The sequence below is a fragment of the Crocodylus siamensis genome, chromosome 1, assembly GCF_052110815.1.
Source record: "Crocodylus siamensis isolate JL-2025a chromosome 1, ASM5211081v1, whole genome shotgun sequence".
NCBI classification, from domain to species: domain Eukaryota; kingdom Metazoa; phylum Chordata; order Crocodylia; family Crocodylidae; genus Crocodylus; species Crocodylus siamensis.
In genome coordinates, this window is record NC_143395.1 from 134,511,781 (window position 1) to 134,655,959 (window position 144,179).

General features: G+C 41.8%; 1 protein-coding gene across 2 annotated transcripts; it reads right to left on the reverse strand.

The window, feature by feature from the left end:
• Positions 1–47,828: 47,828 nt before the first annotated feature.
• On the reverse strand, positions 47,829–90,955 carry THBS2 (thrombospondin 2). 2 transcript variants are annotated; one of them, XM_090043319.1, is made up of 23 exons: positions 90,646–90,955; positions 88,787–89,009; positions 88,522–88,596; positions 86,994–87,550; positions 85,676–85,760; positions 80,190–80,386; positions 79,030–79,170; positions 78,364–78,460; positions 77,198–77,368; positions 75,618–75,794; positions 72,877–73,050; positions 72,285–72,412; positions 72,004–72,156; positions 70,615–70,833; positions 65,238–65,345; positions 63,293–63,452; positions 61,744–61,862; positions 60,802–61,036; positions 58,040–58,267; positions 56,280–56,551; positions 54,809–54,906; positions 51,343–51,482; positions 47,829–49,915 (listed from the first exon to the last, which is right to left on the reverse strand). In XM_090043319.1, exons 3-23 carry the CDS (start codon positions 88,589–88,591, stop codon positions 49,908–49,910), a joined length of 3,537 nt encoding a protein of 1,178 aa, XP_089899445.1. In that variant the 5' UTR covers positions 88,592–88,596; positions 88,787–89,009; positions 90,646–90,955; the 3' UTR covers positions 47,829–49,907. The 2 variants fall into 2 exon arrangements, with proteins under 2 accessions (XP_089899445.1, XP_089899437.1); XM_090043311.1 differs by lacking the exon at positions 88,787–89,009.
• Between the last annotated feature and the right edge of the window lie 53,224 nt (positions 90,956–144,179).

The following is a 144,179-nucleotide window of genomic DNA, read 5'->3' on the forward strand; positions in this document are numbered from 1 at the left end:
TCTCACTCTAAGATAACCCTGGATGGTATCAGACTACAGCACTATAGGTTAGAGCACTGTAATAAACATCTGTACCACATCCCAATGCCACTCATGTTAAGTCACATTCCACCAGCAATCCATGAAGGTCTGTAGCACCCCACTCACCATCCTCCAGGGCAGTGCTCTAGCCTTGGCCAGAGTTCATCTCTTCTGCCCAAGTGCCAGGTCAGCCCCATCCCTTGGCTGTCACAGACAACAGTCAGGGGGGCTTGCCTTCTCCCACTATCCCTGTGCTGTGTGCTTACAGTGTGTTTGGCTCTATTTGTGAATCTTTAGCAGCCCAGGGAGCCCATGGGGCATGGTGGGAGGTGTGCAAGAGGCCCCCCCACCTGCTGCACTTTGTTCATGCAGGCAGGGTCCAAGTTCCACCCCACCGAAGAGCATACATCTGTTCTATTTGATCCCAACCTAACCTTGAGCACTTAGAGTAAAGCTCAAAAGTTAGATAGCCTCCAACTCAGGCTTCTTGAATACCTGTACTTAGCTTCACTGTCTCCACTCTTCAGAGAGTTACCCATATGAATGAGCGTCCCAAAAAGATTTTGGGCTGAGTAGAGTAGTGATAATTCAGAAAAATAGATACATATCAGAAGCTAAAACCATGCCCTAAGGGCATGTGTAGATAAAACGGGGACCCTAAAAATTGAAGCAGTGTGTTTTTAAAAACACTGCTTCAATTTAGGGCCCTTTATACTTCCGTGTTGTGCACGCACCCAAACTTTCCTGCCTCTCCAGAGGCTGTCAGCAGGTGGAGCGGCCCCTGGACTGCCGGGGGGTGGCTGGTGCTTCCCTCTGCAGCAGCAGTGCCCCCCCCACTCAGGTGGCACATGCCCACAGGCACTCAGCTCAGGCGGTCCCAGGGGGTACCGCAGCTTCAGAGGGAAGCACCAGGCCCCCCACATAGCTCAAGCTAGCAGGCAGGCTCCAGGGGATTTTTTTTTTGGGGGGGGGGGAGGGCAGGGGACAGAGCCTGCCTTCCTGGGCTGCTGTCAAGCTGCCTGCATGGGCTTTCTGAAGAGCCCCTGAGATGCACAGACCCCAGTGCTTCACTCTGCGGCTGTAAGGCAGCAAACTAAAACTCCTCAGAGGAGTTTTAGCTTGCTGGGCCCCAAGTCATTTAAGGTGCATTATGCCACCGAATTTGCTACAGTGGCTGGAATTACTGCACAATACGCCACTGATATGTGCAAACAGTAACACCATTAAAGTGGTACAGAAGTATTTAACCCACTTTAGTGTCATGCACACATGCCCCTCATTTTGTCTACACATGGCCCAAGGTTCTAAAATATATCCTTGTATGCAAACAGCATGCATGTGCAATAAATTACTTTGCCTGCTGTACCTCTGGAAAAATAAGAATCAGGACATGATTTGCTGATGCTCTGTGGTTCCATTAACCTGCTCTTTTAGCCTAGTTCTCCTCTTGCAGAGTTCCCAAAAATGTGAGGCTACATGCAGCTCGCTTGTGGTTAAAGTTGCCCCTGTGGAACTTTTCTGGCAGGCAGAACCTTTACTTAAGAGAATGCTATAAAATGTGCCCTTGGGCTTACAAATAAGGGAAAGAATTTTATTTCTATACCTGTAACTGCTATTGCTGGAGAGGAAAATACTTGTTGTTTTCTACTGGAGCACTTACTGTGACCATGTGCAGTGTAGCTAGCTTAATTTTTCCCACTTGAATTTCTCTTGTTTAGACAGTTCCCATACTGGGGCTCCTGGAAATCATTTCACAGTCAGAAATTCTTGTCTGTGTTAAAAATCTGAGACTTCCTGCAGCTGTAGGATATGAGCCAGCAGACAGGGGATTTGAAGCTTTCTTGCCAAATCCTGCACAGTGCGTGGCAGAAAGATGCATAAGAGCCTTCCAGTTAGGAGCGAAGGAGGCACTGACAGTTAAACATTAGAACAAAGACAGAAATAAAACGTATCATATGTTACTCAAAATTGTTATGTGCATATATTATCTTTTATCACTAATTACTATGAGGACAAAGGAGAGACAGAATGTATCCCTCCCCCATCAAGTGTGGAACCTAGCCTGCTTACTTATCCCTCTGGCATGTCTTTTCTCCTCCTCCATCCTTAGGTCTGGACCTGGACCACCCGCGGAGATCATGGTGCCACAGACACATCTGAGCCCCATTTCCAGAGGAAGAAAAAAGATCTGCTCTCAAAGGAGTTCCTCCATCCACAGTAATAAATGATATAATATGACCTGCAGATGGGAAAATATTCATGTTAGTTTAAAACAAAACATCACTTTTGTCACTGAGATAGAAAAAAAAATTACACTTACGGAGCATCTACACGAGGCACATTAAATTAGGCTAATATGCATTAATACACATTATGGGTGTGTGTCTACACATACACACCTTTAATGTGCATTAAAAAATGGCAAAATTAGGCTTTAGTTAAAGCACATTAATACACATGTAGATGCAACCCAGCACAAACCTTAGTGCCAGGTCTGCCCAGCCACTAGGGACACAGGGCAGGGCTGCAGGGAATTGGCACTAACTTAAGTGCCAAGTCCCTGCACAAGTACACACCTGCCAAAAAAATCACTTAATGTGCATTAGCTAAATGCACATTAAATTTAGTCATGTTTAAATGCACATATAGACATGCCCTTAGAAAGGGTAGAATTGTGGCCCAAATAGAATCAGTAAGTATTTGCTATTGACTTCACTAGATGCTGGAATTCACCTCTTGTCTTTACTGACAAGTTGAAAATCTTTACAAGTAACTACACCAAAAAGATCTCACAGAGAACTTAAACTATCCCTCTTGATTCCAAATTATTCTTACGGGGGCTAAGGCCATTTACTAGTTAGTGGACTTTTCTAAAGTATCCTCTGAGCAGATGGGATTGCCTATTATGCAGCTGAGTATGACTTAAAAACCAAAGAAGCTCAGTTGCAGATGTTTTTAATTGAACACATTCTGAAAACAATTTCAGACCCTCAGATCACCTCTCTTGGAGAGTTCCTATCATCTCAGGGTCTACCTGGTCCAGGGTCCCATCATCCAAGGTTCCAATTTCTCTCTGGTAGGGCAGATAAGAAACATTTCAAGAAGTGAAATCATGCTACGTCAAGCTCCATTTTGTGGTGCTGCACCATCCATTACTTGCAATGTATGGCAGCACAGGGACACGTGTGTTGTAAGACCCCAAATATCCTCTCTGATCTAGTTCTGTGACCATCAAGTCATCATTCCCAGGACCTATATTGCTTTTGGTACTAGGTGGATGTGTCTGCATGTGCAATTAATGCAATTTGGCTTTACTGCACAGTAAATTTACTGCCTCCATAAATGTACTGCATTGGCAGGTAGTAAATTTACTGTATAGTAGACTAATTTACTGCACAGTAAGAACCTGCACATATAGACAGTGATGCATTACTGTGCAATAGACTAATCTCGTGTAGATACAGCTGGTATTTCCCACATTCAAGTGTCCACAAAATACCAATGCCACTATATACTTCAACTTCATGAACTATAGCTTTAGAAGTAGACTGTTCCTTTTATTCTTTATCTGACTCACAAAAGAATGCACAGGTTCACCAAGAAATTCCCCTAAATAATATGCTCACGATCTATACAGAGCAGGAAGAGATTTTTAAGGAATTATTCCACATGAGATACTATAGAGAACAACAGGGTGAGTATACTCTTTTACATCCTACCCCATCACTTTCAGGCCCTTGCCAATGTAATATTCTAGTATGGGCCTTTTAGAAATGTAGAGAATTCATACGTAAACAGACCACCATTTGTCTGAAGCATGCTTTAGAGGGAAATCTTTCATTGCTACATTCAATCTCTTCTTGTTTATCATCTTACAAATCTACACATTCTAAATTACTTTATAGAGTTCCTAATTTATATAGTCCTTAGCATTCCTAATTTTTGAGGCCGTCATGGAGCCTCATGGTAGATACCTGTAACTGATGTCCCCACTTTAGGAAAAGTAAATAAGCAATACTGTACTATGTTGCAGCTACCAGGGCACACATTTTCCGTAAACACTATAGTATACACACATAACAGGCTCCTGCTGCTTTTTCAGGAGAATTTGCTCCCTTATGAGCTCCTCAGCCAATGCTCCAAAGAAAAGTTCAGGCTTTAAATAAATAATATAAAATAAAATCCCCCTATCATCTCTCAGAAACTAGGAGGGGAGTTCCTTTCTGCTCTGGCCCCAGCACAGCAATCAGGCCCCTCCTTGTACAAAGTTGTTTCCATCATACCTTGCTTCCCTTCCTCTCCTGCTTTGTCTCCTGGGAGCTCTTAAGTTCCCACTGGGATATATCTTCATTACTCAAATGCTCTAAAGATGGGCTTCCTTGAGAGGGATCACTGTTCCTCTTTAAGGGAAAGACTGCTCTGTTACACAGCCCCAAACAACTGAAATAAATATTGGACTTAATTGTGCTCTGTGTTGTGATGTAGCTAGTTTAAAATATCCATATCATTTCTTGGTATTTTCTATGGAAGCCACTGCAGTATCACTGAGAAACACATCTGTAATGCAAGCAATTAACAATTAATTCATAGTTTTACTGAGCACTGTTCCATCATAGAAGCCTCATGATCACATACTTCTTTCAACACAGCTATGTTGCATGCTTTCTTTACTTACACTTGGCACTCTGGGCACCTTAGATTAGATACCTACTTGTAAGATGCCAAGAGTAGAATATGGACTGGCATACAAAGAGAAAAGAAAAATCATTGAACTTTAAAGATCTTTGAGCTATGTTGTCCGTATATATATTCCATGACCCACCCTCCTTCCACTTTGTTGCAGCTTGCATTCAACAGTGAAAAAGAAACTGAGAGTTGAGTCATTGTGCTTATGTTTCATGTTTATACCCAACAGACACTGATAACTAAAGAGTTCCAATCTAAAACACAGGTTATGGTCACGAATAACAAATGAACATGTATGTGGACTACACATTTTGAATAACTTAAGTGTTTGTCCAAATAACTAGTGTTCCATATTCTCTGTATTTATTATACACACACACATACACATTATACTTGTAACCTGTGCCAGTAAGATAAGCCAAGTGATGTGCCAGATTTCAGATCCTCAGGGTAGCAATAGCCCTGGGAACCCCAACTCAGGCAGATCTGCTGACTGAGGTGTCCCATGGAGAGGTGTGTTTCTCACGCTCACTGCCTAAGAATTTACTCTGAACCCAATGAACACATTGATTTCTTTATTATGTACAACCATATACAGAAAAGAAATGAATAAGCAAAAGAAGAAAAATATCTATAATAACAATAGTTAATAATAAAGCCAACAATTTGAATAAAATTTACAAACTGCACCATCAGGTGAATAATTCCACCACACAGGGTGGTCCCACTTGCAGCAAAGAACTTCAACGATTACGTTCACCTCCTTATAACCCTTTAAAACAATTCCCCTCCTCCTTCCCCTTCCCCATAACGCAGGTTGATTTTCCTCTGGTCATAATCCCCTTCTCATAACAATAAATGGCAACACAGCTTTAACTATGATCCACCACTAAATGGCAGAGGTGAGGTTTTTGCTGCTCCTTGGTCTTTCTTGGTAACTTAGCAAAACAAGTCTCCCGTCAGCCACTGCAGGTAATAGGCTTCTTTTCCATAGTTTCCTTCCAAAAAAATACACCTCCTGCAAATACGAGGGATTAGTGTCCCCTCACACAGCCATGTAGGTTTGGGATTTCACAGCCCACTCCCTCTCTGGCCTGTCTGTCTCCCTCAGCACCTCCACATGCAGACAGTAGATTCCTCCTGCAGGTCTCTGTTCCTGCAGTACAATCTTTTGTAGCTCAAACAGAGGACTTCTCTCCACAGCTTTCTGACCAGGCAGCTTCTCCCAGCTCCCAGACAGCTTACCAGCCCCTCCCCACACTTTCCCTGGGTCCCTGTGTCCCTGACTGCACAGCTCCAACCTGGGTGGGGAATCAGCTTCACCTGGGATGATTCAGGCTCTCCTCCATCCTGATGTGATGTCTGCTCCCAGGCGAGCCTCAGCTCCATTCCCTCTGCCTGAGGGATGCAGGGAGGGGGAATGAGGGGGCTGAGCCTCTGCCCCTCTCTCCAGGGTTCTGTTGTTCTCTTCCAGCTCCTCTGTTCTTCTTGTCCCCCCCTCCCCCTCAGCTTTTTATGGCTCAATAGCAGCCAATCAGAGCCCTTGGTTTGCAATGGAGGCTCTGGTCACAGTTCAAATGTTCCAATAAAAAGCATGCACTGTACACAGCATACCCTCCTGCCAGGAAAAGCTATTGCATCCTCCACAAACTTTTTCCTGCCTTTCTTGCAGAGTTCTTAGATACAGAACACCCCTCAGCTTGCACCCAAGCAAGCCTGTGCAACTGCTACATACTATATATTATATATGTGTATGTGCATGTGTATGTTTTATAAAAGAGCCCAAAATATAATATAGCATTTCAGTATTCAAATTTTCAATCCAGATTTCTTTGCCTACTACTTTCAGTGTAAATCTACACAAACAGCGTTTAATGTTGTCCATTCTGGTAAAGTCATTGTCTTTAGTTTAAAGGCCAGATTTATCTTGCAGTTTAGCACAGACTAGAAAGGTAAGAGAAGGGGGCATAGAGAAGGACATAGAATTGTTGAACTATAGGAAGGGTTGGTTGGAAGCTTTATAACAGCCCACAACTAATTTAATGCATAAAAAACAAGCACTTCAAAAATATGACGCATCCTTAAATAGTTCCCATATAAAGATTAGAGACACAGAAAGGAAGACTGTGCATTACAACTTTGAAATGTGGAAAACCCTATTGTGAACCACAGCATTTTAATTTTAGGTTTACAGTCTTTCAGTACCACTACCCAAATTGATCTGTGTGAATGAAAACAATGAAATACCCACTCAGAAATTTAGGGCAGGATTCCCTTCAGACACAGCAGTATTGAGAAGAAATAATAGACCTTTTAACATACTTAACTGTTTATTGCTGAGAAGAGATGCATAGATTATGCAATAAAAAATGAATACAACATTAAACATAATTTCTTCCTTGACTTACACATTTAAGACTTACAATCATAGCTGTCCTATTTTTTCCCATGAAACTGTTGTTCACATCACTGAGAGCGGTGCCTAAAAGAGAGGATATAAACAAAAATCAATATAGCTGTGACAGTGTATACTAGCTGCTCCATGAAATAATAATCCCTGTATTACTTTAAGGACCAGTGATATCTACTATATTTCAGAGGAAATGGCAAATTTCACTCTTGGCAGGTAAAGTTTTTTCAAGCCACCATTAAATTCAGTTTTAGTCTGAAGAGTCACTACGTAAAAATGATATCTTCTAGCTCAATAGCCCATTTCTCTGTGTTAAGAGAGTCAGAACTCCTAATTTAATGATTAAAATACAAGAAAATCATCTCCCTATTCGCCTGTTCACATTGCACAGCATCATCAATACAATTTTTAATTTAGTTTTGATTCTGGAACTAAAAGCTAGAAAGAACCCAGCTGGTCTTTCAGGTTCTGTCTGACTTTTACAAGGTGGGTAGCTAACTAAAAAGCATGTCTTTAGTTATAGGCTTCATATAGACATTACAGCTAGCCACTGTGGATTAGATTGGTTTAAAAATGGCCCCCAATCTAAGATACATCATGGTAGCAGGAGGATCGGGCAGGCCTAGTGGTGTCCATGGGGGGTGGAGTTCAGGAGAGTTTGGCAGGATTGGAAGGGCTAATAGGGTCAGTGGGGGGATTGGTGGGTTAATAAAGTATGAAGTAGGGTTGGAGGATCAGGGTGCATTGGCAGGCTCAGAGAAGCTTTTTGATCCTGCCAAACACCTCAGCCCCCCCGGATGCTGCTTAATTGCACCTGATCCCACAGACTTCTCCCAGAGTTGGTTTTACTACCTTTCACCACTCCTGGGAGCCTAACTGAAGTAAATTGGGATGGGGGAAGGGAAGGTGGATCGGAGGTAGCTTCATATGGCATGAGCTGACAGGATCAGGGCAAGCTGGTGGCTCCATAGGGGAGGGTTGGTGGGATCAGGAGGGCTCTCTCCTTCACCAAGGAGTTATTTTTAGCCCCTCATACTTCCCCACACCAGGTGAAGAACACGCCCCCACCAGTGAACCAACCCCTCTGATCCTGCCTGCTCCTGCCATCACCCCAACTTACTTCCATCAACTCCAAGCACCAGGAAATGCCAGTGAAACCAGTACTGGGAGTGGCTTGTAGGCGCGGAGGGGTTGGCCAGCTTAAGGAGTGGGGTGCTAGCTGGTCTGTGGGATGAGGGTTGTCCATCTGGGAGTGGGAGTGGGAGTGGGGCTAGAGGGCTAAAAATAGCCTGGTGCTGGGGGAGGCAGGTAGGAAAAACATAGACACAAGGCTGCACTGGGAACAGGTAAAGAGGTTCCGTAGATTGGTCTAAGCTAGCCATACCTGTTCTAATTTAGTGCACCTCCAGGTACAGTTAAATCAGATTGGGTCAGCCATTTTTTGATTTATTTAACCTTCCTGGAGCTTCTGTACAGTTCATAGTTAGATCAACCTAACTAGGGATCTAAGTGCAAGGTCCACAAGTGGGCAAACTAAGTTAGATTGGGTGGCCATTTTTAATATGATCTAACTTTCCCCTAACCTCCCTGAATATCTTTACACAATTACAATCTAAGCAGATTTCATCTGGAACTCATAAGAGTAAACATTTACTCAGTTTAAGAAACCCATGAACAAAACAAGTCCTGCAGTTGTGAAATCCTTGACCTTTTTCATAGTAATTTCCATGTTGAAGCTTTTTCTCAAGACTGAAAACAAATATATTTTGCCAATTTAATATACAGGTGGTAAGCCCAATCATTTATTGTCATAGTTACTTAAAAGTAATCTCCAATGACTGCGTCTGCACAAGATATGTACTAAAAGACTGCACAGTAACCTGAGTTACTGCACAGTAGCTGCGCTGAAGAGCTTTTTTGTGATGCTGACTGCTCAGTTTCCAGGGACTACTGCGCAGTAGCATTTGCATGCTTTCTGCCATGTGACACTACTGCACAGTACTGTAGACATGGCCAGTATTCTACTGCAGGATTGCAAAATGGCCCAAGCATAATTTCTTTCTGTGAGAGTTGGGAATTGAAGGGAGAATTATTTCCAAATGTTTTAAGCTTGGTGCCTGGAAAATCTGGTCATCCTTTTCAGTTCTAACTGGACCTAAGCAACTTATCTAAGTATTTCCAAAATTCATAATAAATCTTTATTAAAACCTTTCCTATCCTGTCACACTTCCAGCCATTCAATTTTAACTTGCAGTACTAAACTATACTTAAAAGATTGATCATGGAATGTGCTCTTCCTACATTATTTAGTAGATCTCATTTACACTGCCTCCAAATTAGCTAATCGATACGTCTTTACATTAATCAAGTGCAGCAGTACTTATTACTGAAGACATAATATTCTTCTGATAGAGATATAGTACACTGGAAAAAAAGTCATTATCTGCTGCACAACAACCCAGAGTGCTGCAGCCGCTTAATACTAAATAAAATAGCCAATGTATCTAATATCTTCTATAAGCAGATCCACCTCTGAGCAGAGGTCATCACAGGCATACAGGCATTCGAGTTACTTGAACAGGAATGAACATGTGTATCCTTCCATTGCTCCACTCTTTCTGGGATCTGGGAGAAATGAAGCAGGGAGAAATGTTCCCCCACTTTATCCAGGTTGACCCCTGTCTGGGGAACACCAGGGAAGCAGAGGCTGCTTGACAACTCCTGAGGACCAGGAGGAGTGGAGAAGCAGGGAAAGGTTCCCCATGCCTTCCTCAGACCACAATCAGCATTGTATGGGTAGGTGAGAGGAGCAGCGGGGCAAATACAGACTTCAGCAGCTTCAGCTCATTTCACTTCTTTTCCCAGGTCTGCTGTGGCTCACTCTCTTTAAGGTCTTCAGCCTTCCCTGGCAGTATAGATTAAATAAACTAGTACGCTAAGCACATTCCACAACCAGCTACTCAATTTATAGTTCAAATTCATTCTCATGAGCTCCAATAAATACATAAATTTCAATTAAGTGCTTCTGAAAGGTTTTCTTTCAAAAAAAAATTGAAGGGATTACCATGCTTTCCCAGGGTTTAATCTAACCCTAAACAGGAATATATAGATTTTAAGAATTGCCCTAAAAAAAAATACCTTGCTTCTACAATTTGATTTAAGTACACTGCATGCACACACTGACCAACGGAGAGTAGAGGAAGAGGAATAGGAAAATAAGGGAAATTTCTTTTGTTAAATATGTACCATTTGAGCCTTGCTCCAAGTGTTTGAGCCAAAGTATTTTGGCACAGCAGGATAAAACAGTGATCCATGTTATATTTAGTTACTACTGTAGTTTGGACAAAAATCTCTCAAAGCTCATAAAAGAAATCATGTGACTCCCTTGCTAAAATGGATATTTATAGGGAAGTATGTTTTTCCAGTATGTCAAGATGCTCAGGATTGTTTGGTGGTTCTCCACATGATGTCCAAAGTTTTCCTGGATTTCTCTGACACCAGATAATTATAGTTGTGAATGCGGGGTGATTCTCATTTGTTCCAAATCCTGTTTATAGCCTTAAGCAAAAAGTCAGGGTTACAGCCATACCTCAGAATAGAAAAGAAAGTAGGCAGATTTTTGGATCATTAGAGACTAGAGATGAGTAAACTTCAAAACTCTTGGAACATCAGCTCAGGAAGCATTTGGCATGAAATCCCAGCCTCACTGGGATTGCTGTTGACTTCGGTTGTGACATGGATTCAGTCTTGAAGCTTATTTCATATGTCTTTTGCCTGGACTTGAAATTTGATATAAGACCATTCTTAGCTCCAGGCCCAGCTAAATTGGACATACAACAAACATAGTGATTGTGACAAAGGTTATATTACTTATGCCTTTTCACTTCCAGAACTGGAGCATTATAAAGATACAAGGCCAAATGGAGGATGATACATCAGCATAATCATACTGAAGACAAAAAAATGGCAACTTTCACTAGATAAAGATCTTGCTCAGGAAAAAAAAAAAGGTATTTTTAAAATGATGATATTTAAAATGAAAAAAAAAATCTCTTCCAAAAAAATAAAGAACACAACAAATTACTCTTATTTTTTCAAAAGTCAACAAAGGGGTTTTAAGTTGTTTAACTATAACTGTTTGCTAACCCTGGAGAGTAAGGAGAAGTCACTACCAGCTGAAGGCTAAGAATTTGTTATGGTGAAATGATCCAATTGCAATGAGTTTCAGTCTCTTTCTTCTTCCTTCCTCCAGGCCCTGATAGAGGGCAGGTTATACCATTGTAATCAGCATTACACAAGTGGAAAAAGAGTAGCAGACAGAAGAAGTAAATCCCTTAACCAAAGTTATGTTACCTAAATCAATGGGGCATTACCTTTGAAAGAATCAGAGCTAAAATTCTAGGAGTGTAAGTTAGGGCGTTGTTACACATTGCACAGTGAGCTGCTCAAATGGTGACTGGCACTAGTGCTAGCTTGAGTATGGAGCAGTCAAATGTTCAGGCCAATGGGATCTTGGAGGTCTGTAGTACCCGTGTCCCTCATCCCATCCTGGGCTTCCCCCTGCCTCCCAGGCTCCCCCAAATCAAGCTTTTTATCATCACCTCTTCTATGCCTCTAAGTTCTAAAAACTTTCTTTAGAATTTTCATTGCCAAAGCATTTTTCTGTCCCTTTAATGGATCATTTTGACCCAGACAAAATAATTAAGGAAATGTCTGAGCTATAAATAGTCCTATCCCTTTTTTTACCTTTGGCTTGCATTTTTTTTAAAGACAATACTATTTCATTCTGAACCCTTCAAAAGGAGTGAATTACAAAATAAGGAATTAAACCAAGAGATAAATACAATAACAGAGACCATGCACGCTTTTTCTAAACCTTGCTTGTTGTGAGCTGACAGTTTTGGAACCTTAAAAAGGTCATTTCCTGTGTGCAGAATTCCAAAGATCACAAAGGGAGAGCATATAGCTTTGAAATAAAGTAATGGAGACTGTTGTTCAATCCTTGACATAATCTAGTTTTTAAATGAATGGATTTTGAAAATTGCTGTTCATTTCTGCATCGTCCCATCAATTAAATATATGGTCAAGATTCTTTCTCTGCAACAATAGCTTCTTTGAGACACTGAGGTGCTACAAAGGACTCACAATCTGGCCAAAAATTAGCTACCAGAGAATGTTGTTTGAGAGAAACTCCCACTTCTCTAAATATTGCAGGATGTGAGGCTGGCTCCCTGAACAACTCCTTTCTGTGCCAACCGCAGTTCTGACATAGGAGAGAATTTTGCCTAATGCCTTGCTGAAAATAAATCAGTGTAAAATGAAGTAGTTCATGTTTAATGCCATAACAATCTGTAAACTTTATCTCATTTTCTTAAGAATGTAGAAGACATATTTTGCTCTTATCTTTGGTAAAGGTGAGCATTTAAAGTGCGTTACAAGCTGAAGAGTGAATTTGTAATAATGGTACCTTTGTTACACAAGTTATCTGCCATTTGTGCATCTTTGCATCCCCTCTTCTTATTTCAGTGATAAAACGGTGGGTTACTATTGTTAGAACCGCACAGCTGATATAGCACAGAACAATATGGTAATAGCTACAGACTCATCACTGGCATAAATTTATACAATAGAATAGAAGGACACTGAGATGACATTATGTATTATTATTAGACTTCTATTTACCCTGCACCTTATGTTTACCCAGCACTCAGCTTACTGCTTTTTGGAAACACAGGTCAAAGTTCTCTCTTTCCAGGATTTTTCAATAAGCATCACACAGCATTAAACCTTACTTATGCAAACTCCTGATAAGTAGGTGTTAACAGTTCCCAGTCCATTTTTCAAAGATATCTTGCTACACAATTTCTTATTAAAACAGTTAATCATAATATAAAAGTATGAACAAAAGACATTATAAGTAATATCTGGAATACTATGAACGGCTTTAAGGGATGTGGGGGCAGTATTTTGGATTCTTATTTGTGCACAATTTTAATTTTTTGCATAAACTCCTAGATTGTTGCAAGAGATAATCAAGCTAAAATAAAAGCATTTGATTACTGAACTTTTAATACAGAGATATAGTGTAATCTTTTATTATGCTGACCACAAGACTAAGAACTATGGGCAAAATTCTGTTTCACTGGTACGATAATTAAGGCCTTGTTACACATTACACTGTGAGCCGCACAGATATTGATGGGTGTTAGTGCTAGCTCAAGTTTGGAGCACTCTCGTGTTCAGGCCAGCAGGGACCTGAAGGACTGAAAAATAAGAATCCTTCCCTTCCCATTTCAGTCTTCTTCCCTCCTCCGGTCCCCCCTGAACCCCTACAGCTCCTTCTTGTCCCTTGGGCTTCCCCCTGCCCAACACACCCCCATTACATATAGCTTATAGCTGTCCTGCTGTCTGTCCCAGCGGAGAAGAAAGCAGGCAGGGCAGAGTTAACTTTCCTGCCAAAAAGTCCTTGCAGAATCTGCTCTTCTCAGGCCTGAGCCTTCCCAGAGAGCTTTAGCTGTGGCTGGGCAGGCAAATTAACCCTTCCCCGCCTACTCCCCAGGACAGGCAGTCCCTAATAAGGGGGGCAGGAGAAGGTGAGCAAAGATCTGGAGTGCTGGGGCGGGAAGGGGAGGGCAGTGGACCTGATCTGGGCCAGTTGGGGAGGAGGAGCAGGTGTCGTCTAGAGTGGATACACCTTAGTACAACACAAACTGGGTATCACAGATCAGAGATAATGCTGCCCTGGAGTGGCATACCTTTGAATGAGTGCTTCAAGCCAGTTTCAGTTGTTAACATACAGACAATCAAGGGGTTAAGAGCTCCAGGAGCTGCCTAAAATTGCTGGGTAACAAGGCCTTAAGTGGCATAGAATTAGTTGTAGTCTTCTAGGACCCACAATGACCCTCTAAATCACCTCACCTTTTCTTGCCTAATCTCACCTGAATCATATGTACTTTCCTAAATGCCTTCTGTGTCTACAGTTTTGCTTTATGTATCTAAATTCTACTCTGCATGTTTGGAAGTCATTCAATAATGCTTCACCAGCTCCCAGACAGCCTGCAGTGCCCTGCCAAGCCACACTGCACCCACACCATGGGGCAGGTGCCATGAGAAGGCCAGGTATTGGGGGAGATTCCCACTGCCACCTACTGCCCTGTGCTGGGGGGACTCTGCCATGAGCGCCCAGAGGCCCTGATCCATGCTGTTGCAGCCAGTGAGAGGTTTTGGGGGTGGGGTTTGACTCCTGGACAGCTGAGGCCATCAGCAGCAGTGCTGGGTGGGGGAGCAATCAGGGAGCAGGAGCTGCATGAGAGGTTTCTGCCAGGAGGCCCCACATCCTCCACAGCCCCTGCTGTAGCCAATGAGTGTGGGGCATTTTTTTTTTTCTAAGTGCCAGGAGCCTGGGGCCAGGCAGGGGATGAGGTTGGGTGGGACAGCCACATGGGCTTCTCCCGCAGCTCCCCCCACCTGCAGAGAGGCAGACACGGCCAGAGGAGCTGCAGGAGAACCTGCCGCCACCCGGCTGTGCCTGCCTCTCCCCAGCCGATCTGAAACTCTGAATCAGTGCCGAATCTCTGATTCTGATTCAGCCAAATCAATTCAGGACAGTGATTCAAAACACCAAATCGAATCACTGTCCATCTAATTGGCTGAATCCAAATCTGAATCAAATACCTCCCTGTTCACCCTGGCCTGTAACTACAATGTGTCAGAGCAGACTCGATTTATTGAGTCTGCTGAGGTGTGATAAATACTGTGCTCCAGCAGATTCCAGCATAATGTGTATCAGCGACCCCTCATTGAAAAATGGCAGTGGGGATGCTTTAACTAAAGCTTGTTTGACAAGCTTTAGTTAAAGTACCTCTGCCACCAATTTTCAGTGCAGGGATGCTGATACATGTGATGTTTCCGGTGCTTTAATTAGAGCAACTCTCAGAATGGCTGTAATTAAAGTGCTTTCCCTCCCCCTGGCCACCCAGAGCACATCTCTAAATGCCCCTTGACTCTACCAATGACTCTTTACCCCTCCCCCACTTGTGTCATCTGCAAACTTTATCAGTTAGAATTTATTATATAAAATAAAAGGAATGAAAAGGACGATATAAAAGTAATAAAAAAATGCTCTCTCGGTAATGATGTTGGGGGGGGTTCCCTCACTGATTTTGTCACTGATAAAAATGTTAGATAGAGTGGGACCAAAAACTGACTCTTGCAATACTCCACTGGAAATACAGATTCCCCACTGAAATTTGGCAAATTTCTGAACCATTTCATAGAATCATAGAAATGTAGGGCTGGAAGCAACCTCTGGAGGTCATCTAGTCCAATCCACTGTTTGAATCAGGATCATGTCTATCCTATTCCTACAACTCTGTAATCAACCCTTGTGCAACAGTATAAGTGTTTTTGTCCCAGGACACCAGAAGCACCCTGCCTGCTACAAGTAAACCATGGGAACAATGAGGGTCAGTGTCCTGTTGCTGTAAAGTCTTTTAAAATTCATTTGAGAGATACAAGGAAGGGAATGACATCCCTCAGCTACAGAAGAAAGGAAGAATCCCCACAGTCTACATCAATCTGACCATGGGGTAAAATCTCTTCCTATCCCAAATGGGGTGATCAGTCCAACCCTAAACAGAGGAGTGGCATACTGATTTTACATTATTTCATCTTACTAATCAAAATGTTATATGGGACTAAGTTAAATATTGACATAACATTAACTTCTTCTACTCCCTGGAAACTTCCTTGGTGTTTCAAGATTTTCTAAAAAGCATGTTAGAAGTCCAGAGAGCTCATCAGATCACTTCTGAGCAAGCTATCTGGACCTCCTGCTATAAAAACTGTTTAACTTTAATAGCTATGATTTAACACTGTTGTTACTTATGTTTTGAAAGTATTTAAACCTTTCCACCATCCTCACCCTGAGCAACAAGGGGGTGCATACACACATACTAACTTGCTGACAATTAAGCTAACTTAACGTTTTAAAGTCAACTTAACTGCCAGAGTGTACACATGTATGTGGAGAAGAGTCAACTTAAATGTGGCACAATACAACTCTGAGATGTATTATCTTGAGATGCATCAGTTAAGGCAACTTAGCTCACAAGATGGCTGCCACCATGTCAAGGAGCTATATGTGTATATGTTCCGATGTGGCTTAAGTCAACATAGTTAAGTTGCCTTATTATTTTAAGTTGACTCAGTACTTGTGTATGCACCCAAGATCATCAGCATATATTATTGAACAATCTCTCTCCTTATCAAATACAGAACCAGAAATATATGTTGGACACTTCACCTTTTTCCACATGGCTAGTGACAATTCTACTATGCCCATCTAATTATTGACCAAAACAGGTGATTTCTTTTGTCTAAAAGCCTCTTTTTTATCTTTATGCAACAATAATTTTGAATTTGTGACTTTTGTTTCTTAATTTTTTTAATTTCCTAGTTTTAATCTATATCCATTTCTGTTAATTTCCTCTTCTTTCCTCAACTTGTTGTATATACATACAGCAAATGGGGAAAAGATGTATGTGTGTGTGTGTGCGTGCGCGGGTGTGTGTATATATATTATATTATACATGTACAAGTATAGATATATAGCTACTTTCACAGGCTGGGGCATTTTTTGGTTAACTATTATGGCCAAGATGACTTTTTGGGAACCTAGAAAAATGTATTGAAATAATACCCAATGATTATTCATGGATTTTTTTCTGAATATCATCAAAAGATATTTATATTTATTATTCACCTATTTCTATGTGTTATTGATTTATTCAATTTATGTGTCTCCTTTCCCAAAGGCTTAGGGTATTTTACAATAAGTGAACAGAAACTTAAGAGGATGGAATAATTTATAAAACAGGAATGCAACTAAGGAACAAAACAGTTTAAAAGGGAATTAGAATATCCATGCAAAACAGAGCCCCCCCCCAACAATATCTCAACCTAGCTTTCTTTGCTAAATGCCTACCTGGATAGGAAGGTCTTACATTGCTTCTGAAAGATGACCAGGCTCAGATTCTGATGGGCCTCAAGTGGGAGGGAGTTCCAGAGCTGAGGAGCAACAACTGAAAATTACATTTTTCCTTTACAGATTAGATTTTTCTTCTTCCTAATTCTACAATGTTCTCACAACCCTCTGCAAATCTTAGTCTGATGCAATGGAAATATGGAAAGCATTGTGCTTTCACTGCACTATTAAGAGGAAGCAATGCAAGCAATGAAGTTCAAAAGCATTGTTAAACAATAAATGTCAGTTAGAACTAATAATGAAATGACAGAAAATACAGGTGTAAAAGGCCTCATATATAAACATTTACAAGAGGATTTATTTTAAAATGTAAACAAAATACATTCCAAGTTAAATATATTAATGTTTTTCCATTATAAAAACAAATTAGAGTTAAATTAAACCATGATCCTTCTAGAGAACTGTGTTTTTGTTGTCCTGTAGGGCCAGTCCAACTCTCAGGATCTCAAAATTGCACTGTTACATGGGAGACCATGACACAATTGCACATATACATACACAAATCAATTAGGCGCAAATACACACCAGGTGCATACACCCACCCTGTGCATACATACACCCCAGGTGCATATATACACACTGCCAACTCAGGCACATACACATCCAAGATTGCCAGTGAAAGCACATGCACACCTATCACTAATTCAAGCACATACACACTATATACACCAAAAATTAGACAAAATCAGCTGTCAGTACCCATACACCCAATACACATACATGGATCATTAATTCACATATGATGATATATATCATATACCACACACTTACACATACTCACAGCTGAGTACCTAATGTGGGTAGTGTGGTGTATATGTATGTGCTTAGGGTACTTGGTACACCTAGGGTTCTTGGTAACTATGGGAGTGGGAGTCACAGGTCAAAGATTTCCAGAAGGAGGGAAAGAAGGGATCTGGATGAGGTTTAAGATGAGAGAGGGGAAAATAAGACAGTGAAAGTTGCCGTGGCCAGGATTAGAACAAGCAGACTGGAGGGGAGTTGGAGTTACTGGAGGTTAATGTGCCCCAGGGTTACTTGGGGTCACCTGGTTGTGGGGTGGAAGCAAGGGAAAAAGCCCAGTGGCAAGGAGGAGACAGCCAGGAAACTGAGGTAGAAAGCTAGGAGATAGCTGGGAAATCAAGGAAGAGGGTCGGGAGGTCAATAAGACAAAAACCCAACTCGGGGTTTCAGAATAACAGGTTTATTAAACAGACAACACACTATACAGCCCCAAAAAGTTATTAGTTCCTACACACACATGAACTCACATACACACCCACACAATGGCAGCAGGAGGGAAAAAGGCTTGGAGGAAGGATTGAAGTCAAGGTGTATAGGGACAGAGTATAGGCCCTTTGCTTGGGGAAGGAAGATGAGTGATAGCTACCTATTCTGGGCTGTGAGTTGACCCTTGATGGCCAGTCAGGGTCTTCTCCAGCAAGGTGTTGTCCAGAGTGGCAGGGCCTCTGGGTGGATAGGTGGTGTGGTGTAGTGCTGGTCCAGATGGAGAGGGCGTCCCACTGGGTCTGTCTTCACTACTCCTTTTTACAGAGGCAGACCTTCTATGACCCTAGTGGCAGGGGTATGCCCAGGCAAGGGTCAGCCCTGGTGTACTAAGCATGTGCACTCCAGGCAAGGATGTGCAGTTCCAGGTGTCTGTGTTGCAATAGTGGGTTGGCTGATTTCTGTGGGATCTTTGTCTTTCAAATGCTAGGTCCCTGGTTCCTGGGTGAGTCAATGGAAGGCAATAGTCCAGTCATTGAGCTGATGGTCCAGTCATTGAGTTGATTATTCAGTAGAGGCCTACTACCATTGTATCTCAAGCACCCTCATTCATCCCCATTCATTCAGGAACCAATTTACATAGGAGGGGTAGGTATGAGTCACAGTTGCAACATATTGTATAGGGCAGGGGACACAAGATGGAGGCTTGATGTACAAAATGGAAACTTGACATTACTTTACAGACACAGGCCTAAACCACACAATATTAATATGAAAAAATCAAAATAAAAAAATTATTGGAATACAATATAATGCAATATAACACAGTAAAAATCAATACAAACATAACAGGACACTATTTACAATATAAGAAGGGGCTTATTACAATAATAACATACAAGAACTTAGCTTAGCTTACCTAGTACTACTTATAATCACTTATAAGGGATAGAGAGGGCAGAGAAGTCAGAAATGGTTGGGGAGCAGGAGGGAATACATTTTAAAATGGAAAAAAAAAATTGGGGTTTTGCTACATTTTCATGGAGAATCCCTTCAATGTGGTTCAGCACAGACAGGTAGGATCTATCCATCCAGAGGTAGCTGCAGGATCATGGCCTTAGAAACTAATGCTGTGCAGTTGAAAAACAATAGGAAGGTTCAAAGGGTTTGGGGGAGAAAGCAGTAACAGCGGGTAGTTAAATTAAAATCTCATCCTCAGATATAAGAATTGTACTGAATAAGAAAAGTAATGGTACTTTGAGAAACCATAATGTTTTATTAACTCAACTTGTCTTAAATGACTTAAGGTTCTTTCCAATGGTTGTCAACAAGCTTAAAAGCTGTACCTCAACAGTCTCCCCAGCCAAGAAGCAGCAGCTACTCATCCAGAGTATCACATACCCTCCAACTAAAAGACAAGTGTTGGTATTGAACCAAAATAGTAAAAGGCAACAACTTGAGGAAATAGATATCTTCTCCTGGCTTAAAACAATATTTAGGATTACCAAACTTACTCAAATCAAGTTTGAATAAGTACCTAGCAGAATTTTAGCTATTTCTTGAAATGATCTCTGAGGTTTCAAAGTCTTGTAAACATTTCATGTATTGTTGCATCTCTGAACATCCTATTTTTGTTCCATATGCCATACTTCAGTTATACTAAGCTACCGCCAAATTTATTACCTAGAAGAAATCACAAAATACCAGAAATGTGATGATACAGTCACACAGTCAGATATCCAAACCAAGGAAGTTCTGAATAAATATTTTAGGTTAATATTTAGATACATTTTAAACCATGCCTTGAAACATTTTCAAGTTCATGGTTTTTTTATGAGTGATAATTAATCATGTCATACAAGTGTATCGTGGTACTTATCAACTTTGATGTGATTTGATTTAAGCAGTCAACTTTTCAGGCCTTTTGAGTTGTTTGATTTTTTGGCTATTGGAGTATCTGTATTTACAATTTACAATAGTACAATATTTTACAGTGCATTAAGGCATCACATAAACTGTGACATTATGCTAATGCACGGAAAAATAGTCTACTGCATATTAAATATCACTAAAATGCAGTGCAGCCTAATGCACATTAATTTAGTACCTCACATTGAAGGGTGCCTGTACACAAGTACACAGGCTGCTCTGACATGCTGTATTACTTGATTAATTGAGTCTGCTGGAGCTTGGCAACTGCCACACTCCGTCAGTCTCCTGTATCTCCTGTATCAGTGTCCCCGCGCTTAAAAATGGCAGTAGGGGCACTTGAACTAAAACTTATCAAACAACCTTTATTTCAAGTGCCCTTGCCACCATTTTTAAGTGTGGGGATGCTGTGGCACTTTAATTAGAGTGGCTTTTGAAGCTCTCTAATTAAAGCATCACCCCCTCCCACCCTTCAGAGCACATGTAAAAGTGCCCGGAGGTGCTACATTTTATGTACGTTAAAAAGGCACATTAATGCACATGTAGATGTGTTCACTATGTATTTAAACCTCAGTACTTTGGCAGCTCTTTATTAAACGTCAAAGAGAAATCCAAAGTACAAGGGTGTTTCTGAGTAAGGGCTATTTTGAAATAAAATCATTTTGTGTGCAATGAAAAAAAAACCTTTACAAATATGTTATTTGCTTAGTTGTATATTTTTCTTAAAAAAAAAAAAGAAAAAGACAAGAAGCAGAGATCTCTTGAGATCCATGAAACTTACAGCTCAGACTTGGGTCATGTCTATACTTTCTTTCAGCACTGTTCTGAAGGCTGGCACTGAAAAATAAGCCCCACCCATCTACTGCAACTCCAAACCCCCAAAAGAGGCAGAGATGACACACTGGGGAGGATTCTCACCACTCCCGTTGAGATCTTTTGTTTCTTGTCTGGGAGTAGCAGCTGAGGGCATCCCTAGAGCATTTCTCCAGATCTATATTTGGGATATTTAGAGCAGGAGGAGACACACAGACCTTAGCTTTTCAGCAGCTATCTTCAGAGCAGTGTGAAGCCATTGTAGGCATGGGATGATGGGAGTCATAAATTTTTCACGGCAGCTCCTAACGCCAAAAGCCTGCCTAAGTTTCCTGAATCCACTGAAGCTCAACAGGTTTGGAGGAAAGAAGAATTAAATACCTAACTACATTAGCTTCCAAGTTTGATATAAGTTTGCTCAATATCAGGTTCCAGCAATGCTTTTTATATGGTTTCCTCCATACAGAATATGAAAAAGATAAAACATCTCAGTCCTGTATCTAATAAAGGAAAGGTCATCTGCAATATGCTGAAAATAGATCGAATTCAGTACACATCAGGATAGAATAATCATCTAAAAAGTCCCCTTGTGGTGAGTTCTATTGAAGAGATTTTATTTTGCTTGTCTAGGCCAATATTTCCAAACCTCCTCTTCATTTTTTGTTCAAGACTGGTTTAGGATGTGGCAACATTTTTCCTGCTGGGCTACCCTACTCTTCATGACATCATCACCTTCAGCTTGTACATAATGCAGCTGTTTAATTGTTACAGTAGGTGGTCTAAAAAAATATTGCTGTTCCATTTCTTCAAGGACTTCTTTGGCTTCTTGTGTCCTTTATCCCTCTTAACAACATAATGTTTATTTTGGATCATTTTGCTGGAACTGTTTGTTAAAAAGATTGATGAAAAGAAGGACAATCTGTCAGTGCCCCTCGACCCACTTCAATAACAAGACTGTTTCTCCAAGGGTGGCAGAAAGCATTCATTCTAGGCTTTGTTCCAGGTCTCCTTCTGAGGAACAGACTCTTGATGACATGTAGTTTACTTTAAGGAGTCCTACTGATAGAACTGGCCTTCTCAATATACCAAGCAGTAGGAAACCTGAAAGCAATTCAGTGAGACATGAAAGGAATTGGAGGACAAGGAAAAGGGAGAAATAAGCAGAGCTCTGTAGTCACAGATCAAACACATTGTTTTTCAGCCAGAATCAGAAACAGATTTCTCAGATGCCAAACTGGGGAATACACACCGTCATCCCCACCACAGCTGGAATTCCAGCCTGAGTTGTTGTTATTATTTGCTTGATGACAACAATTATATGTGACTAAAACTTTAAGAAGATCATTTGGGATCTGAAAATGTAGAAAAACACTGCACAGTACTGAGTCCTAGTAAGCAGTCCACCTACCAGTGACTTCAGTGGGAGCTAAGAGCACTCAGCACTTTGCAGCAGTGCTCATCACCTCATGCTTAGGCCGAGAGACTAGTAAAGATTTCAAATTTTTCACATGAAGAAGTGAGAAATCACAAACATGAGGCTTTGATTCTCAGTAATGCTATGGAGTATAGTTGCTGAAACACTTATTTCAATTATTACACCCCACAACAGAACCAGCAACATTCTTGGATCTTACACCTGCACCTCCAGAAATGTAACATCTCGTCCACTGCACTGAATGTCCTGATGGAAAATATGTAGGAGAAACCAAACAACAACTGCGTATCAAAATGAACACACACTGCAAATCTATTAAAGACAGGAATACCCAATTACTTATGGGTCACATTTCTCACAAGACAGCCACTCTCTCTCCTATCTCTCAGTTCTAATCCTCAAAGGGAATCTACAAAATACCTTTCACAGACGATCCTATGAACTCCACTTCATCAGTCTACTGGACACAAAAAATCATAGATTAAATATAGACATTGGTTTTATGACACATTATAACCTGCCTGACATCTGACTCCCCAGGTAAACTCTCCACTTTATACCAGCTATTCTCATGACCTTCCCCACCCCCAACCCTCCTGTCTCTCATCCTTTGACTACAGCTACGTTCATTCCCCCTTCACTGCAACATCTCCCCACCCCCATCTCTCACCTACTGACCACCTCAATGTACATTTTCACTGACTGGGTTTCTTGTATACATACTGGCCTCTGGCTGCTTTACCACTCCATCCAGGAAGAGCACAAAACATCTGCAGCTGCTTCCTCAGCCCAACAAAGGTGTTTGTACCTGAAAGCTTGCTAAGAAGAATTTTTCCAACTATTTAAGTTGTTCTAATAAAAGATATCAGATTCACCCAAAGAGCTGTGTCTGTCTATGTCCTTAGACCAACACAGCTACAACCTAGACCTCTATTTCTTCTTGTACTGCTTATCTGTTCCACTCACAGTGAGCACATTTCATGCACTTGAAATAAGAATTTTCTGAGATGAGCATCTTGACTTCTGTATCAAGAAAATAAAGGACACTGCAGTTCTAAAAGCAGTGTTCCTTCTCATCACTTGTGGCTGAGACAGAGGTCCCAGTACCCAGTGCTTAACTCCCTACCCTAAAACTTTTAAGAGTGGATGTAATAATGTTAGTAAGGTAGAGAGTTGCCTGTTTGCACTTAAAGAATAAGATTTAGTTTGCAGTTAGGAACTTTAATTAGCTTCCTCCCTTACAATATATTCTAAAGCAGAATTTCTCCTGGTCTCAGGTTCTTAGGATGTCACATCCTAAATCACTTGGATATAAATATTGCTGCTCCTGTAAGATAGTAATCCCTATTAATTATGGATATGCATAAAGCATTTTTTATATAGGGAAATTTCACATTCCCAGCAAATGTCCATTTTGCAAGTACTTCTTAGAGGGTGCATCTACACATACAGCAGACTGTACAGCTGTTACTGCACAGTCATTTAGTACCTGCTTAACCAAGTACTAAATGACTGCACAGTAACTGGCATTACTGAGCAGTCCCATCGCTGCACAGTTATTTTTAGATACTACTGTGCAGTAGCTTATTACTACTGTGCAGTAGCATTGCTGTCATGGTGTGTGCCAGGTGATGCTATGGTGCCATAGCAAGAACACTGTAACTGTCTTATAGTTTTTAGCAAAGACTTTATATTATTTTCTCTTTTTTTTGTGTAACTGCCGCGCGGCACTCTCACATTTATGTAACCTTGAAGTAGACTGTTAATCAAAATGAACGCTTTGTACTTCTCTCCACTGGCATTAAGCTACACATGCGCATTCTGTAAATTTCATTTCTTATCTAAAAGTGTCATTTCTGCAGAAATGAAACTTATGTAGAAAATCTGCCTAGCAATAATTATGTAAAAGAAAATTATCCTATCTGTAAACTATAGTTAGTGTCATAGAGGCAGTCCAACAAACATCTATAAAAGAGGCAAAAAAGCAGGAAGCAGCAGAGACGACAACTGGAAAACTCTGTGGGCCTGATCACCCCGCAGACCGGTTCTCAGCCTCCCCGCCTGGGCATATCCCAGCGAAGATAAAGGCCTCAGAAATCCGACAACTGACAACGATTCACTGTGTTACAGTATTGCTTTGTGTTTCCCAGTTATGAGCCGTTGACCAGTTCTGGGACTTAAGGAGCCGGCAGCCGCACCTAGCTTTGGACTTGTTCCACTGTTGGAACGCAAGGGCTGGCTCTGGAACCTCGTGAACCAACGGACACTCTATAGACTATCCCATTCATGAGCTGTTGACCAGTTCTGGGACTACGGAGCCGGCAGCTGCTGGCTCTGGAACCCCGTGAACCAACAGACCCCTTTAATATCCAGCATACTGTAACTGAAGAAACATCGGAGACTCCACTTCTCGACTGCCTCTCATCGTAGCTTAGACAGCATATCTACGCTCGCTATACTTGTATTTACTGCAACTTCGTTCCAACCGGCCTCCCCTCTTACTTGTAAGAGGGTGAGGCCAGGAGAGTGAATAAATCTTTTTATTTTACTCTATATCTACTCCATAATAACTTTTATGACTAACATTCCATATCAATGAGCCGTTGACCAGTTCTGGGACTTAAGGAGTCGGCAGCCGCACCTAGCTTTGGACTAGCTCCACTGTTGGAACGCAAGGGCTGGCTCTGGAACCTCGTGAACCAACGGACACGCTATAGATTAAGAGACACTAACTACTTACTCTAAGTCGTCTACTTGTGCCAACTCGGCGAACCTCGAGGGCGGCTAAGAGCTACCTCAATTCCGCCCCACAAGCCGCATGCTCGCACAACTCCGCAAAGCCCGCGGCTCCCCTAAGCGGTGCCGGAGCCGCTAGCCCGGCGTCTCGCCACAAACACTATGGCACTGTAGCGTCTTGTATAGATGCACCCATAGATCACTAAAAGCCAGAAATTGGAGCTTGAAGATTTATTTGCGCTGCAGTTACAGTGGAAACTCAGCTTTCTTATAGAGATACCCAAGCTGGGTTTACATCAACTAACTCAGGCACCAGCAGCAATCTTGCCATGGCAGTACATTGACTTGATGCAGACTAATCATCCCAGACACTGATTTTGCTTAGATTTTGCAGCCTATCAAGAGCACCATGCTGTTGATGTGAGCCTGCTACCAGTACCAGAGCTAATCAGTTTAATGTAAGTTTGAGTAACTCTACCCTGCAAGGCAGTTGCAGCTGTGATTACAGTGATGACATACCCCTAAGACTAGAAGCAGATCTCCTTTGGGAACTTCTGCCAAAAAGTGCTCTAAATCAGCTTTTCACTCTATTGTAAAGAGAGTCACGATTCACAGCCAGAGCTGAGAACTGCAAAAGCTCAAAGAACACGTTTCCAAATCCTTGGCATCACATCAAGATAAGAGATTAACTAGTGCCAGCATCACGCAATAGCTTCAGGGTTTGGGGAAGTTTCTCATGACACAACTTCTTGGTACTGACTGCTTTACGATACCCAGTACATCAGCTTAACTGCTATTTCATGCAAAGAGGTTAATGGTACTGTCTCAGTAGCGGGGAAGTGTGTGGTAGCGAAGGGCTTCCAGGATCTGAAGAAGACGGGATCTCCCTTACTTTTATCTGATTTCACTAATAACAACCTCATCCCTGGAGGTTCTTGGTGGACTTGCATTACAGCCCAACACTCTAGTCACCGCAGCACCACCTTTAAAGCTAGAATCTACTATTTCTCCTCCAACTCTCAGAATACAGCAGGGTTTGAGTCCCTGTTTCCCCAACAGCCTCTTCTACTGTTACAGAGAAGGAATTCAGGATTTCACATAGACCTACATATCATATTAATTATGAGGGTAGGCATGTGCTCTTGTATCTTTTCCCTTGGGTCCTTGGCTTCTATTCTTGTAATGTACCAACATTGTCTTATTGGAAAACCTGATCAAAGACATCCTTCCTACATGCTACCTCCTAGAGAGAGATCCTCCTCTTCTGTTCAGAAGCAAAATCTGCAAATCTTCAGATGTCATCACCTCATTTTCAAAAGGAGAAGATGTTTATGATCAAAAGGAAGACCCTAAGACTGAGAATTTACAGATCTTAAGTAACTATTTCATCCTTGTCACTGACTTAGGTGGTAATTCCTTCTACACTTTCTCATTCACATCCATAAGACTTTTCAGTACTGAGATAGGTAGTTGTGTCAGTCCATATTCCACAAACAGATATAGAGGACACAACATATATTGCTGCTATTCTCCATACAAGGATGCCAGGAAATCCAGCTCTTCCTGTTAATAAGGATTTATTACACCTTGCTTGGAATATTTGCCAGATACCAGTCATCTTAAATGCAAAGAAAGCAGACAAAAGATACCTGTGCATTGTTAGAGAAGAATACCTTTATTCACTTCCTGTATTGAGGTGTTTGGAGGCAGTGGTAGCTAGTGACCAAAGGAAAAAAAAAAAAACACCAGGCAAAGATTATCCCAGCAAAAAAGGAACCCAAATAACATTTTTCAGCCATAAATATTACTCTTCTGCAAGCTTATAGCTCAGAATTTCAAATCATCAGGCTAAATTATCAATAAACTATTAAAGCAGGAATTCAAAACAGTTCTGTCTCAGAACAATAGAAAACATCCAACTGTGACATAGGGAGCAAGGTTTCAATTCCTTTTTTCCTTTCCTTGTAACTAGAAGAAAGGTGAAAAAGAGTATGGCAATGAATTCTAGATTTGACAGAACTCTGTATATTTATTCACTGATTCACATTTAGTACAGTTGAGATCATCATATCTTCTCTAGATGAAGAAGAATGGCTTCAAGATTTCCACCTGCAGTGTGCTTTCTATGCCTACTACCATATTTTCATATGTGCAAGATGGAGGCAGTATTTGAGGTTCCTGGAGGGACAAAATCATTTCCAGTACAGAGGTCTTCAATTTTGTCTTTCTACAGAACAGACAATAATCACACAAATCCTAGAAGTAGCTGCTACCTAGAAGTATCTCAGAAGTCAAGGTATAGCAGTCCATCACTACCTGGATAACTATCTTGTGAAAGGAAAGGTCTCAACATCAGGAGCAAAATTCCATCCATCAACTTGTTCATTCTACATTACCCCTGACCAAGCAATCAATCAAGAGAGTCCATTTTAACTTCAGCACAATGAAAAAAATCTATAAAAGTGGTTTTATATGCCACAAAAGCTAAAACTTATCTAACCGAGAACTTGTTTGAAACCATATCTAGGCATTCTCAATCAACTTCAGTAAGATCCTGGGACTATGGTAAGGTGTTGTCTAAGTGTACTTGTACCTATGCCTCCATTTTTACCAGATGACATTTGCTTCATGCAGGGATGACAAAAATCAGTATGTGCACCAAACAGTTAGTCGCACCTCTGTCAGTTCCCTCCATAGTAATATATACAAGGTGCATCTACATATGCATATTAATATGACATAATAAACTCCAGCACTTATCACACCAGAGTTTATTGCTGCCAGGTGCTGCATTTACATATGCACCCACTCAGGACTGCAGCATATTGAGCCAGATCGAAGCGGTCCCAGCTGGCAGGGGGCCCAGGTTGTTCCGACTTGCATCAACGTGCTGTGGAGGGGCTAGTGGCGTCATGAGTGTGCTCTGGTGTGGGACTAGCCTGCAGGCAGCCTCCACACTGAAGCACCCTCATGCCCCAGTCAGCCCTGTCAGCATCTACGCTTGCACTACTGCAGAGCAAAAAACTGCACGGCAGGATTTACAAGTTCTTGTATTTACAAGAATTGCCCTGCTGCAGAGTTTATTAGTTTATTCTGGCCTAATAGGTTTGCACATGTAGATGCTGAGGCATTTACTGCAGAGTTAATTAATCTACTCCATACTCAACATCTCATATAGATGCACCCACAGAGTAGCAACTTTTTTACCACTTGGAGCAAACAAAATGATAGTTTCATAGTTCCATAGTAGTTTGGGGTCAGAAAGGACCTGAACAGATTATCTAGTCTGACCCCCCACTACTAGCAGGAGTACATGCTGGGATCACACAACCCCAGACAGTTGTTCATCCAACCTCTTTTTCAATTTATCCAAGGTAGGAGTGAGGACCACTTCCCTAGGAAATTAGTTCCAGATCCTAGCCACCCTAAAAGTAAAATAGGCTTCCTAATCTCTAATCTGAACCTATTCTCCAGCAACTTCTGGCCATTGTTCCTTGTCACCCCAGGTGCTGCTGGGGGGAATAGGGTCCTTCCTATTTGCTGCTGATCTCCCCTAATGAGTTTTTAGGCAGCCATCAAATCCCCCCTCAGCCTCCACTTGCTGAGGCTGAACAGGTTCAGGTCCCTCAGCCTCTCCTCATAGGGCCTGCCTTGTTGCCCTCCAACCAAGCAGGTGGCCCTCCTCTGAACCCTCAAGGCAGGCCACATCCTTCTTAAAGTGCAGTGCCCAGAACTGGACGCAGTACTCCAATTGTGGCCTGACCAATGTCACGTAGAGGGGGAATATCAACTCTCTGGACTGGCCTGAGATGCATCTTTGGATGCACGACAAGGTGTAGTTGGCTTTGCTGGCTGTGGTCTGGCATTGGCGGCTCATGTTCATCCTGGAGTCAATAATGACTCCAAGATCCCTTTCCGCCTTTGTGCTCACAAGTGGGGAACTCCCCAGCTTGTATGTATGCTGTGAGTTGCATCAAGTACATCAAGAGTTGCATCAAGTACAAAGCAATAGATTGGAAAGGTCCATTCTTTATACTGGAGTTCAGATTGCTTCATAAAGCATGCACTGAATTCTTACCTTTGTTTAAAAAAGTACCTGTCCAAGTTGCAAACACAAAAGAGCTGGCATGTTTTTCTATAAATAGAAATGGAGAGAGACTGAGAGACATTCCTTCAGGACTTAGAGAGATTCCAATTAGGAAAATAATGCATACAATATCAGGTATCTCTCACAATTTACCTTCCACATTTTCAGGACACTCTGGCAGACCACTTGAGTAGACACTTTTCATCAGATTGGGGATGGAAAATCAAGAGCTCAGTAATTCAGACAGTTTTCAAGGAACTGAGTAATCTATCACTAGACATACCTAAAACAAGGAAGAAAATGAAGTGTTAAGCTTTCTGTTTCATATGAACTCAGAACCAAGATCCATTTCTGATGTTTTCCTCATTCAGTGGTACCCTCCACTGGTGCTCGCTTATCTACCAATTCCAGTGGTTCCAGGTACTCAGAAAAATCAGGTAGGATGTTATCAAAATTATGCTTCACAGCTCCCATTAAACCAAGGCATTTATGCTACCTGGAACTAAGATTGTATCCTCAAAAAAATTCACGTGTAATCCTGAGGTTGATATCCCAAAGAATAGTTCTTTATCCATCATCACTCTATCTTGCAGTATGGTTTTTGACTGGATATCAGAAGCAGAGAGATCATGTGCCTCTGATGCATAGAATATCTTGATAAGTAGTTGGAAGTCCTTTGTAGATGGCATCAGTTTGACACATATTGGGTGCATCTACACAAGATGTTAAATGAGCAGTAGACTAATTCTATTGTGAATTAGCACATGATGGCAAAAGCCATGCCATTGCGCTAATGCACAGTACAATCATTCTTCTACACATTAGGGTTACTTACAGATGTGTGCCAGCCTGTAGTGCTGGTTATGGCACATGTAGTTAGTACCTGTTATTACAGTTAGTACCTGTTATTACAGATACTAAACTTAATGCACAGAAACCACGAAGCATTAATGCACATGTAGAGATGTCCACTTGGTGTGTCTATGTGTTCATTTATGAGCTTTTGCTAATGTTCATTAAGTTTAGTACTTCTACTGACTAAATGTACATGAGGCTGCCCTAATGCACAGTAGCAAAAACACACACTTTTTTTAGTGACAATTAATGCGCAGTAACGTAATTTTACTGCACGTTAGCATATTTGCTTGGTTTTTGATGCAATATTCTAATGCACAGTAAAAAAAGCTACTATGCTTTAAAGCACACATGTAGATGTGCCCATTTACTACTTTAAATAATTTTATCTCTCTATAGGAAACTGGGCTATTGAATAGTTCCACTGAAGTACTAGAACCAGCAACCATCAATGCATATTATGCTCCTATGGAAGGGTATTCGTTTTTTCCCCTATTCCACTATACCTATATTCTTTAAAGGCTGAAATAGATTTCATTTTTTCTATTGATAAGCACAACTCATGCTGCTAGAATTTTAGTTTAAGGTTTTTCATATCTAATGGGTGAACTATTTGAACTCCTGGCTGCATGTTCTCTCTAAAATTAATCCATGAAAATCTCTTTTCTAGAAGCAAGTATTTTACTTAGGATAACCGAGGAGACATAAGCATTTTTGGCAGGACCGTCATATACAATTTCCCACACTGATAAGAAATCTCTTAGGCCAAGCCCAATTTCCTACTATAGTAAGTGAGAGATTTCCATTTAAACCAAGCCATTCTCCTAACAACATTTTCCCCCCCAACCACAGTTTAATCATGATTATATACCCATGATGTTCATGGGGCCTACCTTTCACTTACAAAATCTAATCCTTCAAATTTTTCGCAAAACTATTCCTATCATTTGCTGAGAGGCTGAAGGCCCAAACAGATTCTTCCCAAAGATAATCAAAACTGGATTTCAGGGTGCATTAGATTCTGTTACAAATTAGCTATCTTATATCTTCCAGATAACCACAGAGCTAGTTTCACTAGGGCAAAGTAGCTTATGCTGCTTTCTTGTAAAACATCAGTATCGCAGACATCTGCAAAGCAGCTGCTTGGGTTTCTATACATAACTTCACCAAACAGTGCTCTTCGGTAAAAGCATCCAGATCTGATGCTTTTTTTGGCATAGCTGTTACAAACTATTTTTAGACAGACTACAAATGCTCATCTTCTTAAATCGGACTAAAAGTGACATAGATATAGATATAGATTACACATTACAATTTAAGAGCACTTGAAAGTTGAATGATGACATATTAAGACTTGTTAACAAGTGCTAAGCAATCTCTAGTCATTTTAAAGTTATTCCTCTTTGGGCAAAGATTATATTTAAGCTATACTACTTCACTTGAGTTCATTTAACTTCTGAATATTTACCTGAGATAAAACCACCACTTTTCAGTCTTCTAGTATCCCAGGAGCCACAGCTTCTATGTGCACTGGCTATCATTCAAGACTCTATGGCCCTGGAATGACATCTGAGAAGTCAGGCAACAAGTGGGTGGGAATGGGGTGAGCAGAGAGGGAGGGAAAAGGCATGAAGGGGGCAGGACTAGAGGGAGGAGAAGGGGGGGGAGAGTAGATAGACAGGGAGCTCCTGTGCTGCTGCCCCTCTGCTCTCCAGATTGCACCCCTGCCCAATTGTCTTCCCCACCCCTGATCAGTTCCCTGCCACCCCAGTTGCCTCTCTGCTCCCCCATTGGCCCCTACACCCTTGGATCACTGCCCTGCCACCCCAATCAACCCAAGGGTAGCAGAGGCACTGGTGGGAGGTTCTCTCTCCCTACCTACTCCTGGGATCCCTGAAGACCATGCCAACCCCATGTACCTAGATCCAGGCCCCACCAGGCTCCGCAACTAAAGGCAGCACGGAGCAGGGAGGCAAGTTGCTGCCAGGCAGCTACAGGACCCTGTGTGGACTGGATGCAGGTATGCAAGGGTAGCAGTGTCTGCAGGGAGCCTTGGAGCATCCAAAGCAGGGTAACTCCCACCCCTGTTGCTCTTATGCTGATTGGAGTGTCAGGGCAGCAATTTGGGTTGGAGAGACCAATCCAGGGGTGATTGGGGGATCTGGAGGCTGGTTGGGAGCAGCAAGGTAACTTGAGGAGTGGAAGGGATGATCCCAGTAGCATGTGGGGCTTGTTCCTTACCACCTCCCTGGCCTATGCTGTGGCTAGAAAGCCAATGAGTAGGACAGGCATGAAGTAGCCTTGTAGCCCCTAGCCATTCCCCTGTTTGTCAGCTGTCTAGTGGCAGGCCTGAGTAAGCAGTGCACATTTGAGAGAGTATCAACCCCATGTGACTGGTCGCTGGCACTAGTTAAACTTAACACAGATTAACATGCCATAGAATTAGCACCTGCTGCTGACACTAATGAGTAATTTCACACATATATATAGATACCACAACAAGGTGTTTCTCTTTTCTTTTCTAATTTAAGTCCATCTCTGTTGTCATTCTAAAAACAACCAGTGAGTGGGGCAGGCATGGAGCAGACTTGCAGCCCCTGAATTATAAATAAACTGCAAATTCTCCAAGACTAGCAGAGTAGCTTTCTTACACTAGATTTAATATATTTTTCACTAATAAAGCAGAGCTTCTTGAATACATATTATGGCTTTTCATGTAGCACATTTATGCTGTTAATGATTTTGCTATTTTGTAAAATGTTTGATTGTGATTGATGGATTATGGCTAACTTCTAGGATATAGGATTCTATTCATCTCTTCTTCTTTTAGAATATCTAATCCATTCACTGTACATGAGGATTTTTTTTCTCTTCTATTCTTAAGAGCATTGCCATGTTTCACTTGATATGACACAGGCAGAGAGATTTTCATCATCTCCTGTGGGAAACAATCAAAAGTGTACTAAATTTTTAATCCATTACTTGCATTTATATTGCTTTGGATCACCCTGATATCTTCACTTCCTCTTTGGTGTCTATACCCTTCAAAGGAAAAATAGGCAAACCACAGATTGACTGAATTTGGTGCCCAGGATCTGGAATCATGGAGCTTAGTGCACTGTTTATTTAATTTTTTTGCCATCATATATTACATTAACTTTTGCATAATGGTCTGGGTGATCTGAGTTGGGTGTTATGGTTTGGCACTTCTTGCTTAAAGGGGTTCATCACTAGTATAAATAATTCTAGGGTCCTCATCCAAATCAGCCTTGGTGATGCCTCCATTTAGGCTTCAGCCCACCTGAAAAGTAGGTGCTTTACTCCAGAAGAGCAATTCAAATAGTATTAAGTGCCTACAATCCTTATACAGGAAATGGAGAAAGTCAGTCTTTTACAAAGGGTGGCCCCCCACACCTAAGTACATAATATGCAGGCACCAAAAGCTAGCCAGTAGGAAATACTAGGCACAGGGGTCTAAGCCAAACTCCTAGGCCTCCACAGGCACCTGACTTGAACTACACATGATAAGCATTTATAAAATAAAGGCCCAATACACTTAGAAATTAGGTATCTAATCAACTGGTGATGGTGGTGCCTACCACCTTTTACATAATACCCTACTGGTTAGAACATTTGGCATGGCCCTAAAACACAGGCTTTGGGACACCTGGGTTCTGGGCCCTCCTCAGATAGGGAGGATTCAAACCTACTTCTCCTACCTCACACATGAGAATGTGCTAAGCAGGCTATGAATTATTCTTTACTGTTGTTGCTGAAGCTAGACCACTGAGCAACCACAAATGCAAGAGCGATGAGACCACATGACAATTCTGTGGCCTATGGGTGAGGACACTCCGATGTGTGCTTGGTGGAGTTCTGGTCCCTACCCCTAAGATGTTATATAGTAGATAGATTAAACAAACAAAAATAACCCTGGCAGCAAAGTCATACTTTTGTAGCCCAAATTTTGTTGTAGATGCTAAGCAGATCAATCGCATGGTATGAAAAACAAGTAAAATATTTCATCATATCCATGTGCCTAAACCACAAAATTTTGAACATTTCAAAGTTTTAGGGTGTGAGACAGCAGGTTTCCAGCTTGTCTTGTTATAGAAATGGATGTGAAAGGCAACAGTCAGCATTTGATCTTCATCTGGGTTTGGAACTATGTTGAAGCAGTCATAATGAGATCTTCGGCCATAATTTCCTCCATCACAGCAGGTGCAGAGTAATTACCACATGTGTCAAAAACCTCCCTAGTTAAAGTTCACACCCTACATACTTTAAGCAGATTTAAGGAAATCTTTCCTTAGTATCTGTTTAACTGCCCCAAACTGAAGCATTACTCAGTGAAAGGAGGAGACAAGATGATATTAGCTACTATGCCTACCTCCTCTCCACATTTCATTCTGTGGCAAGCAACTGAAAGCAGATCAACAGAGAAACCTGCAGTATCCATTAACAGCAAGAGGCCAGAGGAGCAAGAAGTTCACAAACCCTGCTTTTTCCCATTGTTAAGAAATCAGATCACCTGTCTGCAGTGTAAACAAAGGGCCTTCCAACAGTGTGCCACAGGAACAGGCAGGTGTTGGCAGCACAATATTTCAAGTATTTGAAAGTAGAGTAGCATCTTTTCTTTGTTTCCAATCAACCAGTCATACAAAGGGAAAATGAGAATTCCATTTAGAAAGGATCGCTTTGTGGTTTTCACTTCTATATTTCATGTGGGTGTCTAGCCCATGAAGCGTGATACTAGTGTCTCTACACAAATGAAACAAGAACTTGGCTCTATGTTTTTATCATCTAATTTAAGAATAAATATGCAGAAACAGAGAAGGAATAACAGATGGATTCTGATACATTGAACAGAAGCTCTTTAGAAGAGTGGGCCAGTCATCTTAGGTGGTTTAAATCATGGTTGATGATTTCTGCATATGATTAGGCTCTGAGTTTGCGCAAACAAGCCTGAGAACTAGCTTGAAGGAATTTTGTTTTAATACAGTTTGACAATTCCTGTAAAATTGTGCAGTTTTTTCATTGCTTTCTTACACTTTGCATTTTAAAAGTTTTACTAGTCCAGACACGGTATACTTCATGACTCTCTGTGTAGATTTCTGTTTGGCTTTCCAGCAGCCCAACCCAGGGCTGTCCCTGGGGGGGTGGGGCAAATCAGGGTGACCGCCCCAGGTCCCGCGCTTTGGGGGGCCCCGTGGAGTGGGGCCCAGCAGTGGTGGCACAAAGCTGGGCAGAGCAGTGGCTCCACATCCAGCCCCTCACTACCCCCTCCCACCCCTCCATCACCACTGCCAGCATCTTCAGGTCTGGGGCCCATCGGACTAGAGCTGATGCAGGGCCTGACATCAGCTGATATGCCCTGGGCCCCACACCCTGCTCAGGTCAGCTCTGGCCCTACCAAAATAATGCTAATGTTGATAGTTTCTGTTCTACATTGCACAACAAAAATGGGTAGCTGATAGCCACATCAGTTGATCAACAGTGTATCATACATGGATTGATATGCGTGGACTGAGTTTTTGAATAAAATGAAGTGTCAATGATTAGGTTTTTATTGAAGCAGGGCAAGAAGCAAGTGAGAACTCTGAATGCAGTTCCTGGGAAAGTTGTCACATGAATGCCAACCAGGGCTGTAGTGAACATATTTGTTGACATTTTAGCCATGTAAGTTAGATTGAATCTGTGCCCTGGAAAATTCACTTTTTTCCTGACATTTAGCAGTGGGGTCTTTCCTTTGCAAAAACAGGAATAATTGTCATTTTATTTAAATGCCTCGATTCAAAACTGGCCCCTCTTTCAAATTAAAAAAAAATGAAATTTGAACAAATTCTTTAAAAGAAATACAAAGAAATTTTACTCAGGTTAAACCAGTGCATTTAAAGATATAGATAGACAACTAAAGCTAGAAACAGATGTCATATTTTTCCTGGGAGAAATCCTTTTATCCTGGGATCCTATAGACCGAGAAACTCATTGTCCCATTTTAAGTGCTGTACCTCTGAAGTATGGAAGCAAAAGTGTTCATACACTTTTCCTGGGATAATCATGGCTTATTAGAGTTGGTTTTCCCTGGAAGTAATGGCAAGTATTCATCTAAAGGGCTGACCCACTTGTTCTGTCCCAGGTTTTGAATTGGATCATTCAGAACAGCCTCAAAGGTAACGTCTGTTTTTAACCTAAATGCATACAGTGTTAACAGACTTAACATGTACTGACTGTTGCACATGAACTCCTATGTGTCCATGCCTATCCAATAGTAACTGAAAGCTAAACTAGGCCAGTTTATTCCCAAATGAAACAGGGATTAATTACTGTGTTTAGCTGCTACTTACCATAGGATAGAAATGGACACCCAAATAGTTACCACTGAGCAGCTGATTACCAGCAAGTTCCTCCCTCTTTCAGCTCCCTCTTTCAACTCAAGTAACTGTTTATTTGTGTATATATGAGTCTGGGGAAACAAGTTACACATAAACTGGCTTAAGTAATCAGAAACTGGTTTAAACCTGTAACAGAACAAAAGTTCAATGACCATAAACCAGTTTCAAAATGGCTGAAACTGATTTAAGAGAAACCTGGTTGAATGTAGTATCATACTTAACTAATTAGAGTCAAACCAGCTTATGAATCTTCTGTCCCAGACCCCTTCTTGGTTCAAGTTAAACCACAGTCCCTCAGCATGCTTTTCAGTCCTGGGCTGGGCTGGGCTGGGCTTGGCTGTCTGCTTCGGCTGAGAAGGGCTGTGGGGAGAGGGAGAGGCAGGGACTACCCCCCAAGCAAACCCCAGCTGGGGCCTAGGGCCAGGGAGGAGGGTGTTAAATCCCCTTTCTCCCAAGTACAGAGCTGCCCTGTCTGTTAAACTTACTGTTGGCTCTGACTCTGAACTACAAATTTCATAGATTTCATAGACATTAGGGCTGGAAGGGACCTCAGAAGATCATCGAGTCCAGCCCCCCACACCAAAGGGCAGGAAGTCAGCTGGGGTCATAGGATCCCAGCAAGATAAGCATCCAAATTTCTCTTGAAGGTGTTCAATATAGGTGCTTGAACCACCTTCGATGGCAGGCTATTCCAGACCTTGGGGGCTTGGACAGTAAACAAATTCTTCCTTATGTCTAGCCTGAAATGATCTTGCAGTAGTTTATAACCATTCGAACTCGTCATCCCTTGGGGCACTCTGGTGAACAAATCCCAAAGGCCCCTGGAAGCAGGAAGAGGAAGTGATGAGCAACTCTGCAGAGTCCCGCTGTTGTGATTCTGGACTGCAAATCCCTGAGACCTCAGGGGGCAGCAGGAAGAGGAACTGAGCACATAGTCCATGCTGGCTATGTGTCAGAGAGCCATGCTGTATTGCCCCCCGGTTCCAGGCCTCAGTCACTGTAGGCATGTGGCTGCAAAAAGCAAATGTTGTTTCACTTGTTAGTCAGTTTAATCTGTGCAGTTTAGACTAACCTACAAAGACTGAATCAATTCAGCCTTGGGCTTTTTGACTGTTGGTACTTAGCCTGTGTATATATGTAGAAGTGACAAGAATCGAATATGTGCTGCATAAAAGTATGCTTAATGAAACAAGTTCATAATGCAAGATTATTTTCTTCAGTATAAGTAACCCTTTCCATAGCTTCATTCTCTCTCTGATAAATAACATTCAACCATATAAGTTAAGGGACACATTGCTTGTGGGAATGTAACTTTTGCACTCAAATGAAGGGCATGCCTCAGAACTGAGAGGTGAGAGTATAAATTACCATAGTTCCACTGAAGTGAAGTGAATTGTTATAATGATCCTATGATGTTATGATGTGGGACTAGTGTGGAAAAGATATCTCAAATACCTGTCATTTTACTTATTGATTCATTAGGGCACCATGCCATGATTTTTTTTTTCTTTTACCAGCTACCTTAGAAAAATATATCCTTCATTCTTGAAAAACACCAGTTCCATGTCTTGGACTTTTTAATAGCTGCAATCCATGGATTTTTTCCAAACACCCTTTCATAGCTAAAAAAAATTTCCAAAAAAGGAGACAAAAATGTGTATTGATAAAATCTTTCCATACTCATCTGGATGTGTCAACAATTTTAAATTAATGATTAAACTTGAATCAAAACTGCAAAGAAAGAGGATTTCCTGTTTATAAGAAGACCATATGTGTAGATGGAATTTTAGTTTCTTCTGCAAAGAAAGGATTTTACTGAAAATAAGGCATTATGAAAACTATTATGATTCATGGTGGTTTGAAAATAAGACGGGAGCATAATCATTCAACAAGTAAAAAGTAAGAACAGGACTTAGCAACAGAAGTTGAAAAAGTTACATTTAAAGGCATTTATAATTTTTCTATTGTATACTAGAAATATGACAAGTTAGGGAAAAGGGGGGAAATACATCCTGGTTCACAGAGGAAAAACACCACATCAGAAACATCCTATGAGATGGGATAGATTCAGTGACAGTAATAGCAATACACATTTATACAATACCTTCCATCTGAGGATTGCAAAAATTATGAACATTAATTAGTTCCTTCTTGCAACACTCCCATACAACTGGCAAGTATTATTATTTCCACCACCCTCCCCCACCTTTAACAGATGAGGAAAACATAAACAGATAACCAATTTAATGGCTGGGATAAGTAGGTGCAATTCTGTTGGATTTAAGAAAGCTTATATGCAAGGTTAGTGCTCTGTATATTATTAGGAGACAAATTCTAATTCTAAAGCATTCAGGTATCACTTAGGCAGTAGGCAGACACATTGGGCAAGGGCAGAGGGAACTCTTTTTGTCCCCAGGCAACAGTACAGGTAAAAAACTGATCAGAAGATTGTAGTGTCTGAACTAAGTCCTTCTCCTCTTCAAGGGAGCAACCTCAGGACAAATTCCTCTGGCTCTGTCTGGGCACTTTTACATGTGCTCTGATGCTTCAAAGTTCTGCAGTGTCTCATGTATTCAACATCCCACATTTCAAAATGTCAGCAGGGACACTTTATAACTAAAGCTTATTGAACAAGCTGTAGTTAAAGGGCTGCTGCCACCATTTTGAAACATGGGATGCTGAACGCAAGAGACACTGCAGACATTTTAATTAAAGTGACTTCTAAGAGCTGCTCTAATTAAAATACTCCCCACCCAGCACATGTATAGGCAGCAAGCTCAAGGAAGCATTAATGAAACTGATCTCCTTATCATGTGAACAGTGCCATGTTTCCCCTTTGGCCACAAAAAATTATCTCCTTTATTGTCAAGAAAACCTTGATGCCCATTGAGGAAGGAACAGGATATTTCTCAAAGCAGAGAATAAAAGATTGGATTTAGTGCATTGACATATCAAATCCATTACTATTATAAAAATTACAGGAATGTTTTAAATCAGTGGCATAAAAGTGGAGATTATTGCCAGAAAAGTAAATAAATTAACTAGTATCGGTATCACTGTAGCTGAATGAATATTATTTACCAAAGACTTTAATAGATTTTAAAATGTCTTCCAAATAAATTATTCTCTATCCATACAATGTATATTAATAATCATATAATATAGTGTAACACTTTATTTTTATTATATGTAATAATAATTATTATTATTCTCCTCCTTTTGTTAAGTTAATTGGAGTAGTTGGAAGAATGGAGCCAATTTTTGTTCTTTTGTCATAGGATAAGAGGCCTCTGTTTTTGAATGAAGAAGTAGACTATAAAGGTGGAAATTACAAAACAGAAAAGTGTTCAAATAAAATACATTTTCAGATTAAAACATCTATCTGCAACTTATTTTTCAAAAAAAAGGCAAGAAATAAAGCTTTCATATTACTCAAATGGGTGACTTTTGGCTATTTACTTTAAAATGGATGCTTTGGGGGTAAACTGTCAGTCATAAATTCAGAAGATCCATGTTTGGTTCCTGCTCAACCACAGTTGTCCTGTATAATTTAGACTTAGGGAGTGTGGCTACATGAGATGCTGCATCACAGCACAAACCAGTTCATACATCATGTCACAAATGCTACCATACAGTAGGGTCAGAAACAACTCGTGTGGCACCAGAAACATGCAGTACTAGCAGTTACTGCACAGCTGGGGGCACGTGTAGACATGCCCAGTGTGTTGCAATTCCCATTGGTACAATGGGGATAGTAGTATTTTCATACCTCATAGACATTGTAAAAATTAATAAATGAACAACTGAGAGAAATTCCAGTCCTCAATGATGGGGGGTATATAACATCTAAAGAGAGAGGAGAAATTCAGCCCTCTTGGCCATAAATGCAGAAGGCCTTCTGTTTTTGACTTAATTAAAAAGTCTAATAGGATGTAAATATTAGACTACAAACATTATTGCAATAAAGAAGGCATATGCAATCATGCCTGAAAGTATAATTTATTTTTTTGATAGAATGTTTTAATATACTTAAGACAAACTGGAAAAGTATAAATAACACCTCTAAATAAATATAAAAAATCTAGCTCCCTTGAAAGATTTAGGTTGCTGTAATCAGCACTCCTAAAATATCTACCATTTATAATAGGTAAAATTTCCCAATAAGGTAGATTTGAACCCTGTTTTGCTATAGAAATGAGAAATCTTGAATAAAAACTGACTGTCCTCCTGATTTTTCTTTCTTCCATTAAAAAAAATAGAGAAAAAAACCTTCTCTTCTATTTCTGTATCTTTCCTTTCTCTTCAGCATTCCTTCCTGGAACTTCTACTTGCCTACCACGTATTTATACTATTTTTATTAAAATGAATAATTACAGTCAGAATATACAACATTTGCTTCCTACCTTTTTAAATAAATGGATGAATGTTGCATTCTAGAATATTTCCCTTTTTGCATTTTGAGTCACACAAACCATTCTGAGTCTGTTGTGCTCCTTTGTAAGAACCATTATTTAATTCATGGTAGATTTTTCTCCTGCCTCCACCACTTTTAATGCCAATACCTGTTTAAAAACTGCTAAAGCAGAGGATCAGGAGCGGCAATTACATTCAGCACCTTGTTAAGAGATGGGATTAGCTCTGACTTTTACTTGAAATGGAAGTACTTTCAAGACAAGCATCTTAAAGAACAGCAGTTCTCAGATAAGGAAAATATTTCATTTTTTTCATACACTTGAAAAGGATATTTTGGTCAATATGTCCATATCAGAATATGATTGTGCCTTCTGATTCTGGCTGTTATTGTGCCATTTTTTTCTTTCTGTCAGTATCATTTAAGAGGAAGCTGCCTCACAAAGGGAGTTTTGAGACTAAATCTACTGAAGACTATTCAAGGGATGCATCTACATGAGCAATTAATTGGAAGCAATAAACTCAGGCACAATTTGTGCTGGAGAAAAGTGTTCCCAGGCTCAGCATTTACACATGCATCCAGGACTGCAGCAATTTGAACCAAGGCAGAGTAGTCCTGGGCTGACAGAGGGTCTGGGGGGTCAGCCTCATGCTCCAGGGGGCAGTGTCAGGCAGCAGAGGGGCTGGCTGGGCCATGAGGGTGCTATGGTGCAGGGTTATGTGGCAGGCCACCCCTGCACTCCAGCACCATCATGTTCCAGCTAGCCCCTGTCACAGTCTACAAGTGTTTTGCAGTGCAAGTAACTACTCTGCTGTAGGATAGTGCTATCATGCACAGTACCATCCCATGACTGAGTTATTTAATTTACTGCCCCCTAATACTGGCACACATGTAGACTGTGACACTTTACTGCAGAGCTAATTAGTCAACTCCACAGTAAAGCACACATGCAGATACACCCTATGACTTCATACTCTAAATTATTGTAAACAGTTTCCCAGATATCTTGTTACAGCTGCTACTAAGCCTTAAAATCAGGTTTTCAAACATAGATCTGGCCTGTACAGCTGTATAATCCAGTCCATAGGTCTTGGATCCACATGGCACAAGGGCTGGCACAGGAGGCCAGCAAGAGGCAGATGCTGCACACAGCATCCTGCCAGACTGGCCTTGCACATTGGCTACAAGGCTAGTCCACATCTACAAAGTGGATCAGCCCACAGACCTGCATCTGCCCTACAGGGTCACTTTGACACCACTGAAAAAGTAATTTGCGCCTCCAGTCTCTCAACACTGATGGGTTCAGTGATGCAGGCAAGAGTCCAAGAATTCTTGGCATATGCTTGAAAAGGATCAGCTTGCTTCTAAACTTGTCTTCTCTGTATATAGATATCACAGTGGTAGGGAATACACAAGTGTCTGAATAGCAGGATTATGAGTGATCGTGTGCGGGTTAAAAAGTGTAGTATAGTTTAAGCTTGAAGAAAGCAGAGTAGATTTGCACCATATAGCTTTTGTGGGCTGATGCTCACTTCTTCTTCTTTGTCAAAGACAAAGGAATAACTAAAAGCCAAAGCACATTTTGAAAGAACTAGAAAATATTTCCTGGCCTTGGTGGTAATTCCAACACAGTGGATGTATCTACACATTCAAATAATCCAGGATCAATTTACTCTAAAATACTCTAGAGTAAACTCTCCTTGGCACATGTCTATACATGCAGGAATGCAGGAGCAGATCTGATGCTTGTAGCACCAGACTGCTCCCACTCCCTGCAGCCCTGCACCAGGCCCCTGGAGCAGCCAGGAGGAGCTCTAGTCTCCCCCTGGGTGCTGGCACAGGGGTTGGAAAGTTGCACAGGACCAGGAGACAGCTGTCTGATGGGGGAGCTGGGACATTGCTCCTTGCCCCCAGGAGCTGCCAGCCACCAGAGGCTGGGTGAGGACAATTTGATCCCGGACCCCACTCCATGATCACAAGGCTGGGGCTGGGAGATCCTTATCTTCCAGTCTGAATCCCACAGTCACGGGGCCCTGGCTGGGAGATGGGGATCTCCCAGTCCACAGCCCCCAGTCATAAAGCGGGGACTTGGAGGTCCCTGCTGGGGTTGGGGGACATAGCCCCGCCCGGGCTCCAGTGGTGGAACCCACCCCGGCAGCAGACAGCTCCCAGAGGCATGAAGCAATCTCCCACCCCCTGCTGCCTGGCTAACCAGAAATATGTTTGTTCCCAGTAAGGTGTCTACACATGTAGTACTGCACTGTAAGTAATCAAGAGTAAATTTGCTACTTGTATTTACAGGTAGCAGATTTACTTTCAATTAGAGCAAAATACTGTCCAGTAAGCATCTGTGCAGTTGTTACTGTGCAGTCATTTAGTACTTACTTAAGCTTAAGCCTGGCTTAAACAAGTACTAAATGACTGTGTAGTAACCAGCACTACTGAGCAGTCCTGATGCCACATGACTATTTTTAGCAACTACTGTACAGTAGTGTCAACATGACAGTTCATGCCTGGTGATGCTATGTTGTAGCAACAAGCTATGGCAATGTAGCTCATCACTATGGTTATGTAGCATCTTAAGTAGACGTGCCCACTGCATAGTAAGTAGCTCTAATCTCAAATAAAGCATCTTATTAGATGTGCCCAGTGCTGTGGGAAATATATACATTATGGTCCTAATACAATTAATACCTCAGTTTCTCTTCCTAAGCAAGCTAGCCAATGTTGTCAAAGAAGCCCAGAGAACAATCCTAAGAAAAAAGGGCATCTGGAGAAAACAGAGTTATACCTATGGCACAGTCGAATTGTTTTCTTCTTCTCAGAGAAGAAGGAAAACTCCTTCAAATCAGCCCACTGAAAACTGAAAGGTAATATTTAGGCCTGGGTCCAACATAAAATATCTACCAATATGGCAGGATAGTTATTAGGAAGAAATTTGGGTGCAGATTTGAGGGACAGACTATTCCACAACAGCCTAATGTGAGGGCATTTTGGTTTGGTTTGGTGAGGTTTGGGGTGAGAGGTGGTCATCTTCCTCTGAAGGACATAGCATTATACCATCTGTACTCTCAGATACAGTACAAGGATTTGTTTCACTACAGGCCTGATCCATTTGGTGTCCATATGTTCCCAAGCACAAAAACCAAAACATGGATTTTTTTCAGTTTAGATTATTTATTTGAGATTAAGAAATACAAAAGATTAAAAGAAGAAATATGGTCTCTAAGAAGAAATGAGCACACTGTGGCACCCTCCATAATATCCTGCACTTGTATTAAAATACAAGATGGCAGCTCCCGTAAATCTGTACCATTCAGCAGATAGGGAGACTCCTCTTCATTTCAGAACGTAGTATGTATAAAGCAATCCTCACACAGCCACACATACTCACACACAGGAAAACAGAGAAATGATCTCCTTTGAGATATATAACAATTATACACCACAATTTGGTTTGAAAAGGAAATAATAAGTGATGTGATAAAGGCATATGTTATTTACCCTCTCTGAACACTCAAGAAAAAAGGCATTAAGTAAAATGGAAAAGCTATTTTAAAATGGTAAGAGGATATTAAGATCTTATAACATGTATATGCTGACCCATAGAATCCACTATTAGATTTTACTCAGGCCAAGAAGAAGCATTCCAAAAAAAAAACTTTAGACATAAATAAGAAAAAATATCTGCAGTTATATTAGTAAAGGTGGAGTAAGCAACGCTCATGCATCAGGCCATAAGCCAACCATTAAGTCCCTGGGATTAGGAAAAACTTCTCTCTTTATAAGTATGAATCATTTAAAATATTAAATTATATCAGATTTTACACATTCCTCTAGAGCATTTCCTATTGGCTACTCTCAAGAGGCAAGATAAAAGTTTAGTTGGACTTTTGGTTTAACTGGTTGCTTCAGTTTCTTTTCCTGACCTCCAAGGGTGGTCTACTTCATTGTGAGCAAGACTGCCAAATGATTAGATAGTTGTTTATTTTTCAGATGGTTTTGTACAGCAAACTTTCCCATGTGAGCAGAAGTTCTTCCTCTACTGAAGTCTGCTCGATACAAATGGAACATTGAAATTAATCGAAATCTCAATGAAGTCAATGGCAAAATCCCATTGAGAAAGATCAGGATTTGGCCCAATATTTATTCTACTCCCTTCAGCTCCTGCTACAGAGCAAAAGTAGAAAGCAGCAAGTACAGATGTTACATTAACTATGCTAGTTTTCATGACGTTTGACATGAGATTTCACAGATAACCCCACACACACACATACACACACACCCCCCTTTTTTTCTTCACTAAAAAAAAAACCCTTGTAAATATAAATATCTTATTTTGGTGATGGACAAACCTTTCAGGTTTCAAAAGTGATGTTCAAGTAAACACTAGAATTCAGAGACTTAGCTGAAGCATATTTAAAATATCTAAAATTTTACAAACACAGACTGGGAGTCTAGTCACAGCTTGTTTGCATGGGATTTTCTGATTCTAATTCTAATTGAGGAAGCAGTAATAATATGTGATACTTGTACAGCAATGTTCATACACAGATCTCAAAACACGTTGTAGAAAATGGACCAATTTTAGCATTTTACAGATGGACCAAATGATCTTAAATAAATGGCAGAAACAGAATCTGAACAGAACTCAGTGGGTATGTCTACACATGCATTAATACGCTTTTGCTTCTGTGCATGAAATACGGTAACTTTGAGCATTTTTACACATGCTCTGGGAGTAGGGAGCTTTAATAAGAGTGGCTCTGAGAACTGCTCTAATTAAAGTGCCCAGAGGGTCTTCATGTATCAGCATCCTTGCCCTTCCAAATGGCATCAGGGGAGCTTTATCTAAAGTTCATTGAACAGGGATGCTGAGGCACAAGATGTGGAGGCTGGCTGCAGCTTGGTAATTATCATGCTCCAGCAAACTCGATGATGTAGCTACAGCACGCTGGAGCAGCCTCCAGGCTTGAGTACAGGCACCCTCTAATATGAGGTACTACATAAATGCACATTAGGCTGCCCTAATGCACAATAGCCAAAGCACATGCCTTTTTATGACACTTAATGCACAGTAGCTTATTTCTACTGCTCATTAGCATGTTAGCACTGCTTCTGACGTGACGCTTTGATGAGCAGTAGAACATTAAAGCGCATGTGTAGACACACCCACTGCTTCCCACACTAAAACAAATGGCTTCACTCCTGGTATTTCAACTCATCTTTTTGCATTTCCATCTGGAAGCTAGAAGAGCCAAGACTGCAAAAGCTTTGGCTTTTTTCAAAAGGTAGCCACGTGTTTTTCAATTCATTCAAAACCTTTAGTTCTCATTTGATTAGAATTATGAACAAGAATCAGAGAAGGTGATTGTTTTATTATACAGACTGATTTATTCATTTAAGTGCATGCTTGTCAGCCTATTTTCTTCTCTTTTCTCTTCTGAGCCCCCATACTTGTGCTGTGTTGTTGTTTACAGGCTTATTTATTTCCATCAGTTTGTTGAGCACAGAATTACAATCTTTGTCATCTTTGTCCCTGCAGTACAAATAGTGGATACATAGCTCCCAAAATGACTGAAGATTGGAATCAGTATGGGTTGTGTCTTATAACAAGAGTAAATGGCTTTCTTACGTAAATATTTTTTGTTGTGGATACCACATTATATAGGCTATCAAAACAACCTGTTGCTTCCAGTCTACTGAAACCCTGAAATATGGATATATGTCAGACTTTATTTAGCAATTTAAAGGAGGGCTCAAGTTTATTTCTCAAAACTAGGAGTTTTAGCCTGATCTGTGTTTTGTTTTTCTTAAGCCATTTCAGCTACCCCTTCTACACATGAATGCAACACATAATGCTGCAAGATTCCGATTCGTTGTTCTGAGAATCTCTTGTCATTTCTCATTCTGCTTGAATCACTACTGAGCATTCATTTTCCAGGTCCTTAATCATGAAGACAGCAGCTCTTATTCACATGGTTATCTCTCACTGACTTAATTGGGACTCTGGACAGTTACAGTTATGGGATCAGGCTACATGTGTGTCCAACCGTGTAAGCCAAGATCCAACGCAGAAAAATGTATCTGTTTGACAATGACAAGAAGCAGTCACGAATTTCTCAATTATAGCATCATAAATAAAACAACATTGGGTGGCATAACAGGAGATGAAGAGGTTTACATGGAATTGTGTCTCATGTCAATGACACCAGGAAACCTACTGTTTACATCCATTAAAGATTTTAAATGATTTGTAACCAAGCAACAGGTTTGTTTAAAATTATTTGTAACCAAGTAACAGGCTTGTATAGGTAACCAAGAGCTTCAGGGCATGGTACTTTTTAAAAAAGAAACATTTAACTATAAAAAAGGTAAAGAGATATTTTTATGTAAAACCTTTTTACAGTTTATTTCCTATCATTAGTTGTTTTAAAAAAAAAATATATATATATATAAAATAAATATATATATATATATAAGCTGGGTATCTGACTAAAGGAATAAGGATGTTAACTGGTTAAATTTTGTCTGTGTAAACAAATAAATAATTATTTACAATCTTTGGCAACACAAAGTGGAATTGCATTGATCTCCGGTTCTCTCTCACACATGTGCTCACAAAGGAAAATAAAAGAGAGAAAGAAAAAAAGAAAAACATCATAAATAATTTACATAGAATCGGAAAATTATAGTACAATCTAAATATTAACATCTTTTTCCCCACACTGATGTCTCACTTTGGCAAAACAAGACAAAAACAAAGAACCCTACACAGCCATTACAGTCATTTCATTTAATGAATTCTCCCCCCAACATTTTCACTGGGATTTGGAGATACAATTTGAAACACCAAAAGTATGAACTGCAACAAACTCAAAAGCCTCACAAGGAGGATTTTTAAAAATACTGTTGATATGAACACTATAAAATGTGCAATAAAGCCAGAAAATGTGGATTCTCTCTAATGAATATAGCAATAAAATCTATTCAAAAGGGAATTAAGAACTGAGTCAGCATTTATGTCACTGTGCCTTACAATAATGGCAGAAATATGGTATGGTGCTTTTAGTAAACCCCATGTATGAATAAAATTACACCATGAAGTGTTTGTTTTTGAACAAAGCTCATACAACTTAAACAAACAAAAGTGTTAAACATGGTTATACTATTGTATAGATAAGTAACTGTTGTATCTGCTTAAAATAAACACTGGTATGCCTTCAGTATTATTAAAAAAGTTCTATATACAGCAGACATGGGTAACAATATGTAACACTGTAAATTAAGGTAACAGTATGCATATTAAGGTTCCATTTATAATTTATTCATTATTATTCATTTAATCAGGAGATCATGCTTGATTATAACCTCATAAAAAGATGTATTTAAAAATGAATACATTGCTTTTGCAATATCTACATATGGTGATATGTGCTCTAAACAGCTTCTTTTAGCATCATTCATTAAAGTACTACTAACACATTGCATGGCATGCTTTAAAATAAATTATCAGAGAAGGCAGCTGTATGTGATACCTATAATAAGGATTAACAAAATATGTATAACTGGAACCTTAATTTCATATGTTCCCAAATTTGGTAACACTAATGTTGCCACCTTTTCAAAAACCCAGATCAGGATTTGGGATGTCAAAGTGCTTTTTGCAGCAGAGCTGGGAAAGTTATTCAGGTTCAATTCGTTCCAGATGGTCATAAAATATTTTTTATTATGAAAAGCAAGATGGCACTGGCCAACTAGAAACTGTTTTGAGAAAGCCATGTTGACAGAGGTGATGCCTTTAAGCACTTATTTGAATTTTTCTTCTTTGTTACACTGGAATTTGAATTCTAGCTCAAGTTTGTCCTGACTGAACCCATACATAAAACATGTATTGTTATTCAAGGCCAACATTACTTTAAACCACAAATATCATGTTTCTACAATCTATAATCTTAAAAGATGTTAGTTAAAGCAGGGGTGCCCATAGGCCATATCTGGTCCATGTCATCTGACCCATGGGGTTTCCTAAAAGTCTAGAAATATGGCAGCATGGAGCAGTGGCAGCATTAATTGCTGTGACTCCCAGAGCCACAGCAATTAATGCTACCACCACTCATCCTAACACTAAATATCCAGACCCCTGAGAAGTTCCATGGACCTGATGATGTGGACCTGGCTTTGTGCAGTGGGCTGGATGAGTTGCATGCCACTGACTTAAGGCATCCTTATCCTCTGAAGAACATCTTTTTGCATCAAGCCATCTTCATATATGGCCTTCATCTTATTCTCCAATGGCTTCTTCATTATTAGGATAGACATTGTTGGTTTGGTCCCTGTGTTATTTTGCTGAAATTTGGCTCAGAGGCTGTGTGTTAGTGAAGTCAAGCCCTGATCAGAGCAAGCAAAGTGTCAACCCTACATATAAAAAGTGGTTTTAACACTTTTTTCCTTAAAGACAATGGATGATATTCATTATCTCCCTTTCCTCCATATATATATAAATACATCAAGTAATTACACTTTATATGTAAACGTCATTCCTTTTTTAAAAAATAAACAAACAAACAAGTCTTGCTAAGTTTTCACCCTACAAAAATGTCCTAATGTATCAATCTGCTTTTGCTTCAGTGGTGGGTTTGACGCTCACATTTAGGTCCCATGAGTCTTAGTACTGAGAAGGCACTTTGGTCTAGGATTGGCTGAGCCATGCCTGGCAGCCAGGAGGTATAAGGTTGGTTGAACAGAAGGCCAGAGGAAGAGGAGGTACACAGACAGAAATTGGAAGTACCAGAATGTGCTGAGGTGTCTAGGTTGCACAGCATCTACAGTACTTTGCTGGTAACATAACACCCATTGTTTAGAAATCTAAAATAGAAGAGAAAAATACATATTAATTAGTGTTCCATCATATTTGATATGGAATAGAGTAGATGTGAAATAGTAAGGGAAAGCAACCTAATATTACAATATGCCTTTTCCTGTCTTGAGTTTGTTTAATTATAAATGTGAAAATATAATATAATTATAATCTATAAATGATTTTTATATTTTAATAATTTCTGGAAGATGCACAATGCATAAAAATAATCATTCAAACTATCTACTGCATCTGTAATGTCTCCTTAAAGAGGGGATATTCATAACTCTGCATATGCTTGTAACACACTAATATAATATCTAATATCTGGTAGATACTGGATATCCACACATTGTTTTAAATTAGGTGTGTCAAAGGTTCCAGTAGGCCACATCCAGACTGAGGAGCCATTTCACTGTGGGGATATATAAAGAAGCCACGAATTTGGGAGCAGAGCTAGCAGAAATCCGAGCCACAGACCCCCAGTGACAGGAGAAGCAAGTGATGGCTGTCTTGACCCCTGTACCACGCACCACCATTGTTGCCACTCAACCCTAGGGTTACCATATTTCCAGTTTCAAAAAAGAGGACACCTGTGTGTGTGTGTGGGGGGGTATGATTGCGAGGGGGGGCAATTATATGCTCATGCCCTGCCCCTCACTCCCAAGCCACAGCCCCCACTCCCATACCCTGCTACTGCCCTTCACTCCTGACCCACAGCCCCGTGCCCCCTGAGCCTTGCTGTCCATACAGCTCCCTGTTGCCCCCAAAGGACTCCCCATATCTTCCTGCCCTAGTGCAGCCCTAATGCTGCCAGCCACCCATCCCCCTTGTACACCAATCCACAGACACACACGTGTACATGTGCACACACACGGACAGTCCCCAGCCCTGGCCTTCCAAACCCTGTTCCCCACAGAGTTACGTGCCTGCAGCTGCCAGGCCAAGCAAAGGCATGTGATGCCCCAGCCTCCAATCACCTTCCCCTGCTATCCCCAGCCTCAAGCAGCTCCTTGATGGGGTAAGCCAGGAAATGCCAGGAAAGCGGAGACACAGAAAAATCTCAGGCATTTTCAGATATTTCAGAAAACTTCCCAGATGGAGATAGAAGGACCAAAAAAAGAGGACATGTCCAGGAAAACCCAGATATATGGTAACCCTACTCAACCCACTACCGCTGCTGGGTCTAGATGTAGCCTGCAAGGAGCTCTATGCTTTAAATCTGGCCTTTTTAAAGCTCTCAATTTTTCCAAGACACAAACAGATAAACTCCTTCCTTTTTTATTGAAAATTAAGAAGTGATTAGATTACTCCATAATGACTAGCAGACTAAGGATTCTATTCAATAACTGGAGGATGCATTTCATTACTGTCATTCTGACCTGCTGCATATATATTCATACACTGGCCCGTTCCAGGTAATTCTGTAACTAACCTTTGCATTCATATTTGAGGTCAGAGAAGTAGACCATTTCTTGAGAGAAGACAAAAAGGCCTAATCTTCCACCAGCAAAGGTCATATCATATATTGGCCCAGAGTCAACCATGACCTGTTTCCCCTCATACACAGAAACTCTGTAAAGAAGAATATATTTTAGATTAATATAGTAACTAAATAGCATATCTCAAGGTTAAGGCTGTAGTAACAGCTTTCACGAGTCAATGTGGTGTTACATTTTAACACAGAGACCCCTGGATACTACAATTTAATTGTATGGGTCATTCCTTTATGGTATCTTGTACCCACCTGGTGACACATCATCTGCAAATATTTTCTCAGTCCTTTATTTAGTACAGCCAAGTCCTGTAGCCTTAACTATGTCAAGGAAGGTTGCTCATTTAATGTGGATAAACTGCATGTCCTTTTACATTCTGAGATTAGCCAGCGGCATAGACACATAATTTAGCTGACTCATCTAGAGTCATACTAGAGATGTAAGAGAATTTGATTTTTTTTTGTTCAGTGCCCAAATTAAAATGAATTGGGAGTGGAAGGAGGGGGAAGGGAGGCGGGGGAGGGAGGGATAAATGGGAATTCATTCTGGGTCACACAAAATAGTGAATTTGAGCTAAATGAAATTGCTTATTTATTAAAAGCAAAGAATTTTGGAAACTGGCCTGGAGTTTCACAAAGGGAGTTGAACACAATTCCCAAAATGAAGAAGGAAGTCTCCATCCCTTCCCCACAAACACATTCTATATGTTAAAACAAACTCTGGTTAATTCACTGCTTTAAGGGCAATACAAATATTTGTAATGTATTCAACTGGGCGTGTCTACATGTGCCTCTTTTAAGCAGGCGTAGCCTAACATTGCTATTTTAAAGGCACTTTAAAGGCGCTATGTGAGCCTAAATTTGATACTTGCATAAAGCAGGTATCAAATTTAGGCGCAATTAGCTAAGTCACATTAGCACATGTGTAGACATGCTAATGCACATTAACGCAGTGTGAGTCAATCAACAGACACCGTGTTAATGTGTATTAGCATGTCTGCACATGCGCTAATGCAACTTAGTTATTCGTGCCTAAATTTAATGCACCTTAATATGCATTAGCACATCCACAAGTAGATGCTCACCTAAATTGCCTTAATGCACCTTAAGCAAAGGCCCATTAAGTTTAGACATCCATAAATACACATGTAGACATGCTTACTGTGACCAGTTACCAAGAGTAGATATTTGGTGGAGATGGGGAGAGTGAGGGGGAAGGGAAAGGGAAGCACCCTTAGGCAATCGGAACAATGGTACTGAATTATCCCATAGGCCAATTAAACAGAGTTTACTGTATTACTTGGGGTATTCATGCAGAAGATGGGAGAAGCTGTTTCATATTCTTCCTGTGAGAGTTTTAGAACAGTGATTGTGCTTTGGTCTCCTACATCCTGTATACTACCCTAACCATTGGGATATAGGATTCACTGGGCTCTTGTTTTGTCCTTGTCTCCTGTTGAAGTTGGTCCATCTTGTATAACTCATTAAATATTCATTTGGGTCAGAAACTGTGTGAGAATGACTGTGGCCTTACAGTTACAGCACTCAGCTAGAAGGAGAAGGGAGGAAGCACCCAGGTATCAGTTTCTGTGCTAATAAATGTGAATTAGTTACAGAAATGGAATTGCTTCAACAGGAAACAGTGACAGAACCACACCTTAGCATGTCTTGTAGCCCAGTGAATAGAGCATTTACACACACAGAAGGCATCAGATCCAAAAAACCACACTCAGGCACCAGGATACTAAGTGATACCATGCCTAACTTTTTGGTGTGTAGCTGTGGGCATGGAATCCACAGACCCAAGTTAAGTTCCTCAGTTCCCTATACCTTAAATGTAGACAGTTAGCTGCCTAGAAATGGGATTCAAAAAGCTCAACAAGTTAAATGAAGGGAATCTTAGCCATCCAACAGGAAATGCTGAAAGTGGGGAGGGACAGGTCTAAAATCCTGCCTTTCTTTAGAACTAAGTCACCTAACTTAGGGCAGCTGGCAGCTGAGACTGGAATCCAAAGCTAGGAATCCTCACCTAGAGTTATGTGCCTATGTCAATCCTTTGCTCACAGGCCACTGACTCACTATTTTAAGATACAGGTGGTGCTCACATTTTGAATAATAGCTTCTGCCTTTGGCTCCATGACTTCTGTGTGTCTTTTGACTTAGCGTTGGCTGGCCTAACTTCAACAATTGAATTGGAAAGTACCCTCAACCCAGCCTAACCTATAGTGCAGTGATTAGGAAGCTCTAATGGAAGGTGGAAAATCTGAGTAAGAACCACCTCAGGAGGAGGAAGCCCTATTAACTGCATCTCCCATTTCTTGGAAAAGTGCTCTAACCACTAGGAAGTCATGCAAAATATGGGCCTTCCACCAGATGTGCTTTCAGTTAAATCATAGATGCTGAATTCAGTAGCATCAATGTGTGTTAGGCAGGCTCTGAGCACGCCACTAAGACTGTGCCTGTAAGACTGCACTGTTGTGTCTCCCACAGTGGCCAGGCACTTGAGAAGGTGGTGCAGGAAACATCAGAGGGCTTGAACAACTGTAGAATAACCTGACAATAGAGGAATTTTCTTTCTACCCCTTTAAATTGATGACTAGCGTCTACCTTGAATCATGAGAGATTTTAACACACGTACAAATTATCTGTTACACCTTCTAATAGAACAAATGATTGGTGTGCTCCCCAAATCCCATCTACTACTCATCTCAAACAACAAAACAAAAGTGAATGTAAAGCTATCTAGCAAAGGGCCATATGTATCCCAGTAAAAATGTATTATACAATTAAATAGTTATTATAGGATAAAAATTATGTGGATGGTCAATCCTGACTTCAGAACAAAAGACAAACAGCTGGAGACAGGAAGCTATTTCCCCCATAATGCAATATATCAGATTGCCTCATTATGTATAGTACACATGTGTTTACAGAATCTTCTAAAGAATCTGGTATAAGTGACTATCAGTGACAGGATGCTGAACTAGACAGACTGTTGGCCTCTTCCCCATGGCAATCCTTATGCTCCTAATTAATTTCTTTCATTGAAATTCCAGCGGCCAGGGAAGAAGGAATCTCAAGTTTTCATCTTACCCTGAATATTGTTTTGGATTTTCCTTTACTTGTTTATTTTACAAAAGTTATATAGCAAGATGCAGAGATATACTTTATTTAATAATATTCCATTTATTATAAATACTAAGGAGTTCAGATTAAATTAAATACATCTGAAGGGATCTAGGAGCCACGTTACTTTAAATCTAACTTTTTTTTTTCCCAGAAAGAGAGAGAGAAATTGTCATGAAGGAATTATCAGCATATGAAGTAATGATAATAAAAAAATTAAAAACATTCCATCATAATTTTAAGCAATAAGAATATTATTAAGCGTAGAAACACCTCTCACCTTATTAAACCTGTTTTAGGCCTGTGAATCAAATGCCACCTGTAGGCAGTATAATCTTTCCAGCCAATGTTCTTGGGGTCATGCCACAATGTACGAACCTACAGCAGGATTGCAGGCAGTTCATTAGAAAAAAAATTGCACTGTAGGAATTGGCAATTGCAGACTATTTTCTTCAAGGCATCAGAATAAACATAGTTTTAAAATTTGCTAATATGAGCTATGTCCCATTCCCTCAGTCCTGATCACCTATCTTAAGCCTCAGAAAAAATGCTAACTTCAATTATTCATCATATGTTCCTCAAGCAATAGGATCCATTTATAGTCCATAGACTTTTTTTTTTCTTCTTTCAGAAGGGACCTTAGATAAGGGCTGGGCAAACTTTTGCCACAGTGGGCCATTGCTTGCAACCCAGCCCCTACTGTGGGCTGCAAATTTCTGAAACCCCTAGCACTCAGCAGATGCTGTGGAGGAAATACATATAAAAAGGGAGGAGGCAGCACTCTTTAGAGGGCAGCAGAGAAAATAAACTGAGCCTGGCAAGCAGTAGGATCCTGTGGATGTCTCCCCTACTGCTCTGGCTTGAGAGTGCTGCTGATTCCCTGAGCTGCTGCAGGCTGAATCACATCTTTTCATAAGCCAAATCTCAGCCAACCCCTATCTGAGATCACAAATACATACATCCCTCCTGATATAGATCTGACTGTGTTACCTACTTCTATCTCAGGGCTGCCCAATGGTAGGGGATGAGGCAGGAAGTGGAAGCTGGAGCAGAGAAAGGAAACCTGGACACCTCAGCAGCAGCAGGAGAGAGATGGAGGTAATAGCACCTGGACCAGGAGCCTAGGGGCTGCAGGTTAACACCCCCAGGGGCTACGTGTAGTTCACAGGCCACTAGTTGCACAGCCCTGACCTGCATGAACAGTTTTACTAAGGAAAACAAGACTAATCTTTGAGTAAGCACTTCTACAGGATTGGATAATTATATATAATATACTTTTTCCAAAACTGTCAAAATAGAAGACAGGGTAAAGGCCTGATGCAGTTCTGTTGAATCCTTGCACACATGCCTCAGTGGATTCAAACAAATATATTCCTATCATTCCAGTAAGACAGGATGCCCAAAATGTGAGTATTTAAATACCGGTCTCAACAAAAGGCCATGAAGGGCTTGCAGAAGTAATGAAATACTAATCAGATTTCCAAGCTGGAAGACCCACCCTCCAGTAATTTTTCAGGTTCCCTTGACCAACAGTGAAGGATTGATTTTATATATATACTTTGCCCATTACTTTGAAACACAATAAAATACATATGTGTGTATAAAATAATTATAAAACAATTTGCAATTTATCCAGAAAATAAGATAACAAAGAAAATTCATTCCCTCCAGACCTGCTTTTTGATAACAGCTTTTTTGGGGAGCTTCTTTTTACTTTGTCATTTGTTCACTACCATTAGTAATTCTCTTACCTGTCCAGGTGTATTTCCTGTGTGCCAGAGAGCATTTCTTAAGTGCTCACCAGCACCAGTCGTGGAGTTCACTACTTTCAGTGACACACCAGAATAACCATAAGCCCTGGTGGGCTTGTCCTCCCAATAGGTCTGGGTGACTTGCTTCCACATCAAAACATAAAATCGACTGCTTGACTGATAGCCAAACACAAACCCAGCATAATCATCATCACGGTCTGTATTAACGTAGAAGGTGCCACTGAAGTCAACGGAGCTGAACTCATCATAACCTGGCAGAAATACAAGGTATTCAGTTTCTTGATGCATGCAAATTCAGAATGCTTGAAAGCTCAAACTATCACCCTCTTGTTCTTAACTAGATGACTGTAACAATTCTACTGCTGGGGTGGCACAGTTCTAGCGGTCCTTTTTCATGTTGGGGAAAATGAAGTCAGATGGACTGCTTATATGGTACTTATATATCTGAAGATGAGAAAAATCGCTGCATAATCCTCATTTCTCTGTCCCTTCCTCTCAGTAAATATGTTGATCTACTGGTACCAAATAAAATGACTTAACGGTTTTCTTCAGAAAAAACTGTAAGGATTCCTATATTAGTATCTCTCACTATACCAGTCTGGAGAAAAAGGGAGGCCTTTGATGGGAAAACAACTTATGTAACACATATCTGCAAAGCCTTCCTCAGTCCTGGTTTACTTGAATCAAACACATCCTCTCCCTTTTGGCTAAAATAATTCCTTCTATAAAAGCATGACTCAAAGCTGGTCTAACAAAAAATAGTCAATAAACTGAAATGAATCTAGAAAAAAAGGTAATTAAAACCACATACGCACATGCATTTATTGGCTTAGGAACATAAGATTGGAAAGGGTCTTCTGTGATTGCCTGGTATCACAGCCAACCATGTTGGATAATCCTGTTCATATATTCATCAATCATTATCTTAAAAACCAACTAAGCCTTAAGAGAAAGGAATCACATTACCTATCAGCCTTTGTTACTCTAAATTCAACAAGGCAGGGTCTTCTAGGATATGTCGATACTGTAATCCAAGGACATGATTGTAGCTTATACAGACAGACCCAAACTGCTTGAAATTGTCTAGTTCAGATATAGGTAGCAGCATGGTTATGACAGCGCAAAGCTCAGCATAGGTGAGTCACTCAAGGTCCTGAGCAGGTTTTGAAGCTAATGCTGAACCCCATGCTGGTGTGCCTACACTGTTCTCAGTACCTGAGCTAATTAGTTTAAAGCTAGATTGGGTAAGAGTATATTAACTGCAATCACACCTTTGGATTGCAGTGCCAATCCACAATAAGTTCCCTCTCATAAGATAGGCGCATTCTCATATATATGTACTCATTTGAATAAACAAACAAACAACAATCATTACAATGTTAAGTTTTTGTATGAAGAAGGATTCAAAGGAGAAGCAGGACAGTGCACTTATTTGATCTTCTACACATCCAGCAACTTAAACGCAGGCTTTACTGTAAGAAACTTTGAGTTCTAATAAAGGACTTTCTCTGTGCATCTTAAACTCTCCACTTCAGTTTCCCTCTCTGCAAAGGGGAATAAATTACAGTTACTTATCTACCCCATAGGGTATTGTAGCAAGAACTAGTTAACTTCTGTAAAGTGCTTTGAAGATAAAAGGCACCATATTTGTGCCAAATTTTAGCACCATGTATAAATCTGTACAAGTCAGAGCCAGCATTTTTTCAAAGAATTCAGTTTTCTTTTGTGTTAATGCTTACCTACAGCTATGCCAGGATCAGAATTGGCAGTTTGAACCAGTTCTTTGCCCTGGTGGCGAATAACCCAGTTGGGGTCAATCTGAGCTGTACCCTTCGGATCCAAGGGGACCATTTGAAACTTTCTGAAATCAGTTTCACTGATGTCGTAATTTTCAGGGCACACATCATAAATATCTGGGATGCTGTCATTATCAAAGTCATCTTTGCAGATATCACCTCTGCCATCACCTATAAGCAGAATGCATACACAGACACAAATTGTTAGCAGTTTATACCTCCCTCTTTCTTTTTATGTAAGTCAAGAGGCGTTAGACATAAAGAATATGAAGCCTGCATATTTCTTACCTACACATTAAATTGCTCCAACCAGTTTCATAAGTCTATCAACAAATTAGTATAAAACAACGCTGGTAAGAAATGGTTGTCATATTCCACCCCAGAAGTGCTTGAATATACTAGGGTCAAAATCACTCTTGGTATAACTCCATGGTAGTCAATGGATTATAACCAGAAATCCTGGTTTTCTCCGATTAAAAAAATCCCACATTTTCGGATTTAAAAAGTAACCCAAACTCCATATTTTTTCCATAATTAAAATGAAACACCGCTACATATATATCTATATATTAGTGGCATTTCATTTTAATCATGGAAAAGTGTGGATTTGGGGGAACTTTTTTTAATCCGAAAATTGGGGTGGGCAGTAGTTTATCGTAGAAAACCAGGATCCCCGGTTATAACAAGGATGAATTTGTTGATTTGTTTGTGTTCTTATCCAACTAAGCCTTTTTATTTGTAAGAACATAGGAATTATCCCACTGGAAAAAAAAAAGAGATCCACCTTTTCTACTATCCTGCCATCGACAGTGACTTAAAAGAAAGGTTTCAGAGACAGATGCAAAATCCAAGTAGTATGCCTGATCACCACAGTATTCTGTGGGAAAGAAGAATGGACCTGAGGCAACAACCAAAGAGTGTTAATGAAAGAAATAACAGCTCACAGACTTTCTACAGTTCTGCCTGGTGGGAAAATGGTTTCACATTCTGCTGTCTGGCAGCGAGCCAAGAAGAACTCCAAATTCTGTCCAGCTGTGCATTTTCTTAAGTGTTTATCTTAACACTTAAGAGAAAAGCAATGCATTTTCAGTTCTATTCAATTTGCTAATCTCAAAGAAGCAATTTTGGAGTCACAGGCAGATTTTAACTCTTCATTGCATACACTATGAAGTGGTACTGACTGCTGCCAAACAAAGCTTGTTTTAAATGATACCAGCTGTACCCACAGACTCTATCCAGGTCTCTATCTTAAACATCTATTGCTCAGATCCTTGAGACAACATGTACATATTTCAGTTTTATTTACAGTTTACCTTCTACTGAAATTGAACAAGATTCCTCATAATTCTGCCACTGATGATGATAGCAAAGACCACGCCTAACTCTGTTAAAATACTCTACAAGGCATTCACTATAGGATGACATTTGCAAATACTCTGACTTGGATTTCTGTAGCTTAGCCCAAGCCTGGAAGGAATGAAAGCTGGCTTTAACCATCCACTATGGTACCCCAATCCTGGGGCTAGCCTTTAACTACCATGTTCCTGATATCAACTTAGAACAGCCTGAGGGACAAGGGGTCATTCCACATACTGGCAGGATACAGGGACATCCAAGTCATGCTCTCTTTGCTTTAGCTTTGTCCCTTACACTAGAGCCCTGGAATGAGAGGTGGTTTAGGAGTTTCTACTGCTCTTCTATACCAAATGTGCATAGCCCAGAGTTGGCAGTGTTCTCAGGGGGCTAGGTCTGCCAACTTTACAGAACAAAGTAATTATGATTTTATTCACTGGAACTGTGCACTAGGCTATACAAAAATGTGTGTTAAATTTTGCTTTCAATTCCACTAGGATAAATGTGAAGGAATTCCACTAACTGAAAACATAAAATATCAGTATCTTTGTATTTTGGGGGTCTTTAGTCAGATATATCAAATGTATAGGGAAAAAGTTAACCTAAAAGATAACAAAATATTTTATATTTTATAAGCCATTCTTAAAACCTGCTGACCACTCATTATCAGACACCTCAAGAGAGGAACTGAAAAGTAGCTTAATAATGACCTACGATACTAGAAGACAATTTAGAGCAACAAGCAAGGGAAAATGCCAAACACATTTGTAGAACTAGAATGCATATTAGTGGTACACATTGGGTAACAAATTTAAGTAGAAGCAATCACAAATGTGTATTTTCCACAAAGAATATTTCAGAAGCATATCTGATTTTTTTATGGGTAAGCCTTATTTCTCAATTAAAAAAGCAGAAGCAAAAGTTTCAATTTTTCAATCTTTTAACTCTTTAAAAACCTAGTACTTGATAGCTAAAAAGTTTTGCTTTTTGTTTTTTTCTACAAAGAATGGAAAATATCAAATGAAACATTTGATATTAATATCCCTGAACATTTTTAGGTTTTTTTTCTAAAAAGGTATTTTTAATATAAAATGATACATATTCTGACCATCTATCACTTTAGACTTTTTCAGGAAGAAAGAAGACCAGAATTCAGCACTATGGCAAGCAAATGCAGTTCTGTGGAGGGCAATAATGTTAGGCTTGGTTTGACCTGGGAAGCGTACTTTCTTGTATAGATAGTGGAGGGGGGTGGATATAGCTTCAGTAAACCTTTGCAGAACACAGGTCTGTACATGCCCAGATATTAATACTGTAAGAACTGAAACAGACCCATACTTTCTGGTTCTTACCATCAGAGTCCTCCTGGTCAGGGTTGAACCTGAGACGACAATTGTCCCTGTCATCAGGAACGCCATCATTGTCATCATCAGAATCACAAGCATCCCCTTTGCCATCCTTATCATGATCAGCCTGGTTAGCATTAGGGATATAAGGACAATTATCTTGGTTGTTCTGGTGACCATCTTCATCAATATCTTCATTGTTGTCACACTGGTCACCAACCAGATCATTATCCGTGTCAGTCTAGAGAGGAAAAAGGAAATACAAATTGAAATTTTTGCTATGAAGCAAAAACCATGGGTGCCTTTCCCTTTATTCCTCAATTTTTGTCTTTCCACAGCTTCCTGGAAATTTTGCTATTTTATAACATCAAATCTGTATAGAAAAGAAACATAGTAGAATGTAATTTTTCATTCTTACTATGCTGAAAATCACTACACCCTGGGGAGTCCCTCCTGCCTACTCTCTCAACCAGTTTGCATTGCATCTCCATCACCACCACCAAACAAGCAGTAAAGTAAGCTCATATATAGAGGATATGTAGTTTAGTGTATAGCGTACTGGACTATGAGTAAGAAGCCTTGGGCTCCACTCCTACATCTCTTGTTAGCTTACTATGATTCCTTGGAGAAGTTAATGCACCTCTCTGTTACCGTCTCCCCTCCTCTTCTTTAGACTGGACACTGAGGCAAGGATTTTCTTTTACTATTTTTTGTGCAATGCCTACCATCATGAGGTGTCACTAATAGTTGAGGTCTGTCTGCATTATTGTAATATAAATAATTATGGTCGTTTACTTTCTTTCCTAAAATATTTTTTGTCTCTCAGCCTCTTTTATTCTAATGTCAGCATGTTTATAAGCAGTTAGATGATGGCTTTCAGACTTCATGTTAACTGCAAGCCCCGCCATACATCCCTCCTCATATTAAGCAGCTGCACTTAGTATTCACCTGGTCAGGATTGTGCATCAATGGACAGTTATCACAATGATCTCCAACTCCATCACCATCTGTATCCCGCTGGTCTGTGTTGTAGACATATGGACAATTATCTCGTTCATTAAAAATGTCTGTGAAGATTAAAAAACAAATCAGTGTAAATGAAGAACATAAAAAATCCAGCATGGTCAGTTCACATACAAACAGTCTGGGCAGAAGAATAATTCCAGCAGGTAAACCAGGCTGTGAACTTAATAGCATGTCAGCCACTCCACTCTAGCTGCCATGTGCATGCTGTTACCTGGAAGTAAATGAAAAGTTGCCTCCTTCAATTAAGATTTGTAACCAAAAGTCTGAAATGTTACTGAAAGAAAATATAAAAACAGACTTCCTTCTACAACTTGTGATATGTCTTGGTTTCAACCAAGCAGGAAATGCTGTAAGAACAGGCTTTCTAAATGATATCTATGCTTTCATTTGCATTTCTGGCCAAAACAGGCACTCAGAAACATGTAAAATAAATATAACTATTTAATATGTTTCAAAACTTCAAAATCCATGGGTTTAGGCTGATTCAATCATTGGCTGACTTTGTGGAGCAACTTCTGTTTTGCTGAAATCCAATTAACATCCTCGTAGGTTATGTGCATATGTTCACAGTACCCAATCCATATTCATGCAATTCAAGTCACATAACTGTAAATCATCTTATTTTAAGATGTGTGATTGTAGATTGGGTCTGGCTTGTGCCCATGTTTGCCAGTGCTGGCAGCCATGCCAGGAACCCAATTTAAGTAAGCCGGGGTGCGGGCAGAGGCGGACAAGATCAAACGGGCCTATCGGTTCTGTTGGGGTGGGGGGAAAGGCAGGGTTGGTGGCTTCACAGTGGGTGTTGTCCATCTATGGGCAGAGGATCATGGAGCTAAAAACAGCCCAGTCAAGGTTGGAGGGGTAGAAAGAGTTCAGTCCCAAGGCTGGGGTAAGTGGCTGGGCTTTCCCAGCCCCAGGGCTGCACTGAGAACATGTACAGATTTTCATTAAATCAGGCTATTTTTTGCCCAACCTAACCTCTCCAAACATCTGTAAAGATCGGCACTTACATCAACCTAACCCTAGTTATGTTGATCAAAGTGTAACATCTGCACACACCCTCAATATTCTCCTAGTATTCTTGTTATTCTTTCATCTGTAGGACCCACAAAAGAAATTATAGAGTATATGGGGTTTTAAAGAATTTCTTCTCCTCTTCAAAGAGCATGTTGGTAAAGGCACTGAGATTGGCTGGATAAAAGTGATATATCTATAATATTTAGCTGAGATAATATATTACATTCATGTGAGTATGTCATATGTCTAGTTTCCTTTGATTACAGCAAAGGATGTGTATTGATGAATCTTCTTCTGTTTCTTTTTCATCTCTGAATGGAAAATATCAGGTACAGCTGCTTTTTATCACATATAAAAGCAGCTGCTACATCCTATTGGTAGCAAGACATTTAGTTCTGGAAGAACACCTAGTTCTGAAACAGTTGCTTCTATGCATTAGAGAGTAAGAACATACCATCTCCATCAATATCCACAGCACAAGCATCACCCTCGCCATTATTATCTGTATCAATCTGGGCAGGATTATGCACATAAGGACAGTTATCACAGCGGTCACCAACTTCATCCTTGTCATAATCAAATTGACGTGGGTTGAACAGAAGAGGACAGTTGTCCTAAGGAACAGAAGCAAAAGTTTAATATAAATTATTACTTGATTTGAGGCTTCACCCTTTCAAATTGTACTTTTGCCTTCCACAGTCAAGCTACATGGAAATGAAAGTTAAACAGAAAATGATAAGAAAATCTATTCCTGATCCACAACTATTCCTGTCAACAGATAAACTTAGAACTAATTAACCATGCACCTCGCATAATTATTTGTACCTGGAAATAGTGGGTACAAAGTGTTACTAAAGCAGAATAGTAGGCATGTTACACTAAAGCTGCTTAAAGAAAATTTAAACAGAACCATACTGCATTAAAAGAGGCAAGCCCCTCAAAATCAAAATGTTCCATGAAATTTTTCCCAAATGTTTTTTTCCAGAAGAAAGTTGGAGGAAAATGTCCATGTTTCAGAATGAAATAATCTTGTTTTGTTTGTGTTTAGAAACGAATCTTCATTTCAAATCCTTTGATTGTATATTGTATAATATAATACATAGCAAGTTTTTAAAAAAATGAAACAAAGTTTTGATTTGTCAAAACAGAAATATTTCAAACACCCTAAAATGACTTCTTTTCTTTTTGAGAATTTTCTTTTATAGAGAACTTCAGCATGTGGGGTTCTTGTTCTAACCTAAAACAAATTCAAACTTCAAAATCTCAACAACTCCCTCTCCCCCCCCCCCCCCGCAAAATGAAATTTCCATGCTCAACACAGCGCTCGGTTACACTTGTTTTGCACACATGTAAAGAGCAAACGAATAAGCAAGGAAATGGAAAGCAGGCCCAGTTTCCATATATGGAGAAAACAGGCCTCACAGATCCTCACAACAGATCACTGAAGAATAGCTTGCAGTAGTGTTGTCTCCAAAAAATAAGCATCCTTCCTTAGGATAAAACATCCTCCTCCTTAGTATTATATTTTGTATATGAAAGAAAAAGCTAAAGAAAAGACAAAATATTTGTTTTATACCATTAAATTCTGCCACTTGATATAAAACATATTTCTATAGGATGGTTTACATAGGGATGATCATGCCTCTTAGCATGAGGTTGGACTAGATGACCTCTGAAGATTCCTTCCAGTCCTACTTTTCTGTGCTTCTATGAAAGCATTAATTAATTCCCCCATGAGTTCATGAGAGAAAAGTACTCATTTCTGTCTTGCCTACACAGACAATTGAAGTGACATTTTTGTAAATACACACGCAAAATATTTTGATTATTCAAAAGCTTGGTCAATTTTTTACAAGTCTCCAAGAGGAAATTAAGGGTCAGATAAAAACATGAAGGCATACAACAGAACACAGGCATATGTCCCTTCTGCTGTTTCTCCGTGGTCATTGACCATTTTATAATTAGTAGTATTAATCAGTTATACTTTATATAGTACTTCATGTTCTCCCAAAGTAAAATATGAGGTCCTTGTTTTGAAAGAACTGGCAGTAAACCCAGTACAAAATGTGTAATCAAATGTCATTTTTGAATAAAACCAAAAATTCAGCTAATAGACCCCGAGATGCAAACGGATCCTGAGATGATGCCACAGCAGGACAAGTTGAAAGAGCAAAGTGTCCTGCAGTCATCATGCAATTCCCTCAGTCCTGGTCTCCTCTGCTCCAAGCTGCCTTCCTCAGTGTAATTTAGAGACACTGGGACAAGGCAAAACAGCTGTGATGAAGCTGAGGATCTAATTCTTAAAACCCTTCTTTGTTTCAGACAAGTGAGTGTCAATAACACAGTGGAAGGCACATTCATTAAACATAAACAAACAGCCATTAAATAACAAATCTTACTTTGTCGTCCTCTACGCCATCATTGTCATCATCTTCATCACAGGCATCTCCTTTGCCATCCTTATCAAAGTCTTCCTGTCCAGAGTTAGGCAGAAGGGGGCAGTTATCCTGTCCATAAAAACCAATTTATTAGTTTTACTTCAGGTCAGAGGTTCCACAGGTTACGTTATGTCACATGTTATAACTGACAGTGGTTAGAAGACGATAAAGCCCACTAGAGGGTATTAAAGACATAGCTGGTAAAAATCAATCATAAGCTAGGGCTGTGCGAAACAGCACCGTTCCATTTTGACTTCCGTTTTGCCGTTTCAAAGGGACAATGTTTCATTTTGCTGCTTCGAAGCACTGTTCTGTTTCATTTTGTCAAAACTATTTTGCTGTTTCGACGTGTTTTGACATTTCGCCCATAGGCTATAATGGGGGAAAATCACAAAAATACCCATAACTTTGTCATTTATTTCCTGATTTGAATGAAAACAGGGATGGTAACCCCTGCTGAGGCCATAACACCTGCCAAGTTTCAAGGAGATGGGTTCAGGGGTTTCTGGTAAACTGCACCTCAAACTGTTCAGAACAAAACTCATGTCATTTGTAAGTGTGAAGGCACAAGGGGATGAAAACAGCAGAAATAGTAGCCCCTGCTGAGACCACAAAGCCTGCCAAGTTGCACTAAGATAGATCCAGGGGTTTCTGGGAAATTGTACCTCAAATTGCTGACAAGCAATACTTGTGACATGTGACTGTGTGTGTGTGTGTGTGTGTGTGTGTGTAAGGCAGAGTGGGGTGAAAACAGCAGGCATGGTAGCCCCTGCTGAGGCCATGATGCCTGCCAAGTTTCAAGGAGATGGGTGCAGGAGTTTCTGGTAAGTTATACAAGTTGCTGACAAGCAAGACTTGTATAACTTTTTATGCAGCTTTTCCATCCCTCCCCCAGAGCACTGGGATTGGAAGGGACCTCAGGAAAGGATGATAGTCACTGGCCAGCTACATGTCAATATGCGAGTAATCCTACCCCTCCCTCTCCTCAGTTTCTGTTTAACTGCAAGCAAGCCCGGCTTCAAAACTCAAAACATTTTGAAACGTTTCGAAACTTTTGAAGCATTTCAAGTGCCCTCATTTAATTTCAAAGCTGTTTTGAAGCCTTTCGTTTCATTTCAATTCTGCTGTTTCAAGCTCGAAACATGTAGAAACAGCTTCAAAACGAAACACCCATTGAAATTTCGCACAGCCCTAATAAGTACTTTTTTAAAGCAGCATTCTTGTTTGGTGGGGAAGGGGGAAGGGGATTTTGTTGTTGCCAAAGATACTAGTTCATCCACAGCTTTCATGCTGTAAAATACATTGAATGCAAGTGTAAAATCATTCCATTTCCCTAATCTTCTCTTTTTATGAGGATGTTTTGAGTGTATTTTAATAAAGAGCATCTAACAGGAAACACACATGTAGTGCCAGTTTTTTCTGGACAGCTCATGAAATAACTTTAAAGATTACTAAGTAACCAGCTTTGACTGCCCTTGGCAGAAAAATGAAGATGCAGCCTAGAAGGATGATCTCCACAATCGATAACACAGTTAATACAACATAGTCATACACATGGGACCATGGTATGAAAAATATGTGGCATTTTGTTAAACTCCTAGGACTTTTGAAAATAGATGACAAATGTATCCCTTACTATTTTTATCAGAACCAAGTAAAGCAAGGTTATTCCAAATAAATAGTTTTTCAGATTAAATTCTTAAATTGTAAATACAGAAAAGTAATATAATGGGCCAACATAACACCTATTGTCTAAGTATTGTGTTTTGTTGAGGAATTATATCAGAATTCTGCCTCCAGTTGAGGATAAGGGGAAATACAAACATCCACTCAAAACTCTGCTCATTTCTTAGGTGAAAACATCAAAAGTTATACATTGTTCTTAATGATGTTTTTACTTTTTTTACAATTCTCCTTTAGCCTAGGATCAAAACTGGACTTGGAAAAATACTGTACAAATATGGTCCCTATAATGCTCATATTTGTGTCCTGTGTCATTTGGGCAAATGCTGAAATCATAAGAGAAAGCCTATACTTCTGAGCTTTCAAAGAAGCACTAGAAATTTCTGGGTGATTATCAAAGACAAAAGACATTTACAATATCTTCATGGATCCTGGACACATGACTGAACATAAGCAGCAGCTATACCATATTTAGGATAATATGACAGTTTGAGATACAGAAATTCTGAAAAGAAAACATGTTTATACATGTAATCTTGAGAATCCAAAAATTGAAAGCAAATTTATATTAAAATTATTTATGTTATTTTTTTAGTTGTAAGATACATTTTTGACCATTATAAGAGACAGTATGCCTTTGCTTTTTCTTTTTGGATAAAGTATTAAACTACAAGATGGTTTCTAATGAGTGTAAGTACTTGAGAACATCTGTCTTTCAAAATATTATAAATAAAGCATTAGTCTCGATTATATCTGCATAGACACATATCATCGTAGTTATATGCTTATAGAGCATAGATGCACATGACTGAGACTTTGGAAACAGCTTTCTCTAAATGGGTTCAATATGTTATGTTCTTAATGAACACAGATCCTTTGTATACATCTTGAGTTAACATGTTGCATATTCTGATGACAGGAACCAAAAAGAATGTATGAACTGCAAATGCTGAAATGGTGAGATCCATACTGAGTAGACATCAGCCAGGGTGAGAAAGTACAGCATTTCAGACTTGTGTTTAAGTAATATTTAAGGGCGTGTGGAGATGAAATGAAGGGCATGTGTGCACAATGCTTTAAAACGGGTTAAATGCTTTTGCACCATTTAATGATGTTGGTGTTTGCATGCGTAGGTGGTATATTGTGATTAATTCCAGTTGCTGTAGCATGTTCAGTGGTGTCATGCACCTTAAATGACTTTGGGGCACAACAAACTAAAACATCTCTAAGGAGTTTTAGTTTGCTGCCCTATAGCCGCAGAGCAAAGGACCACGCTCCATGCGACTCAGGGACTGTGCAGGCAGCCCATTCAGGCAGCCTGGCAGCACCCTGGGAAGGCAGGCTCCACCAAAGGTGAAAAAAAAACAAAAAACAGTGAGCCTGATCTTTTTTTTTTCCCTCCTGGAACCTGCCTGCCTGCATAAGCTGCGTGGGGACCTGGTTCTCCCCTCTGCAGCTGCGCTCAAGCCAGGTGCCTGCGGGTGGGTGCCTCCTTGGGGGGGACCTACCACTGCCGCGGAGGGAAACACCAGCCCCCTCCACCCCCGCAGTCGAAGGACCACTCTGCCCGCCAGCAGCTCACCTTCCCCTCCCCACCACTGGAGAGGCAGGTAAAACACGGGTGTATGCAACACAGGGGTTTACTTCGCCCTAAATTGAAGCAGTGTTTTTTTAAAACCCATCACTTCAATTTAGGGCCCCCGTTCCATCTACACATGCCCTAATACTCCCTTTCTAAGAGTAAAGGCACTGACTTAAGTTTGTTTCAAGTATAACTGCATTGACTTAACTGGACTCCACAAGAGAACCAGATAGAGTTGTGTAAATTTTCTTTAAATTTTAGTTCCTAGCCATTTTTTTAAATGTTTCATTTTGAACCAAAACAACAGCAAAAATTAAACAAAAAAAATAATGGCTCCTTTATGGTATATTTTACTTTTATTGTTAATTTCCTGTAGGCTAATTTAAAAATGAAGCACTGTTTTGTAACAAAAGAACTGAAATGTTTAATTTAAAAAAATTAGCAATGTTTCCAATTTTTAAAATTGTTTTCAGGCTTTTTTTTTTTCCAACTGTGATGACACAACATGAATTCATGAAGAATCTGAATGAACTTCATAGTATTTTTTGGCAAACAAATATCCAGTTGAAAAAATTCTTCCAGTTCTATTCCCAAAACAGACGATTGTAAAGAGAAGATTGAACTTGTGTGATCCAGGAAAAGTGATCCAGGAGAGATCTCTCTTTTTCTCTTATGAATCATAGAGCAGAGCAATAGGTTAGCCTATGATACTGAGATATGCCCTGTATAATGAGATATATGATTCCATTCAAGTATATCAGCCAGATCCAAAAAACTGGCCTTAATTTATGGGCCTAAATCCAGAATTTAAATCCTGAAAATTCCTGCTAAGGTGCCAAGGTTACATTAAGTGGCCACAGGTTAAAATACAGAAACTATCCTAGGAGTGGGAATTAGAAATCAGGTCTTCCCATGCTAAGGTGAATAAGCAGTAGGCTACAGTCACATACTCTATTGTGCTCAGACTAGCTCACTCTTGCACTCTCTCTTAGCCAATGCATTTTAACTTATTTTTTGTAAAGTGGAATAGCTTCTAAAGGAGGCATGGAGAGTACTGTCTTCCCCGTCTGGAATGGCCTATATCTGAAGTTGGTAATTTAGGACTGTGGGCTGGATCCTGTCTGCAAAGGGATTAAAGCTAACCTACAAAGGTCCCATCTGGTCTGCATTTTACTAAGGGCACACCAATGCCCCAGTTGTTTGATCTGATCCATGGTTTTCTAATAGTATGCCAATTGCCTCTGGCCACTCCAGCTAGAGGCTACAGCCCATGTAGAAAGCTGCTTTTCCTTGCTGCAGCTTCTGCTCACTTTTGTTAGCAGTAGGAGGGGAATGGCCATCTGCAGCACTGGCTGGATTGCAAGCTGCAGCCCAAATTTGCAAAGGGATGCCAACTTCTTGCCTATATAATTGCTGGGCAGTTACAGCACTAATTAGGGAGATAAAAGATGCGAGTTTGAATCTCCTCAGGCTGGGGAAGGCATTAAACCTGGGTCCCACTCCTGGGTGAGTGCCCAAGCATCTAGGCTGTTATATGAAAGGTGGGCAACCCCACCTCTACCTCCTTTGAAAAAGAGTGGACTCTGCTCAATTCATTGAAAAAAATCTGGAGTTCATTCAGGACTATTGATCCCAGGTAACTGGATTTTGCTTCCCTAGGAACCCAGGAGAGACTACTCTGGATTCACCTCTATCGTCAGTGTTTCCCTGCTGGCTATGCACATGCATGCTAATAAGCTGGCTTTACATGGTTCTGTTCTCAGCAAGTTGGTTGCACTGTATGTCATTCTGAGACACTTAACTCTCCCTACAATACTGCAACCATAAGACAATTCGCACAAGGTCTAGATTCTAGGGATCTAACTATTAGGTGCCAGAATAATTTTCTGAATCTGGCCTTTCATACATGCACATTCTATACTATCTCACAGAAAGGGAAGATATCTTTATATATGAAAGCTGCATAAAAACTATCACCTGACAGATGGTTGAAAAGAGATAGCCTTTGGTTTTTATTAATGAAAAAAGAAATGTGGTTAGGACACCATGTTTTGATTGACCCTTCTTACTTACCTTCATGCAATGGTAGGTAGCATTAGCAGCACAGACCAGGTTTTTATTGGGCCAACCATCCAAATCAGAATCTTCACCGCAGATTCGCCCATCACCAGCATATCCTGTTCTACATTCACACTTGTACATAGGGTCACTGAAATGGCCCAGGTAGATGCACTCTGCAGATTTGTGGCATTGGTGTGTTTTGTCTTTGCATGGATTTTCAGGTTCACACACCTGTTCAAATACATCATACTTGATCAGACTTCATGCCAGTAGTAGCTGCTTCTCAGTGGCCAGAACTTTTGAAAATCAGATGCATTTGTTTAAATTTTGTTTTAACTAATAGCTAAAGACCCTAAAATATATATACCATTTTACTAAACACAGTGAGCCATTTATTTCTTTTAATCCATCATTCCAAATAACACATAATAAAAATGCCTCAAGTTCCATTAATAATTAAATAATTAAAAGTATCACTTCAACATATTTTGAAGAATAGCCACATTTATGTGGGTGCTGTAAGTTCTCATAAAGTTATTATGGAACAGAAAAAATGCATACACTGACTTCCTGTAGAGCCTGGTATTGCAGCACCTCCAGGCCCAATGCCAGTTCCCTGTGGAACAAACACCCGCTGTTTGGTTTTTTTTAAAGGCCCAAACGAAAGGTTCCCATGAGCATTTTTGGCACCATGGGAGGGTGTTGAAGCTTGCTCCAGCCTCTCTGAGTGCTGGCCCAGTATTGTACCTCCAGGCCTAGTGGTCATTCCCTCCTGGGGGAATAACTGCCTGATTTTTAAGGGCCAAAACAATTAAAAAATTAAAGAAGGTTCCCATCAGGGTGTTTGCCCAACATGTGTTTTTGAGCATGCTCATCATTAACTGTATTCTGTCATCTTCATACTTGGTTTCCATGACAGAGCACATGCTGCTTCTAGCATTAGTTTAATGATAGCCAATGTATTTAATGAGGGCAGGTATGGCAGAGTGCTGGTATGTGAAGATAAGACAAGGGGCTTTTTTCCCATGCTGATTGAGGGGAAAAGTCTCATTTTATATATGAGTAAACATGGTATCCTGATTTTCCACTGCTTTTCCCTCCAATTCTCATTTACATCTATGAAAAAGGCATATAAAATGTGGGAGCAAAATGCTATCATTCCCAAGCAGTAACATTTTACACATGTATAAATGACAACAAAAAGTGAAAGCAATGAAGAATCAGGACTAAAGCCTGGGCCCAAAAAATTTACATCAGCATGTAGCTAGTTGGGGCTATATTTTTTTGGCACCAAACTTTATGGAATACTAATTCACAAACATTTTTTTACTGAGAATGATTTAGAAAGATTTCCTTTTTCATAATTTGCCTAAACAATGCCTTCTCTTTAATATCATTTACCTGTTTTTCTGTCTTGGCAACCTCCAGACCCACTCCAAAAGGTTGAGTTCCCTTGTAGCGTGGAGGGCATGGCAGGCAATGAAAACCTGGATTTGTATTCACACAGCGATGGGCCTGATTGACCTTAAAGCACACATCTGGCACAGCTATGCACTACAAGGAAATAAAGAAATAAAATGAACAAGCAAATCAGCTGACACTATAATTGCCAAACATGGATTTTTAATAACGTCAAGGAAAAATTTCATATTGACTGAAAAAAATGACGTGTTTATGTATACCTCATCAAGATCCTCACAGACTGTTCCATTACCAAGGTATCCAGAAGGACAAGCCCCACATGACCAAGACCCATCAGGGTAACTGTTACACTCTGCTCCAGGAAAGCAAGGATTTGATAAACACCCATCTGTCAAAATATGTTAAAATATAAATAAGAGTAGGAGTGTAGGAGGAACAATCGACATTATTTAAGAAAGATCTCTTTCATTTATTGAATTACCTATAAAGATGATGGAATGCACACAGTTAAAAGTGTTTGAATTTTCAGGTAGCTATGGAAACATTTCGTTTTTGATTCTATGGCCATTATAAACAGTTACATTAATAGCACTTAGAGGTGCTATCTGAACAGTTTCCTTATTTAGCAAAGCCCTTATCCTTAAAAATATACATAAAATACCTCTTAAGTGAATGACAGGTTAGCATATATTTAAATGATTTCCTGAAACAAGGCCTGAATTAATGGATTTCATACATGTAGACCCTATCATAACCCTTAGTGCTGCTATCCATATCATAGAGGCATACATGATAACAACAACAAAAACTGAAGGCCAGGAAACTGATAGCTGACCATTCAAGCATACGTACCAATTGGGCAATCTTTCTTATTACATATATCATGTTCCTTGACATCTCCCACACATGGTTTTCCTCCATACTGGGGCTCTGGGCTGTTACAAAGCCGAGACCTCTCATGGATCCCTCCTCCACAGCTAACTGTGCAAGCAGACCATGGAGACCATGGACCCCACTGACCATTTACTAGAAGATGTAGAAAAGGAGAAAATCAACCGGAGCAACATACTGCAAACAAAGTTCCATGAAGACAACTCATCTCTCAGGTAATGGTGTATAAACAGCTGTCACTGTACACAGAAGAAGGAAAGGAACAACAAGGTTACAGTTACCAAAGAACTGCACCTATGGCACTGCAGGATCTGAAGCACCTGATCTTCATGCTCCCCAGAGCTGGGCTATTTCTTCCATGAAAAAGTTGTCCCCAAAAATGTTATTATTCAGATGACAATTCTGAGCCAACTGTTTCTATTCCAAAGTACCTTTGCTGGCAACACACAAGGAGTGCACGCAGGTGCACGTGTACCCCCTGCAATCAGCTGGGCACCCCTTAGAAGCACGAGCCGTGAAACCAGATGTTACAGCAGAAGCGCACTTCCAGTTTCACCGCTGACTCGGCAATTGGATGCTGGGGGAGCCCCCCCTCCCCGTTTGGCGATTTAGTACCCCCCCCAGATTCAGGAGGCACCAGTCACCCATGCTTGGTGCTGTAAATTTTTTGTTTGTCAGTTGAAGATGTAGCATACTGCAACTAATGAACTAATGGCATTTTAGGATTGTCTTCCCTAGCTACCAAATAACTTTGATTTGCCTTCATTTAAAGCCCTTCTATTTAGGGCCTTGTTATACCTTATGCTGTGAGCTGTACAAATGTTGATTGGTATTAGTGCCAGCTTGGAATTTGGATCAGTCACACCCTTAGTCTAGAAACTTTCTCACACTGTCCCCCATCTGCACAGCTGGGATTTGCCACTAGAGGCCTGTTGAGCAGGGGCAGGACTAGGAGCTGTACCTGTAAATTGCCACTAGAGGCCTGGTCAGCCAGGACAGGCTTCTATGGCTGGGGGTATGAGATATCCAGAAATACTGGAGAACTTCAACTTGAGTGGCACATCTGTGGGGTGTGGCCACACCTTCATGGAACAGGAGCTGGGTAGTGCAGATCAGAGATAATCCTGGCCTCCAGTAATATCACTCTGAGCTGCATAATGAGTGCTTAGAACTACTTCAAGGTGTTAATGTGCAGATAATCCAGGAGTTAAGAGCTCCAGGAGCTGCCCAAAATTACCATGTAATAAGGCTCTTATACTGCTTCCATCCGAATTTGGAGATAACTTTTCTATATTCTATGACATTTCTACAACAAAGCAACATTTGCACCACTTGAAGATTGTATTTTCATTTGGCAATCCAAACATTATTATGACTCCCAAACGCACTGCCCCTCTGACTCAGATATAAGTGACTTATTCTGATTCCATCTACATTTTATGCTAGTACATGTCCATTGATTTCAGAGCACATATTCCTGAATAATATTGGTATAAAAACAATTAGGATGTGACTTCTTTGGAGCAGAAGCTGTGTTTTTCCATATGATTTGTACAGTACCAAGCACAATGTTGGCTGTCAGTAAATACTGTCAATGGGTAGGGAGTGCACACGTAGAGGGTCCCACCCCCACATCCCTGCCCACACCACCGGCGGCATCTGTGGATGGTCAGCGATCACCGCTGGCCACCACCAATACTGCCAGCAGCATCTGTGGGTGGTCACTGACCCCCGGTTGGTGTTCACCACCCTCCCCCCTCCCGCCACTGACAGTGCTGGCAGGGTCTGTGGGAGCTCCCTGCTTACCGCCACCAGCACTGCTGTGCCCCACCAGCCGCCAGGGGCATGCATCATTCATGTTAGTGAATAAATAACACTTGGCACTTATGTAAAAAGGGCTGCACAGGCAGCGGTGAGTAACTCATCTTGCCTATTTTTCAATCCACAGAAATATAGTGAGTTCAGAAGTATGAAGCAGGAAATGGGTAAAATAAAAACAAATCTAAAGTGACTATAAAAGAAGAAGCAATGATAAAAGAAAAGTTCTAATTAAAAAATAAAAATGTGTATCTATACTATAAAATGGGCATATGCTTATACTATTCTGGTTTTGGTGACTCATGCTTCTGTCATTAATATATAATGTAACCTACCGTTTAGCTCAAAACATGTTTATCTTTTTGTTATGTATGAATCACCCATGGAAAATATGGCTTTAAATTACAGGAAGGAAGTTTCCTTAAACTTGTAAGGAACTCTTAATTTTTAAAGCAAAATAATATCTTAAGAGGTTTGCAAAACCTCAAACTACACTGTTGTCACTCATCCCTTCTTAAAATACCCCTATGAGGTAAATAAGCATGAAAATAATTATGAATAAAGTATGACATGAAGAAGCAACTTGACTTGCAAAAGACTATTTAGTGAGCCAGTGCCAAGGCCACAAGTGGGACCCTGAATTACTACTTCCCATCCCCTGGTTTACTCACAAAACCACATTCCTTGTGAATATTGTAATATGAATCTGATGCCAAGATATTAAAACTTGGAGCAAAGAAACAGTGGGTTTATTATAGTCCATTTCTAGGCTAGGAGTTAGATTCTTTGCCTCGGACTATCAAAATTTAGAGCCTGTGTTACTGGAAGACAAAATGCAGTCATCTTGGGTTTGACTTTCATCTTGGACTTAAACGCAAACTTACTTGGACATGGGACTTTCTCACATTTCTCTGTTTCACGGCCCTTTCCTTCACAGTTTTTCCCACCCATCTGTGGGATGGGAGAATTGCAGAGACGGATGCGGGTGATGTTGCCTATTCCACAGGTCACGGAACAGGAAGACCAAGGAGACCAATGACTCCAGCCACCATCTTGACGTACTGACAGAAAGAAGGGTTCAGCATAAGGAAAGGCTCATTTAATTTAAAGGTATAATAGAACCTAGCCCTGCAAGAGAACTCTCCCCATTTACAACAGATATCCCATCTTTTTCCCATGACTATCAGGCCCCTGGCAGACATTACACTTAAGGCATGATTAACTAATTAATCATGTCATAAGTAGTAACCCAGCCATACATTCAAGCAATTAATGGTGTGATAAAACAGGGAATAAGCCACAAAATCATCACACAAATATATGTAATAATTCTGTGGCTCATTCCAGTTTCATCTTAAACTGAACATGTGGCTGGTATGCTGATTAGCTAATCAGCATTCCCAACCTTGGGAGCACAGCAGAGCCCTTCAAGACTCTGGTGAGCTCCTATCATGAGAGCATTCGTCAGCTGACTGGCATTCCCAGCTGTGGAAGCTCGTTGGGCACCCTGCTTGCTACTTGCTGATGCAACCCAGGATCGTGATTCTAGGCTCTCCCCCTACTCTGGCACTAGGGTGCAATTGATGTCTAATCCCAAATCCCACAATCATGCCTCCAGCCATGCACATGTGGCATGACAGGAGACTCAGTTGTTGGGATCAAGGATCAGATCCCATCAAGCTTTTCAATGAATGTCGACGTCAGCAGCCCCAGTTGGAAAGCCCAACATTTTCATTCAAACTTAACAATCAAGGCAGGATTGAAGAGGATGCTATAGTAACTGTCTAGAGAACAGCTACTTTAAAAATAAGATTATTTTAAAGTTGTAGCAAAACACTTGTCTTCAAAGATGGTTATTGATTATCATGAGCAATATGACTTTAGGTCTGCATAAACTAGTCAAGAAACAAAAGTTCCCTGGAGTTTTACAAACTTGTTCTGTGGACAGAATATGACACATGCATGGACAGCAAACAACAGATCAATTAAATGCTCTACAAGAATCTTACTGAACTACTTTATATAGATCCTTAGCTCCTCCTGTCTTAAGCATTTCTAAGCTAATACACTGTGATGATAACCATGGATGAATGGCAAAATAGAAATTGTCACCCCCCCGTACCACATTCACCATATATATTCTAAATGTCAACAAAAGGTAATAGGCCAGCTTGTAATGTAAATCCAAAGTCATTCCCTGCCTTTTCCTTTACACTATAAAGACTAAACTAGCCAGTGTACATGCACACTGAACTGACATAAACTGAGAAATATCACAGAAGGGAGAAACAGAGGAACAATGCCAAAAGAAGCAGAGTACGAAAGCACAAATTAGTATTAAAATACATCCCATTCTGACTATTAATGTCTGTCTAGGAAACCCAACCTATGATTCTTTTGGCTTCATCATAGAAATGAAGAAACAGAGAGAAGTTCCTAAAGAGAGATAAATGTCATAACTCACTGCGATGCTCGCATTTTTTGAAGCTACACATTCTTGTCTGGATGTGTGGACCTGTGCAAGAACTCCTGGTGACATCACATGACCTGCCTCGCATCTGAGTTCCTGAGCCACATGTCACTGAGCATTTGGTCCAATCTGACCATGGAGACCAGCCTTCTTCACTATCTTCAGCTGCAGATCAGAAGAAGCAAAATGTTTTTAACAGTCAGTTGCTTTTATCATCAGTTTTCTGCTTCTGCATGTCCTTTTCTTAGAACGCACCCTTTTTTCTTTACATTTTTTGTTCTGATCCTTCACTTTTATTTCTACCCCTGAAGAGTTAGAGAACTTCATTTTGTTTAACACAATTTGAAACTGGCCCATATCAGAATCCTGGATCCAAGCACCCTCATCTTATATCCCGTTGAGAGCTGGGACTCACTCTTGTAGAATTTTATCTTTGGACTGGGGTGTGCCAAACACCTCTTTCTAGACACCCCCAAACTTTGGAACCACATCCAGAATCTAAGGCTTGGATCTATTTTTAATATAATGTAATGAAAAACATGATGAAGAGCATAATGGCAAAAGGACTCTACCTGATCTGATCAATCATGAGGCCTAAATAGAATAACATTTACGTTCTATTTCAGAAAATTTAAACTTCTGAAAAAAGTTGCAATTTTTTTACAGTAGATCTGTCCAGATCAGGGTGAATGCATTACTGAAGCTATTCTCTTTCCAGATTCTAGCTATGCAGTTAAATTCCTGTCTTGAAAGAATCCTTTTATCATTCTGTTCCATATGAGTGAAGTATTGTCAGGCCCATAATAACAGAGAAAAATAATTTGTGACACTCCTTGGCTCTGTAACCATAATAGCATTGTAACACAGAAAACTAACCTTCATTCTGGAAACTAGGCACTTTCTATAAGAAGATGGTTGACATACAATCTATTCTAGCTACTGTATAGAGATGAACGGATAGCTAATAACACATAATGAGAAATCAGAAAGTCCAAATAGGAGAAATGTAGATAAATTCCATTATTCTAATGCTTAAACAATATGATTTTTGTTTGCACTGGGGTATATTTAACTTTTTCTTTTCAATACTACACATATAGCAAGTTTTTTTTTTAAAGGCCAACTGATGGATTCCTTTTTCCATTCGCTTTTCTACTTACACTGAGAGCAGACAGGACAGCATTCACCTTCAATAAATGATGGATTGGCACAAGACACTGCTGGGCAGGTGATTTGATGGCACACAATTTTAGAATTCTACATACAAAGAAAGCAACATATTGGCTTGTAGTCATTTACAGATACTGGCAAAAGCATATGTTCTGGAAAATTCCAATCCCTATGGAAGGTCTATAATTTATTAAAAATCTTTAAGAAAATATACAAAACATTGAAGATGTTCTCACCTGGCATCAGTGTAAAAGACCAGAAAGATTGTATTTAAGTTGGATCTTTTATCAAATGGAAGATTTTGCATCCAACAGGACTATCAATATAACATTGCTCTTTTATTCATGAGAAGTAAGACCCCGATCCAAAATGTATTTAAGACAATGGGGGATCCTATTAGATCAGGCTCAGAATGGATGCTGGATTCATACTCTACTTTCTGAACATCCTGTCACAGCATCTGATGAAGTGAGTTTCATCTCACAAAAGCTTGTGCTCTCTCTCTCTCTCTCTCTCTATATATATATATATATAACCCTACTTTGGTTAGTGTATAAGGTGTAAATCTACCCTGCCTTCTACAGGACTGAGTAGCCAAGCTGGATTCAATATACTTAACATTTTGCAAAGAGGGAGAAATGCTTCAAAAGTCTTACCTGGCAAGTACATTTGGTACAGCTATCCACCGTCCAGATTTCATTATCTGCAAACACGCGGCCATCCTGCCAGCAGACCGATTGGTTCTTGAGAGTTTTGTTAGGCCCAATCAATTCCCACATGATTTGGTTCTCCTCAGACTAAAACATTAAATGAGCAAACAATGTGATAGGTGTATTTTTATCCAAGGTGCTTAAAAAGAGAAACTTTTGATCTGGTTCAAATTATGATTGACAAAGTACACTTTTATGCGTTCCTATGCATTAGGAAAAAAGGAATACTAAAATGTTATTGTGCTATTCCACAGTTCTTTCAGTTAATATAAGTGTGGTTAGAAAGCTTTAAATATAATCTGCTCTCAATGGCTTTTTTTAAAAATATATATATATTTCATCATCTAGCAGGGAAAATGATTCCACTCTTGGGATATGCAGTAAGTTATGAAAGCTGTGTTTAGAAAGTATGAACTTAGTTCAGAACTAGGAAGGAAGGAAGTAGCTTTTAAGCACCCACACATTAACTTACTGCAATAGTGAAAGGTAAAAATCAGATACTTCCACTTACTTCTAAGGTATGGTGAGTAGTATAGACATTATATATACACATTATTGTAATTTCTCACTAATTTTATTTGAAGTAGTTTAAACAGGGATTAGTGTGTGTGTGTATACACATACACACACACACGCACTACACATACACACACACACACACTATATATATATATATATACACACACACACACACACACACACATACTACACACACTATATATACACACATATGCCTATACATGATACTTACGGCCAAATTTGACAAGCAGTTTGTGTTCAGCTCTTGGCTGCCAAACCTCAGAAAACTTTAATAGGCCTTATATTTTGGGAATGTCCCTGTATCTACCCGATGGAAATCAAAATCAGTAAGTGTCCTAGTACAGCATCCAAAGTCATCAATAGGCATTTTCATAATGTAGGCCGTACATGCATTGAGTCCAACTGAATCCAGCATGTGTGTATATGTGTATAATCACCTCCCAACATGCCTAATGTTCTATCCATCAATATGTTCAACCCAAGTCATAGAAAGCGAGAGGGGGGGACAGCATTTTTTTAAAAATGTATTATATATCTTTTGATTCTTAAGTCCAGAGGCCACCTACCACTTTCTGAAGGTTATCAACTAAGTTGTTAACAACAACACGCAACCCAGTGAGCTCAGTGAACATAGTCCCCAGCTCTTCACAGGAACGGTCACAGAACTCAGCCTTCTTCTCTGTTTTTTCACCAACGTACTCAGTTGTGACAGCAGGGCTGAGGTGAAGGATCTCAGTACTCTCATTGATGGTGTTCACTTCAACTGTAGGGAGGAAGGGAACAAAGAACAGTTGTGTATACAATGGTCTTCCACTGATTATAGCTTACTGTTGGAATGATAGATTGGCACCTATAGGTAGAGTTTAACTGCATCAGCTTTGGAACGGCTGCATGCTAAATTATACTGAAAAATAAAATCAGGGGGTTGGATGTCAGCAGGTTCTAATTATAGACTTTCCCTTTCAAAACTAAAAGCCCAGCTTTGTCTTATATAGCCATCATTTAAAAGCACTATTGGCAGTATAAATAATTAATTTATGAAGCAAATATAGTAACATATAATATCATAAAAGCATATATATATGTATATGTATATGTATATCTGTATTATGATTCTCCATAGCCATAGAAGTTTTCACATGTTTCATGCAATATCATGTTCACCATATGAACACAGAAGATCAAGTCGGGTCATTGAAAAAGGACTACTCTTCCTTCTATTCCATGGCATATATCCACACAAAAAAAATATCAGCTAATTGGGTCTGGCTAAAAAAGAGTATGTCCAACTTTGGGTAAATTTAGAGGTTTTTTAAATATCTGATGAACAAGAAAATCCGCAGACCCTGCAGCTGCTCAGTTAAAATGGTAGTCTCATGAGTTTCACTGCTAATATCAGCAATGAATTTCACAAAGATATGAATTTCACTGAGTACCTGCAGGATGTTCCCAGACTTTCTAGCTCTGATATGGACTGATCAATCGACTGTCCCAGGACAAAAGACCCACAATTCCCAGCATCCCTAGCCCCAGGACAAACAAGCTGGAAATTCAAAAAGGTTTATATTAGAATCATGCTTTGGGTTTGATAAAAGTTCACTGAAGTTGGGATCTTCTAAACAGAACATGGTGAGTTCAATGAGCTGGCATTTTTCAACAAAATTTTATAACAGAAATTTCCCATACAGTTTTTCAGCTAAGTTATCTACTACTGAGCCCAGATAAAAGTGAAATAGGGGCCAAGATGTTTTAAGCCACTTCTTTACCCTGGCTCCAGCTTCTGCAACTAGCAAGAACCTGATCAGCACTGTGCATTATAGGTAAATGCTTTTTCTAAATTCAGCCAGTTGGTAACAGGCTTCTAGTGGCCTCTTTGTACCTAGGAATAAACACAGAACCAAACACCTCTTAGCACCAACACAACTCCCCCATCATGGAGGGGACACAGAGCCAACCAAGTCCCATGCCAAAGGAATGCTTAGTTTCCCTGCTAGGGCAGCTTTTGCAGCCTCTTTGAAATACCCCATTTTCATTTATCTCTTGAATGGATAGGGACAGCATTCACCTGGCACCAACCTGCCAGTATTTTTTAGTAATCATTGGATATTACAGAAGAGAAATCAGCACAACTCTTGGTGCAATGTAACATATGTATCAACACCACTCATCCTTGTCATCTGGATAGCCACACATGGTGAGAGGTCTTAGAACTTTGGAGGATTGACTTAGACAATGTACAAGCAATGTTAGTGGGAGCAGACTCCTACACTGCCTCCTTGTACAAACAAAAGTTTAAAAACTAAAATAATGATAAACTAAGCTATTAACTGTTAATTATTATTCACTTAACTTGTGTTAATTGGATTGGATCAATGTGGCTTATAGTTAACTGATTACCTGATGCTTGCCAAAGTCTATATTGAAAAGATTCCCATATTCCAAAGCTTAAATAATTAGCTATCTTAGTTTCTAGGACAGAAAAAAGCACCTGCGTGTCACATGTATCAGCATCCCCATGCATCCCCACGCTGAAAAAATGGTGGCAGAGCTTTGAACCGAAGCTCATTGAACGTGTTTTATTTCAAAGTGCCCCACCACCATTTTTTTTAGTGTGGGGACACATGGGGATGCTGACACATGTGACACGGATGGCTGCCAGAGAGTGTCAGTTTCTGAGCTCTGCTCCGACATGCTGGATTTCCAGCACATTGGAGCAGGCTCCCCGCACATCTGTAGGAGCCCAATGTGTCAGAGTCATCTATGGTGGGACTCTGTTTATTTAAGTTGCCTTCTTTTATTATTTTATTACTATGTAGAACACTAGGCTTCAATGATTCCCCATATAACATTTTTCAGATCATTAATTTCATATTTTTAAGCTAACACATTCTGCCTTGACCTGAACAGTTTAAGGACATTATTAAATCTGTAGTCTCAACAGGGAGTGCAATCCTAAACTATGCTAGAAGCATTAAATCCATACTCCCTACCAGCACTTGGCAATCATTGAAAGAAGATACCTCAGGACTACTCAGTGCTCTGTTGCTGGCTTCCTGCTAATTCTTAAGGGCTATAATGATATGCTTTGAAAAGAAAAAGTGTTGAAAATGAAAATATTGTCATTAGAGCAAAAACACTCATCCCTTGACAAACAAAAAGCTCATTCTGCTGATCTGGCACTCAGTAGGATGGAAAAATATTTGCCTGGACAATTGACACATTTACACCCATGTAATCAGTATTTATGCCAGTATACAAAAGGAGCAGATAGATAATGTACAGATCTACACTGGTGCTGCCTACTCAAATCTGGTGTAAAATTACCCAAGAAAAAACTACATTTGTAGAAATTACACTGGTGTATGTCACCTGTCTGCAACTAACCCAAGACTAGCCATTTGCTCTAAGCAAACAAGCTACTTCTCTTCCCTTGCCTCCTAGTGGCAGAATGCTATAAAAACACTTACCCAGTGTGGCTATCCCCAGATAGCTTCATTCCTGTCCATAAGGCTCCTTACAAAAACAGTGTAAGTTATACCACAATAAAGATATTGTTTAGCCAGACCTTTTATTATTTTTTTAACATGCCTCTCCAAAATTCAGTGCAGATGTATAAATAATTTTAAAGCACTTGTAATGATTACATTATAGTGATGCTTTCCCATCCACAAACCTATTAACTGCCTCTTATATCATCTCTCTAGGCAGCCTACCCTCCCTGAAAGGGTTTATATATATGACCCAAAAGTCAGCAAATACATGGCTCTTTCAGAGAAACTGCAATAGTGAATCTCAGAATTTGGGCACTTGACTGACAATGTCCTACCTCCCACTCTGCTCACAGTAATACCTGGCATGTGTTAGCTTAGGTGCCTCACCTGAACTGCCAAGGAATCAATTAAGAGAAGAAGGATCTGTTATGTGTGACCAGTGTATTGCCCATGGTTTTTCAGCTGTAGCTGTGTAGCTATATAGACAGGGCCATGACACTGCAATGATGCATGTAACATTTCTCTAATGCTTCAACAGCTGCAACTACTGTAAGCTGAAAGCTGTTCTATCAAAAATGATCTCTCATCATGCCTTACTGCTAGTATTTTCCCTTGGGTTCCCAAATGATTTCTCTTTACGGTAGTAGAGAAAAAATATGGCTGCATGTTTTTTGTTAGTATCTAATCCATTTTAGTCAAATATTTTCCTTTTTGGTACTCTTCCCATACAAATGTAGAAGATCCAGAGATCTTCCTTCAGTTGGTCCAATTGGCTCAATACTAGTATATCCTTAACCAAACAAAGACATGTTTTCAGTCTCTTAAGTAAACTATGACTAGAATTGAGACCTCTACTTTGTGGATCTGATTGTCTAAGATGACCCTAGGTCTCCATCTGTATCTTCTGTTTAAGAAGGTTACTCTGCTAATGGGCTACCTGAAGTGTGTCATCCTTGAAGCCACTGTTCTGCTTTACTCTGAAAGTGCAATGCCATTCAACTAAAAGAGTTTTGCATATCCTTACACTTGCTCTTCTACTTATACATGTCCTTCTACTAACACAGGAGAGATAAAAAAGAAGATCATGGGTTTTGAGCTATTCTCTATCCACAGTGGAAAGAATTAGCAATGTATTTCCTTCCTTTTCTTCTCCCTCTTTCCATACTGAAATAGTGGGAAGTATGGATATGACCTATGTGGTAGTGTTCCTGCCAAACCTGAGCACAAGAATCTTCTTAATCAACATGTGTCACAGGCTGAAGATATGCCTTCATGCTAATATTGGCTAAAGTTAAATTCCCATCTATCCATTCAATGTATTTCTAAGGCACCCATTGTCATAGCATCTCAGCTCCCGTTGTATACATACTAATAGTGTTTTTGTAATTTCTCTTTAATTTTATTTGAAGTAGTTTTAAACAGGGATTAGTATTAAAGTTCAGTATAATACATCTGGTTTATATCAACTTTTCACCTCAAAGCATCTTAAGTATATTAATTCCCTAATAACCCAGCAAAGAGGGCAAGAGCCATGATCAGCCATTTATTTTTTTCTTTGTACAAAAGGCAAAATGGAAACACAGTAGATTTAATTGATTTGTTTAAAGTCAAAGTTCAAGGATCAAGCATGTGGAATGCATGTGATTTCCAGTGGCAGAGAACAGAAATAAATCCAAAATCTAGCTGCCTCACCCATACAGTAACTGCAAAACCACATTCCCTGCCCTCCTACAGAATTACTACCCAAAGTTTCTTGATTGAGCTCATGCCAGTAAAAATTTCTGCAAGTAGAGCCAGGTACAAAAAAACCTCTCATGACAGTCAGGGTGAGACCTAAACTAGACTTGACATGCCCTTTAATTGTTTGCCTTTTGAGGGTCCCAAAATGGTGGCCTCCCCATCCACAAGACTCCAAATGATGTCTTCAGGAAAAATACTGATCAAAATTATATGTGGCAAGCTATCAGAAATACCTTTCATATTTTTTTCACCTATTGGGTTATTCTTTTTAATTCTCCTAAGATTCAGTCAGTCCATACCCCCTCCCATTTTCAAAATGTCTCTAATACCTTTACTACCAAAAGATTTCACATCCTTAAGGCTTGAAGACATGCTCATATCACACAATAAATCAAGTTCAGAATCCAGAGAGATGATTCCCAACTTTGTGTTCTGATCATTAAAAAACTTTCCTTTGTTCACTGATAAAGTATACATAGATGAGTTATTTTGCCTTCTTACTGATAATTTAAAGACTCCAAGATTCCTAATCTAGCAGCAAAAATAAAAGGTCAGATTGATGTGAGTGAGTGATATTTTTATCATGTTTTCAGCACCACGTAAATTATACAGTGATTACTTTTGTTGTCACTTCCAAACAATATTCAGAAGAAGATTATGAGAAATTCCAAAGCTTTCTGAGACACATTCTGCCTCTGCCATAAGCACAATTTCCGTTACCTCAGTTGGAGCTATGCCTTAGTCGGGGGTAATATATAACTCTGGTAATTCCTTATTTACAGATTCACTTGAAAAATAATAGTGAGAAAAAAGATTCTTACTTGTCTGGCTCTTCTGGCATCCTTTTTTACGTAGAACCTCTTCTAATGAAGTGTCAAATATTAAATTAACATTTTGAAGGAGACCCTGTAATAGAAAAGCCCCAAAAAACTTTCAGACAATTGAAGACAAAACCCATAGCAGATCATCATGAGTTTTGCCTGGGTTGTCCCCCAGTATTCCCACTATAACAGCTAGATTTGGCCATAGGTAAATATTAAAATATAACACAGGGTACTTATCTCTGGGAAACACTTACTAAAAATTAATTTTGCTAATTTGGAAACCTTACTGTTTAAAATATTAATAAAGTATAAAACTAGTTATTTTTCAGAATAAGTCACAGTAAAATAGTAATTGTTCAACTGCTCTCATGCTGCCACCTTGCTGTGAGTTCAAATTCAAACATATTTCCATAATATTCAATTAGCCAGACAATGGTTGCATGGAGGATGTGGGGCACAATGGTTTTAAAAAGGTCAAGTTTGCTTTAAGTTGCAAACGAGAGAGTTGAGTGGCTTAGTCTAACCCTAAAAGTTACTTGTGTTGTGTGAGAAGCAGATTTTTCATTTTAGGGGAGTATCTGCAATTTTAAAATCCTTCCTATCTAAAGCAGAATTAAAATGGAACAATGGCATTTTCCATAAATCAATTTTTTTTTGGGGGGGGGGGTGGATCTCATTTTAAGTTGGTCACATTTTGATTCCAAGTCTTCATTTTTTTGTTTTAGATCATGAAATAGAAAAAAAAGAGGAAGGAAAGTTATTTTGAAATGGAAAAACAAAACAATTTGGGAAAGGTTGAAGTAGGATATTTCTTCCCCACAGAATTTTTTTCCTGAGTTTTTCTTCTGAAACAAAATTTTATCAAAATCACAATGTTTTTCTGTGAAATATGTCACTTTCACTATCTCATCATTTTCTGATGGAAAAGAGTCCATCAGAAAATTTCCAACACTCTGCAAATCACCACAAAACGTAGCATGCTTGAAAGCATCTTCCCTAGAAGGCCCACGATTGGAAAAGAAGGCTAATGGAGTTGACAAGTTGCAGGCAAATGTTCATTCAGTAATAGAATACACTTCCTCTAGCCCTAGAGTATATTTTGTCAATTCTTTACTTGTATAAACTCTGAAATTCCTGCTGTTAACCTCCAGCAATACATTAGAAGGCATTTGGCCAAATTCTGCTCTTGAATCCTCTTATCTATATTGACATTGGGATATATACAAAAAAAAGAATTAGGCCCATTGTCTTCCAATACTAACTGCAGCTATATTCCTTACCTCAGCACAGACTATAACTCATCCATGTTACCTACCCTGAAGTGATTCTCTCGAATGGACCCTTTTGTCACATACATTCTACTGTTCTCTGCTTTCAGCTGCTCATAGAAAGGCTCCTCCAGGATAAAGCTGTCAATAAGGTCACAGCCAACATAGAGGTTGTAGTTCTCTCCTGTTACTTGAACTGTGATGTTCTTCCACCGTGAGTCTGCTAGGTCCACATCTTCCAAAGAAATCACATTCTGGGAGCCATCCACCCAATAGATGAGGTCCAGAGTGTTGGCTCGGCCATTGGAAATAATCTCAAACTGCCTCTGGGTGGTGCCAGGACCTTCTAAAGCAATGATGGTGCCTCTAGATTGCCTGTCCTGCCTCAGGGTGGCTGAAAGAATAAAGCCCTCATTTTTCCGTAAGAGCTTGATAATCTGCTTTAATTTCTCTGGATTCACTGGAGGTATGTGGTCAAATCGAATGAAACGATATGCCGGGGTAGTGGGATCTGGACCCCGAAATACTTTTGCTCCAATTGTCTTTCGGTTTATGTTACTGATTTGAACCAAGTCGAATGTAGTCTCCTCTTCCTTGTCACCATCTGTGAGAGTCAAGAGCATGTAACAATGTGATTACAAAAAGGAACGCAATGAAATATAACCATACACAGTACATACAATTATTCTAATAGTTTGATAGACACTACTATATTGGCTACCACTTTGACACAGTAAATCCAGTACTCGCATCTTCTTTAAAGACAGAAGCATATTTAATACTTATTTGGCATGCAAGAATGAGCAGTATTTACATTTGGCATATCCTTCTGTTGAGCATTTCCCCATATTTGGCAACATGCATATGTATGTATATAATAATACATACATCTATGTACCCATTTGTATTTGTACATCATTTCTTTACATATACGAATACTAATATATGTTTAGCTTAGTGAAGGTCATCCTCCCATATACATAAAAATGCTTATTGTCATAAGGAAAGCTTTCAAATCAATTGTAATATTTTAACTTGCAACTTGGAAGAATCAAATGAACACCCACATTACAGTAGGTTAGCTCTCAAGAAAAGCAGAATTACACCTAGGATGAACTTATCTCAAGAACTTGCACAGAAAAAAAAAATCTGGCATTGTGCCGATTTAGACCCAAGCTAAATTTGGCACGTGGAGTTTTTTCCCTTTCTTTCTACATTTCCTGCCAAGCAGATCCCGCCCGCCCAGTCAGCTTAAGCCATTCTCATATTTCATATGCATTGCAAAAGGAATATTTTAGCAATTACTTTTTTGGATAAGTAAACGTAAGTCAACACTCACTAGAGAAAACTATTTTTATCTTTTTCTTTCTTGGGTAGGAGGGAAATGTTATCCAAATTTATCTGTAGTAACACTTTTTTAAAGAAAGCTAAAAGTTATTTTAGCAGCCCTTTTTCTCTTATATTATACTATTGTGTATAGGGATTTAGATAAGTCATTTTTAAACCAACTTTTAGCTTTGCAGGTGCAGTCATTACTTCTTGCTACAAATCTGATTAGGAACTTTCAGGGCTTACCTTGAGCATTTGAAGTAGCCCACAGAGTCAACAAGAAGGTTAGCCACAACAGGCTGCTCCTCAGTAGCATAACTTCTATGAATAAGCCAAAACATAAATGAATTAGGCAAATACTCCATGTCAACTGTAGACTGGCAGCTGTCACATGATTCACCACAACAACACCTTATTTGGAAGCAATGTTTATGGCTAATAGTGTATATCATTGGAATTTGATTTTGAATATATTTATTTGTGGATTTTTTTTCTGGATGAAATAACATACTTGTGATTGGGGGTGTTGGTTGTAGCCGTGTTGGTCTAAGGACACAGGCAGCCAAGGTTCTTTGGGTAGGTGTGATATCTTCTATTAGACCAGCTAAATAGTTGGAAAAATTGTTCTTTGCAAGCTTTTGGGCACAAACACCCCTCTTCAGGCATATAGGGAGTCTGCTGGTGAATTATGTGCTCTCATGGGTAGAACAGAAGCCAAAATGCAAAATGCAGGTCTGTGAAAATAAAAATGTGTGGCAGTGAAGATCAGAGGGGTGGAAGACAATAGGTATGAGACAGTTGGGGGGTGGGAAATACTTGTGATTGAGAGTTGATCTGCTCCTACTATTATTCCTTACTTGCATGCATAGTCCTATATTTATTACATCACAGTTGCTTGTTTAAGTTTGGTTTTGATGTCAAGAGCAAAGCATTATAACTTCATGTGTAAGGAGGATGTATATTTACATATTAAGACCCCCGTGTCCATACAAAGATCCCTAAAGGGGAACAATATACAGAAAAGACATGTCATATCAGCAGAATTTTCTTTCTGGTTTTATTCAAGATGCCAACAAGTTTTCAAATGACAGAAGATGCACTATGCTAGTGCTCCATCTTAACTCCCCTTTGAATGAGACTATACAGTTAAATGCCTTGCAAGATAATTGCATTTCAAAAGTTCTATTACAGCTTTTCATTGTCACCATAGAAAATTTCTTTTTCTTACATGCACATGCATATGCACATGTCCTTAAATTAAGATTTATCTCACAGTGCTGAATTATTTTTATTGGGATGTTTCCTTCATGTAATGCAATATGGTTATATGAGGGAAAAGTATGTGTGTGCGTGTGCACGTGTGCATGTGCATGTGTGTGTTGTGCTGAATAGAATTAGCCCAGTCTCCCAGCTGTAATGTGCAGACAGACTTTTCTGAATAACAGGGTACCACTGCTACTTTAAAAGCTCTAACACATATGCCAAAAGAGTTCAGGGCTACTGTCTAGTCATTAGAATAAATCCAGTCTGCCAGCTGCAATGTGCAGACATGCTTTTCTGGATAACAGTATACCACTACTTTAAAAGCTCTCTAAGCTATACACCAAAAGAGTTCAGGGCTACTTTCTGTCCCTCAGAAAATCAAACTTTCTACTGAAAACTCTGTTTGCTATTTCTACAAAACCATACTCTGCAAAAATGGGAAAATGCATAGATTCATAGACTGTAAGTCCAGAAGGGACCTTGGAAGAGCATCGGGTCCAGCGCGCTGCACCAAGCAAGAAAGACAACTAGGGGTCAGGTATACCCAGCAAGGGGTCTTTTCCCCCCTTAAAAATCTCCTAACTCAGGTTTAACATCCCAGCTACAAGACTAATCCTTTACAAATATTTTATTTTCCTTTTAAATCTTTATGCAGTTGCCTTTCTAATGCACATCTTACCATAGAGCACAGTGTCCAAGGGGCAACAGAAAAACCAACGTGCCTTTATTGCTATCCCGCGCCTGCTTGTGTGATAAAACACTATGTATCTAATGACCCTGCATCAAGAAAGCTATTAGTATAATAATATTGCCCACTGAAGATATATGGCTGTCCGGAGTGTGAGCACATCGGGGATGCTGGTTGACACAAGGTACTCTCCACCAGCATCATTCAGCTGTGCCCAAACCAACAGCAACAACAAAAGAGATCTGACACAAGCTCAGCTGAGACAAGGAGACTGACGATGGGAAGGGAGGCAAAGGCAGACAGACCTCCCCATAGCGGTGTCCTGTAGCCGACTCATCACAATCTACTGCAGTCAGCTCGCCAGCCAGCTCAGCTCACCCCGGCAGGCAAAGTTTTCCAGCCTTCCCCTCCCTCCTTACCTGGCATGCAAGGCTGCAGTGATGCTCTTGCCCTTTGGAAAGCCCCCAGTCAAATCCAACGGGGAAAGCGAGTGGAAGCCACCGGGGACAAGGCAGGGGCCAAAAGCTGCGGGCTCCCTGCGCGGGGCAGCAGCGGCTCGGATCCTCTCCAGTGGCTTTCGGCGGGCGGCTGCCGCCTTTTATAGCCTTGCCTTCCCGGCCCGGCTGTCAATCAGCCCCGCCAGGCAGCGTTTCGGAGCTCCTGCCTCGGCACCAGTGACATAATCCCCGGCTCGCGGCTGACCATTTGCTCTCGTCTACCTGGAAGGCGACTCCAAAGCCGCCCCCCGGCCCCCGGAGCCAGTCCACCTCCTGCCCCGGGCCCGGCCCCGGCCATGGGAGGAGCCAGGCAAAGACCGGGGCAGAGACAGGCAGGGTCGGCTCTGTGCCGGCTGCCGCCCTGCGCGACTCCGCGCCCCGGGACCTGGCGGAGCATCACCCCGGGCGGGCCCGCATCGGCTCGGCACCCCCCGGCCCGTCCAGCTGCCCCCTCCACTACCACCCACTTCGTCCCCCCTAACGGCCCCCACCCCACCGCTACCACCCACTTCTCCTCATAACAGCACCCCATCCCTACCACTACCACCCACTTCTTCTCTCCCTAACGGCCCCTTCCCCACCGCTACCACCCACTTCTCCTCATAACAGCACCCCATCCCTACCACTACCACCCACTTCTTCTCTCCCTAACGGCCCCTTCCCCACCGCTACCACCCACTTCTCCTCATAACAGCACCCCATCCCTACCACTACCACCCACTTCTCCTTGTAACAGCCCCGCTCCCTACCACTAGCACCCACTTCTCCCCAACACCCTCCCCCTCCCTACCACCATTACCCACTTATCCCCATAACAGCCCCGCTCCCTACCACTAGCACCCACTTCTCCCTGTAACAGCTCCCCATCCCTACCATAACACCCCCATCTTCTCCCCTAACACCCCCATCACCCACTTCTCCCCCTAATAGCCCCCCTCCCTACCACCAGCACCCACTTCTTCTTCCCCTAACAGTCTCCATCCCTACCACTACCACCCACTTCTTCTCCCCGAACACTGTCCCCCTCCACTACCACCCACTTCTCCCTGTAACAGCTCCCCATCCCTACCACTAGCACCCACATCTTCTCCCCCTAACACCGCCATCACCCACTTCTCCCCCTAATAGCCCCCCTCCCTACCACCAGAACCCACTTCTTCTCCCCTCTCCCCCTCAATAACCTCCCTGCCAAGCCCATGGCTTTGCAAAGAAAAGGGGAGAAGGAAAAAAAAAGAATCATAGAAGTCAGGGCTTTTTTTCCAAGCTAGGAGGGAAGGGGAGAGAGATTTGACACCGTAAAGCAACAAAGCCGGGTAGGATGGGAGTGAGGGGCACAACCTCTGAGTCAGAACTGCCTGGACCTTCCCTGCTGCAGGCCGCAAGTGGGAGGGGGGGACCCTCCGTACCCTGCTCAGACCCAGGGCTCCCTTCCAGCATCTGCTCTCTGCCACTGGTGACAGGAGACTTTTTTTTAAGATAATTTTTTGTGTTCCAATCCAAGTCAAAATCAATTCCAAATCCATGAGTCAGTCCAGAACCATAAGTGGCCCTACAACTGGCAAATATCCTCCACCCCACCTGGGGCTTCAGATGTTTCCAAATCCTTTGGCAGGCATCCTACTTGCAGGTCCGGAGACTTGGGGTTTGGATACCCCCAAGTTTTGCTTGCCCCCAGCCATATGGCCACAGGAGCAAGTTAGGGAGGAGTCTCCCATTTCCATAAAGTGGACATAAAGCCAAGACCTTCCCACTCCAGCAGCAAGTGGGAGGTTTACTATATATCACTTCCACGGGTACTACCCCATGCCAGAAAAGCAGTTATCCCCAGGTGTGACTAGGAGAACTGCCCTGGTGGTCATAGTATTTCCCCAGCCCGGTAAGTGACACAGGAGACTGAACAAGATGTCCCTATGGTCTGATCCCAATGGCAGTCCCTATGCACTTATGACCCCTGATGGCTTCTGTCCTTGGAAAATGAGGAGCAAAAAGCAAGCTGCCTTGAATTGTGTCCATACCCCTGGTTTAGTCTGATAACCAATACACACCAATTTATGTCTAGCTTAGTGAAGGTTAGATTCCCATATACATAAAAATGTTTATTGCCATAAGGAAAGCTTTTAAATCAAACAAATAACCAACGCACAACAATTTATACAAGTAGGACTCCTGCTTTACCTGTTGCTGGTGAGTGTTAGGGATGTGTTGGGTCAGGGTGAAGGGTAGCCTTATGTAGCGTTTAGATCAGCCTTTCTCAGCCCATGGATTGGGACCCCAAAGTGGGTGGCAAGAATATATGAAAGAGTGGCAAACAAACTTTAAATATGGATCAACAAACTTTAAAAATGGATTCTCCTTTAAAAGAAGAGAAATGTGGTAAATCATGGGTTTTCTCTTGAAGGCTGGCAGAGTTTCAGCCTGTGAAGGGCTGTTTGGGGCCCCCCATGTCCCGCACAACCCCCACCCCCCTCAACCCCATCCCATGATCCCTCTGTCCCTCTGGAAGCCTGGGGATGGGGGTTTAGGAGTGAGAGGCACTGGGTCAACAACACTGGCCATTGATGTTTACAGATGGGTTCTGGTATAAAAAAGGTTGAGATCCACTGGTTTAGATAGGGATGATCCTGCCTCAGACAGGGCTTGAACTAGGTGACCTCTGGAGGTCCCTTCCAGCCCTAGTTCTCTATGCCTCTCTGACTTCAGCCCCATCAGGCTTGGGATCCCAGCTCTCAGTATCTAACAAGACCAGAAAGGAGTCGAGTGATACATGGCTGAGGGGCATCAGCTTCTGTAACTAACTGCATGAAAAGGAATTACATGGCCAAGCCTCGTGCCTAGCTGCCTTTGACACCCCTAGCCCAGGTGACCACATATCCATTCAAAACTGGGTGGCCCCAGGTAAATGCTGAGATGCCTGTAGCATCCTGGATCCTGTGCACCCCCTTCTGTCCCCCAGCTCTGCTTCTACTGCAGCTGGTTGCCCTGCAGTGTATTGTAAGTGTGGCCAGGTTTCAGAGCACTGCATGAGAGAGAAAGGGGAGAGGGAAAGGGGGTTAATTTAATCCATTGGATTGTTTCAATAGGTTAGCTATTAGGAAGAACTTTCTTATGAGGAGGGTGGCTATGCACTGGAACAGGTTACCCAGAGAGGTGGTGGACTCTCCATCCTTGGAGGTTTTTAAGACCCAGCTAGACAAAGCCCTGGCTGGGGTGATCTAGTTGGGGATGATCCTGTGTGAAGCAGGGAGCTGGACTCACTAGATGGCCTCCTGAGGTCCCTTCCAACCCTCATTTTCTAGGATTCTGTGCTTCTGTGATTCAGGGACTGGCAGTCACAGCCCCATGGCTAGGGCTGGCCCAGGACTGAGCTGATCTGCTTTTCCACACACACATACACACACTGATTTACTTACACACACACTGATCTGCTTGCACACACACTCTGATCTGCTTGCACACACTGATCTACTTACATGCACTGATCTGCTTACACATACACAGTGATGTATTTACACACACACAGCTCTGCTTGCACGTGCACACATATATACTTACACACATACACACAAACACACACTGACCTACTGACACACATGCACTGATCTGTTTGCGCATGCACGCACACACACATACACACACCCCTTGCAGAGGGAAAGGCATGGGAAAGCCACGTCTGACATGGATGCTTCTGCCTCTTGCAGCTCCACTGGCTCCCTGGAAGCCATGCCGGCTGAATTAGCCTGTCCCTCATTCCCCAGCTGGGTGGAGGGCTGGCAGGCAGGGAGCCTGCAGGGGTGGGTGCAGGTCTCACTCCTGCAGACCCAGCCCATCCCAGGATGCAGTGGGGCAATGTGACCCTGGCAGAGGCAGCTGGGACCCACACACTGGCTGGGGCATCACTAGGAAAATGTGGGCTAGGAATCCGGCTGTCCTCAGGCCTGTACTGCACTTTCCCTTTCCCTGAGGATATAAGGAAGGGACTCATCCCCCAGCTCCTTTTCCCAGGGGCACAGAAGCCCACTCTGTTGGAGAGAGTCCAGTGGAAGGCAGTGATAAGGGTGGGGCGGGGGCTGCAGCACATGTGACTTCTGAGGAAAGTCCATGGGGAACTGGGCTTTTTTAGCCTGGAGAAGAGAAGATGGAGGAGGATTTAACAGCAGCCTTCAGCTACCTGAAGGGAGGTAAGAAAGAGGATGGAGCTAGATTGTTCTCGGTGGTGGCAGATGACAGAACAAGGAGCAACAGTCTCAAGTTGCGAACAAGGAGCAACAGTCTCAAGTTGCAGCAGGGGAAGCTTAGGTTAGATATTAGGAAAAACTTTCTCATGAGGAGGGTAGTAAAGCTATGGAACAGGTTACCCAGAGAGGTGGTGGATTCTCCCTCCTTGGCAGTTTTTAAGACCCAGCTCGACAAAGCACTGGCTGGGTTTATCTAGTTGGGGATGGTCCTGCTTGGAGCAGGGGGGTAGACTAGATGACCTCCTGAGGTCATTTCCAACCTTAATTTTCTATGATTCTATGATTTACAAACTGCTTGGAACACTGTATCTGGCAGCTTCCCCAGTGATCCCACCTGTATGACAACCCCACATCTCCTATTATCTCAGTACACCAGGGAGGCCACCTGTAGCACAGGCAGCCTCTGTGTGTGGCATGTGGTAAATCTGGGAGGGTGCAGGGAGCACAGGACAGGTAGGGCAGGAAACAGAAAGCAGAGCATCGGATCAGGCAGCAGAGTTCACTGGGGAAGGGGATGGGAGCAGCACTCGAGGCAGGCACAGAGAAAAGGTTGGCACCCCACTACAATGCCCTTTCCGATGTGTACCCTCACATCTTTGTTCATGGGAATCTCATAGGCAGGTTGAAACCTGTATGTAGGAAATCACACTTCTTTGGCCAACAACTCAAAGTTGAGGTACATGCACAACCAGTACCATTCTCCTCCAGCCTGGACTTGAAGATCGAATCTTTTAAGCAAAGATTCTTTAATGGACAACTATGCACACACTGATTCTAGACGTATAGATGGGGCCACCAGTGGTCTGCAGCCCCTTTTTCTTGATCAAAATTAACAACATTTGAAAGTCAAGGAGCAGCAAAGATTGGGTGCCAGATGGTTGGCTGGGTTGTTTGAGGCCTGTCTGAAATCAGTGAGCAGACCGTGCCCCTGACTTGAATAAGCTTTGAGGCGGGCTCTAACAGGCCTGCAGAATCAAAAAGCTGGAGAACCATCAAATGATGTCATTCTGTGGGCACGTCTACACGTGGCGTTTACTGCATAGTAGCCTAATAACACTGTGTACTAGTGTGCTGGGCAAAAACTGCTAATATGCTACTGCAAAGTGTTATTAGGCAACTGCACAGTAAGCATCACAAAAAAACTGTGCACCGGCGCTACAGTGCAGTAACTATAGTTACTGTGCATTTAGTTAGTAGTTCATTAAACAAGTACTAAACTGAATGTAAAGTAAGTCCTGTGCATTAATGAACATGTAGATATGCCCAGTATACAAAACTAAGACCTGGTCAAACTGTGGATGAAACTGTGAACTTATCACAGCTGTGATCTCATCAACTGTTTTCAATTAAATCTGAAATTTCAGTGAAAATAAAATAGTTGCTGTTTCAAAACTCAAACCATTCTGAACAGTCCAGTTTACAATGAGAAGGTCCCTGTCTTTCTCTTTTCCTTAGAGCCACAACCTGACTTGGCCCATTCTTCTGTCCCTCATGGGAAATATGAGAGGAGAAACTTTTCCGTTTTCTCGCTGGGGCTAAGGGACAAACCAGCTTAGAAGTGGGAGTTTCCATTTCTTCTCAGACATCTGGTTTGCAGTTTTGTGAAACCTCAAGCATTTGAAAACTAGATAATGATGGTCTCAAAACCTCAAATTCTACTGAGTTTACTCATTCCCAAACATATTTGTGTGCCATTTAATTCATTCTCTACTTACATACATTTGCATCTGTACACATGTGACTATATACCACTTTCACTATAGCACTTTCAGTGAAACTAACAATGACAGCTTATTGCCTTGGAGTCCTGATTTTGCAGGAAGGACAGAGGGCAGCATTGGCTTGAAATGATTTAAGAGTGTCCCTGAGATAATAGAGATTGCTTTTTGGTACATGTATTGGAACATTTTTTTTTTCAAAGGAAACATGCAAATAAGTATAACATGGTTTATCTAGTTGGAAAATAAATCCATGCAGATTGCATTTAACCAAATACCATATAGTAAATCTCTTCTCTCCAACTCCTTGTTCTTTGTTGGAATGAAGGATTAATTGAACATCACATCAAACTAAGAGATTAATATCTAGGGCAATGATCTTTGAGAAGAGTTTAGCTGCTATTCATTCCATGACCCTGAACACAACCACCATTAGTTCTCCTTTTGGCAGGTGCTAAAGCATACATGCCAACTTCACTGCAAGCTGTTGCTCCTTGAAGAGAGGGGGTATTTTAATTAATATCCTTCTATCCCAGAAGTTGCTACACATGCACAAACCAGGGGTTACATTAAGATCTGCTACTCCACTTGCCTTATAAAAGGTTGTTTATGTAAAACAGATGTTGAATAAATTGTGAAATTGGCTCACGGTAAATTAGTTGAATTCTGAACTCAAATCTATTAACATTAAAAACATTGTTGATTTAATAACAGTTCTTACATTAATTTGGCATCCTCACTTCTACTGTGTAATTTCTCCCAGTCACTTTTACGTATGCGCTCACCATTTCAAGCTGACCCCCTTATACTCATTTCTATTAGGGTTGGGTATCTGACCAGCCAAATAAAGTTCAGTCAATGGACTTGTCAATATCTGTGAAAAATTGTAATAAAAAATTGCCAATTGGTCCAAATAATACACAGAAAAAGCACAAATTTTTCATTAAGAAATATGTCAACAATTAAAAAAGCATATTTCTATAAAGAAAACTACAAATAAGTAGTGTGTTGGTTTGGGTTTTTTTAATTGCTATAATCTTTGACCAGTCAAAAAACAGAAGGTCAATTGACTGGTTAATTCATAATATTTGACTGGTCAATTAAGCAGCTTGCCAACCCTAATTTCCATTCATGCTTTTATTTTTGTTTTTTTCTGCTCAGCTTAGAACTAAAATGTTTTCACTTTGACTCAGGTGAGTACCATGGTGTACAGAATGAATTGTGGTGAGTCTGGTGCATGCTATGGCACTGGTTCTATACTAACACAGATGGGAAAATGCCATTTGAGAGAGAACCTTTACAAGAGTGTGTCACAACTTGGTCTGAGTGGTCATTGCCAGGCTGGAGCAGTGAATTAATGAATGCCCCTTAGAGAGGCAAGTGGAAGCACCCAAAATAATTTCACAGTTTTCAAATCAAGATCTATTGCTTTGGTTTAATAAGGGTGTTTTTGATTTTCCTTGTGACATGTTTTATGCACAAATATAGCACTTTTCATACTTTTATAAAAGGCAAGATTGCATCTTTCAGTTCATGCTCAATGTCTGCCTGCTTTCCAGATGGGGTCTGGGGTCATTATGTATTCACCAGCATGTGATTCTGAAATATATTATAGTTAAAGGTCATTTGGATGGCTATGATGTTTCTCTTGATAATGACTTAATGGGACCATTTGAATAATAGTTTATTCATTGAGTATTTTCCATGATAGCTCCCTTGGGTTGTTTCACATGTTTATCAGAGTGTCTGAGGAGAAAGTACACATGGCAACAGGGTTGCACCGCTCAAAAACACAAGGAAGTCACATACAACAAAATAAAGGTAATTTTTACAATTTAGCAGGTATGCAGGTATGTAAGCATGGAAACTGGAAAGACTGATGGAAAATGGAATGGAAAATGTCCAGATCCCAGCAGTGAGTTGTATGATGACTGGGTCAGGCCCCCAAAGTATTAGCTAGACACTCTAATGGACCCAGAGGAACAGACTACCATCTTCAGCTTTCTCTGTGCAAAAATGAAGTTTATTTCCTATCTATGGGGATTTTTGACCATCTTTAATTTCCCCTGAGCCTGAGGAAGGGCATGTGAGCCTGAAAGCTTGCAGAAAAAGATCTTTTTTTTATTTCTTAGTTGGTCTAATAAAAGGTACCATCTCTGAACCAAGAGTTCTAGAGTTCTGCATTTCTTCTTGTCTCAGACCCACATGGCTACCAAATCCATCCCTGAAAGCTAGGAAACCTGGCACACATGGAATACCTAGTTAATTCAGCTAGGGAGTTTTTCAGGACTGGAGGACAGACAGTCAAATTTACGTCCTGATCCCAGAGTCCTCAACCTCAAAACATTCTTAGAAAAGTAGCTGAGTGAAAATGTTGGTCTACTGAAAAAACTGCAACCCCTATTGGCATATGGTGTTACTGTGAAATTATATTATGTGCTAGAATAATACAAGATTTTTAATAAGCCTTTGGTAGGGGTCTACCCAACTCAAGAGAGTGGGCAGCCCATTTCACAGGCAGATCGTGGGGCTGGCCACCATTTTCACAGGCTTATCATGGTGGGCCCCTCCCCCATGTCTCTGATTGTCTGAGAAGCTCCGATGCCCGCCCCCCCCCCCACTGATTGTTGAAGAGGGTTGTCTATCATACAGCTCCACCCCTCACCACACTGATTGTTGCTGCACAACAGGCAGCCCTCTCAGCCAATGAATCAGCAGTAAGTGGCAGGGGTAGCAGCCATCTTGCCTGCTCACCTGCATGCTCAATAGCCGTTTTTGTGCCACTCTGCTGGCTCCCACTGGGGAGTTAGCATTTTATTTTTAGTAAGGTTTTTTGTTGTTGTTGATTTTTGTTTTTCTGCACATTTTGCAGAGATAGACCACTTTCTCAATTTCCCCAAAGTCCACAGAATAGTGAATGAAGTAGATCTTTAACCAGTGGTGATATCATGCTGATGTTCAGAATGCCAAGTAAATGAGCAGAAGGCACTCAAGTGCCTATTTCACTGTCTACTGCAAATTCATAATAATGATGGACCTAATTCTGCAACTTTTACTCATGAATGAGGACTCCTTCACCTGAGTCATTTTATTGGCCTCCATGAGACTGCTTTTGTAAGAAGAGCTGCAGAATATTGGTAAGAAAGACACTGTTTACACCAGTTATCTCACTGCTTGTTCTACTAAGCATGTGTCAGTGAATGAAGAACATTCTGCGAAATATATAAGGGTATTTCTGAAAGTATCGGCAATTTCAAAATCAAACTATTTTGTGTGCAGTGACCATTTACTGGGCCACATCACCTCTCTACATAGTTATAAATTATGGGTGCACTCATCAGTGTTCCCTGATGCTGTGCAGTTGCCCACTCTGCACACAAAATGGTTAGAAATTGTCATTCCTTTGTTGAAACACCCTCATAGTTCTGTCAAAGGGCAGTGTATGGCAGCAACTGGAGTTTGCTGCTGGTGTAGGGATCTGTCACCTCATTTTTTTGTTGCTGCTAAAACCAGGAAATTTTCCATTCTCAACATGTATGTCTGTGTCAAAAACATAAGAAGATGTCTTCTTTCAGTAGCAATGAGCTTCAGCTTCTGCTCCTGTGCACTGCCTACTTGTGTAGCCTTTGGATCTAGAGACATGCAAAGAAGGTCCAGAGAGAGGGTGGAGCAGGGACTGCCCAGGGAGCCGTCCTGGCCAGTTATACCTTTTTTCTGTGTTGTTATCCCAAGAAGGACATTTAGCTTACAATATAATATCTTTCACCTGATCAAAAGCTATTGAAGAACTGCCTTCGAAGTTTCTGACATTCAACAAAGTATTGAGATCAAGAGAGAAATACTTACTTGGGTGAAATTCTATGCCCCGTGTTACATGGGTCATACTAGAGGATAGACTGTTCCTTTTAGGTCTTAAAATCTATGAAACCTCATTTCAAAATGCTGCAACAATTGCAGCTTTATGCTTTGTGTTGTTGCCAGATAGAAAATTTAATTGCACATTAAAATTAAGATTATTTTAATTTTTGTTTTACAAAATAACAAAAAATTAGAATATAAAACAAATAAACTAGATACAAGCTTTCTCCCCTTAATTCCATAATTCCATGAGGCTGAATTTCTATAATTCAGTACAGGTGGGTCTCAAAAGTAAAGTGGCTCACTATAGACTAGAGCAGGGGTAGGGAATGGCATTTTGCTTGGCATGTGCACCTTGGGGCAGTTGGCAAAGGAAGGGGTAGGGGTGGCACTGCCACAAAAAGGATCAGCCCCTCATGATTCCCCTGCCATCTGCCCCTGGGATGAAGTTGTGGGTGTTTTTGGCGCTCTGTCCAAAAACTTTGCTGACCCCCAGACTAGACAATGAAAGAACAAGATAGGTTTTCCAAGTGACCTTGTAGAGATGTTTTGAAAAAAATGTTCAGTTCCTCACCTATCTCTGTGGAAATACTCCACTTAAAGGATGAATGTTGATTCTGAATTACTGGAATAAATTATTTATACAACGGGAGTCTTAGCCTCTGACTATGGTGAAATTTATTTGTACTGAAGTGCTGCATGTGATTTAACTTAGCTTGCAATTCAGGAGAAGCCAAGTCTTATTTGGGGGATCTGAACATCACAGATCTAACAAGCTTTGCTTTTGTTCTTCTTTGATGCCTAGGGAGAAGTGTTTATTTTCAATTTTCCCTACATTATTCCTAGGAATTAAATGTATTCAGCCATGAGTTAAAACAACACCATGCATCTGAAGATCACAATGTGCTTTACAAACATCAGCTGTCTTGTAAACAACTTTGTCAGGGAGAGAAATCTTCCTGCCACCATTTTACAAAGGAGGAAATAGGGTCAAAGAGAGATTAAGGCCTTGATGCCACAAAAAAACTTATGGCTAAATTTAAATTCACACACCAGGGCCAGATACAGAATTTACACTTATTGTATGGTAACTGCACAGAAACCACTCTACAGCCACAACCGAACAGACCATCAGGGCATGCAGAGTGCTGTAAAAACAGCAGATCCCACTCTAAGATGACCCTGGATGGATGCAGTATCAGACTTCAGCATTGTAGTCAGACTGCACTGTAATGAACATCTGTACCAGATCCCATCGCAACTTAGATTGCATCGTAGCTTGCAATCTGCTGACATCCCATGGAGCATTGCGGTACCCTGCCTTTCCCCGCCCCGCCCCTCACCCACCCCCTTTCAGGGCAGTGGTCTAGCCTAGGCCAGAGCTCATCTCCTCTGCCAAAACCTCCCAGGTCTCATCTTCTCTCCCAAGCTGGCCCTGCCCCTAGGCTTTCAGTGACCCAAAGCAATAAACCCCCTTTTTTCAGCCCCCACCACCCTTGTTCCCTCCAGCCAGCTGTGAGCTACTGTCTGTTATTCTCACTCAGTGTACAGATCCCATCTACCCTGTCTGGGCATTTGTAAAGATTGCAGCTTTTGATTAAGTGCTGAGTTATTTTCTGGATAGCTCATTAACACAGGGGTTTGTCCAAGATGTTCAGGTGCCAGGGTCATTATCCCTTACTGTGGTTGAGGGCTTATCGGTCTGTGTTACGTTGAATGGGACCATTATTCCGGTTAACTGATAACAGGCCACCCCATCCCTCAAAGTCAAATCGCTTTCCTAAGAGGCCACTTTGTTGATGACTTTGTAATGCAGACTAGCACGGAAACATACCCCAAAAGACACTGAAAGCTTTTTCTGAGCCCCACAGCCGAGGTATAACCAAGAGTTGCAACTGCAAGTTTTTGCTGTCACACCTGTAGGAGAAGTTTGGCAGAGTACCTATGTATGAACACCTCTGCAGGTAAGGTGTAGGTAAGGTGTAGTGAGAATGCAAAAAAGACCCCCTAGTAAAACCTCCCCCCCTTCCTCCCTCCCTCTTCTCCCAGAGACCTGAAGAAGGCCTATCCCTCCATGCCTAGAAGCTTGGGTTCCCAGCTCCCACATCAGGAAGATGGAACCTAAGTGTCCCAGTTTTCCCAGCTGCGAGGTGGAACACAGTTCTTTCACAGTGTGGTCAGTACTGGGTTGTGAGCAGCTGTGCCACTTCTGATCCTGGGTGGGGGAAAATGTCCAGACAGGGGACTCACCATAGTTCCCCCAGTGTCTCCATGTCTGCAGACTCCACATTTGTGCATTGGAGGCCCAGTCATGGAGCCTGAGACACCTGCAGAGTGGTGGAGACATGTGCATAGCCGGTGCTGACAAAATCAGGACCAAATGGGATCCTCACTGTAGGGGGTTGGAATGGGCAGGTTGGCAACTTCTTGCACTAACACTACCATGGCACTTGAACAAGCTGTTCATGCCCAAGAATGCTCTGCAAAGGTCCAAGGATGCGGTCTACAGATGGCCACCTGCTGTCCAAGGGAGATCACCCACGCCACAACAGAGCACAGAGTCCCAGTGCCAAGATAAGGAGTTTATGCACAAGATCAAAGATGAACAGAGATACAACCATGACACCCCTGAGGGGCATCAGCATGGATCTGGACAGCTTGCCATCATCTGGCTACCAACATCAGCAAGAGGGGAATATAGACATCTGGAACACAAATTTGCATGTGCGCACACATGCACGCGCACACACACACAGAACCCAGGCATCTGGGACATACACACAGATACACACACAAGCATGCAGAACCCAGATGTCTGATACATACACACTCAGCAAAAGTAGGGTGCACTGGGTGGCCATGCACAGGATGGCCAGCTGGTTGTTCATGGCCATGAGGGCACATACCATAACAAGATGCTGCCAGATGGGCAGCCATGATTTCCCTGCCAACCAGTCAGGGGTGGCTCAGCCTTTTAGCTCTGCTCTGGAGTCGTTGGCAGCCTGGGGAGCCCATGGGTCACACTGGGAGGTGTGCGAGAGACCTCCATGCTTGCTGGGGTCAGCCCATACCAACAGGCTCCAAGGCAACCCAAAAGCATCCTAATCGGTGCTTAGAGCAAAGCTCAAAAGTTCTGCCTTGGTCTTCTTGAGTACTTATACTTAGCCTAGATGTCTAAAGTATGACAAAGTCCTGGTTTACACAACTAGGGTCAGAGACATATTCTATTTTGCCTACGTAGCCACATAATTCTGTATATTCAATGGGGAGCTGGTGTGCAGTTCGTGCATCCCCAGAGATGCATTCTACTTCACCAAACAGAATTACTTGATTCTTCCACACACATCATTGGGAAGCACTTGGATGCCTCCAGGACAGATCCCTACTCAGGAGACAGATTGCTCTCTATTCATTTAAATGAAGAATTTTTAAGCTCTCCTAAGACATATCCCAGTCTACCCATACCCAGACCTGCAAAAGTAACCATAACCAAGTCAGGAGGACTGCCCAGTTGCTTAAAATTAAGCACAAACTTAAGAGCTTTGCTGGACTGGGACCTAAGGGCACCCACACATGTCCTCAACACCTGCTCCAGTGTGTGCTAATTTGCATGTGTCTGAGCAGACTCAGTCAACTGAGTCTGCTGAAGCATGTTAATTAGCACTTTAGCATACAAACGAGCTTCAGTTAAAGTGCCTCCACTGCCATTTTTAAGTGTGGGGTGCTAAATATACAAGACACAGTAGGTGCTTTAATTAGAGTGGCTCTCAGGAGAGCCACTCTAATTAAAGCACTCCCCCTCCATCCCAGAGCACATGTAAAGATGTCCTAAGTTATTTAATGAAGGTAATGCAATTAGTCACTGAAAGAGCTAGGGACAAACTCAGAGCAACTTATATCCAGTCACCAACTTTAACCTCAAGACAATCTTTTCTCCCTGCCTCAAGGTATTTGTGTTATAAAGTGAAGTTATCTGAAAACAGTTAAATATTTTCTTAACTTCTTCACAGGACTTTTCATACTTCCCCTATGCAATGCACTTCATTGAACGTGTTAGTGATGCCAGATACATTCAGAGTACAGCATACAGACTCCCCTACTGAGGTAGTTGATTATGCAAATAAGTGCTGGAAGTGTGCAAGAGATCACACACTGTTTCTCTGGATTCTAAACCATCCATTCATGAGTTTCAGAGAGGTTTGGTTACCCAAATATATATTTTTATTTCATTTTGGATGCAGGCCCCTACTTTAATGTGAAGGCTATATGCTGTAAACTATTATACCAATTGATAGCAGCATCTGTCACTACACCAGGGGCAGGCAAAATACAGTCCATGGGCTGGATCCAGTCCACAGAGGGGCTTTGTCTAGATCATGGCGGGCTCTCAGCCCACCTGGCCCAGGCATCATCCCATGGTGGTGCATTCTGCTGCCCCCTGGGTATCCAATGGGTGGCTCCTCACTGGACTGCCTTTCTAGGCAGGTGCTGGCCCCAGCCCTGCAGTACTGGCAGGGACCCACATGCACCCCTGACCTACCCCACACTGTGCCTGCTGCAGACTCGCCGGCTCACACTGAACAGCTGCAGCAACAGCAATGCCAATGAGGCAGAAGTGTGCTTGGCGCAGGGAAAAGGGGCCCCTCCCCCTCAGTGCTGCGCAGCGCTTCCTGCAGCAGCCATGCAGCCCCCACTCCTCCCCTCCCACCTGGATCTAAGTGGCAAGGTGATATAATAGTGCCTGCCACATACAGTTACCTTAGGATAGCTGAACATGTCTGCTCCAGATCCCAGTGTAATGTATATCAATGTACAAAGCCAATGGAAATTACACTGTTGCAAACATGTCACAGGTCTTAATTTCTTCTCAGTGCTTGATAGCTCAGCCTCCGCTTGTTACACTGATTGCTCTATTTTTATATGTGAGAGACAGGCTTTTTGTGGGTGACACATTTTATCAGACCAGTTGTGTGGCTTATTCTTGTTGTCATTTGTAAAGTTTGCACCACTACATGTATAAGAATGTTGTCAGTCCTGCAAGATATTGACTAAGATTTGGCTTTGTAATTGGCTCTACATTCCAACCTATTTAAAATCATATTGGCTTCTCATCAGTCAGTCAAAACACTGTCCAGAGACTATAAAAGCATTTTCTTAAATGTGTTGCCTCTGCTTTCCATGTGCTTTTACAATAGAAGTTAAGCTGATGCACAGTGACATAATTCCACCTACACACATTTTATTGATATAATATTCTTTCTTGTTCGCTCAGTGTTCCACTGGGATTATATATCTCACAGTAACTAATTACATTCTTCACTAATGACATCATTTTAATCATCACTCCATTTCCCTTGGCCCAAGTACCAGTGCGGATGTACTAAAAGATGGGGAGGGGAAACAAAATTACTTATCATATCAAGATGAATGTTAATATTTCTAGTTGCTTTGTTGTTCATGTTTTGCTGCTTTGGTAACTTTACGTGATATAGGCTCACATGAGAACAGAATGAGTTCTGTTTTATGAAAAGCTGTTGAATAGAGCCTGGTGATTTGTTTTGGTTGGCTTTAGGGAAGGGGGATTCCTCCTTTTTGGATTCCTCCTTTTCTTTCTCAGTTAACCATGTCATTTGCCTTGAATTCTGATACGGTACAGAAAGAATGTAATGGAAATAGGGATCTTTATATGTGTCATATGTCTGCATATGAGGTGAATGTGCAAAGAGAGATATAAGTGGCTATGTGGTTTTTAAAAAAAGCATATATGTTGATACCTGCAGATGCCTCTGTGTAAAAATATGCGTGTATGGGTTTGTGGATTGATTCATTACCGATCCAATATTGCAGTCTATTCAGTATATTCCTTTAAAACACCTGAAGTTCTGGCCCAAGATATCTATTTAGTTGAGAATGAGCTACTTTATTTCTATTAATTTTCCTGAATCTTGTTTCAAGTGTTTATTTTTCCATTATCCATCCTATATAGAAATATAGGGTGCACGCTACAATTTGAGGAGGTTAGACTGAGTTTGGGAGGTTAGATTGCATAAAAAATTGCTGCCTGATCTAGCTTAGTTTGTCTACATGGGTACCTGACACTTAGATCCCTGGAAGGGCTACATAGGGAGTTTTGGGGAGCTCTTGCAGGCCAGGTCAGCACCCCCCATGCCCAACAGCTCATTAAAGCTTGCTGTGTAAGATGGAGCTACAGCGGGTAGGGGGTGGAACTGGTGTGGGCACGGGTGACAGCTTCAGCCTCCAACCTGCCCTTCTACCCCAAGAAGGGGCTTGGGCAGACACCCCAGTCACAGATTTCATGGATTTCATACACATTAGGGCTGGAAGGGACCTTGGAAGATCATCGAGTCCAGCCCCCCGCCCAAAGGGCAGGAAGTTAGCTGGGATCATAGGATCCCGGCAAGATAAGTATCCAATATGCTCTTGAAGGTGTTCAGTGTAGGTGCTTGAACCACTTCCAATGGCAGGCTGTTCCAAACCTTGGGGGCTCAGACAATAAAGAAATTCTTCTTTATGTCCAGCCTGAAACAGTCTTGTAGTAGTTTATGACCGTTCGACCTTGTCATCCCTTGGGGCACTCTGGTGAACAAACATTCCCCCAGATACTGGTGGTCACCCCTGATAAGCTTGTAGGTGGCCATCAGCTAGCCCCTGAGCCTGCACTTTTCCAGGCTAAAGAGCCCCATGGCTCTCAGCCTGTCATCATAAGGTCTGTTTTCCTGACCTCTGATCTGCGCGTGGCTGTTCTCTGGACTCTCAGAGTCCTCAGTCCACAATCCTCAGAGGGAAGCTGCCATCTTAATCTGCAACTGATGACAACACCCACCTGGTGCTGCTTCTGGTGCAGGAGCTGGGAGCTAATGTAAGCTGCAGGGCTGTACTGGAGGTGCACGATTTTCAGGGGGCAAGAGAGAGGGTAACAGGGAGTGGGAGAGGGAGGAAGTGGGGTGGGAAGGAAAACACATTCTTGAAAATAGTTGGGTTTTGTGTTTATATTATTCCTACTGGGTGACTGTTGCAAAATTTTCCTGCTATTGAGGTCAAACTCATAGGCCTATATTTGTTCAGATCACTTTTTATGTTTCCTTAGAGAAAGATACTAAATTGGCTGTGCTTCAGTCTCCCTGATTTGATAAATTTATTCAAAAAACTTTTTACTGGGCTTGCAATTTCATGTGGTGGTTTTTAAGAATTCGTGGATGGAGATCATCTGGTCCTCTTCACCTGAGTTCACTCAGCAATTTGATTTTTAATTCCACCATGGATATGATCATTTTTATTTTCATACCCTTATTCTCACTGTTATCCTCTTCATGCCCCACATTTGGCATTTCTCACTTTACCTCTTCACTCATGGGCTACCAGAATATACTGCCCTTCACTGCTCAATCCCTTATTCCATGTCAGCCTACATAGGCTCTTGTTTTACTAGAATCCTCTATATGAGTTACTTCCAACATTCTCTCCTAATTTCTTAACCTGGAATTTGCCTTCTGATTTGTGCTAGCCTTGATCCTAGCAGGTCAGGACCCACCGTTTTCAGAGAGAGTTCATTATCTGAGAAGAGTGCTTTTTCTGTGAATGTTTTGCAATGCCAAACTTCCCAAAACTGTCCTTCCAGCACCAATCCTAAAGAAAGCCGTTAATCTTCATCATTCTCTCAAACCTGCCCCACAATTACTCCAATTGCATCCTTGCCTGTATTCTTCCAAGCGTCTTCTGTGTTCAATGTTTTGACAAGAATACTCTGAACTATTTTTACCCTCTTACAAAACATTAACATCCTATCTACAATCTGATGACCACTTACGCATACAGTTCCTGTGCAGATCTTCTGATCCAGCTCCATTCCCCTTGCAATATTCCAAAGGACTGCGGCTGTTGTGATGAGTTAGGATGAAGCTGGGAGAGCTAAGGCCAGTGTCAGGCAGTCTAGCTTGGGGTAAGGGACCCAGAGGGCTGAGGGCTGGGCATTGAAAAAAGACTGGGCTGGGGTCAGGGATTAAAAGGACTGGGATTGATTTTAAGCAGCCTGGCCTGGGGTTAGGAACTTGGGAAAGCTGAGGAGGAACTAGACCAGGGTGAGGAGAACTAAGGCCATGGCAGTAGGGTGGAAGCCATAGCAGCCTTATGCCATGAGGGTTAAAGGCTAGTGAAAATCATGCAAGGGCCAGGGGGTCAAGGAAAGGAGAAAGCCTGCTAGGTAGGGGTGTGTGAAATGGGCCCTATTCAATTCAGATTCGGCCCAAATCGGGGACAGTGATTTGATTCATTGATTAGGATTACTGTCCCTGGTTTGATTTGGCCAAATCTGAACCTGAAGATTCGATGCTGATTCAGCCATAGACACCGCTTTAGATGTTGTTTCTACATACCTCAAGGTACCAAGCATGGCTCATGAATGCTGCAATGCTGGGGCAGACAGAGCATCCCACAGGAGCACAGGGGGCAGGGAGGCCATGTGCTCAGTGGTGCACCAGGGAGTGCACTGGGAGCTTCCCTGCATTCCCCAGCTCAGCGATTGGCCACAGGGGAACCCCAGGTGCCCCCCCAGACCCAGGAGGCACCAGTTGCTAGGGCCAGGGACATGGCCAGCAGAGGGAGTGGTTGACAGAGAGGCAGGACAGCCCAGTGGACAGCTCAAAGCAACATCTGAGAGGCATGGGCATGGGCATGGGCATGGTTGTAGAGGCAGACCGATACCACAAATAGCCCATAAGCTGACTATTGCCCTGAGTCATAACAGGGCCAGGAGATCCACAGCTTAGTGTCTGAGGGGAACAAAACAGAATTAGCCTAGGCTCATTATAGGGCCCTGGGGACAACCTCCTGAAATCTGATAAATAACATAAAGGCATGGCAGGATAGGTAAAAAAGGAGGGTACCCCAAGGAGTCGGTGTAGGGACAAGGGTCAAGTGGCCACCAGGGGGCATCACGGCCATCCCTGGTGCCCTGGTCCTGTCACAGAGTGGCACTCAGGCAGTGTGTGGAGCTAATGTGTGACATACCTGCCAAAAATGTTGGCCCGCATTGTTAGTAAAGCATACATTATTTAATCAAGCATGCATGTAAGGCATGTGTGTAAATTCAACTGTCAATTTTAATTGTGCCATACCAATACCACCAGGGGTTAACATCCACTATACCATTAACTGGATAAAGCAGAACAAGGAAGAAAAGAAGCTTCTGACCTGCCACCCCACTCTCAATCCTGGTCATTTTAGGCCAATTTTGAGATGGGAATTTTTTTGGTCCTTTTGCCCATTGAACCTTCGCTTTCAGCTGACTACCTGGTGCCAAATCTTTGATCAGCAGCCAGAGAGTTTATCCATCCAACTGCATTTTCCTGTACATGAAAGAGGAAATAGTGATGCTGCTCCACAACTCTTAATAGCTGTCTTGATGCCACTTCTGAAGAATGTCTTAGATTGTACTCTGGAGCTGGCTGAAATATCTCAAAACTTGCCTGTTTAATTTAAATTTAGGTTGAAATTTTGATGAAACACAAAGGGAAAATTTCAGAATATTTTTGCAAAAAAGTATGTCCTGTTTTTTGTTTAGTTTTGTTTGTTTTAATTTTTTACTATATTTCTTCCTCTCTATTGAATATGGTAGCATATTACCTTAGATAAATTTTCATCCCCCTCACAGGATACATTCACATGTATTAAATGCTTTAAGTCATTCAGAGTGAAGATGCCAAAGAACAAATCATTAATCCTATTAATTATCATTCCCTATTTTCAAGAAGAGATGTATAAAGGTAGTGAATTCTTAGCTTTACTCTTACACCTATACTCGACCTAAATGAAAATGGCTGTTTAAACAAGAATTATCTGTGTGAACAAGAGGCCAATATTTTGTGATTTCATTACGGAGAACTCTCAGTATTAATTTATGAAAGCAGATTCAAATCTCCCTGAAAAATAAACTTTATAATTGTGATACATGAATAATAGCATTGTTAAATAGCATGGATAGTATCTCTGCTCAACAAACCAAAATTTTCCAGTAGCAGTTAGAAAATTAATGTTGTAAACATGTGCAGCTAACTACTAGCAGGGGTTAGAAGTATGGCTGAGAGAAGAGGCCATTTCTGCCCGTCACTGGCTGGGCTGAGGAAGAGGTCCATAAGAGAACCAAAGTTCAGCATTACCATGCCGATATCTTAGGTTCTTGACCATGTATTGACCATGTACTGAGTCAGGTGTCTTGATAAAGCATGGGGAGAGTTAAGCACTCAAGAACAGGATGTGCCAAATTCAGCAGGTTGAGGAGGGACTCACCAGAACTTCTTTGAAGGAAATGCCAAGGGAAGGAGAGGGGTCTAAGCTCTGCCCCTCTCATGAAGTTATGTGCCAACTCTAAGCTAAAAAGGGTTGTATTCTGTTTGAGGCCCAGTGTGGCTAATACATACTGTACGTGGGTTTTGAAAAAAACATCAGGCTAATGATGTCAATGGTGTGCCGGTGGAAATACGAGATAAGAAGTAACTTTTCCTTCAGGCTGTAAGGAATGGCTGCAAGGATAAGAATGGAGTCCTCCACTCCTTCACGGACAGCATTGCCTATTTGAGCAGGTATCTCATAGAAAATATTATACTCTCCCTTGAAGCTTGTGATAAGTGATTTCTGCTGTTGGTAGGACACTGGACAAGATAAAACAACAATTTGCCATGTGAAATAAATCTGAAAAGGTTAGGACATCCAGGGAAATCAATATAGCTTCCAAGTATGTCAGACATCTGGCATCCAAAAAATCAGATCCGTGGAAATGTGGCTGTGTCATTTCAGAACAAGCAGGCCGCAGCTTTTTTTTTTTTTTTGAGTTGGGGGAGACAGTGAATATTCTTCTGTGGTTTGGCCTGGGCAAATCTAATTTTCTTAGGAATACAGGCGCAAACTCTATTAAAATGTCATCCAGCTTTTGCATCACATAAGTTTGTGCAAGCCTGGATACATTGCCAAAAGAAAATGTGCATCAGAACTTCTACAACAAAAGACCAGCTTGAGGTTTGTTTCAATCTGATCTTTACAATTTTTTATGTACTTCCTATTTCACAATATTGTATAGTCTCTTGTCTTCATGATAATCGACTTGACCTATGTTTTGCATTGTGAAATCAATAACCACACTATGACACTTAATCAGCCACAACAGTTGCTTCTCCTGGATAATCCTAGACCATACACAGTCTTCAGAGTTATGTATTGCACATTACCATACAAAGTTGTCAGAAAATGTGCCTTCCCAGGTAAAAGACCTGCCCATATTTTCCCCACATATCACACGCCCCCAGATAAGGCATACACCCTGTTTTGGGAAGGCAGAATGAAGAAAAGATTTTTCCAGTCTTGGCTAAATGCTGATTTCAGGGGACCCTAACTGCAGTGGCTGTGGCTGTGGCTATGAGAGGATGTAGTCCTGACCCAAAGGGTGAACTCCAGCCCCTCCCTCCATGAGGCTGGCAGAGGAAGATGTATTACAGCCATCTCTTAGTAGCATATCCATACTTCTAGTGTTTCATGCTACTATTCCAACATTAAAAAAAATAGCTTTTCTAATTATGACTTGCACCCTGATTTTGGAGGGTTGATTTTATGGGGGGGAAAAGTGCTTCTAGTAGGTGAGTAAATACAGTATTCACCGTGTCCCTTGAGGATGGTGGTGATGACTATAATGAAAATGTAAGGACTGGTGATGTATACCATTCATGTATACCAATCCCCTTCCCCTCACCTCCCTACCCCTTCATTTCAGACATATACGAAAGTAACATTTTGCAATCTTACAGTAAGAAGAGGATAGTAACTGCTTTACCTGTGCACTGAAAGTGGAATTCTAGTCCCAGTTAAAAAGGTATTGTAGTAATTACAACTTACCCGCTCTTCAATGGTGAAGCTAAAGTGCAGAAATGGCTGAAGCTTCCTTATGTTCATAGTTCAGGTGGAAAGCTCAAGTGCTTTTCACAAAAATAATTATTTTTATATAAACCTTAAAGTTTTCCTGTAACCTTCCCTTCTCAAAAATTTTCCAGGTCTCCCTGATGTGATGTTTTAGCTTTTGGCAGGTAGAAAGGCACTGTACTTCCTCCTGTCACTTCAAAGTGTAGCCAGAAACCAAAAATAATAATTCCTGATACTTATTAAAGCCTTGAAGGTCAAAATAAAAAATATATATATATTCCCATTTCACCTAAAAGCATGGGCATATTCAAGGGCAAGAAGGAATTATTTCTTCAATTATGGATTAGCTAAATACCCTCATTCAGTAAGTTGGCTAGAGATGGGCACAAGTCATAAAGTTTATGTTGGAATCAAGCCTTAAAGTTGCTTGAATTCCTAGGGAGTTTGGATACAAGACTTAGGCCTATCAAAGTGACAAAGTGATCAGGTGGCAAATGTTGATTTCAGATACAGATCTATGTTCTATGTCCTCATGAAGTCCTAAATCCAGAGGGCTGTACTAGCTAATTCTCTAGGCTGAGGGCTCCATGCCAGCAAGACCAGGCCTTGAGACATTCAAGATGACATGGAAAGAAATACAAAATATTGTATCACCATTAATATGGTTTTATCATGAACGGGAAAGAAGATGCCAAAAAAGTATATAAAGAAATTGAACTAAACTCATCCTTTGTTTCAGATTATACAGGACAGTGTAAATTGTTATATAAGGGACTTGTTACTCATTAATTTTAAATGGCTTCTGGAACTCTTAATGCCTGAATTCTTCACAGCTTAACATGTAAAACTAGTTGCAGTCACTTCACTGGCAGTCCTCCAGCATCCCAGGATGCTGTTTCCCCTCCCTCACCTTCCCATTCTGTGTGGACAAACTTTCCACTCCCTGAACTCTACTGCCCAGGAGGTGGTTCTTGCACCAAGCCAACTTCCACTTCCACTTCCAGTAGTTTGACCTTCATACCCCCTGGGGTGCAACCCCTACAAACACCTACAGAGCACATGCCAGTTGGCAAGAAAAAACTTTTCCTCTACCTCTAATTCAGGCATCTTCTCCAGCATGAGCCAAAGGATGCCCTTCCCTTAGATCCCATCAGGCAGGCATCTAATTGGAGCCACAGTGAGGTGGTGAACTTCATGCAATTTGAGGAGAGGAGAGGACCATCACTATGACTGCAAAGGCGACAAAAGGCAACAGACAAAATCAGGCCATCTCTGAGAGGATCACAAGGCAGATGGTGGTATAGGGGCATCAGTTCCTAAAATCCCTCTATGTGAGGGGCAGGGATGCCAGCAGGGTATCCAGGGTAGTTAGGACCCTGATCTCCTTCCATGAGGAGCTTGCCAATACACTAAAGACGGACCCACACTGTTGCTCTTCACCACATAGTGCAGTGCACAACCTTGGGGTCAGTCCACTGTTACAAGCAAGAGGGGCAGCCTCCTCCCAGATCCTTCTTTTTATTCTTTCATATGGCTGACTTGAAGCAACCGTTATAAGTCCAGTTTAAGGTCAATCTAATGCTCTTGAGGAAATGGAATGTATCTCTGCAAAGTCACTGTCAAATTTGTATAGAGGGCAGAGTATTGTTATATGGTCCATAGTTTGATCAGGCTTGCCACAGTCACATTATGCAGAACTCCTAATATACCATCTGTACATCAAGTGACCGCAGCAGCCATGCCCAGTTCAGATCCAATTTAGAAACTTCCATGTTTTTCACGGAAGGTTAAAACCAGGAGGCTTTATTGTTGGGTCAGAAATTAAATGTTAATTCCAGATGGTGGTTTCATTCCACACTTTCCTCCAAGCTTCTGCACTGTCTGTCTTGCAAGGGCTTGTACACATGTCCACAAAAAATTCTGAGAGACCAAGCGGTGAGCTGAGAGGCTTTTTAAACCTCTATGGATGGGAAGATCTAGGTTGTCATTCATGTGGATGACCTTTCTGTATAGAGCTTCATTGTGGCGAATGTCTGAAGGAGCAATATTGGCCAGCACCAGTAACCATTGAATTGGTGGTTTTCAGGATTCCGGTGATAGCACACATTGCAGAATTTAACTGAACATCCATGAATTTGGTATGAATGCTAGCAGACCAGACAAGTGCACAGTACTTGGCTGTTCAGAAAATAAATGCCATAGTAGAGGTGTGGAGTACTCCTGTGGTGGCACCCCAGCTCGTTCCAGTGAGTTTTCACACTGTGTTCACCCAACTCTTGACTGAGTGTCACACCTTGGTAAGACAGAGTTGGATCACGTAATTTTTCTCCACAAAAGGTGATGTTAAGGTGAATATGTGCTTTGTGGTTGTTGAAGAGAAATGCTGAGATGACAAATTTAGTTGGATTTGCTCACAACTTCCACTTGCAGAAATATGCTGCCATTATTGACAGGTCTAACATCAGTGTGTCTTCAGTATCTTTGAAGCTCCTTGCCTGTGTGGTTTATGCCAGGTCATTGGCATATGCACATTTCCTCAAAGAGGTAGCAGTCATATCACATATATAAATATTGAAGAGGGTTGGAGCAAGAACACTTCCCTGATGGAGGCCATTATTTAGGATCCTTGGTGTACTTGCTTTGTCTAGCAGGTAGACACATCCATCGGTTGCTCAGAAATGTCCACAAAAGGCAGAGCAACCTGGTACATGGGAGAAGGTGGGTCAGTTTTAGCAACAGACCATACTTCCAAAGAGTATCATATACTGTGGAAAGTCAGTGAATACAGTGATGGTCTTAAGGTTGCATTAGAAGCCAGCCTTGCTGTTCATGGTGAGGGCAAGCACTTGGTTACAGCAGCTTCGGTGTGGCATAAAACCAGTTTGTTCTTGGGGGATGGACACCTTATCAATCAGGCTAATCCATTGGAGGATAAGCCACTCCAGTAATTTGTAAGTTGCACAAAGCAGTGATATCAGTCTGTAGCTCCTGGGATTGCTAGCTGGTTTCCCTGGTTTCAGCAGACCAATAATGATTGCCTCCCTCATTCAAGGGATTTGGCCACTCTCCATCACATTTGAATATAGGTGCAGAAGCAACATTTGAACCATTCATCTGAGATGGTGAAAGAAGTCTGGAGGGATTCCATCTTTCCCTGCAGTCTTCACTCTTTTTGTTCCAGTCAGACCTGCCTTAAGTTCCTCAGTAGAGAAACTGTCCAAGAGTTCGGATGATTCCAGGCAGTGGTCCATTGACTCCTTCAGTTGCCAATACTCCTCTGGCATTGGGGGAATTCAGTGAATTGGGCATGCAGAGCTGTGGCTTCATTTAAGTCATCCTGTGGCTCATGCAGTATGACCCACAGCAACATTGCTGTCCTTAACGTAGCTAGCCACTAAAGCAAGCAGCAGATCATGATAGTGCTTCTTCTCTCTAAGAAGTTTAGCCAGGGTGATGACTGCTGCAACACATCCAACCTCCATCTCAGATCAAAAGTTAGCTGAAACGGCTAATCATAGAACCATAAAATCATACAAAATAGGGGTTGGAAGGGACTTCAGGAGGTCATCTAGTCCAACTCCTGCTCAAAGCAGGTCCATCCCCAATTAGATCATCCTACCCAGGGCTTTGTCTAGCCAGGTCTTAAAAGCCCCCATGAATGGAGATTCCACCACCTCTCTGGGTAACCTGTTCCAGTGCTTTATTACCCCCCTAGTGAGAAAGTTTTTCCTACTTTCTAGCCCAAATTTCCCTTGCTGCAACTTGAGACCTTTGCTCCTTGTTCTGTCATCTGCCACCACTGAGAGCAGTCTAGCTCCATAAGAATAGCTATCTCCAAGGGAGATAAAGATGGGACTAGACCTATGCCTTTGCCTGGCCAAGGGATTTGAATTAACAGCCACTGGAATTTGACAAAGCAGTGCATTCTGGTTTAGGAAGAAAGGTTCAACTGCACTCAAATGACTTTCCTCAGTGTTCAGCTCTCCCCTTCAGCCCCCACCCCCAGCCGGCCAAACAGCCAGGCAAAAAGTTGCCCACATGAAGAGCCCAGTGGGTGTTTCCCTCCATGAACCTCAACCCCTGCTTGGCAGGGAAGTGACAGCACAGCAAAAAAGACTATGAAGAAAGAAAGCCAGGCAGCCAGCAGCAAGGAAGCTTCAGTTAATACCATAATTAAAGTTTCTGAGCCTTCTGCCTGGCTCCATGGATGAGGGTGCAGGCAATACAGCCCCCAGGGAATCAGGGCAGGGTTGAAGCAGGGGCCATGATCCCATGGGCTGGGGAAGTGGAATCAAACTTCCCATGATCATTCCCCAGCTGGCCGGAGTAGCCAGTAGGGCTAGCTTATTCAAGCAGCAGCCACTCACTGCCCACCCCACCCAACAAGCCCATCCTGAGGTCTGGGGAGTGGAGGAGAGACCTGGACAGCCCCAAATAGCCCCCTGCCCCACAGATCAGATCCAAGGGAAATTAATTTTCCTAAAATGAATACTGGAGATATCCTCTGTGTTGTTTTAGTGAAAATGGGACATGAGCAAGCCATGGTTGGAGCACATAGTTAAAGCTGGTAAGTTCTTTTATTTTTTTTGTCAGATGCATTAAGCCCTGGCAATGCTGGTGAAATAAGAGCTGAAATGGTCTTTAGTACTTCTGGATTTTGCTACTGGGAAAAATATACCTTGTCAAAGTAAAGATTTCATCAAACATGAAAACTGTTTATTCCACTTGAATTTAGTGGCAGATTGAACTGCAGCAAGGAAAAGAGAGGCTATGGATAATTGATATCTCTATGTTTCACATTTATTTTCTTATCACTCTGTTGAAAGTCACCTTAAAATGTTTAATCAGGAGGGAGGGGAGAGAGAGACAGCTCTGAAATATTTTGTATATAGCCCTAGATCCTTGACCTATTTTAAACCCAATTCTTCAGCACCTATACATTTTATATTGATTAATTTGAGGAAGGCTTCAAGACTTTTGTTCAATAATATACAAGATTTATTAATTTGATTATGATATTTATCTATCATTACTTCCTTTCTCCTGTGCCACAATCATGGCTTTCATATCACCCTTATAAATTTAAAAAAACTGGTACTATTGAAAAACTCCAGCAAAAATTATCCAGTTTCCTCTGACATATGACCTGCCTCTGAAAAGATATCAAGATCTCAGATCTAAAGATTTGGATCAAATGCTGAACAATTCAACAGAAATTTTCATCGAACAAGTCAAGCCTACTCATAGTAAGATCCAAAATTCAAAGATGCTTTGATAATCATTCAAAAATGCAAAATACATGTCTGCTGGAACTCATAAGGAAATAATTGATATTATGAAGAAGGTTTTGAAAAATATTGTTGAATAGTTCAGAAATGGGATTTATCAAGTTCCTCTGCTGATATGTGACACTGCAAGGGATGCTGTAAATGTAGAAAATTTGTCTGTCATTTTATATTATTTTTTGGAAAAGTGAAGGGGAGACTGAGTGGAGTCACCCAGCAGCATGCCCTCATTAGTAAGGATATTAAACAACATGTTTCAATAGATCTCCGAGAACAGGGTGTTAACCCTCAAAATACTTAATGTTTCTTTTTTAATGGTGCTACAGTGGAGGTGTGGAATTGTTTCTAAAAAAGAAATTGAACAAGAAAGTACCTAACAGGCACTGCTTGAAACACCAGTTACATTTGGTGGTTATCCAGATCAGTGAGAAGAATTCAACAGTGGCAGATATATTATAAAATTGTAACTCTATCCTCTTTTTTTTCCACCTGCATGAAGTAAATGTCCTATATTAAGCCAGATAAAAGGCACATTGAAACAAGATGGACAGATCACCTGAAAATCTTGGAAAGAATCCTTAATAATTTGGAAGAGATATGGAGTCTTCTGCCAAATGCTGTGAATGAATATGGCAGTCTGCCCACTAAAGCAAGAGGGCTATTTGAAGTTACAGAAGCACCCAAATTCTTGTTCTTAGCTGAGGTTATGAAAATGATTCTGGGAGGCTTGTTTGCTTTTGAGAACAGCTACCTTCAAAACAAAGGTTTCTAAAGAAGTGGAACTGATTTCTGTTGCTTGTGAAGGGCTTCAGCAAGAAAGATGTTTGAAGATTTTCTCTCTCAGATTTCATCACATTATCTTCTTTTCAAGGTGATAAAGTACCACCAGAAAGACATACTACCAAGATAGCCAAAGTGCGGCCAAAAAAGAAGTTTCGAGATGCTAGTAGCAGATGCTGAAGAAGGGGCATGTGGCAGTAGCAGAGGCAGTAGAGAGCTCACTGATTACACATCTAGGGAGCATCCAGATGAACCCACACATGCTTCTTGCAGCATTTCAAACCCCTTTGAGGTGCTGCAAGAGGCATGTGCAGGAACAGAAAAAGGTTCCTGTTGCTGCAAGTTTGCAGCACGGGGCCAAAATTAGACCCCTGGATGGGCACTGAGAATGTGATAGCCAAAATGGCTATCTTTAAACCACTGGCATAAGCAAAATTACAACAATTTTGACATTATAGGTGCTACAAAGGAATTAAAGGAAAGCTATGTGGTTTTTTTAAAATTTCTATAGCAGTCTAGTTGCTTGGAGTATCAGTTGCAGCTTGTGAGAATTCCTTTTCTTGTTTGAAGGGAATTTTATCACCCCAAACTATAAGCCTGGTCCAGGAGAGGGAGAAATGTCATACGAAAGTAATTTGACTTCAAAATTAGACATCATAGCCTGGAAGAATTCAGGTACCATTTCCAAGAAAACAACTGTAGTTTTATGAATACCCTTTACATTACACAGCATTTTATTTATATTTTGATATTTCCAGATCTGAATTTTTGAACACTTGAATATTTGCTATACTGAACACCTCACATAAATGTGTATCTTATTTTTTATTATATCATAAAAATAAAGTTTAAAAAGGGCTCTGAGACCCTTTTTACAAAGTACAGGAACTATTGCTCTTGCCATGCAGTCTGCCCACCTCCTTCCTTAGCCAGGTTGGTGGTCTAGCTCAGTGATTCTCAACCAGGGTGTCACAGCACCCTAGGATGCCACCAGATCATTTGAAGGGTGCCCTGAGGTCTGAGAAGATAAATAAGGTATGAAGAGATCAGCAGATAAGCTCAGGCTCAGGTTTGTACCACACCCCCACTTCCCAGCCCTTCTGAAAGGAGGTAAGCATTGTAATATAAAAATTACTTTTTTGAAGATGGGTGCCACTCAAGTCACAAAAGTTATGGAGGGGTGCCTTGTGTCCAGTAAGAGGTGCGTTGAGTCCAAAAAGGTTGAGAACCACTGGTCTAGCTGTAAGCCTGGAGAGTTAGAACCAGTTTTTGACTTGTGAAGAGGTTCCTCCTACACAGCGTGTGCACCCACATGTGCAATTAAGCTGATTCAATAAACTCCAGAGCTATTTCAACCAGAGTCAGCTGTTCCCAGGTGCAACATATGCACACACCCCTGGGACTGCATCAGGTTAAGCTGGGGTGGAGCAGCCCCGAGCTGGCAGCAGGTACAGGGAGTCAGTCCCAGGCTTTGGGTGGCAGCATCAGGTGGCAGAGGGGTTGGCTATGGCACAAGAGTGCTGAAGTGCAGAGCCGTGTAGCAGGCAGCCCCCGCACTCTAGCACACTTGCGACCCAGCCACTAGGGCTGTGTGCAGCTTCGGGTGCTGATTCGATTCAGAGGAGATTTGGCCTGATTCAGTGGCCAAATCTCCAAATCCAAATTGAATCAGGGGACCAATTAAAAGGTCTGAATCGATTCAAAGCTCTCCAAATCTTCGGAAAAGATTTGGAGAGCTTTGATGATTCGGACAGTCAGAGAGCTTTGATGATTTGGATACTCCGAATTGGGCTGCAGGGAACTGGTAAGTAGGGGTGGGGAATCACCCACCACCTGCAGGGACAATGAGTTTGGGGGATTTTCTTGGGGGTTTTTTTTCTTAAAGGTCCAGAACTGTGGCGGGGACAGCCATGGCAGGGCTGGGAGAGCAAGGGGGAGTCGGGGGGGTGGGGTTCTGCAGAGCTCCCTATGCAGCATGGGGCACCCAGTGTTGACCAACCAGCATTCAGGTACAGGATGATAATAGAATCATAGCAAAGAGGGGTGGAAGTAACTTAAAGAGATCATCTAGTCCATTCCCTACCCCACAGCAAGGTCAACTATAACTCACATTGCCCCTCACATAGTATGGACCCATCTACTCTTAAAAACCTCCAAACTTCTAACATCTTGGTTCTCAGCCTTTGAAGAAAAGCAGGGAGACTGTGAAGCAGCTGTTGTTTAAAGACTCACTAACATGGTATTTTTCATAATCTTGTCCTCAGAAGCCCCTGAAATATTTTTGCTAAAATTTTTCCCAAAAACTGAACTGAAGGCAGATACCAACAGAAAAAAATTTGACCCAAATGGCTAAAGTCTGGGAAAGTGAGAAGCAACTGAAAACAGAACCTTATAATGAGAAATGCCAGTCAACCTTCACTATAGGCATTGCTGCCTGTGCTGCTTACAAGAATTTAATCATGTATATAGCAGTCTACACTGGATGTCATGAATCATGTCTTTGAAATAGTTGAAAATAAATACCAGGATGCCTTCCATGCCGCAGTTTAAGCTGTCATAAGAGTTTGTGGCAGTAAGAAATATAAAGTGAATGCTCATAGAATAAGAATGCTCTTAGGGAAAAAAGATCAAGGGAGGTTCCTAATTCAGTCTGTTCAACCAGCCCTTAGCTCTTCTGAGTAGTTATTCTAATAGTATAAGTCCTGCCTAAGGCTCTGACTGGTCCAAAGGTTGAAAGGAAGTCAGATCTGGTATACTGATGTGAATGGTGCACTGTCAGTATAAAAAAATCTGCTTTCCTTCTGTACTGATTTAAAAGTGCATGTTTGGAGTCAGGCTATGGATGAATATAAAACCACCGAGTTTGCATTAGTATGGTTTCCTGTAACTCAAAGAACAAAGTCATATCCCCCTGTGAGTACATAGTTCATGTAAAAGACAAAGCACAGGCAGGTAAGTAGAATACCCGCTGTATATGTCCTTGAAAATGGAAGAGGAAAACATGGGGAAAACTTTATAGCCTCCAAAGACCAAAATTTAAAGAAAATTTAAGTTTTTCATGTTATTTTAAAGAAATTATTTGCATTGCTAGCATGTTTTAAAGCTAATCCTACACAAGAAATGTTTAATCTTTTCTATGTCACTAGTAACTTTGTTTGAGGACATGTCTAATGACTTTTTCACTATATTATTCCTTTCTCACATGAGATTTGAGAAATCTCAGATGCCAACTGTAACAGTATACCAGAGATGGGTGTAAAAAAACTTCCCCATCTTAGCCTGACAGCCATAAATAACTCTTTGTTACAGCTGCATTTGGAATGGAGTGTGGAGGGATAACTAAAACTATACATCATACAGGAAAGTATCACCGGTAAAACATGCATCTCTGGAAGCGACATGGCAACAAGAAGCATCTCAGCCTTACAGTGCACAGAACATATCCTGAAGCTCTTGCTCAAATTTTAATCACTTCTTACCAAAAAATGTAAATGTTTGACTTTACTGGGGTGCAAGTTGTAGCTGTGTTGGTCTAAGGACATAGGCAGACAAGGTTCTTTGGGTAAATCTGATATCTTTTGTTAGAGCAACTAAATAGCTGGAAAAAATTTTCTTAGTAAGCTTTTGGGTTTAAAAACTCTTTGTCAGGCTGAGGAAGCATCTGCAGTTGCTAAACCCGAAAGCTTGCTCAGGAAAAGTTTTCCAACTATTTAGGTGATCTAATAAAAGATATTCAGATTTATCCAAAGAACCTTATGTGTCTTTGACTTTACTGGGAGTTTTGCCAGAGTAAAGACTGAACTATGGTTAAGAACAAGAAATGTCTCTTGTTTATAACAGGTCACCACTCTATGGGTGTGTCTACATAAGACTCTTTACTGTACAATAGAGCAGTTTACTGTGCAGTAAGCATGCATGTCTATACATGCACATGCTTACTATGGAGTAAACTGCTCTAATCGCAAGTAAATTTGCTACCTGCAAATGTAAGTAGCAAATTTACTTGCAGTTAGTTACTGTGCAGTAGCACTTGTATAGACACCTGACCAGCAGAGGGCAAGAGATTGCTCTCTAACCCTGAGAGATGCCTGCTTCAGGGGTGGGCTCTGCCACCAAAATATGTCCCCCTGCCCTGAAAGCAGGGAGCTCCCATCCCCTGACTCCAAGATCATGATTGGGGAGCATGGGCTGGGAAATCCTTATCCCCAGCACCACCTCCATGACTGCAGGGCCAGTGCTTGGAGATCCTTGTCTTCCAGCGCCAACCACAGAACTGACACTGGGAGCTCCCTGCTGGTGGGGGCTGGGAAGCCTGTTCCCTAGCCATCTCATGTCTGCATGTGGATTTCAGAGCACTTTGAAACAGTGCTGTTAAATCAAAATTGTTCATCTTTAGGTGTACCTAAAGGGCACATATAGATGAGCGTGCATGTGCAGTCTGTGGTGTCTCAAAGTTGTGTGAGGTGCTGCAAACCACACGTGGTGCACATGCACCCATTCACTATGCTGCTAATTTGCAGTGCAGTACCAAAATTTGACACAGAGAGATGGAGAGGTGGTATCTTGGGAATCCCTTGCTCACATTTAGGTTATAACTCTTCCTTTGACCCCCAGAGCACTGTACCCTTCAAAGAAGCCTGTGTCCGCATGTGGATTTTAGAACACATAGGGTGTGTACACATGCATTAGATCTGGGAGTGGTTTACTACTCCCCACTGGTGGGCAGCAAACAGCTGGGCCCTGGGGGTCTCTCAGCCAATCAGCAGTGGGAAGACAGAAATGGTGACAAGTTTAAAACTTCAGCTTTTGCTTCCCTGCCGAGGAATGAGCCACAATTGCAGACCCTCCACCAACCAGCTGTGTGGGGAGGGGTGCAGGGTAACCTGCAAAATTAAAGGTGCTGCCATGCACATGGTCAGGAGCACAGCTGGGTAGCCAGCACCCTGGCAGTAAGTCTGTGGGAGGGAGGAGAGGTATGGGGGAGGGAAGGGAGTGGGGGCAGATTGAGGTCCCCACAGTGAAGGAGGGAGTGGGGCAGAGGCAAGGGCAGGGGCTGGGGCTGCCTAGCCAAGGTGGTGAATGTGACCCCAGGGCTGGGAGTGGGATGGAGCCATGGGCGGCCCCCACACTGGGAAGAAGCCAGTGCAACCCCTGGCCCCAAGCCTGCAGCAGGCACCCACACACAAATCTGGGGGGAGGCATGCCCCCCATGCCTCCTCCACTGGTGTGTGCAGTGGTGGGAAGACACCCCCCCTGCCCACCAGCCCCTGGATGAGCCACCTATGGATCTATCCTACTCCTGGCCCTAGTACATTCACTGCCCTGGCTAGGCAGCACCTGCCCCAGCTTCTGCCCCTAATCCACTTCTTCCCTCATCATGGGGGCCTCAATCTGTGCCCCCCTCATGTCTCTTCCCCCTCCAGACTTACCAACTGGATGCTGCTCTCCAAGCTGCCTGGCTACATTCCTGGCCATGTGTACATGGCATTTATCAGTGTCATTAATTGACTACACTGCTCAAAAACAGCTGGTTGTTGATAATGTTAATTTTTCTTTTATTGGTACTGATCTGTGATCAATATTTTGGTGCACCTCAAGAGGAGGCCCCCAATTTTGTATTTGCCCAGGACCCAAATAAATCTTAATCTGCCCCGGACTAGAACAAGTAAATTATTGGTAGGCTTTTTCTGTCTTCCTGGTTTTTTTGGTTTGGGGTTTAGAACAATCTTAACTGACAACAGTACCACGTTTTGTGTGTTAGTAGAACAGAACTTACTTTAGTTTATTTCTGATCCTTACATCAGTAAACAAAGAACTTGTCATTCCTTGCTCAATCTATCCTGGGCTGTCTCCAGATCATTTGAAGGCTGCCCTGATGTGTGAGGGGATACAGGCCCAGACTCTTCTTTGTCTGGCTTTTCCCCTATCCTCACTGCCTGGCTTCACTGCAAGCAGATCAGCACAGTATTAAAGAAATTAGCATGTGAAATGGGTGCCATTCAATACACAAACATCATGGAGGGGTGCCCTGAGTCAAGAAAAGATTGAAAACCACTGCTCTATATTCTTCTGTTCACCCTCTGCAGTTACCAAATTGCTAGTGTACTTTGTTTACAGGGAAAAAACAATCCCTTCCAGAAAAAACCCAAACCAATCCAAGGAAATCAATTAAGTTTGGTTTAGTGGTTTCCATGCTGAATGTAGGGTTCCACTTGCTTCTGGTATACTTCCCTTGCCTTTACTCCCAAATGTATTTTATTCCACTTCTTATCCTAGATCTGCATCCTAAGGTAATGGATTTAGTTAAACGGTTGGAATTTAAGAGATGTGGCCCTTTCAAAATGAAAAATGTAAAACATGTTTTCATACCATCACATCTGTGGCCTCATGTTTGTTTTATTCCTCATTAAATATGTCAACAATCACAAAGCAAATTACTTGACTTTTGAAAGGACTCTCCTGCAGGGAATATGACGATATGCAGAAAATACACTCAAACTTCTCAACTCTCCCTAGATGAGACTCTTCTTAGTAATGCAAGAGTCAGGGCTTCCAGATGTCATTGTCTGCAAAGGAAACAAGAGCTTCCACTTAACATGACACAATACAATGTGTTTCACTTCAATGCAAACTAAATTATGCCAGCAGTTTAGTTGCGCATGAGAATATTATCCCAGAGCCTTAAGGATCACAGTATATGGGGCTATAAAAAACCTTTTGGTTGGTGAACTACAGTCCAGTAACTCAGTTTGTGTTACACTGAATCTGAACATTTGAATTTAATTAGGAAGTGACTCATTGTATCTAAACATTGGATGCCTTCTTAAGAGAAAGCAGTTCAGTTAAAAATAATACCTTGACTCCTTGAAGTTTGCAGATACACATCTTACTTCTGTTACAGTGAATGTTAAAGATGAGTCCTACTGGGCAATCTGAAGACTCTACTGAAAATTTCCACCTGCTTGAAATATGTACAAGTGAAATCCCCAAATGATATTTAGACCAATCAGTTAGGCATTTTACTAGGCTTTTGCAGACTTGATTAGTATATTTGTTTATTGAAACACAATAGATGCATGTGTACATTTCTCTCAAAGGCATTTATATAAATCAGTTATGAAAATGAATACCTTAATGGAACAGCTCTCTAGTCAGTGTAAATTGGCAAACCTCCATGACTTCAGTTAAACTGCTTATTTATAACAGCTGAGGATCTGGCTGATTGTATTTTTAACAACAAACAATAAAAGTAAAAGTAAAATAGAGTACAACTTTAACAATGTCTCCACTGTCATTTCTATTTTCAGTTTGGATATGACACTTGTCATCATTCTATCTGAGCATGGTTCCAAAATGGAAGAACTCTCTAGGCACAGGCTACAAAGAGACTTGATTTTCTGGTTCTTCTCACCCTGATTCAAAGAGGTCATGATCTCTAACAAGTAGTTGTCTTTGTGATAGGCCAGTTCCAGCTCTTTGAGTAGCTTGAATTACAAACTTAAAACTTTGAATTAGCTTGAAGCCATGAATGTCAAACCATTCCGATTCAGAGGAGAAATGAACACAACGTCAGTTGTCTCTGCTGACTGAGGTTGACTCTTCTGCAATAAAGCAATTTTTCTTGTTGGCTGCAAACATAACTTTAATATCTAGGCACAGTATACAAAGAGGCCTGATAGTCGGGTTCTTCCCACCATGGTTCAAAGGGGTCAGGATCACTAGCAAGAGACTGTCTTTGTGATAGGCCAGTCAGTTCCAGCTCTTTGAGAGGCTTGAGTTTCAAACTTAAAACTTTGAATTAGCTTGAAGTCATGAATGTTGAACATTGAGATTCAGAGGAGAAATGAATACAGTCTCAATGGTCCCTGCTGTCTGAACCAACATTCTCAAAGTATGGTGCAAAAGCACTTGCTGGTGCTTTCTGTAGAGCTGAAAGGTCACGTAGTGCTAGCTCCTCAATTTCCAACTCCTTTTATATGTCCAGACTCTTTGTTACAAAGATGCTACTTCTGTTGGACTGTGGTCAGAGAAATTGCAAGGAACAAGGAAAGCATGAGGCATCCTCAGGGACTGGAGCCATGATCAGGAGCCTCTAGTGAAAGGGAGTATGTAGGAACAAAAAGAACCAGAGCAGGGAGCAGCATATACAGGGGAGAGAAACAAGGCAGACATGGTATTGATTGGAAAGGGGAACTGTCCTTCCCTCACCCAGACACAAACAGACATATACATACCTCATCCCAAGAGAACAAAAAATTATTTCATCAGTATAATTTAACATCTGGTTTGTTTTGGCCCTTTACCACAACTGTGATGCTGTTGTCTTTAACTAATACAGTTTCAGCAGCATTTTGAAATGAGCTTACTTCACTTATTCAATAGTGCAATAAATGTGTTCTTCTTGAAGATCCATGGATAGTTTGCTAGCAATCAAGCAGTGAAGTATGCAGTGGTGCACATTATATTGTACTTTATTGGGCAAATCATCATATAGATCTAGGATCAGAGCAACTGGGGTTGCCTGAACTATCCAAGAAAACTCATTATATGACTTCATAAGCTCAATTTCTCCCATACAAAAAATCCCAATTATTAGCAATGGTTTCACAATTCTTTTTGGAGTCCCAGAAACATCTGGCCTTTTATTTCTCTGATAGAATGAAGGTTTTTTTGTCTTGGTGTATGGTATTTAATGTGTTATTGTATTGACATAAGTAGCCACAAACAAAGTGATGTGCTGACATTATGACCATATAATATTGGGAGTGTAGGACAAAAAAACCCTGCATCTTAGTGGAAAAAGGTTTGGTTTAATTTTATTTTTTCAAGTGTTCAAACTAAAAGAGACTCAGAAGACCTCAGAATGGCTGAAATCTTAATTTGGCATTCAGCCTAGTGATAAGCAAATGAACTTTGAATAAAGTAATTCTGTCACTATTAAACAGAGGAATGCTGCACAGGTGCTTTTATTTTCTTCTTTTTTGAGTCTGTGCCCAATGTGTGGAGAAGAGATGCAGTGGTGTAATTTACACTCTGTCCTAAAAAAGGTAGTTTTTACGAGATCTCAAATCCAGAAGGTATAATGGTAAACACGAAAAATGTAGTAATGTTTCACTTCCAGGGGAAACAAAGCATTGACGTAAGTGAAGAGCAAGATATGTAGTGCCACGCAGACGCAGAGGCCTGTATTTTTAGTGAACTCTATATTTTTAAGGGCATCACATTTGATGCTTAAAAATCTATAGTTCTGCTTTTTAACTTTTAACATTGAAAAAGTAATAGTGCCATCAACCATCAAAAATGGTTTTCCACGCACAATAAGTGAAATATGATTCTACTGAAGTTCCCAGCAAAACTCCTATTGACTTCTATAGGGCTAGAATTTCACTCTGTCCATGTACACTTACACTTATGTCTACACTAGAGTGTTTTGCCTCTAGTATCTCTGCTAAGACAGCTAAAGTGGTGCAGCTTTGCCTGACTGACTTATTGTGCTAGCAGATACCCATACTTACTCTGAGCTGTACCCTACTACTTAAATAATCCCTCTAAAATCAGTGGAGCTACAGGATGTGTAAGTCCTACTCAGCATGAGCCTGAGTTTCATGGGACTGTAACATTCTTTTTTAAACTCTCTCAAGGGTACATTATCTCACCCCAACTGACATGTACCTGAAAACTTACGTTAATTTTTTTTTAATGTGGAGAATATGCTGAGTGTTCTTCCTTGTCACATACTTTCTCTCTGACTAAAATTTTGTCTAGTATTGGCACTCCCACCCTCTTTACTGCAGGTGTTCATGTGATGGGCCATAAACACCACTGGTGGGAGACAGCTGCCTAGTCAAACTTGGATGCATGAATGCACAGAGATGTCAAATCTCTTCAGGCTTTGCAAAACGATCATCTACAGGAGGAAAAAATGTTTCTTAAAAGAATTCCCTTTAATGGAACATCATTTCTTGTTAGTAGGAAGATATGAGAAATGTTTGGAAATGGCAGGAATATTACTATTGTTCCCCTTAGGAAATGTTTGCAATATAAGTAAAATATAGTAGTTATATGACTCAATGCTTAAAGCCCGACTTCAGCAAAGCACTCAAGCACATATTAAGCTTCAAGCACATGAGTAGTCCCATTAAAACTTACAGGACTATCAATATGTTTGAACTTACACGTGGCCTTTGCTGAATTAGAGCCAAATGTGGGGAAATCAGGAGTTTCTGAATATCTGGTGTTACTAAACTAATTAAAATCCCTCATTTTTGTCCTCCCATGTTATCATCGTCCCTCAGGTAACTAGAAGAAGTAATACATTCCTATGAGTATGAAATACTATTAAACATAGGCCACATTTTCAGAAACTGACATCTGTGCTCCATGTGTTGCCACTGTGCAGTTCTGGTGTGGAATGTGGCAGCAATACTGAACAGGAATAGTTTAGGAAGACAAGAATATGGTTCATTTAAAAAACCCAGGAGAAATTGCAAGAGTATCTGTTGTAAAGCTCTGTGCCCGCTGGGAATATTTAACACATGTACATGAGCATACACACACACAGATTAAAGAGTGGGCCAAGATCAACAGCTCGCTCTCTCTCTATGGTTGCATAATTAAAAGAAAGAAGCAGTGAGTAATTCAGAGGCAGATCACACTAAAAGCCATGAAAGGGAAGAGTAGAACGGAGCTTCTCAAGTCCTGTTCTTTTTACCTTAACTTCTTCTCCACAAGACAGGAACGGCAATAGACTAGAATGACAACCTGCAAGACTTATCTGCACAGGGCAGTTATTCTCAATAAGAGAGCATGTGAATGTAAAGCACAATTGCTTCTCATGCAGACACTGAAAAAAGAACCCCTATTTAATGATGTAGATTAAAGTAAACCTGAAGAAAAAGGCATTCATTCTTTCTAAAAGAGGTCCAGATTCTTTCCTACCTATTAGGTGTCTAAGTGCACACAAGCATCTGAGTGCAATCCTATTCCATCCTGTTTGAGTCCCTAAAAAAAGCTTTTGTATCAACTAGCCCTTAAGACTGAGTCATTAAAAGCAACAAGGAGGAGGAAGATGCATCCACCTTTCGCAATAACTTTTTTCAGAGACTTGAGCAGGGTGTAATAAAACTTCACTTAGATGGCTATGTCCACTTAGACACCTAGTCAGTAGAATAGAATTGAGCCCTAAGTGCCCATGTGAGGAATTTTTCAACAAGGACTATTCTTGCCAATTTCTCCACGTAGGCAAGATTCAGTCTGTCACGGAGTCACAGAGGTACCCCGTGATTCTGAGGCTGATTGGCAGAGCTGCCAATCACCCAGGCAGCTCAGGTGCCTGGTTGCCAGGGGCAACCAGGTGGTCACATGACCGGAAGGGGGCAGGGCCAGGCCTTTATAACCAGCTCAGGCCAGAGCCTGAAACATAGTTCCCTTCTGGCTGCCGCAGGAGCAGGAGCTCTGCGGCTGAGCTGAGCGGCCGGGGTTAGTGGCTGCTATTTCATCCCGCTATCCGGCTGCAATGATGCAGGGAACAGCTTCGCCCTGACTGGAGGTAGGATTGCGAGCCCTGGTGGGGCTTGGAGTTATTAGGCGTGTGGAGCCTTTGCTTATGTTATAGCCAGATGGCTTGAGTATTGAGTTACAGTTATCCGGAGGACCGGGGAGGCTGTAGGGGAGCGAGGAGGCCTCAAGGGGAGCTCCCCAACAGTTTGGGGGTTCCCAGTGCCCAGTTGAGGCACAGTGCCAGGGGCACTAGTGTCGGTGCGGCTGGGCATTATATTGCGCCCGGGAGGTGCAGTGTGCGGGGTTATAGACCCCAGCCCATAAGGGCGGTGTTTAGCCCCGGAGCGGGGCAGAGACAGGGCGCCGGGGGCGCGGAGTCAGCCCCGAGAGGGCAAGGCCCGAGAGCGGGGCAGAGATAGGGCGTGTGGCGTGTCGGCCCCGGAGGGGGGAAGCCCAAAGGGGCAACGCGCAGAGAGCGCGGTAGCGGCCCTGAGGGGCAAGGCCCCAGAGAGGGGCCGAATAGCCAGGCCTAGCTAGCCACCCGAGGGCGCCGAGACTAGGGCGGCGATAACGCCGGCCCAAGGGCGCCGAGGCTAGGGCGGCGATAGAGCTAAGGCTAGTGCGCCAGGCGAGAGAGAGCCGGCCCGAGGGCGCCGAGACTAGGGCGGCGAGAGAGAGCCGGCCCGAGGGCGCCGAGACTAGGGCGGCGAGAGAGCCGAGATCCGGGAGAGGGAGCGTGCCGGCCCAAGGGCGCCGAGGCTAGGGCGGCGAGAGAGAGCCGGCCCGAGGGCGCCGAGATTAGGGCGGCGAGAGAGCCGAGATCCGGGAGAGGGAGCGTGCCGGCCCAAGGGCGCCGAGGCTAGGGCGGCGAGAGCGTGCCGGCCCAAGGGCGCCGAGGCTAGGGCGGCGAGAGTGCTCCAGACTCAGACCGATCCGGCGATTAGCCAGGCGCCGGCTAGAACCCGGCCCAGGGGGGGCCGGTAGTGAGCGGCGCTGGTGGAGCCGACACAGGAGGCGCCAGCAAGTGGCTGGGCGCCAGCGTGATAGGCCCAAGGCATGGGGAACGGGCCAGAGATTGGGGCCCGACCCAAGGAAGCGCCAGGTGGGCGAAGAGCCCCGGTGCCCGAGAGTGAGAACAAGGGGCACCCGAGGGACGAGGGACCATACAAGCGTCCCCCGGAATAGCTGCGAGGCTTGGGGCGTGCTAAGGGGGAGGCTTGGAGGCACGCATTGCCCTTAAGGCAGGAAGCTTATTAAATCCCCCGTCTGGAATAGGGACGAACAACTAGACCGTCCATTAGGGAAACTGGCAGCCTCCACATTACATATCTTAACATCAAAGTCGTGGCGGGCGAGATTCTGAGGGTGCTACGTCACCCTAAAGTGACGGTAGGCGGCGCTAGGGGGTTCACGGCCGCCCCTAGTCGCCGCTCCCTCACACAGTCCTTACACACAGCATAGAACTACAGGAATAATAAAGTCCTTTCCCACAGATGTCAGCATGCCTGTGCTCCCTTCCACAATACAGGCAGCGGCATCAGGATTGCCTCTCCATTTTAGGATGGAAATAGACATTGCCGCTGGGTCACCTTAAAAAATATATGGTGGCACAAAGGCCAAGCAAACAGACATCCATACTCCTTGCCACACACAAAAGTCAAAACTGTATGGCTGCGACATAGGTGGTATCAATTCGTGCTCCTTTTTTTGCAGCAGATATCTGTTTTCTTTATGACAAAAGACCGTGGGCAGCCTGGAGCTGCCCATACTCTCCCACCACCTCTAGGGAGGTACTCCAGGGGCTTCAGGGGCCCAATACTGTAAGGGACTTCCTGAGACACACAGGACAGGGGCCTTCAAACCCTGGGAGCATCTGCTTAGGTTTCTCCATTTGCAGAGATGATCCCAGGAATTCCTCAAGTGCCAGGACCTGGTGTGAAGACACAAGGCAGCTTGGGACCCAGTGGAGAACCTGGTATAAGGCATCTCAGCAGCACTGAACAGTGTGGGATCTAGCATGGCAGCACTGGGCAGTACAAAACCCAGTGTGGGTCCCAGTGAAGGACAGAGGCAAGGCAGTGTGGAATGTGAGGAATCCTTAGGTATGTCTCTGCAAACAGGGAAATCTGCTCTCTTGTTTGAAGAGGCATGCTCCACGTTGTCCTGCAGGATCGGGCCTCTTCTGCTCATAGGACTTGAAAATGTCTGTTTTGCCCCATGAAGTAAATCAGCTGGCACATTCACATATTCACATCCCTGCACATCTGATCTGCTTCATTTGGCAATGTCTGTCTATGCCCCTAGTCTTATGGAGTAAAAGTTACTGCTCTTCAGGTCAGCAGTGACTTACAGTGCAAACCGCATCCTAAATCCCATGGCTCTGAGAAGAGAATATGTTATATATACTTAGTGTTCTCAGAGTCCTTCCCAACTCTGACTGGACTCATTTATCTTGTTGAGTTCAAATTAGTGGCCTTGATGTAGAAGGGAAGCAGCTATGTGGTGGTAGGAAGCTATACCCACATAGATGCTTATCCTACTGGTATTGCCAGTGTAGCCCCATTTCTGAAGATTTCCAGTAATTTGTTTCTTTTTGCAACTGTGTCATTCAGAGATAAGTATGCCTCTGTGCAGTAACTAATAGTGTTTTTATTTTGTATTTTTAAAAGCAATACAATTATTTTGCGATGTGATTTAGGAAACTGACTTGTCTGTGGAGATTCCCAGAGTTTCTCTTTTTCAGGTTATTTGCCAGGCCCAGTTCTGACTGCAGGGCAGTTTGGCAACAAGACACATTCCATTTTCAGAACAAATCAGTAGTTTTAATATGCAACTTCAGCTGGATAAAGCAAAAGCAGGTGCTCTGCACTAAGGAAAAGGAGAGGAAGGAGATGATGATTTACATGCACAAAGGTTAAACACTTTTTTCCAGACAGAGGAATGTTCTTTTTATTTTTAGTAAAAGCCTTCTGAAAAGAAAAATTGTGGCTTTGTCAGGAATTTTTCCCCCAAGACATGTTATAATTGTGCAAAAAATGCCAATTTTATATTCCCATAATTTTCTTAGCAAAACTAAAAATATTTAAATGATCAGGGACTCTATTTTCTTTTCTTCACTACTTTTTGTAGAATTTTCTCATTGCTTAAGCACTTCATATTGCCTCCTTTTTTCCAACAGCAACAGGTAGCCATAAGAATGAAACAAGCAGTAGCTAATGTAATATTATTTTTGTCTCTTCATGATGTTGCTTTTGCCTTTATCTACAAGGATTTGTTCTACTTGGCTGGCTGCTGTGGAAAATTATGATTTTATATATATCAGCAAGAGAATTTTATATTCTTAAGCTTTAAAAAATACAAAGCATCAGATTCTCCATAACTAGAGTCCCCATTACTTTTTTGTATTTATTTTCTTAATTCCTCTTCCCTTCTTTGTCTCTCTTCCTCATGTTTGATCTAGACTGAAATAATAAAAAGAAAATATTACTTAAAGGGTCAGTATCCTCGTGAACACTTTCACTTCACCCACTCTTTTGAGAGTCTGGCCTAACAGTAAGGGCACTTGTTTTGGATGGGGGAATTCCATATTGTAGTCTCAGCTGTCAAGAGAGGTAGCTATCCATGTTATTCTGAAGTCAGGCAGAAGGTAGGGTAGAGATTACCTGGTAAAAGTTAGGAATAGTCCTTGTAACAGGTAGCAGAATCCAAGTCTTCCTTCCTAAGTGAATGCCAAAACTACCAGGATAAAAAATCGTATTTCCTTTTGTACACTCTTTCTTCTCTTTCTGTAGCAGTTTTATTTTTTAAAGCAAAGAGTGAAGACTCAGTTTCTTGAAAGAAAGGATATAGGTGCCTACTTCTTGGAGAGGGTGTCTGGCTTCTGATCCCCATTGAGGAGCCTCCACACAGGCCGGGATAAAGTTGCTGATGCTCAGTGAATGATTACCTCAGAAGGATGAACCAAATTCCCCCTGTTTGGTGTAAGTACATAGTAGGGATATGCGAAGCTTCAGTTGCTGATTCAATTTGGCAGAGATTCAGCCCAATTTGGTGGGCAAATCTCCGAATCCAAATCAAATCAGGAGACCCTTTAATCTCTCCCAATTGAATCAGAACCCTCCAAATTGATTCAGAGAGATTCAACAATTTGGCCATAGACACAGCTTTATATGTTTTTTTTACATACCTCAAGGTACCAGGTGGATTGTGAATGCTGAGATGGTGTGGCGGATGGAGCATCCCACAGGCGCACAGGGGAATCCCAGCATGCTCAGCAGTGGACTCAGAAGTAGACCAGAAGCATTCCACTTCTGGGTCCTTCATGGAGTGTGCAGGGGACCCCCTCCCTGCCCCTCAGCTCAACAACTGGTGCCTCTTGGGTCTGGGGGAGGGGGGGGCACCCAGGTTCTCCCGTGGCTAATAGCCAAGCTGGGAGGGGTGTGGGCGGCCCCCTGCATGCTCCCCAGTGGACCTAGAAGCAGACTGGAAGTACTTCCAGTCCACTTCTGGGTTCGCCGCTGAGCACGTGGAGGTCCCCCCTGCACTCCTGTGGGACACTCCATCTGCCCCAGCATCGCAGCTTTCATGAGCTGCACAGGTACCTCAAGGTATGTAGAAAAAAACTTTTAAAGCTGTGTCTGTTTCCAAATCACTGATTCTCTGCATCAGCATTGAATCTTCGGATTTGGTTTCAGCCAGATCGAATCAGGGACAGTGATCTGAATCAACACATTGAATCACTGTCCCCCGATTCAGGCCAAATCTGAATCCAAATTGAATACGGACCATTTCACACACCCCTAGTACATAGGTGACTAACTTTGGGTTAGGGTAGTGTTAGGAGGATGTTATAGCTGTAATGGTCTAGTAAAAGTGCAAGAAGGAAGGATTTTTATGGTTGATATCTTTTATTGAGCCAACTGTATAATTACCTCATCTAGTCCCAACTGTATAGTTAGTGCAGTAAGAGAGCACCAACTAAAATCTTTGGGCTCATGTACATGCCACAATTTTTGCCTTTTCATGTGTGTATCTGTTTCCACGAGTGGGATTTCCCTATGTTTTAAAAGTCTTTCTTGTGCATTAAACTAAAACTCCTCAGACATAGTTTAGTTTGGGAATTAAAGCGTTGCGTCCGTGAATTTGTTGAGTGCAAACACAAAGGCACTCAAAGATGTGTAATGAGCCTCTTTGGACACCAGATGGCTCTGCAACTATTTTGTAGTTCACCTCTTTGAATTGCTTTAACTTTCAAATTGCTTCCAATTTTTTTTTCCTTTTGTGGCTTTTTTTTTTCTTGTTTGCAGACTCCCTGCTTCCACCACTGTATTGGCAGGGCATTAGTATGGGATGGGTGGGCACCAGGGGGGCAATATTGGACCATCCTCCTCTCCTGCAATGCTGGCCAGGGACCTGGCTTAATTCATTTGAAAACCTAGTTCGTGTAAATACAGATGCAACACTCCAAAATAAACAAGTTTAAATTTTATAAACCTATTTAATTTAATGAGAATTAAAACCCATGGTGTATACAGGCACCCATTGCCTCTAACATTGCCAAACTGCCCAGTTGTGGCCTTGGCTCCACCACAATCCGCTGGCTGGGAAATTGGCTTCGTGGTCGGACCCAGAGGGTTGTGATTGATGGCAGTCACTCATCATGGTGCCCTGTGACCAGTGGGGTCCCTCAAGGCTCTGTCCTGGGACCCATACTGTTCAACATCTTCATTAACGATGTGGACATTGGAGTCAGGAGTGGACTGGCCAAGTTTGCCGATGACACCAAACTTTGGGGCAAAGCATCCATGCCAGAAGATAGGCGGGTGATCCAGGCTGACCTGGACAAGCTCAGCAAATGGGCAGATGAGAACCTCATGGTGTTTAACACCGAAAAATGCAAGGTTCTCCACCTTGGGAGGAAAAACCTGCAGCATCCTTATAGGCTCGGCAGTGCTACGTTGGTTAGCACTACAGAAGAAAAAGACTTGGGGGTCATCATTGACCACAAGATGAACATGAGCCTGCAATGCGATGCTGCGGCTAGTAAAGCGACAAAAATGCTGGCGTGCATCCATAGATGCTTCTCGAGCAAATCCCGGGACATCATTCTCCCTTGTACTCGGCCTTGGTGAGGCCGCAGCTGGAGTACTGCGTCCAGTTTTGGGCTCCACAATTCAAAAAGGATGTGGAGAAGCTTGAGAGAGTCCAGAGGAGAGCCACGCGCATGATCAGAGGTCAGGAAAACAGATCTTACGATGACAGGCTGAGAGCCATGGGACTCTTTAGCCTGGAAAAGCGCAAGCTCAGGGGTGATCTGATGGCCACCTATAAGTTTATCAGGGGTGACCACCAGGATCTGGGGGAACGTCTGTTCACCAGAGCGCCCCAAGGGATGACGAGGTCGAATGGTCACAAACTCCTGCAAGACCGTTTCAGGCTGGACATAAGGAAGAATTTCTTTACTGTCTGAGCCCCCAAGGTCTGGAACAGTCTGCCAGTGGAGGTGGTTCAAGCACCTACATTGAACACCTTCAAGAGCAAATTGGATGCTTATCTTGCTGGGATCCTATGACCCCAGCTGACTTCCTGCCCTTTGGGCAGGGGGCTGGACTCGATGATCTCCCGAGGTCCCTTCCAGCCGTAATGGCTATGAAATCTATGAAATTGGGTTATGGTTCCACCTCAGCCACCAGACACCTCAGGCCCCCTCTAAACATTTTGGGTATTGTGCAATTAACTGATTAATTATACGATTACCAGGAGACCAGCTATACATGCAAAGTAGCCACCACACAATAAAAACCTCCAACTAGCATTAAAGTTTGACCTTGAAAATATGCACTAATTTCATAGCTGGTTGACATTGAGCTTTAATTTGCATGTGTAGCAGGGTCTCTCCTGCAGCTGGTAGCCCCATGAGCTGACAGGCTCCCAACTGCAGGGAGGCATCAGGCCTGCATAAAACCCATAGGCCCTGGGAATCAAGGCAACTGATCACCATGGCTCGGGGCAAACGAAACCCCTGGATCCTGCTAATTTAGGCTGCTGCAATCCCTAGGGCTCATGGCTGCATGAAACCCCACTTGGGATCATCACTGCCCTGATCCCTAGGGTTTGGGGTTGAAGGAAACCTCCCCCAGGCTGGAGCATTGCTGCAGGGATCCCCCTACCCGTACTGACCCCCTGCATTGTTTCACCCACTGCAGGAGTTTCCTGCAGTCCCAGGGTGGAGAGATCACTGCAACAGTCATCCTCCGATTCCAGGACTTTCACGCACCCATGGGGTAGGGGGATTGCAAATCAACTGTGGTGTATAGGGCTCCCAGCTGTAGGAGCTTGCTTCTTCCCAATTCAGGGGGAGCCCAGGATCAGGCTCTCCCTACACCAGCAGTAAGGCATATCTGTCAGGCGAGGAGGTGCAATTATGTGAATCATGCATTAGATCCCATTGTGTCTTTACATGCACATGTTAGAGGGGCCCAAGAGTTAGATACTGTGGTACCTGACTTTTTGATGGGTAAATCCTTTGTTAGACCTGGTCCCAAATTCCTCTTAATTCATGTTAACTCAACTGGTAAAATAATAATGGACTATGAAATGCAATTTTGACCTACTTTAAAAGGGTAGCTAGAAATGCATTTGAGGAGCATTCATCAGCTATTATAAGGTAACTGTTATGTCTGCACATTCTTGTAATGATACAAACAAGCTACATAACTGTATCTTTATCCCTGGATGCAGAAAGTGAGAATCCCAATGACCGCTGCACTTTTATAGATGTTGGAGCACACAAACTTTAACAGTAGGGGCGTGCAAAGTGGGCCCTGTTTGATTCATATTCGGCCCAAATCAGGCATAGTGATTTTATTTGTTGATTTGGATCACTGTCCCTGATTTGATTCAGCTGAATCCAGATCTGAAGATTTGATGCTGATTTGAAGAATCAGCAATTCGGACACAGCTTTATAGTTTTTTCTACATACCTCAAGGTACTAGCATGGCTCATGAACACTGTGATACTGGGGCAGATGGAGCATCCCACAGGAGTGTGGGGGGGGCCCTCCATTGTGCTTGGCAAAAACCCAGAAGTGGACTGGAAGTATTTCCAGTCCACTTCTGGGTCCGCTGAGGAGCACGAAATGGGGGCCTCCCCCACACCTCCCAGCTCAACAATCAGCCATGGGGGACCCCAGGTGCCCCCCCCCCCACCCAGACCCAGGAGGCACCAGTCGCCAAGCTAGGGGGATGCAGAGGGGGCCCCCACGCGCTCCCTGGCGGACTGGAAGTGCTTCTGGTCCACTTCCAGGTCTGTTGCCGAGTGCACTGGGGAGTCCCCTGTGCTTTTGTGGGACACTCCATGCACCCAAGCATTGCAGCATTCATGAGCCACCTGCTACCTAGGGGTATGTAGGAAAAACATATAAAGCTGTGTCTATGTCCAAGTTGCCGAATCTTCCCAAATCTCTCTAATTGATTTGGAGGGTTTCAATTCGACTCGATTCGGAGAGATTAAAGGGTCCTCTGATTCGATTTGGATTACAGAGATTCGGCCACCAAATCAGATTGAATCTCTGCTGAATTGAATCAGGGACCAAAGCTTCGCACAGTCCTAATTAACAGTTACATTGCAACTTCTTATATCAGTATCATTTGATAACAATACAATTGTTACATTTGGCAGCATGCTGTGAAAGCCTGCAAGGGCACCGGGAAAGAAAAATGGTAGGAATTAAGAAAAAAAGACTTTTACCTCTACCTTGGTGACTTGATCTCCAGAATGTTCACTACTTAAGAAAAAGGATAAAAAATAACTTTAAAGGGGGGTTATATTAGCCAAATTTAAAAGTTTCTTTTGCTTGGCAAAGATATTAATGATTCTTGGGCTCAGGTGGGCAAAATATAGCCCATGGGCTGGATTCAGCCTGCCAACTGACTGGATCTGGCCTACAGGCAGGTGCCCGCCAATTGATTGTATCCGGCCTGTGGCTGCCCCCATGGCATTCCACATGTGGTTTTTTCATAGATTTCATAGACATTAGGGCTGGAAGGGACCTCGGGAGATCATCGAGTCCAGCCCCCTGCCCAAAGGGCAGGAAGTCAGCTGGGGTCATAGGATCCCAGCAAGATAAGCATCCAATTTACTCTTGAAGGTGTTCAGTGTAGGTGCTTGAACCACCTCCACTGGCAGACTGTTCCAGACCTTGGGGGCTCAGACAGTAAAGAAATTCTTCCTTATGTCCAGCCTGAAACGGTCTTGCAGGAGTTTGTGACCATTCGACCTCGTCATCCCTTGGGGCGCTCTGGTGAACAGACGTTCCCCCAGATCCTGGTGGTCACCCCTGATAAACTTATAGGTGGCCATCAGATCACCCCTGAGCCTGCGCTTTTCCAGGCTAAAGAGTCCCATGGCTCTCAGCCTGTCATCGTAAGATCTGTTTTCCTGACCTCTGATCATGCGCGTGGCTCTCCTCTGGACTCTCTCAAGCTTCTCCACATCCTTTTTGAATTGTGGAGCCCAAAACTGGACGCAGTACTCCAGCTGCGGCCTCACCAAGGCCGAGTACAAGGGGAGAATGATGTCCCGGGAATTGCTTGAGAAGCATCTATGGATGCACGCCAGCATTTTTGTCGCTTTACTAGCCGCAGCATTGCATTGCTGGCTCATGTTCATCTTGTGGTCAATGATGACCCCCAAGTCTCTTTCTTCTGTAGTGCTAACCAACGTAGCACTGCCGAGCCTATAAGGGTGCTGCAGATTTTTCCTCCCAAGGTGGAGAACCTTGCATTTATCGGTGTTAAACACCATGAGGTTCTCATCTGCCCATTTGCTGAGCTTGTCCAGGTCAGCCTGGATCACCCACCTATCTTCTGGCGTGGATGCTTTGCCCCAAAGTTTGGTGTCATCGGCGAACTTGGCCAGTCCACTCCTGACTCGCTCTGGGAGCAGCCCGTGCCACACTCCTGCCCACTCCTGCTGATGTCCCAGCCCTGACCAGTGTGTACATCTTCCCAGTGAGGCTGCTCCTGGTGTGGCTGCAGCAACCTGAGTACTGCTCAGCTCTCTCCACCTCCAGCAGCTCCTCCTCCTCCTGCCCCTGCTGCACCGCTCCAGGCAGAAGATCACACACAAAAGTGCTGGTGACCAAGGGGATGTGCACTGGGCATCACACACCCAGCCAGGTGGAGGGGGAAGCTGCAGCTATGTGGCTCCTGCCCCAGTGCACGGAGCTCCAGCTCCAGCTCCTGGCCGCCTTCCACCCAGTCTGACCATCCAGGGCAATAAGCAGCCAGTTCCGTGGGCAGGGGTATACAGGGAACAGATCATGGCTCTGCCCCAGGCCCCAGCTCTATGTTGTCACCACCCTACCATCCCATCCTGGATGCTGCTCACTGCTCACATGCAGCCCTATCCCATCCACCCAGCCAAGCATGCCCTACCTGAATGGGTCCTAAGCCGGTCTCCATGGAGACTCCAGGATCACAGGGCAGTGACAGTGCAGGGCTGGGCTCTGGGGCAGAGTTGTTACAGGCCCAGGGGGGTGCTTACCTGACCTGCAACAGCTCACCAAAGCTCCCTAAGTGTCCCTCTGTCCCAAATAATTGCCCACCCCTGTTCTAGGGGCATTTCTCCTTTACCAGTCTCTTCAGTCTGTAACATCTCTAAAAGTGCCAGGCACTTGTGTATTGAAAATGTTTATAGAAAATTAGTTGTACAAGATTAGCATACCTATACTTATAAGAAGTACCATGGAGAAAATAATAACAAGATGTGATAACTTCAATTTAGGCATGTCACCTGACAGGAGATGTATTTGGCAGCATAGAAATATCCCATCACACCTATCAAATACTAGTTATTAGTGATAAGTGCTGATATATTGGATGCAATTTCTTATTTTACTACATTTCATTGAACCTTCTCTCTCTCTCTATTGACTGTAGCTAAGTATTCATGGCCATTAGGATTATGCATTAACACAGCAAATTAATGGGCAAACAGCCCATTAGTAAAACAGCATCTATTCAGAAACAGCTCTGGATAATAACATGACCTCAACAGTGTGCTTATCTGAGCCAGTAAGAGAAAGAGGGCTTTATTCCATTCAAGAAAACTCTGAATGGAAAGAATGATATTTACAGCTTCCTTCCAAGCCTGAACAAATGAAATAAAAGATCTTGGCTTCTTGTTCATGGCATATCTAAAAAAAAAAAACTAGGAAATAATTGGTGGCACTATTCTGCATATCAGGTTGACTCGGGCAGAATAAAAGATCCATCCAGTAATGACATTGCTTTTGCATGTTCCAGATTATATTATTCAAGGAATATATTTTAGTAAAACAAATATCCTTATGACAATTGTTTTGTTAATGTTTTTCTCACATTCAGTAACTTACCTTTCCTATCCTCTACCTCTTCAGTCTTTCTTTTCTATATCTTTAAAATTGATGGGATAGATCCTCACTCTTGGGTTAGGCACATGTTTTCAGTGCTATCTTAAATCTCTCTAAACTAGAAGCTTGTAAGATTTTCCATATTACAGAACACATTGTTTATACACAAAGAGATTCCTGCAGACAATCTTCCATTACAATCTGGGATGTAAGCCCCTGTGATGTCACTGGCTGAGCACTTCTCAGTGAGTGGGCTCCAGTCAAGCTGTAGGAGATCAGTAACTCAGGACTGCAGCAACCAGACCAGTTTACCTGGGAAACTAGTAGGACAATATTAACATATTCTTAACAGTTATTTATTAATGAAATAATAGTTTTGCTGTCTTAGGATGAGGTATGTATGTGTGTGTCTGTGTGAAGAAAGAACAGCGCCCTTCTACTCACTTCTCTTGCCTACATGTGGTCTTCTCTGCCTTGGTTCTTCTCATTCCTATGTTCTTCCCTTCACTAGAGGCTCCTGATCATGGCTCCAGTCCCTGAGGATGCCTCATGCTTTCCTTGTTCCTTGCAATTTCTCTGACCACAGTCCAACAGAAGTAGCATCTTTGTAACAAAGAGTCTGGAGATATATATATAAAAGGAGTTGGAAATTGAGGAGCTAGCACTATGTGACCTTTCAGCTCTACAGAAAGCACCAGCAAGTGCTTTTGCACCATACTTTGAGAATGTTGGTTCAGACAGCAGGGACCATTGAGACTGTATTCATTTCTCCTCTGAATCTCAATGTTCAACATTCATGACTTCAAGCTAATTCAAAGTTTTAAGTTTGAAACTCAGGCCTCTCGAAGAGCTGGAACTGGCCTATCACAAAGACAATCTCTTGCTAGTGATCCCGACCTCTTTGAACCATGGTGGGAAGAACCAGAATATCAGGCCTCTTTGTATACTGTGCCTAGAGATTAGTTACATTTGCAGCCAACAAGAAAAAATGTTTATTGCAAAAGAGTCAACCCTCAGTCAATTTGGGTTCTGGATTTCCATGGGTACAAGTTCCAAAATTATCAACACTCCCATCAGTACATCCATTCAACAATGGGTACAACATAAAGAGGGTATGTTCTCCATTGTGCAGTTAACCAACCACAAGCTTCGCCTGCATTTCTTTAAAAGAATACAAATATATTTAATACAGGGTTGACACAATAATTGTCAAGCTTCTGGTTTGCTTTTGGTCCTCTATGACAACTGTGATGTTCTTTTCATTATTCAAACATATTGTTTCAGTAGCATGTGGAGGTAAACATATTTATCCTATTCAACAGTGCAATAAATGCATTACCAATACATCATGGGGGCATGTGGGGGTACACACCTCACCCCCAGATTTAATGTTAATTGATTTTATCAATAAACATGAATGAACATTACAATTTATACAAAGAAAGGAAGGTAGGTAAATGGAAAAAAAATCTGGGGCAGGGGTGCCATCCACACACACATGTAGCTGGCCATGCAGGCAGGGTGGTGGGACCAGCTCAAGCAGCTGTATCTTCCATTCCACTTCAGGCAGGACTCAGGCGCTGCTTTTGCAGGTAAGTCTATACAACCGGGATGGCAGGTTGGAGGCCCAGGGGCTGGGGACCATCTCTGAGTCATGAAGTCGGGGCCCGAGCTCTGGCAAGCCAAACTGGCTCTGCACCATTGAGGGCCCCACTTATGGCACAGGGCTGGCCTAAGCATGGCCCCAATGGTGCAAGGCCAATCCAGGCATGCCGGAGTACCTGCCCTGAACCCCACTGTATACCACCAGAACTTTAGATTATACCAGCCCTCCCTCACTATCAACAGTCATCAGTCACTTAAGAATAAATGTGTTATGCTTGAAAATACATAGATAGTTCAATAGCAACCAAGAAGCACAGCATGCCATAGTGTACATTATATTTTAATTTACTGGGAAAATTATCAGAGAGATCCAGGATCAGAGCAACTGGAGCTGGATGAACTATCCTAGAAAATTCATACTGATTTCACAGGCTCAGTTCCTACTATACAGATCTGCTCAATTATTAGCAATGATTCCATGATTCTATTTGGAGTCTTATATTAAAATCTGTCAAGAGCAGCATTTTTGTAGGCCTTATAGGGCGCATCTACACATCACCAAATGGTGACGTTGCTATGGTGCCATGCTTTAGTAGTTCCTTTTGGAAGTACAAAAATACAGCGCAGTATGGGTGGTTACTGCACTGTGTGCGTGGCACATGGTTAGATTTCACTGCTACATCACCGTAGCGATATACTATACATTTCATAGACATCAGGGCTGGAAGGGACCTCACAAGATCATCAGGTCCAGTCCCAGGAAGCATGCCACTCCATAAATTTTAGTGAAGGGAGACATGTTCAGGATGGTATGACAGTTAGCTACAGACATTGGATAATCAAACACTAGCCATGGTCAGGGCTGGGATTTTGATATTTTTAATACCATGTGTACCCAAATCCAAAATTACTTTGAATGTAATTAGGTTCTATTCAGGGAAAATTTGTTAAAATTTGCTGAAATTTTTCTTGTCTAGAATCTAATTATTGGAGGGTATTCTTAAATTCATTCCCTCTCCCCCTCCCCCCCGCACACGCACACGCACACGCACACGCACACGCACACGCACACGCACACCTGCAGCAAGGAAAACAGTGGCAGGGAGGCAAGCAACAGCAGGGGTAGGTGGTGGTGGGGCAAGTGATGGGAGAGTCAAG

Bases quoted from the DNA above. Each gene is read 5' to 3' on its own strand.
- THBS2 (XM_090043311.1), bottom strand. The intron at 87,551-88,521 runs GTAAGCCCTGAA...TGACTCTCACAG, and splicing joins GGCTACTTCAAATGCTCAAG to ATGGTGACAAGGAAGAGGAG. The intron at 65,346-70,614 runs GTAAGTAAGAAG...TTTTATGGACAG, and splicing joins CTACCTACCATTGCATGAAG to GATAACTGCCCCCTTCTGCC.